Consider the following 144,179-nt stretch of genomic DNA (forward strand, 5'->3'; position numbering starts at 1 on the left):
CGTACACTGTTAACGGAGGGATGGTATATGGTACCTCCCTTCATGCCAGCACAGCTGTCCCTTGAGTAATCCCAGACCCCCACCCTTTCAAAATGCAGAGTGCGACCCCTGTGTATCCCCCCTCCAAGAATGCAGAGTTAGACCCCTGCATATCCCCCCTCCCTCCTCCCTTTAAGAATGCAGAGTTAGACCCCCGTATATCCCCTCTCCCCTCCTCCCTCCAAGAATGCAGAGTTAGACCCCTGCATTTCCCCCTCCCTCCTCCCTTTAAGAATGCAGAGGTAGATCCCTGAATAACCCCCTCCCTCCAAGAATGCAGAGTTGGACCTCTGCATATCCCCCCTCACCCAAGATGCAGAGTGAGGACCCACCAGCTTTTCAGATCGTGAACGGGATGGCACGTGACGGCCACCTGTTCAATGAAAAATCCGGCAGTGTGGGTGTCAAGGCGGCAGGCCGCATAATCAGCATAGGTAAGCAAGCATTACCACATGCTAATTGTGGTGCCGCCGTCGTGTGGTGGGGGGGGGGGGGGCGCACCGAGGTCCTGCCACTGCGGGTAAAATGCGGTGGGCCCGTCTCGACGTCGCAGGTCGAGGCAGGCCTGTCCCACAGCATTTTACCGGCACCTGCACCGTGACCTGCAGCGTCGAGGGGCTGGTAAAATTCAACCCATAGTGGGAGTTGTAAACTGAAAATAACATTGACAGAGTTCCTAAATCTGTCTCCCTTTTATAATGAAGTTGGAAGGAGATATAAATTTGCCATGAATGCTGAGGCAAAATAGCCACTAGCAAGTTGACAGCCCATTTTACACTCCACCCAATTTTCACTAATTCACTATTGCGAGTTTTTGCGCCAGTCAAATAAAGGCTGGACCTTGACCCAATTGAAGCAACCAAGCTCAAGGCTGTTTAGCTTTTAGGCCCAGTTAGACCTAAAAACTTTTGTAGAGTAGGAAGTAATAGAATTTTAACTCATGGGTTAGTCGTCTCCAGGCACCATACTATAATAGGTTTTTTTTTAAGAATATTACAGCGCAGTACAGGCCCTTCGGCCCTCGATGTTGCGCCGATCATCTGACCTACACTATTCCATTTACATCCATATGTCTATCCAATGACCACTTAAATGCCCTTAAAGTTGGCGAGTCTACTACTGTTGCAGGCAGGGCGTTCCACGCCCCTACTACTCTCTGCGTAAAGAAACTACCTCTGACATCTGTCCTATATCTTTCACCCCTCAACTTAAAGCTATGTCCCCTCGTGTTTGCCATCCTCATCCGAGGAAAAAGACTCTCACTATCCACCCTATCTAACCCTCTGATTATCTTGTATGTCTCTATTAAGTCACCTCTCCTCCTCCTTCTCTCTAACGAAAACAACCCCAAGTCCCTCAGCCTTTCCTCGTAAGACCTTCCTTCCATACCAGGCAACATCCTAGTAAATCTCCTCTGCACCCTTTCCAAAGCTTCGACATCCTTCCTATAATGCGGTGACCAGAATTGCACGCAATACTCCAGGTGCGGCCTCACCAGAGTTTTGTACAGCTGCATCATGACCCCGTGGCTCCGAAACTCGATCCCCCTACCAATAAAGGCCAACACACCATATGCCTTCTTAACAGCCCTATTAACCTGGGTAGCAACTTTCAGGGATCTATGTACCTGGATACCAAGATCTCTCTGCTCATCTACACTACCAAGAATCTTCCCATTAGCCCAGTACTCTGCATTGCTGTTACTCCTTCCAAAGTGAATCACCTCACACTTCTCCGCATTAAACTCCATTTGCCATCTCTCAGCCCAGCTCTGCAGCCTATCTATGTCCCTCTGTACCCTACAACACCCTTCGACACTATCCACAACTCCACCGACCTTCGTGTCATCCGCAAATTTACTAACCCACCCTTCTACACCCTCATCCAGGTCGTTTATAAAAATGACAAACAGCAGTGGCCCCAAAACAGAACCTTGCGGTACACCACTAGTAACTAAACTCCAGGATGAACATTTGCCATCAACCACCACCCTCTGTCTTCTTTCAGCTAGCCAATTTCTGATCCAAAGCTCTAAATCACCTTCAACCCCATACTTCCGTATTTTCTGCATTTAAGTTTTGTGTTGACCAAGTTGAACTGCATGGGGTATATCTGTTGAAGGGCTTTACTTTCCTGCAGCTGTAGTGCTGGATCTGAAGTAGCATTTTTTTCCTGAGGATTCAATTTTTGTTATTTACTGTAAATACATCCAAATAGAATTTGCAGGATCTTCGTGGGCATTGCTTTCCTGCTCATCAAGCTATGTGTTGAAGTGGTGCAGAATCAATTTTCTTCCATTTTTCATGCTTGAATTTTTTTTCTCATCAGTATTTACACACAAGTGTAACTGTTTTGCTCAAACACAACACATTGCATGAGATTGAAAGCTCCATCTAATGTTTTCAACACTATGCGCTCCTGCTGACATCAGAAAAAATATTTACTACACTACTATAACATTTATGATTTGCCACATGAATCATGTGCTTGCTTTTCTAAGAACTCCTGAGTTAAGTAAGGATCCTTTTAATAAATAATTAAATTGAAAGAAGAAAATTTCTTCTCTTTTGCATGGGATGCATTTTCCACCAACATCTAAATGTGCCAAGCGAGTGTTTACAGTAAATTCTAACATCCACATTTGGAGTAACTGTACCAATAGAATGGATGTCAGCAACATCACAATTTAATTTCACTAAAGAAAGAAAGGAAAAAAGAATAGGCCAAATCCCAACTCTTAAATGGGAAGGTTGCAAATGTGGTTTGTTGAAGATGGCATCACACCAGTGTTAATGTTACTGAACTGCTGATCTTAGTATAAAAAAGGTGTGCAAGAAACAGTGCATTGTGCAGCAAAATGCAGGAGGAAAGGAAAGTTTGCTTTTTCGTGTCTTGCTAAATAACACAATTAATGAACTCTTGCAGCTGCACAATCAAATGCAAGAGGGAATATTTTAGTCCAGGTCAAAGCAGACCTCATCTTAAAGAATGGCGACATTTTGTAGTTATGACACAGCATCTAACAGTACTTATTATAATCATGTTGTACTTTGAGACTGGTAGTTGTACAGAGCTGACTGGGTTTATGATGTTCTGGCCTCCTCCTCCTCCTCCTCATTCCTCCAAAATGCCCCTTAACCAAATTCATCAGCATTAGCATAGCTGGTCAGTTGATTGTACTTTTCTGTGCTGGTAGTGAGATATTTTCCATCCCTTTTGCATACTCTACAGTGGGATAAATACATTTTCTAACACAGATGGTTCATTAGCTGTTTGAAATACCTTTACAAGGATAATTATTCCATGTGATTTAAAAAAAAATACTTTTCACTAATGAAATTGCATTCTTGGGATTCGCATGATTTTGTGAGAAGTTTGTTAATTTTGAGAAAGGTATAGTTTGCCTATTGTCAAAGATGAATGTAAGCCCATAATTTTATCGTCGAATGCAGCCATCCTTCACTTTAATATAAACTACGTGAGGGAGTTGACGATAATAACTCTGTAATAAGGACATAACTATAGAGTTCTGTATAATCTGGTAATTATTCCATGTAGTGCACAATTAGCCATTCTCATTTCAATTCCTAAAACATATCACATTAAGGATTCTGTCGAAGTGATTCATTAAAACATGACCTCCTGCTGGTCACTGATCTGAATTGTATATTGTGAACGCAATGTGCATCAACAAATGAGGCTAAACACTCCATTTCTGGGACTTTCTAAACTCATAACTGCTGGCAGCATTCTGTCTGTGTCCCAGGAGCTAAAGTTACTTCAGTGCTGCAGCAATATTCTCAGGGAAAGAAATGCTGTAATTTATAATTGATGTTACTCTGCTGAAAGTAAAATTGCATAATATTTTATGTGGTTGCCCCAAGTGGTCACATGGACCTTGAGTTTTACGAAGGAGGGTGGGAGGAGGGGTGGCAGAAAGGGTGAGGGAGAGCCCAGTAGCTGACAATGAAAACACCAAGGCTGGGGACATGGAGGCTCTGCTGATCTTAATGGCAGATTCTCAATCAAATGAAACTCTGCACAGTCCCTGATACGAGACTTGAATGACTACCTGGCTGGCAGGTTGGATTGGCCACCTCATGCTAGGAGGCTGCTGCCAGGGACCGGTGTGAACAGTCTGTGGGACAGCCTGTGGAAAGGTTGCAGGAGAGCAAAAAGATTTGACGACAATCGGGATGGGTGATAGGGAAAGATAGCAAAATCTGCGCTCACTCCTTGCAACCTTCTGATGCTGAGCACAGATGCTATATCAGTATTATCACAGACCTAATATTCCCAAATGAGATTTCAGAAGCCCTGTGAATGTTGAAGCCCTAATGAATCATTAGTAGCTGCAAATCCAGAAGCTACCTGTGTCCTTGGAAGCTCTTATCTCGATGTTACTGGAATTTCTCCACTGATGCAGTCTCCAGTTTTACAGGTCATGGGGAAATGTTCAAGAAGGGAGGGAGACAGAAAGTAGGAAACTACAGGTCAGTTAGCCTAACATCTGTCATTGGGAAAATGCTCAAATACATTATTAAGGAAGCAGTAGCAGGTCATTTGGAAAATCATAATGTATTCAGGCAGAGTCAACATGGTTTTATGAAAGGGAAATTGTATTTGACAAATTTATTAGAGTTCTTTGAGGTTGTAAAAAGCAGAGTGGATAAAGATGTAGTATATTTGGATTTCCAAAAGGCATTCAATAAGGTGCCACATAAAAGGTTACTACACAAGATAAGAGCTCATGGTGTTGAGGGTAATATATTAGCACGGATAGAGGATTGGCCAACTAATAGGAAATAGAAAGTCAGGATAAATGGGGCATTTTCAGGTTGGCAAACTGTAACAAGTGGAGTGCCACAGGGATCAGTGCTGAGGCCTTGATTATTTACGATTATATTAATGACTTAGATGAAGGGACCAAGTGTATTGTAGCTAAATTTTCAGATGATACAACGATAGGTAGGAAATCATGTTTGGAGGAGGACATAAAGTGTATGCAAAGAGATATAGATAGGTTCAGTGAGTGAGCAAAAATTTGCCAGATGGAGTATAATGTGGGAAAATGTGAGGTTGTTCACTTTGGCAGGAGGAATAGAAAAGCAGAATATTATTTACATGGAAAGAGACTGCAGAATGCTGTGGTACAGAGGGATCTTGGTGTCCTTGTACATGAATCACAAAAAGTTAGCATGCAGGTACAGCAAGAAATCAGGAAGGCAAATGGAATGTTGGCCTTTATTGCAAGGGGGATGGAGTATAAAAGTAGGGAAGTCTTGCTACAACTGTGCAGGGCAATAGTGAGACTGCACCTATAGTACTGTTTTGGTCTCCTTTCTTAAGGAGGGATATACTCACAGAAGGTTCGCTAGGCTGATTCCTGGGATGAAGGGATTGTCTTATGAGGAAATGTTGAGCATGTTGGGCCTATGCTCACTGGAGTTTAAAAGAATGAGAGGTGACCTTACTGAAACATATAAGAGGGGGCTTGATACGGTAGATGCTGAGAGGATATTTCCCCTCGCAGGGCTATCTAGAACAAGGGGGCATGCTTTCAAAATAATATGGAGATGAGGAGGAATTTCTTCTCAGAGAGTTGTTAGTGTTTCGAATTCTCTTCCCCAGAGAGCAGTGGAGCTTGGGTCATTGAATGTATTCAAGGCTGATTTTTGATCTACAAGGGAGTCAAGGGCGATGAAGGGCAGGCAAGAAAGTGGTGTTAAAGCCACAATCAAATCACCCATGATGTTATTAAATGGCAGAGCAGGCTTGAGGGGCCAAATGGCCAACTCCTGCTTCTATTTCTTTTGTTCTTATGTTCCAGGATGTACTGTAGGTCCGGGATATGGACTGAACCCACTTATCCATCATCTGAATCCCTAGGCTTGGAAACCAATTCCACTGCTTGCATATAAAACCAAAAATCACTGTTTATTTAAAGACTGGGATCTGAGATCTGGGTTTCTAGACTCCTCAATTTGTCCTCCCCTTCCTTCCTTCCTTCTGGTACTCTGTGACTCCTCATGGTGAAGACCCTACTAGCGGTCATGTTTGTGTCTGTCTGTGCTGGTCCTTACCTAGGTAAGATGCCAGGATGGAGTCGGGGAGAATGTGGAAGCAACTGTTGATATGGAAGTGATCAGGAGGTCATCAGAGTGGTTGATCTCTTCCTTCAAGACTCCCCCTTCAACATGGAAGCCAGAACACATGTTTGCCTATGCACATGATGACATTTCTTGAAGAAATAGCAGGTGAGCATATGGTCATTGCAATACTTTAAGAAAATACAAGCAGCTGAAACTAGCAGCTATACATAATGAGCCTTGCTCAGCCTTACTTAACTTTCTCTTGTCAACTCATCTTTAAGCACATCCTCTCCTCCAGCTCTCCTGTCCACCTGCCTATGTATTGTGCAGCTACTACCAAAGTTACATCATCCATCTGGGAATGATTGATATGAATTTACTGCTGGTAAAGGTAAAACATCATAAGTTGGATTTCTCCAAGGCCGAACTAAATATGGTTTTGAATTCCTGAAAGAGGATTGTTTGTATTGAAGAGTCAATTTCTTTTAATAGGGCAAAGCATTCCTTTTTCATAGCAAATTAAGCAACCCCAGTTTTGGTGTCTAAAGTCAAAAATGTCACGCAATTAATTTTGATGTCAAAATGAATTATTGAAATAATTGTATGGTTTTATTAAGACTTTGTTACGTGATTATACTTGAGATTAATTGTTTCAAGTATGAATTTATCAGGAGTAATTTTTGCAGTCCAGTGATTTTAAATTATTGATATCCCACTGGGTAATGCAAATTGAAACTTTCAAACAAGGAAACCTTTTATATTAATTAAAGTTACAATGATTTATTTGATCAAAGATCAGCAAATTACTGTGCCAGCATCTGCAAGAAAAACTCTTCATATTCTTCTCACAGTTTGCCGTCCTGTCATCTCATGTTTGATACGGTATTACTTCTGGAATGATAGTCACCCTTCTGCACCATATAGCACGCAAAGGACAACAGGTATAATGCTGACTTTAACCGGTATTTTCCTATTGTATAGAAAACTGGTTTCACACAGGCTTAATTAGGGTATAGACCTGGAGAAGGCTATGCTGCTCTCTATATGTAGTAAAAATAGGAAGTGACCCAGAAGTTAAGGAGCTAACCTGACCCTGTGAAGGTCAAGGTCCTTGGGAGAGTGCAGAGGAGATTTGCCAGAATGGTTCCAGGAATGAGGGATTTTGGCTACAAGGTTACGCTGGAGAAGCTGGTGTTGTTCTCCGTGGAACAAAGGAGATTGAGAGGAAGTGTGATAGAGGTGTAGAAGATTATGAGGTTGAGATAAGGTAGACAAAGAAAAGCTGCTCCCTTTGGCTGATGGTACAAGGAATAGGGGACACAGAGTTAAGAACAAAAACAGAAAATGCTGGAAATACGCAGCAAGTCAAGCAGCCTCTGTGGAGAGAAGAGCAGAATTAACGTTTCACATATGTGTGACCTTTCATCAGAACCTGAGGTTCTACCTACTGGGTATTTCCAGCTGTTACGACCTGGTGAGAAAGGGGTCTCGGGCTCCCTCTCAGCCTTCACCTGGTCTTACCATAACAGGGTTTAATTTTAAATACACCGCTTCTTTTTTAGCTCTGCCTTAGTGAATCCTTGTTCACTAACTTCAAATTATAAGACAAAGAAACAAGCCAAACAGGTTTTATTAGGTTTAAAGAAAAAAGATTGAACTTTATTAAACTTAAACTTGAATTCGGTTAACGCCTATGGATACGCGACGCACCCATGTTAGCATGCATATGCGATACACACATGTGGATAGAGACAGAAAAGAGCAGAAGAAATAAAGTGGAAAATTTTGAGGCAATATCTGAAGATGGTTTTGGTTACTGGTCTTCGAGCTTGCTGTAAAGTCCTTGATTGTAGGTAGATCTTGCTTTTCATTGGGGCCTAGTATTCTTCTTAAACCTTGTTCAACGTAGGAGACTTTTCTCTCCTTGAAGTTCATGTGTCCTCAGTGGGTCCAGAGGCTTGTGAGAAAGAGATGGGAGCAGACAGGAGAGGTCTTCTCACTCCAGGAGCAAACAGTCTTTCTGAGTTCAAAAGCTCTATGGATAGTTCAAAAAACCCTGGACCAGCCAGTTAGTCACGTGACCAGCTGGTTTAACCAGTCCTGGCTTTTGTGGATTGTATCACCTTAGCAGACTCTGGAATGCTCTTCCTTACACCTTCAATGTCTGGTGATCAAAATCCATTGTGGGTTGAACATGTCAGGGTATGGTCCTTTGGTCTCCACAAGCACTGTCTGTTAGTATGCAAATGTTTTTCACGTAAGTGTCTGACAGCCCTCCTCTTCCCAGCAAATTTAAAATCAATGTTCATATGACAAAATTAATATGCCTCATTCTTGGCAGGTGGGGGCCTGCATGTTACCAGCATTTTCTGATTTTGTTTCACATTTCCAGAATCTGTAGAATTTTGGCTTTTGCATTGTGACAGAGTTAAGGGTTGGGCAAGAGATATGGGGGGGATGTGAGGAAAATTTTTTTTACACAGCGAGTGGCAATGACTTGGAACTCGTTCACTGAGGGTAGCTAAAGCAGAGATGGTTGATGAATTCAAAAGGAAATGGGATAGGCACTTGAGGGAAATAAGCTTGCAGGGCTTTGGGGATAGAGCAGGGCAAGGGACTTACTGGATTGCTCCACAGAGTGCCAGCATTAACTCAATGGACCCCGAATGGCCTCCTTTTGTGCCGTTATAACTCTATAACAAATAATGGATTGATTAAGTCATTTACAATGCTGATAACAGGATTATCATGGATTGCAAAACTATCCATATTTAAAAATGTGTTTCATGAAAATAGAAAATTATTTTTTGTAGAAAGGAAATAGTAGGTTGTATTTGACATAAGGATACGGGAATAATTCCACAGACTGCATATAATATGTCCTATTGTAGACCATCTTAATTTTTGTAATCTCCTGAGGGAAAATCCTACAAAACTACTCACTGGGCCCAAGTAGATGATCATCTTAGGAAATAAATGGTCCAGAGAGGGGAGGTGGATCCTATGCAATAAAGAAATGGATCCTTGCAGTGTCTCGAGGTGTTAGTTGTGGTTTTTGACTGCTTTGCTATTATTTCTGCCCGTGGGATGGGTCAGTTAAGCGTGATACACATACTGCCACCAAAGATCACTCATTATCAGTGATGTTTTGTATGACAAAGACTTGATAGTTAGTAAAGTTCAAACCAGGCTGCTGTTTACAAGGCAATCAGCCACTTCTGACAGTTCTCATAACTCCCTCATTTCAGTGTCAGTGGATTCTGACATCTAACATCACTCTGAGAAATCTGCACTCTCCAGTGAACACTGATTATGTAATGGATTGAAGAACTGAAGTGAATCTGTCTGCACATGAACTAGCTGAGGTCTTGATAGATAATGCATAAACCCAGTGAAATGACAGTTACATCATCCCATGGACAATGCAATTCAGGGCAAGTGTCCACTTACATTAAGGAATTCTAATTCACAGATATCACAGTGCGAGCTCTACTGTAACGAAAGACCTTTCCTTTTTTCGCAAGTGTCATTCTTGACTAATGACTGGGGATTAGAATTGAATCCCTGGCTTTTGCTATCTTTCCTACCTGAACGATCCCTGCTTCGATGAACTCTGAATCAATCTGAAACATGAGAAAAGCACAGGTCAACAAGAGAAACCATTATCAGTGGTCCTCATTCAGTTGATGAAATAAATATATTCACAGAACAAATAAAACAGTTCCATTGAAATTTCCTAGCCATTGTTCTTTTATTTGCTGAGCATGTAGCATTGAAAGTCATCAGAATTGTATACGCTATTTCAGATAAGACTTGAATGCTGTACACTCAAAAACAATTTTATGTGAAAAAATGAATTGGTGGTAAAAGTAAAACTCTACCACTTGTTGAGCTAAATAAGATCTTTTGTATCCCTCCAGGTTGTATTTTTCAGGATCAGTTTGAAAGTAGAAAACCATTTCAAAACACTAAGGTTATAACTCCTTGGCCAATATTTTCCCCCAACTGGCTTGAATTCCTTTTCTCAGGCAGTTCCACATCTCTTTCCAGGCATGAAGTGAAGCCAGAAGTTGGTATTGAACAGCAAGCATCTTTCCTGTTCTAACTCAAATTTCCCCTCTGATGTGCTCCTTTTTTACTGCGTCTCTCCGGTAGATGTCAATTCCTGCTGGCAAGTGATTCTGTTGCAGGTTCCTTCAACTTTCGCAGTACAAATGTATTTTCTGTTTGAGATTCAACCTGTTAATGTTATGATTGAGGTAACAACCATCGCATACACAAGAAATCTTGTCCTGCTAATCTCTAGGCAGCCTCTGGCCTGGTGTTATTGCCCCTTTGTCCAAGCTTTCCGCTGTACTGTAATCTCAGGTCTTCTGGCACTGGCAGGAGGTTCCTGAAATTAAATCTTTAACACTTCATGGAAAAGATTGCATTTTTACCAAACAATGGTTAACTATTTTGGGATCAATTTTCGTGGTGCATCAGTCATGGGTGGAGGGGCATGAAAATTGAGTGAGTAGGCCTTCGACCTACTCTGTACCCAAATCATCACACCCGGTATTTTCCGGAAACTATTAGTTAGTGGAAGCCTTATTAAATCTGCAGACATTATGAAAATGAAGGGAGCATTTGATTTTTCATGAGCATTGAATAGGAAATTCTGCTGGCGTATTCAACCATCATTTAAACAGGAAAATTAATCAAATTGAGTCTCCTGCTCAATTTTATGACTTTGGGTGAGTGTGCAGTTTGCCCATATAGAACATGCACAACTGTTGAATGGTTTGGTATTTTTTGGCCTCATCCTTAAAGCAAGGATGCTAATGGCCGGGTTTTTATCCCAGCGGTGGGCTGGAAGGCAGGGTGTGGGAGTATGGTGGGGGGGAGGGGGGATTCCGCCTTGGCCCTCCATTAGACTCCTGTAGCAATTTCACAGCAAGCAGCCAATTAACTGCCCACCATCAGGAGCGACATCCCTTTAAGGGATGAGCTCCTGCCTCCACAGCTGCTCATCAATGGGAGGCCAGTAGCTCAGGAGCACCACCAGGAGTGGTGGCCACTGCTGGTATTGCTGGAGTGCAGCAGTGCCGAAGATGGAGGATACCCTGAGACACAGGTAAGTGGGGTCAGGATCACCGGGGCCAGTCAGGCAGGCCCCAGCGACTGGATGGAGGGGGAAAGGGGAGTTTGGTGAGGGTGGGGAAGGTTTTGTCAGGGTGGTGGCAGCCATTGCCTCCGGGAGGCCGTCCAGGGGCCATAGATTTCCCCAAAGAAGGGACCCAACACCCAAGCCCGCTAGGAAGCCGCCTGGTCTCACCTGGCAGCATCTCCACATTCTGGCTTGCCCCTCCATCTTCAATAAAGTCAGAGTGGAGGTGGGAGGCTGCCCTTAAGGGCCTCAATTGGCCTGGGGTAGGAAGGCCATCGTTGGCCTTCCCCACCCTGGACAAAATAGCATGGGGCTAGGACAATGTCTGGCACGCTACCCCTTACCAGTTTGTTCTGCAACCCCCCCACCATCTCCATTCCCGTCTCCAATGTTTCAGGCAGTATTGGAAGTGTACATCTATTTTAGTATCAATTTTATTTATCAATTTTGGCCTTGCATATCTTTTTCCCCCTTTTATATTTATGCCATTTTGCTAAAACCATTGGTTTGCTTAGTAAAGCTTTCCTGCAGTATTTGCAACGTTTGCTGCATTACAAGTTGCAATCAAACCAACATTGTGCTGCATTAATTAAATAATGAGGGCAAATTCGTGAAGAGGCAATTCTGTGACTCCGAATGAACCAGAATGCAGATGCTGCTCCTTGTATATACTTTTCATGTAGCTTGCATTGCAAAATTTAGGAAGTACAGCCCACTCCAGTGCCAGTGTAGTTACATCTATACCAGGGGTGTCAAATGTATTTTATATGGTAGGCCTGATCCGACATTGTTACTTGCTGTGGAACACGTTCAGCAAAGCTTACTTGGACACACTTGAGTTGCAATTGGTATGTGTTTTGCCTGTGCTTTTGGAGCATCATGCGTACTCATTTCTGAGCACGAGGTCCTGCACCCAATCTGGGCTGATCTGGGCTCATTGTTTTTAGGTGTCCCTGGTGGTCACTATTGGATCAATGGGAGGACTGGCAGCTCTGCAGCACCACCAGGAAGATCCTGCACCAGCTCCTGCCAAATGTATGGAGAAGCTAAGTGGAGGATAGGCCATGCAAGCTTCAACTAGGTTTTCCAGTCCTACAGCAGCTTTTAATGGCAATGACATGGAACAATAGGAAGCTGCTACAGCACAAAATGTAAAAGGCACAGTTTTCCTGTGCTGTTGGAAGTAGTGGCCAGGAGATTCATGTCCCATTCTGGTAGGCTCTGCATAGCTCACAGCACGTGGGCTGGATAAAACTGACCTGTGGAATGGAACCATTTGACATCACTGATTTACACCACGGTAAATGCTGTTCTCGCACAATTGAGGCATAGAGATTCTCCTTGCTTAAGAATAACTATCTTCATGGGCCACTTAGACACATACCAGAGAGACTTGCAGGCTGAATACAATGTTTAAATCAATGTTCAGCTTCATTTGCATACATCTCAAGTTGCAGATACTAATATATTTTGAGATTTAGCCACCAATGAGGCATCAGTGCCCTTTCCAAACCCATAAGCCCATGAAATTCCAACAGGACAAATTAACAAGTGGACCCTGAATTGCCTGGGCTTCATGAGCCAGATTGCCGGGGACTGTAAGTTACTTGTGCCTGTGGGCTATAATTTGACAAGCTCTATTCCTCCAGCGTAACTCTTTAGAGGTAACCAGCTACGATTGATGGGTAACTCACTGGGGAGCTACAAGTCCTATTTGCTGATCTTCTTACTTACTTAGTAGTTGCCATCTTGTGATCAGTAGACAGAATGGTAAGATACAAAAGACACTTTAGACTGATTGGTTCCTATTTGCACTCAGTACCCAGGGGAACTATGAAGGCCTTCTAGTAGAGTTGTTACTTGGGCTAGAAGCAGTTGAGCTGCTCCTCCAGTTCCTTTAGTTTTAGTGATTCTGACATTTTAAAATGCCATTAAAGATTGAACTGTGAGGGAGCCATTGCCTTGCCTTATGGTTTTAACCAGTGTGCACGACTCGTGTACTAATGTAATGATATTTAGACAGTACCTTTTGATTAACATTTAAATTGTATTCCACTCAGGCAATTTCATTCGACAATGATTTCAGGGTTTTGAATTGAAGGTTTATAAAGTGAAACAATGTAGCAAAAGTAAAACTGAAAAGTAATTTGGCACCAAATTGTTGATGCTGTTGCTACAGATCGTCAACAAAAGTTTTTCTTTAAGTAGTGTCAGATGAGTTCAGATATTTGTCAGAGTTTGTTCATTGTTTTTATATTATTGAGGCAGTTTTAGTTTGTGAGGGAAAAAGAACAGGAAAATTAGATTTGCCAGAGCAGTCAAGGAATTGGAGATTGTTAGTTCTAAACTGTAGAGAAATGGAAATAAAGCACCCTTTAAAAGCAGAGATGATTGAAACAGTTTTTATATATTCAAATGCCCACTTCAAGTCAAAGTTTTAGATGTTGCATGCTTGAAGTCCTTTTCACACTGAACAATTTGATCTGACATCGCTGAAATTGCAGGCCACATCCAGAACATCTCATTATATATCCTCATGCCTTCATAGAACCAATCAAGCAATGAACTCTGCTTCACCTTGCATTACTTCAGCAACTGTGTGAAAGTGGGAAGACAGCCGTGGCTGATCATTCCACTCGATTAAGTATCAATTGTTATGCCAGTAGCATTGAAGGTTAATAAAAAATGTTACTTGGCCTACTTTTCTGGGCCTGCTCATGGACTTTGTGTGTGCAATCTATTCAGTTTCATTATCTGTGATAACTCTTCAAGTAAATGTCTTCCCCGTAACCGACTGCTACCATTAACTGAAGATGCCAGTCATGGTTCTGTTGGGAGCATTCTCGCTACTCATTCCAGGAGTTGGAGTGCAAAAATCTAAAATCTAGGCTGACACTGCACTGTCGGAGGTGCTGTCTTTTGGATGAGATGTTAAACTGAGGCCCCATCTGTCCTCTCAGGTGGGCAGATAAGATTTTGAAGAAGAGTAGGGGACATATCCCTGGTGTCCTGGCCAATATTTATCCCTCAATCAATATTAAAAGAAACTGAATATCTGGTCATTATCACAATGCTTTTTTGTGATCTTGCTGTGTGCAAATTGGTTTCCCACATTACAACAGTGACTACACTTCAACAGTGTTTTTTTGGCTGTAAAGCACTTTGGGATATCCTGAGGTCATGAAAGGCGCTATATAAATGCAAGTCTTTCTTTCTGAGTGGAAAGTTGCTCAGTTAAAGCCGTATCTGTCCTTTTTAATTATATTCAGTTATAGCTTATTAGTCCACTCAGCTTTTACTTTTTGTTAAGCATCCTTTGCTGTGTTTACAACTTAGTTTAAATTTATTAGCGTTCAATGACATCATAGATAAGCCAGATTGGGTGAACCTGAGTTTGAATTTTTCCACAGACAGATGAGGTTTTCTTAACTTGAAAGCCTTAATCAAAGTCTATCCCTCGAGTGATGCTGCACAAGCTTGATGTGTAGGGAGTTTTCAGTAACTTCTTAAAGACCAGATTTCAGTTTAATTTTGATAAGTTGAAATTCAGACTAAAATAGCACCAGCTCCAGCCAACATTCAACAGTGGGTTGGAGAGCAAAGTACTGAGGATGCTGGAAATCTAAAATTAGAACAGAAAATGCTGGAAATACTCAACAAGTCTGGCAGCATCTGTGGAGCGAGAACCAGAGTTAACATTTCAGTCTGACAAAAGTTCATTAACCTGAAATGTTAAATCCGTTTCTCTCTTCACAGAATCTGCCTGACCTGCTGAGCACTTCAAGCATTTTCTGATTTTACTATATTAGTGGATTGGAGAACAAGGTTCTATTTCGTACCGTGTAACTTTTCAGTTGGAAAAAATGCTAAATATAAGACAAAAGGACCATACAAAAGCTATTCAGTTTGTTCCTTTCGTACCTTCTTTTACCACCATTTGAACAAATCATTTCCACTTTCCTACTCTAAGGCCAAGTTCACATAACCTCTCCTCCACGGTGAACCTCTCCAGGTCAGTTCAAACAGCAAACAAGAATCATGAAGCGAGACCTAAGACCAGTGCCATTGCTTTACAGTAAAATTCTGTTTTATTGCGTGGAATTTCAGTGTTTAAATCGTTTAACACAATTAGGCAAGGTTTGTCCAATGACAGTGTATACGTTGACAGTGCACATGAGCTGGTGGAAAATTTAAACTGCAGACATACCCGATATGTTCATCACTTTTGTATTGCAGGCAATGGGGATAGATTGTGACTTTGTGAAATAGTATAAATGAGTGATAATGAGTTGTCAACCTGTTTTACATCTCTTCCCCGGTTTTATTTCCACTCATCAATGGGGATTTGACCCAGCTGAAAATCTTTTTTTTTCTCTGGTGCATTTCCCAGCATTTTGAATTAGTTTGTAGTATTTGAAATATTTAAAATAAAGAAACTGTTATAAGTGACTTGAAACTGGAGCACCTGGAGGAAACCCACATAGACACAGGGAGAACTTGCAAACTCCACACAGGCAGTACCCAGAATTGAACCCGGGTCGCAGGAGCTGTGAGGCTGCGGTGCTAACCACTGCGCCACTGTGCCGCCCTATTTAAAAAATAGATCTGAACCTTGACCCCAACCTGCCCATTTTTGATTTTGTGCAGGCGGGACAATGAACACGGTGCCCAGCCACTCACAAAAATATTTAAATGAGGCTGGCAGCCTGTGTTTTAACCTGCTTTGGGCTTTACAGTGGGTGGTCGGATATCCCAGGCATTATGGAATCCCAGCAGCTCAAGGGAGGCAAGGTTAGCATCAGGGAGAAGGTAAGTACCATTACAGCACTCCTTGTGGTGTCAGGAGGAGCAGGCGTACTCCCCAACATCGCCCCCCACCAACAACTGCACCCCACACAAAACCCCCCAGGACTGGACCTGACTTCTCTGAAGTGCTCCCCACCCACCTGGAAGCCAACTTGTCAATCAGGCTGACTACTGAATGGGGACCTGTGGCATGGTGTGAAATTGACACACCACAGCATGCAAGGAAACCTGACTTTCCGAGTTTCCTGCCCAAAACTCTGTCCCTTGCCTACGTAGACCACCCCCACCCTGTTACTATCCAGGCCTCACAATGAGAATGATGAGCTCTCTATTTTTGCAGTATATGGCTAGCCAATTCAGAAGAAAGGTCAGGTAAATGTTAATCGCCTTATTTGTCTGCTGTCAAAGGCTGGGATGAGCCAGTGTGGGACATGTGAATCCCACACCCCACCACCTCAAATCTTTGGCGCTTGTGAATGTACAAAACTTTACACGTGCTCAACTGGCAAAAAAAAATGATGTGATATGGGCGACCTGTGTGAGAATGTTAAATATGTACTGATAAACATTGACTAGACTGCAGAAATGCTCTCAGTGGGAAACTGTTAATGGTTGGCATGTGTGAATAGTTATAGAAATACATCGTAGTTACAAATGGTAATAAGCCACTCAGTCCAGCCAGTTTGTGTCAGTGTTTACCCTTCATGTGATCAAATAGTTCAAATCACATTTATCCTTCCTGTTACCACGTCATTTCATTCCCCTGTTCAATCTAATCTTGAATGTTGACCTAGTTTCTAACACTGGAAGTAAATGCCAGAGCCTCAAGACTCTGTGCGAAGAAATTTTTCATGCCCTCCATTCTAAATCACTTGTGTTTAATCTTCTATCAATGGTTCTCCCAACTGCTGAAAAATCTGCTTCTATCTATCCTTCCTTTCATAATTTTAAACCCTTCTATCAAAATCATCCCATCCTCTGTATGGCTCTAATGGTGAGAAACCCAATTTTTCAAATGTTTTATAATTCATATCTCTATTTCCTCAGGACCAGGGCCATCTTAATGAATCTGCACTGTACCTTCTCTAACGCCTCCTTGCCCCATATCTTTTCTGATAGCTCAGTGATCTGAAACCTGAAGTTATAATTTGTTACAATTCCTTGCTACAACAATTTAAATAGCGCCTTTAATATAGTAAAATATCTAAGGCACTTCCTTTAGCGTTATTAAACAAAAGTTGACCATTACATCCCTTCCAGTGCCTCCACTTCTCTTTAAGTGCATTAATCAAAATAGGACACAACACCATGTTAATTTACAGCATATTTTTGGCTGTTGTTTTGGATTTACATGTTATGGATCTACTTGATATGTTAAATTGTTCCCCTCTCCACTTGTTGGATGCTAAATCTCACATCACTAATCAAAGCAGATCGGGGAACTCTTTCGATGTTCTAGCCAACATTGCTCACTCTAAAATAAAAGCAAAATACTGCGGATGCTGGAAATCTGAAACAAAAACAAGAAATGCTGGATTCACTCAGCAGGTCTGGCAGCATCTGTGGAAAGAGAAGCAGGGTCACTGACCCGAAACGTTAACTCTGCTTCTCTTTCCACAGATGCTGCCAGACCTGCTGAGTGATTCCAGCATTTCTTGTTTTTGTTGCTCACTCTAAACTAACATCACCAAGAAGCAGATTAACTGGTTGTACATCACATCACTCTTTGTCGAATCTTGATTTGGTCGACATGGATGTTATTTGCATTTCAAAGGAATATATTGTACTTTTGAAACATTTCTGAGAAATGTGATAAATGCAAGTCTGCCATTTTATGCTCGAGCACTAAATGTTGCTGTGTCGTTCCAAGCCCAGCTGAGTGTGGAATAGTCTAATATTTACAGCAATCTTCAATGTTTTGTTATTTAATTATAATCATCAATCATAGCCGATTAGGGGCAATAAATATAAAATAGTCACTAATAAGTTCAATAGGGAATTCAGGAGAAAATTCTTTACCCAAAGAGTGCTTAGAATGTGGAACTCACGACCAAAAGGAGTAGTTGAGGGACTAGCATAGATGTATTCAATGGGAAAGCTAGATAAGCACATGAGGGAGAAAGGAATAGAAAGATATGTTGATGGGGATAGATGAAGAGGGGTAGGAGAAGGCTTGCATGGAGCATAAACACTGGTATAGACCTCTGGGGGGGGGTTGAGAATGACCTGTTTCTGCGATGTAAATAATTTGTAAGTTAAAGAATGGTCAGAGAATAATAAAATTCTTGTGTCACACATCGAAACATAATGGAAAAAGCAAAGTTGTAGAAACTTAAGTAAACAATTGGGCAGCTATCTGACCAGAAGGAAGGCTCCAGCTGGCAATGGGGACATGACTGTAAGATTTTGGGCCGATGGGTGATGAGGGGCTACACCCTCTTTAGGAAGGGCAGAACCCCGGGTATTAGGAGGGCACAGAAAAGGAAAGACGAACTGGAAGGCAATGCAAGTCAAACCCTCAACACTGAATCTACCACCATAGCGGGAGCTACCTGGAGATGACTGAGAACCAGTGCTGCGGGAAACTGAGACTCTCCAAACAGAATGTTAGAGACATTTGTGCCCTCATCGCCGAAGACCTCGCACCTGGCAGCACTGGTTGCCATGCCCTGTCAGTGGCCATCAAAGTCACTGTGGTCTTGAACTTCTTTGCTTCTGACTCCTTCCAAGGATCATCTGCAGACCCTAGTGGAATCTCATAAATTGGTTGCACACCACATTTCACTGGTCACTGATGCTCTCTTTGACAGAGCTGGACAGTACATTTATTTAACAAGAGATGCAGCCTTGCAGGGACAGAGGGCATTGGATTTTACCTCCATCACTGTATTCTCCCAGGTGCAGGGCATTGTCAATTGCACCCATGTGACCACCAAGGCACCCAGTGACTGGGCAGTGAGATCCATCAACAGGAAGGGCTTCCACTCCCTCAACATCTGCGACCACAACAAGAGCTTCCTCTGAACGTGTGCTCGCTTTTCTGGCAGCTGCCATGACTCCTCCATCCTCTGCTGGTCCGGGCTGTCTCAGATCTTCACACTAACACTCAAAGTGTGTGGATGGATCCTAGTAGACAAGAGATATCCCTTGAAGTGATGGCTACTGACCCCTCTGTGGGAGCTGCAGATACAGACAGTGGCCATACAACCTATGCTTAATTGGACAACCATTAAGCAAACATCAGGCTTTTGAGGATGTGATTTTGGTACTTGATTTCTGCAAGGATTCTATTGGTCTGCTGCATTCTCCATAACATGGCTCTCCAGAGAGGTGTGGACCTTGAGGATAGTGAGGCCTTGGGAGGAGACATCTCATTAGGAGAAAAGCAGGAGCAGGAGATGAGAGAGGAGAAGGATGAAGAGAAGACAGAGTTGGATGAAGTGAACAGAGATAGCCTCTTCCTGCCACCCTCTGGGAAGAGGACCTACATCTTCTCCCTCTCGGCCTCCAGCATTGGATCCAGATTGGTATTGATGAAGCAAGGGGCAGCCCTGCCCGGGTGTCAGGCCTCCGGCTCTCCTGTGAAATCTCGTTTCCCTCGAAGAAGGCTTTGGCACAAACCACAGCTCGCTCTCTCAGGACAACCAGCAGCCTCGCGATGGATGACATGGGGAGTCTACATGAGACCCACACTTCATCTGACCCCCTTAATTCCCATTCCCACTGGCTCTAAGTGGACAGGAAACCTGTCTCCATACCAATTAAGGGCTTCCCCACATGAAAATCTGAACTTTAATCAGTTTCCCACTGGAGGTGGGTTTTTGACCCAAAAACAGACCCGGCTGCTGTTTCCTGCCTCCATGGTGAAAATTCAGACCACTATCTCTTCTGTCAACCCTCCACTGTCTCCATATTGTCAGACTGTTTGTCTAACATCCAGTCCTGCAATTTCTCTCAGTTAAACATTGGGAAAACCCAAGTCTTCATCTTTTCACCCCTGCCACCACCCCATTGTCCTTGCCCACCCACAATCTCTGTTCTCCCTTGTCTTTATCACTTCCTGACTCAACTGTTCCAACGCTCTCTTGCTGGCCTTCCATCCTCCACCATCACTTAAAACTCCTGCTGTCTATATCCTAAACTGCACCAAGTTCCACTCATTCATCATCCCTGTGTTCACTGACCTACATTGGCGTCTGTTTCCAATTTAAATTTCTCAGCCTCGTTTTCAAATCCCTTCGTGGCTTTACCCCCCCTCCCTATCTCAGTTAGCTCCTCTCGGCTTACAACCCTCAGAGAACTATATTCATCCAACTCTGGCCTCTTTATGCAGCTCTCAGTCCCTTCAGCTGAATAGGCCCGAAGCACTGGTATTTCTTCCCTAAGTGTTTGTATTTAACTGTCTCTCTTATTCTTTTAAGACCCTTCTTCCCAGGATTTGTTGTAGCTGTAGCAGAGCATCTAACAGCATCTGCCATTAGTTCAACTTGCCCTGCAGCCTTCAGCTCAAAAACCTTTTTTTTTACATAAAGTTGCTGCAAGTGTGAGGTGCTAATGGCATAATGAGGAAAGCAGACTATCTGGGACCTGACTGAACAGGGCAGCCTTAACGAGTGAGATTGAAGGATTGAGAAATAAGCAGAAGGGATAAGAAAAAGAGCGAATTAATGGAGGTGAATTCATAGGACATAGGAAGATAGGAACAGGAGTAGGCCATTCAGCCCCTCGAGCCTGCCCAACCATTCAATGAGATCATGGCTGATCCACTGCCTAACTCCATTTACCTGCCTTTGGCCCATATCCCGTAATATCTTTGCTTAACAAAAATCTATCTATCTCAGATTTAAAATTAACAACTGTTTTAGCTTCAACTGCTGTCTGTGGGAGAGAGTTCCAAACCTCTACCACCCTTTGTGTGAAGAAGTGCTTCCTCACATCTCTCCTGAATGGTCTGCTCCTAATTTTTAGACTATGCCCCCTAATTTTTGATTCTCCAACCAGTGGAAATAGTTTATCTAGCCTGTCTTTTCCTGTTAATATCCTGAAGACTTCAATCAGATCACCCCTTAACCTTCTAAATTCTAGCGAAAACAGGCCTAATTTGTGTAATCTCTCCTCGTAACCCCTGTAGTCCAGGTATCATTCTTGTAACCCTATGTTGCACTCCCTCCAAGGTCAATATATCCTTCCTAAGGTGTGGTGCCCAGAACTGCTCACAGTACTCCAAGTGGGGTCTAACCAGGGTTTTGTACAGCTGCAGCATAACCTCTGTCTTTACTCCAATCCTCTAGATATAAAGGCTAGCATTCCATTAGCCTTTTTGATTATTTTCTGCACTTGCTCGTGGCATTTGAAAGATATATGCACCTGAACTCCCAAGTCTCTTTGGACATCCACTGTACTTAACCTCTTTCCATTTAGAAAGTATCCCGCTCTATCCTTTTTTGGTCCAAAATGGATAACCTCACACTTGTCCACACTGAAATCCATCTGCCACAGTTTTGCCCACTCACCTAGTCTGTCAATATCTCTTTGCAATTTTATGCTATCATCTAGACTGTCTACAATGCCGCCTAACTTTGTATCATCAGCAAATTTGGATATATGACTTACTATGCCATCATCCAAGTCGTTATTGAATAATGTGAATAATTGAGGCCCCAACACAGATCCCTGCGGGACACCACTAGTTACATTCTGCCAATCGGAGTACTTACCCATTATCCCCACTCTCTGTCCCCTACCACTCAACCAACTTTCTACCCATATCAATAATTTGACCTCAACTCCATGGGCTTCTACCTTAGTTAATAGTCTCTTATGTGGGACTTTATCAAATGCCTTCTGGAAATCCATATAAATAACATCCATAGACATTCCCCTGTCCACTGCCTTAGTCACCTCTTCAAAATATTCAATGAGATTTGTCAGGCATGACCTTCCCGTCATGAATCCATGCTGGCTGTCTCTGATTAACTGAAATTTTTCTAGGTGTTCAGTCACCCTATCCTTGATTATAGACTCCAGCAACTTGCCCACCACAGATGTCAGAACTAACTGGTCTGTAATTTCCTTGGTTCCCCCTTTCACCCTTCTTAAAAAGTGAAGTGACATGTGCAACTTTCCAATCCAGAGGGACTACTCCTGAATCTAGGGAACTCTGAAAGACTATAGTTAGGGCATCTACAATGTGCTCTCCTACTTCCTTTCACACACTCGGATGGAAACCTTCAGGTCCTGGGAATTTCTCACTCTTTAGTTCCATTTCCTTGTTAATGATGTTTTACTTACATTAATTGTTTTAAGTCCCTGTCCCCTATCGGCTATTCATTTTTTCGGGACTTCTGGCAAGTCATCCTCCTTTTCAACTGTAAATACTGAGGCAAAGTAATTGTTCAACATGTCTGCCATTTCCCCATTATCAATGACAATATCTCCATTTTCAGCTTTTCGTGGGCCTACATTGCTCTTGACCACCTGTTTTCCCTTTATGTAATTATAAAATTTCTTCTTATTGATTTTGATGTCCCTTGCAAGTTTCCTTTCATAATCTCTTTTAGTAGCTCTTATAAGCTGCTTTGTGACCCTTTGCTGGTCTTTGTATCGATCCCATTCGGCTGGATCTGTGCTGCGTTTTGCATTTTTGTAAGCCATTTCTTTTTGTTTTATGCTATCCCTAATCTCTTTGGTTGTCCATGGCTGTTTTTTCTGTGAAGTGGAGCTTTTTCCTCTCAGGGGTATATACTCGCTCTGTATTTCGTGAAATGTTTCTTTAAATATTCTCCACTGTTCTTCAGTCGTTTGACCCATTAACAGATGTTCCCAGTTTACCGTGGACAGTCTGTCTCATCCCACATTCAATGTCAAATCAGGTACAGAAAGTGAAATAAAGAATGAAAGAAGGATTGGTTTAGGAGAGAGAGAAAAGAGACAGAACAGAGAAGCAATAAAACAAAAGTAGAATTTAAAATAACATTAAAAATCTCCTTGGAAAATTCAAAACCTGGAGGAGTGGGACTCCATTCTTATCATAGTTGATTTTTGATGCCAGAGGCATTGATTGGCAATTGTTAACACTTACCATGTCACTAAAATGGTACTCATGCTTACAATGACATGACTTAACGTTCTGTGGTGGTTTAATGGGCAAATGCAGTAAGTTCTACCTGCAAGGTTATACCTATCGGGAAAGGATGATCAGGCTAGGTTTTTTTCTCTTGATAGGAGAAGGCTGAAAGGTTTCGATAGTGTAGACACAGAGAATATTTCTACTTGTGAGGAAGAGAAAAACTGGAAGCTTTCAATATAATACAGTCATCAAGAAATCAAATAGGGAGTTTGGAAGAAGTGCCTTTACCCAGAGAGTGGTGAGAATGTGGAACTTGCTATCACAGGGAGTAGCTGAGGTGAATAGTATAGATCCATTAAATGGGAGGCTATGTAAGCATATGAGGGAGAAGGGAATAGAGATTATGCTGATAGGTTAGATGAGGAAGGATGGGACGAGGCTCGAATGGAGCCTCACAGCTCCAGCAACCCGGGTTCAATACCGGGTACTGCCTGTGTGGAGTTTGCAAGTTCTCCCTGTGTCTGCGTGGGTTTCCTCCGGGTGCTCTGGTTTCCTCCCACATGCCAAAGACTTGCAGGTTGATAGGTAAATTGGCCATTATAAATTGCCCCTAGTATAGGTAGGTGGTAGGGAAATATAGGGACAGGTGGGGATGTGGTAGGAATATGGAATTAGTGTAGGATTAGTATAAATGGGTGGTTGATGGTCGGCACAGACTCAGTGGGCTGAAGGGCCTGTTTCAGTGCTGTATCTCTAAATAATTTTTTTTTTTAAATGCCAGCATGGACTGTTGGACAGAATGGCCTGTTTTGTGCTGTATATATGCCATGTAATAGTTCCGAAACTAAAAAAGTGGTTGAGATGCTATTTCTGCAAAGCTAACAGCAGAGTGGCACAACTTGGACAGCAACGTTCGAATATTCATAATTAACCATTTTCTCCTCGCCTGAAGTTGCTAGACCATTTATCCACAAATAACAACGAGTGCCATTAGCTTTGCTGTTATTTTTGACAGAAAATTCTGGCCCAATATCTCCTCCTTTGGCTTGGTGTCAATTTTTTTCTGACTACATTTTATTTTTATTTTTTAAATTTTATTTTAGAGATACAGCACTGAAACAGGCCCTTTGGCCCACCGAGTCTGTGCCAACCATCAACCACCCATTTATACTAATCCTACACTAATCCCATATTCCTACCACATCCCCACCTGTCCCTATATTCTTCTACCTATAGTAGGGGCAATTTATAATGGCCAATTTACCTACAAACCTGCAAGTCTTTTGGTGGTGGGAGGAAGCTGGAGTACCCAGCGAAAACCCACACAGACACAGGGAGAACTTGCAAACTCCACACAGTCAGTGCCCAGAATTGAACCCCGGTCGCTGGAGCTATGAGGCTGCGGTGCTAACCACTGCGCCACTGTGCCACCCATTATTTCTGTGAAGCACTTTGGGACATTTTTCTACATTTCAGGTACTGTATAAATGCAACTTATTTTTAGTATTCTTTTTGCTAAAGAACAAAGCCAATTGTGTCGACAACTCTTAGGATAAAGAATAAGTGCTTAAAACAAAATTATTATTGACTTTTAAAACGCAATCCAGGGTAAAATAATCCTGAGGCAAAATAACTTTCAGCAGACTTTAGCATGTAAATATTATCCCATCCTTTCAAAACCATATACCTTTGGCACACCACTGACGCCATCATATTGACAGCATGTCATAGTTGATGAAACTCTATTTCCCCTTTGCTTCAATATTTTATGAATTTTAAAATTGGCGCCACTAGATTTAAATCACTTCACTTAGTTGTTGCTTTGAAGACTTTTTGAAGCCTGTGATCAAAAACCATCAACCGTAAATAGCAACATGCACGATGTGAAATAAGATCAAACACTGAAAGTTACAGGAGGTAGAGTGCCATCGATCTCACCACGGGTTATAGCTGAGGAGGGTTTCGGAAATAAAGGCATTGATTTTGATGGGGGTGCGGATGGTGTGAAGGTTATATGGGAATCCAGTAGCAGTTAGGACCTCATTTGAATAAATTTCTGCACAGGCCTGGCTCACACCCAGTCAGGTTGATAACACAGCTGGCTGGTGGGAGTGTGCATCTGGCAGCAGCTGGGGATCTGTGGGTATGGTCACCACAGTGAGTTGGGAAAGGGGGGGGCTGGAGCTTTGATGGGATATCAGGGTGTGGGGGACGGGGAATGCTCGAGGCATGATTGGGAGAGGGGAAAGGCTTAGGCCAAGTTTGGGGGGGGATGGGGTGCAGGGTAACCTAGCACAAGGGAGGCCCAAAACTTCCTCGTGAGATGTGAGATCCAGAGGAGCATTCCTAGCCCAAAGGAAAACCTAAAATAATTTTTTTTAACTTGACTTTTGTGCCTCTTATGGCCAATGATTGGGCTGCCAGCCGGTTTGCCTGATGGGGAAACTGTCACTGCTCCATTTGGGCCTCTTCTAAAATTGCCAATCAGGTCCTGATGACATCATTGGACTGACCTTCATATTTAAAGTAGAACCCCATTTGGGTGTCCTGTTTACCTGCTCAAAGAGGGGCCAAGTGACTTGTTTTATTTTAACACCCCCCCCACCCCCCACCCCCCACCCCCACTGCGATCCTGCTTCCGCCAGGTGATGGCAGTTAAAATCAGGGCCAATACCTCTTGTCATTGTAGAAGGAAAATGCTATTTTGTTCATTATTATGCAAGCAAAAGAAGAATTTCATTATAGAAACCACTTAACATGCAATTTTATCGTTGAGATTTACTCTCAATTGGTAATTTATTTTTATGATTTAGTTTTGACTTTTTATTTCCTTAAGTTGGCTTAAGAACTATCACAATGCCTGTTGAATAATATTCCACTGTTACTGGCAACATTCATTACTATAAATTTTACATAGCTTGGATTAATGAATGTATTGGAGATTGATGATCATTCTTAAATAGATCTGAACTTCAGGTAGCCTCTCCTTGGCCCTCCTTTACGTCAGAAGGTTTTCATTACAGAGAACTGGGGCATCCAAAGACAAACAAAGGTTGAGCTGTGATATAGCGATAGAGATAATGTAGGGTTTAACAACATAAGCCAAACCTAAACAATTTATGTACCTTCGGTAATAGTATGACAAATAAAAGCTTTCCTTTTCATTGGCAGCTTGCAAATAAAGTTTTCATATCTTGAGTACAATGGATAAGATTTACCAACTAGGCCACTTTATGACTATTACAGTGTTGGGGAGCGAGGAAATTAAAGATTTGAATTTACTTTTTTCCACAAGAGAAAGGAAGTTGTTTCCATAATCTTTTAATTCAGATTCCAAGTGTTCATGTGTTGGCTTCTCATGACTCTGCTGCTAAATCCATTCTCCTTAACCCTCCAGCACACTTGTTGGCCCAAATAAAGCTGAGTTTAGGACTCAGCATTGGGTGGCATGAAACAGATTTAATAGCTTAAACTGCAGGAGCAGCTCATGGATGGTTCTTCATTTCAGAACCCAGAGTGCAAAGGTTGGAACCAGAAAATTCGACATGGTCTCGAGCCTCAGCTCATGAATTCCTGACATGTGCGCACTGGTGTGCAAAGCTCTATGGCAAGAAATTATATACTCCAGTGGACTGGTTCAGTCTCTTAACTTGAGTTCTCAGTTCATTTTAAGTTTTTCCCATCTCATTGCAACTGGTTCACTCTACATGTTTCTGTTAATGCACAAACATGGATATGGCCGTTAGTCAATTATCTCACATCTCCGAGTCTACACACCCAGCATTCGTCCATGTAATTCAATTGTCTCTACACCAAACACACTAATTATTATTCCAATTTTTGACAGCCTTTCTCCATTAGAACATTAGAAATAGGAGCAGGAGTAGGCAAGTTTGGCATGAAATCCATGTTTTAAATCTTTTTTTTTTAAGGAGTGGGTTGGCTTTTTTCACCTGTATCCCTCCTGCTCCTGACATACTGGTTGCGATAATTTTACAGCCTGTACTGCCTTGTGCCACCTGGTGCCTGCATACTGTATAGTGCTTTGGGGTGAATAAATTAAGATGGGCTGGATGGCCTTCATCTGCAATAATCTTGTGATCTATATGAAGTTGTAATATGTGTTAGGGTCTGAAGTTCTGTTAATGGATGATAAATACCTGGTAGTTCAAGATAATAGGGTGAACAGGTGTTGGGTGTCAATTAGTAAATGATATTCAAATGTGTATATATAAAGAGCCAGCCAGTACTGGCTGTGGGTTTTGTTAGGAGTGCAGAAGTAAGCTCTGTGGCAAGCAATAAACAATCCCCACCAAAGCATCCTAGTCTCAGTGTCTTCTTCACAAACAGGCTTGGAAGTTCCTCTAATAATATGTAGGTTATTTATTAATAAAATTTGAGCTATCCAGGGGCTGGGATGTTGAAGAGGCCTGTGCTCTCATGCTTGTAACTATCTAATGCAGCAGCATCAAGGCAGACTGATGACTACAAGAAGACTTTTGAAAAATGGGCTCAGACCAAATGGTTAATTACTTTATAAAAAAAGGGCTGTTCAGAAATCACCTATGAAACACAAACACACTGAGCAAAAAAAAGACACATGGCCAAAAAAAATTAACTGCATTGTAGTAAAGGTAGCTTAATGCTATTTTAGTGCTTGGTGTATCTGATCTTATTGTTTGCTAGAGTATGTTGTGTCTCTAAGCTAAGCTTTGAACATCTCAGAAAATGGTATAGTCTTTCCTGTGGCTATTTTTTAAAATAACAAGCCTGTTTTCCTCTTCCTATTTGGTACAATAGCTGCCAGACTCAGGTAGAAGTCGCATTAGGAGAGGAGGCGTGATGAAACATAGTTATAATAGGCTTAATTAGGTAGAATTTAGATATAATTAATACATTATATTTTTAAAATTAAAGATTGAATAAATGGTCAGTTTTCAAGACTCACTGAACTTTCCTTTTAAGAGCAGAGTTAAAAATTCATAACATCCCTGCTCCAGTAGAATGTGAACCAGAAACACTCTAAGTTTAAAAAATCCATTCCAAGGTCTCTGTTACAATGGAATTAGAAGATGAAACACACTGGGACATCTTATCTGAGGTCAGTACTGATAACTATAAACTTAATGAGTTGATAGTGTTAGTGATATAGACAGACTGACTCAAGAGGATGGTACAAGGTACCATAAAAAGACAATTACAGATGGTAAATTACAAAATGAAATGGTACTTACAAAAACAGATGCCACGTAAACCCAATTACAAACATTTTGACCAGATAAATGCTCACAGTTTTAAGAGAAGGGAATTTACAGCAAATACATGAAGTGGGAATGGTAGCTAATATCATATATGGAACTCAAAAGCAGGAAAATCACACACAGAAAGGTAACACATACATTCTAAAAGATGAGATGAAAGATTAGGAACAGTATAAACATGAGAGTTTTTAATCAAAAAACTAGAAGTATTGAATTCCTCATCAATGCTTCTCAACCTATGATACTCGGGGAAATTAAGGTAAAAGTTTACTTTACATTTTGATGGATATTCTAAGATATTTTGCTGTAACATTGTCAAGGTTAAACTTTTGGATTCTATTTTAGAAATGGGATTATGTTTTATATCTCTTAGTAATCTTTGATATTGTAAAATACTTAGCCACTTTAAGTGTATTGCATGTTCAATTCTTTAATAAATATATAAATGTTAATAAATTGTCTCATGTAGCATTCTGTATACAACTACAAGAACCCCCTCTCTGTGTTTCCTTAAGTGGGGTATTACTTATTGAAGAGTTTCCTAGACCCTTATAATATCTGGGATATTTATGACTTAGCTATAATTATTTTAAAAATAGGCTATCCAATAGTTAGTAATATTCTCTGTTAGTTTTCTTTCTTTGAGGGAAGTCTAGTTCAGTTCTTCAGACCCAAACAAGTGTCTGTAGGAATAAAAACAAGAAATGCTGGAACCACTCAGCAGGTCTGGCAGCATCTGTGGAAAGAGAAGCAGAGTTAACGTTTCGGGTCAGTGACCCTTCTTCGGAACCCCTCTCTTTCCACAGATGCTGCCAGACCTGCTGAGTGGTTCCAGCATTTCTTGTTTTTATTTCAGATTTCCAGCATCCGCAGTATTTTGCTTTTATTTAAGTGTCTGTAGGAATCTCTCTGGTCAGAACTTAATTAAAGGAGACTTATAGGGACGTATGCTTGATTTAGTTTGATCCCTATAATGTGTTAAAGTCATAAATCACTTCAGAGGGGCTGGTCTGCACTGATGTTTTATGCCAGGGCTCCCAAAATGCTGATGTCACTGCAAAATGCTGGTGATTGGTATGTTTGATATCTGAAAAAGGGCTGGTGATTCATGAATAGACATTAGAATTTCTAGACCACCTTTCCTATAACATATGTCAGGCAAACCCCACCTGCCAAGACTGAGGCACACATTATTTCACCACATGAACATTAAAACTTTAAAAAAATTGCAATTTCTGACTGGAAGGACATTTGCATAGTACCAGACAGTGTGGAAACAAAGGGAGCCAATCCCTGTTCCTCCAATACACAGAAGTGGTCGGACCAGTTTTATTCACATGATGAAGGGTCACTGACCTGAAACGTTAACTCTGCTTCTCTTTCCCAGATGCTGCCAGACCTGCTGAGTATTTCCAGTATTTCTTGTTCTTATATTAGTCACATGGCTGACTGGCTGTGACAGAGAAATTTGTACTTCCAACCAAGGATGTTGAAGAGACTGTTCCATCTAAGGAGCTAGTCACATGACTAACCTGCTGGGAGCTTTTTGAATTTGAACTCCCAAACAAAAGGATTTGAGGTAAGACAAAGCCGTGTGCTCAGGGAGTAAAGACCTTCTCCTGGGACTGAGAACATCTCCTCTCCTGCCTGCCTGTCTGTCTGCTAGTGTGAGCGTGTCATATATCCATAGACGTGAACTGTATTAGAGTTTTAAGTTTAAGGTTTTAATAAATTTCCTCTTTCTGCTTTAAACCAAAGAAAGCCTGTTTGTGCTCATTTATTTGCCTTATAATTGGAAAGTTGTGAACAAGGTGAATACAGCAAGAGACCCCTAGACACATTGCTCACCTGGTCGTAACATATAATTACTATGTGGTTTGTGCAAACACATCAGCAATTAGCTTCACCCTCCTCCCTGCCCTCAGCAAATAAAAATATTAATGCACAATATCACATGGCATTTTACAGCTTTGGTATGGCCGCTATAAATTATTTCAACAGAGATTAAGGCTAAATCAATTTTGTGAGAAAATGGACACGTGTTATAAAGCATTCCATGTAGGGGTTAAGGGAGTAAATCATAAATTGATGAAATCATCATTCACTACATCATTTTTTAATGTTTCTATTATAGTCTTTGGAGAATTAAAAGCCATCAATTCATGAACATATTCTTTATCTAAATAGAGTAATTGCAAATATCAATGTGCTGCAAAATTAGATACTATAAATTTCAAAGTGGTTGATATGAACATGACATAATATGCATTCAAGATCCCTACCTGTATTAGTCCTATAGTGTTGTCTTCTCTACTTTTTCTCTGTGTATTGTAGCTTACTCCTCCTGGGAATTACCTAAATATCATTGGTTCCAATTGATAACATATAATTTTCAGTAACACAAGTAGGATGATAATGATTCAGGTTCCTTACTGCCACCTGGAAGAATGCTCATCACAACAGTCTAATATGCTATTCTCTTGGCTTCCTAAACTGTGATTTCAGTAATGCCTTAGTCCTGATAATTTCAAGATTCAGCCAGAATCAATTTTCCTTTGCCTAAGGCCCTGTGAGCAACTAGATGTGAAACACTAAGCGGAGGACGTTGAAGCAGTGGTTCATTATATTGGGCCTTGCTTTGCATTTGACATTTGTCGCCTGAAACATGGTGGTGTAGGTAAGAAGCTGCTGCACGGGCATTGGAAATTGTTAGTTATGGTACTGGAGTGATGTCAGAATGCTTCTGTCCTCATTATCCCAGATTTCTGCCTGGAATGCACTCAACAATAAGATTATCTGGTAAAAGTAAGTCTTGGAGCTTACAGCCAACACCTCCATGAAGGGTAAGTAGGGCATTGCATAAACCAGCAAGGATGGAGAGTCCTGTATTTGGCAGCACCTAGAAGCCTGGAAGGTAATTGGAATTAGTGCTGGACAAATTCTGACTCTCGATCTGGTTTGCCTATCTATTTCCATGGGCATTTTCATGCTTGGCTGATCCTATGATTTCACTGGGTTCAGCTGTGTCTCAGTCAAGTGCAGTGCAACAGTGCACCCCCAGGATATGCTGGGGGTGGGAGGAAAATTGAACAAAGACATCTTGGCTATTATTGACGTGAATTCCATTGTAGCAGTGCTTAAAAGTAGCTGTTAATGGCTGTTCATTTTCCTTTCTCCCCTTTATAAGTACTTTCCCAAATTCCATCTGGTAAGGAAAGAAAACAACAAGTGGTAAATTTAAATTAACTAGCATGTTAAAGTAATGTAATTTGTATATTCCATTTGTAGATGTCATTTCTGAGCATTAGCTAAGTGATTTCTTGTTGACTCATCTATATGCCCAATACAAATACAATATATTAAGTTGCATTAATTTCATGGGGGGCATGATAACCCATGTCTTTTTTTTTCTTATTGAATGAATGTAAACCTAAATGCAAGCTCCAAATATTGGGATACTACAGGAGAAAATGGATTATCCAGAGGAATAAGCCTATCTGATCTAGGAACATGGAGCAATTGACATTCCTTCCTGGAGTGCTCAAATGCTTGTCCTGGTGAGTCAGTTAAAGGATGCCAGTATAATTTTATTAATGTTCCTGTCCATGACCCTACTCAACTTCATATGAAGGTCTCACAGATGAGAAAATTTCTTCTTGTAAAAATGGTTCAACCTTTTTTTAAACTGTGTGAGTATTTTACAAAGAAACAAGTTTCAAGTATCGCCGAAGGATGAGGCATCTTATTGACCATGTGATAGAATGAGTCAGTGAGGTACCAGAGGTAGGAACCAATGTACAACAGTAGCCTAAGGTTCTGTTTAGACAATAAAGGCTATAGGGTGTTAATTGTAAAGAGAGGGGAGTAACCATGTTTATGAGGTCATTACTTTCCCAATGAACCACCTTCTCAGTATTCTATTTCTTATAGCTCTTTTATGCAAATAAGATGCAGCACCTCATTGGGCTGATTAACTTTCCTGACTTAAGAAGAAATAATAAGGAAACTAAATGCCTGACGGATGCTTCTTAAAAGTCATCCCATGTACACCAAAATGTTGAACTGCTGAACTCTTGTCAGGACTCAGATGTATAACCACAGAGATGTGAAAGGAGCATCTTTACCGATGTGTTATTATGTTGTCAACATAATTGCCTTTCTGTTACCGAACGATATCTCAAAGAAAAACTAAAAGTGTCAGTTAATTATAGCATGTGAAAAAAATGTGGCATGGATCTGAAAATATATGCTCGTTTCAGTTTTATATTTTCCCTTGTATGGTTACAACGATAGGTAAATGTGCTTTTGAATTCTCTTCATCTGGCACAGTGCAAAGATGTAATGGAACTAAATCTGCCCTGGTAAAACCAAAACACAGATGTAATTTGGGCTTGCAAAGCAATAAATCAAGACAAGATGGACAAAAGGCCAAAATTTATGGTGTAGCCAGTACCAAAAAGCAGAAATGGAAATTAAAAAAAAAATGTTGGATTTTCCATCACTTCTGAGAGGCCTGCCCTGGATTGACCAAATTATTATCTATTTGCTATGGAAGATCAGCAAAGACTGTTGTAAGTACACCACAGAGATGGAATAACCCCCAGATGGATACAAATGGGCCCCACAGAGGTTAGAGGAATGACCTGGATCTGAAATAAAAGTCAAAAGATTTAAAAAAATAAATAAAAATTAGATTGGCTGCTTTACACAGGGCTGGGAACTTGGGGTCCTTGGGATGGTGTGAAATGTTTGGGCTGCTGTGCACTACTCTCTCTCTCCCCTACCCCACTCCCTACCAAATGATCGCCAGATGGGGCATTTTGCAGCCACAAAAGACAGATGGGCACTGGAGGTGCATCCATAGTTGCCTGGCGCAAGCCAGCTGCAAATTAGATGCTCCACAAACTCCAGCAGTGCCAGCGCAAGAAAGCATTGGAAGACATGTTTTGGCATAATTGAAAGCCAGAGGGCTGAATTTTATGAGCGTGCCACAAATTGCAGTGGCGCACTCTGATGATGGCGGTCTTCAGGTGCGGATGCTCCGTCTCTGAGCCCCCGCAATATTTCGTACAGGGGCTCATTTAAATGGAGGGGGTGGAACGGCCACCCCCGATGACTTAGATGGGGCAGCCGCTCCGTCCCCGGAAACGGCAGCTGGCACCACCACGCAGGTGCCGGCACCATTTTTAAAGGGTTGAAGTATCTTTATTCCCACCACGAACTCTCCCCCCCAACCTTGTAACATTTGCCCTTCAAGCCCTTCCCACAGCCAAATTGTTTTTCTCCACTCCCCTGCCCCACCCCCACCCCCCACCGATAATTTTACTTCTCCCCCTCCCCACCAGTATCTCTTCTCGGAACTCCGAACGGAGTTCTGATGACACCGGAGTTCCAGCTGGTGGCTGGAATATCAGTGTGGGACGGTCACTGTGACAAGGTAAGTTGATTTGCATCTTTTTAACTATTTTAATATTGAAATGAATGCCCCGCCGCCGAGTGGTGGGGGGTGGGGGGGCACACCGAGGCCTCGCCATTGCCGCTAAAATGTGGCGGGGCCTTCTCGGAGTCGGGGATCGTGGAGGCCTCTCCCGGAACAATTTTCCAGGGCCTGCCCACCACAACTCCTGATGCCAGAGGCCTCACAAAATTCAGCCCATAATCTTGGTGTTACTATTGGGATTTTGTGTGGATTTTTGGAGCTAATGCATTTTTGGCATGAAATCTAATTCCAGATTCTAGGATCTAATCCTCAAAGGTCTTAGATTGTGTTAAGAATTCTGATGAATTTGCCCAAAAGGAAATGAACATGACATTAAAACAGTATAGCTTATGACAATGGGAAAGTGGAGGGGTCTATTAGTGCATTTCAGAATAATCTTGTGATCATCACACATGCACCAGTACAATGGGTTCCATTCATTGAGTCCAGCAGGTGGCTTAGCTAAACATACAATGTCGCAGCCATAAAACCCATATAAAGGAGAGTGGTGATTGGTTTTGATTGGCAGCTCAATGAATAAAACCTCTATTTTCACACTGTTGGTAGTTCAGTGAACATTGGTTTACAAAGTGAACTTAGTCTTGTATCAAGTGCTAGATTTGCACAATTTATTGTTTTGATGTTACAAGATGTAATGGGGAATTGGATTGGATTTCACTGTAAACTTTATTTTGTTCTATCTTTTATTATGTGCTAAATAAAATTTGCTTTATTTACAATTGGCCTCATTATTCAAATGCTCATCTCTCCATCTTTCTGTATCTGGAAGGTACGTTTCAGCTTGTTGGGGATGCAGGGTCCACTTATGGCATTCTGCTGATGTTGAACTCAAGAGATTATCTGATGCAGATCTGAACCTTGTAACAAAAAGTTTGATGAGAAGTAGCCTGATACTTTATGCTGCCAGAATGGTAAATTGTATAGTGTGTTAATAAAAATTTCATTTATTTGTTTCTGCTTTTCTTGGTAAAATTCAATGGCCTGCAGTTATACAGTTGGAATTGGTTATGTTGCTGCACTGATGTAAACCCCATTTTAGTCAATCACGATTGAAAATGCAAACAGAAGCAAACTTAGAGTACACAGTTTTTCATCTTAATGTATCTATTACATCTTACTAGTTATAAGGAAAATTCTCTTACACAAAGTTATAAAAAGAGACATTCCTAATTTATAAACAATCCTTATGTAGTTATTTGTCAAAACAATGCTTTTCTTTAATTCCGGCGCAGGAAAAAAGGCATAATTAAGCAAATGCAATCGTATGTATATTTTTTTTTTGGTGATTTTTAACTGCACAACTGTGACTTGTCCAAGACCACACACTTCAGAAATGTGGGGAGATGAATTCTCAACTCATTTAGGAAATTCACAAATGATAGTGCATCCCAATGTCGTCCTCATCTCCCTGTAGCTTTAAGTCCCCATACTAATGTCCTCCGAAGATTTTTTGACTGCTATTTGACTATAGGTCAATCGACAGCCCAATGAACAGATGGCACTGCTCCTTGGCACTGCCGAAGATTTGGTCAACCTGTAAACAATTTGATTCCAAGAAGGATTGTCTTTTATTGCCGTTGTTGGTCTTGGTGGACATCGTTCCCGAGATGTGCTCTGCCATGCTCCCTATGGAATAGGTGTTGATCAATTATTCTACCTCCTATATATTTGCTGAGGAGTCATTTTCTGCCACCCAATTATCACTTCCTCTGTTAAAGACCTAATGGCTGCTAGATCCTTGTTTCCAAGAGGAAGAAGAAATGTTGTTAAATTAAATACAAAACCATATTCCTTGTATCTATGTTTCAATAGGTGCTGTTGAAGCCATTTAAGGAACTAAAGTATGATCCTGTAACTAAGATCATACTTTAGTTCCTTATTAAGGTAGAAAAATAAACCAGAATGACAAAAAAAGGAAAATTTACCTCAAAGGGCCTAGTTGGTGTTCCCAAAGAAAGAGCAATTCTAAAATGAAAATTAAGCTTCATTGTCCAAAAGCAAAGTTCACAAAAAAAAAGTTAAAATTCAAAATTATCTTTTCCATTTTTTTAAAAGAGAAAAGCAGCCAAGAAAATTCAAGCCTACTATTGTGGAAAATGATTTTGTGAAAATGGTTTCTTAGGCATGTGTATCTCTTAGCACATCAGAGGGAGGCCTTGCTTCTGCCTTAGGCTCCAAATGCTTCAACTTTACACTCACTGCTATCATTTTATTTTAGTGTTTAATTCACTGCCACTTCTCTTCCAGGAATGCCTACTTTGAAGAAGTTCTGCTCTTCTCTCCGACAGGATTTTTGTTTGTCTCTTTTCCCTTGTTCATCTTCATTGCTTTCTATTTCCCTCCTGGTATTTGATAATGTTTCAATAGGTGCTACCAAAACTGATTTTCACAGCTACATCTCCTTCCTCAGTGACTGTCTCTGGCTCCGACTTATTCCACGTAGATTCCAACTGAAGTTTCATCCTTCATGTTTTGAATCCACCCAGGATTACAGGTATCTCCGAGAAATACAACGTTCTTCGGACTGCTGTTCTCGCCGCATCCTGAGATCCACACTCAGTGCCATGCGCCGCCACATGTACGCATTGGACTTCTCTCTCCAGAAGCATCACTTCACCTTATCTCAAAGCTGTTCTACTCTGCAGTTTCATTTCCTCCTTTGTCTTATCCGACACATTAACAAAAAACTTTCTTTCTTCCTTTCAGGTGTTAAGGGAAGCAAGCTCCAGCAGCTGATGGGGACTAATGCCCCTCCAGATCCTTCTTCCCTTTCACTTCCCTCTGACCCCCCACCCCTCTCCTAATTTGACCCCTTGCCATGTATTCACTACACCCTCTGACCTTCCCTTCTCTGATGCCAACGATCTGTACTCAGCAAAGGACTCAGATTTATCCCCTTATGCCCCCACCTGAATGAATTTCGCACTCGGCATGACGTTGAGCTCTTCTTCCATCGCCTTTGGCTCTGGGCTCACTTCTTTAACCAAGAGTCCTCCCCCTGACCAGCAGACCTGTTCAACTGCCTCCAGCACTCTCCCTCCACCTGGACCCCCTCCCTCTGGCCTCTTACCCACTCTTAATCTTTTCCTTTAGAACTGTCAGCAAGACATCGGCCGCCTCAATTTCTCTGCTCCCCTCACTCACTCTAACCTGTCTCCTTCTGAACTTGCTGCGCTCTGTTCTCTCAGGTCTAACCCCGACATTGTGATCAAACCTGCAGACAAGGGTAGTGCTGTTGTTATCTGGCATACTGACCTCTACCTTGCAGAGGCTGAGCACCAACTCTCAGACACTTCTTCTTACCTCCCCTTGGACCGTGACCCCACCACATAACATCAAGCGACTGTCCACAGGGCTGTCACTGACCTCATCACCTCCAGAGATCTTCCCCCTACAGCTTCCAACCTTATAGTCCCGCAACCCTGGACAGCCTGCTTCTACCTCCTTCCTAAAATCCACAAACAAGACTGCTCCTGCCCCACTGAACTTATTTCTTCCTTTCTTGACTCTATCTTTTCTACGCTGGTCCCATCTCTTCCCACCTACATCCGTGACTCTTCTGACGACCGACGCCATTTTGACAATTTCCATTTTCCTGGCCCTAACCGCCTCCTCTTCACTATGGACATACAATCCCTCTACACCTCCATCCCCTACCAGGGTGGCTTGAGGGCTCTCTGCTTCTTCCTTAAACAGAGGCCCAACCAGTCCCCATCCACCACCACCCTCCTCCGCCTGGCTGAACTTGTTCTCACATTGAACAACTTCTCCTTCAACTCCACTCACTTCCTTCAAGAAAAAGTGGTTGCTATGGGGACCCGCATGAGTCCTAGTTATGCCCGTCTTTATGTGGGGTATGTCGAACATTCCTTGTTCCAGTCCTACTCAGGCGCCCTCCCCCAACTCTTTTTCCGGTCCATTGATTGTGCCATTTCCTGTTCCCGCCCCGAACTGGAAAACTTTATCAACTTTGCTTCCAATTTCTACTCTTCTTTCACTGACACTTCCCTTCCCTTTCTTGACTTGTCTGTCTCCATCTCTGGGGATAAGCTGTCCACTAATATTCATTATAAGTCCACCAACTCCCACAGCTACCTCGACCACACTTCCTTACACCCTGCCTCCTGTAGGGACTCCATTCCATTCTTCCAGTTTCTCCGTCTCCGACGCATCTGTTCTGATGATGCAACCTTCCACAACAGCACTTCTGATATGTGTTCCTTTTTTCTCAACCAAGGATTACTCCACACTGTCGTTGACAGGACCTTCGACCGTGTCTACCTCATTTCCCGCACTTCTGCCCTCACCCTTTACCCTCCATCCCAGAACTGTGACAGGGTTCCCCTTGTCCTCACTTTCCACACCACCAACTTCCAAAGGATCATCCTCTGCCATTCCCGCCACCTTCAGTGTGATGCCACCACCAAATGCATCTTCCCTCCCCTGTCAGCATTCTGAAGGGATCATTCCCTCCGCGACACCCTGGTCCACTCGTCAATTACCCTTGACACCTCATCCCCTTCCCAAGGCACCTTCCCATGCAATTGCAAGAGGTGTCATACCTGCCCTTTTACCTCCTCTCTCCTCACGATGCAAGGACCCAAACACTCCTTTCAGGTGAAGCAGCTATTTACTTGTACTTCTTTCAATTTAATATACTGTATTCGCTGCTCACAATGTGGTCTCCTCCACACGGGGGAGACCAAACGCAGATTGGGTGACCGCTTTGCAGAACACCTCCGCTCAGTCCAAAAGCATGACCCCAAGCTTTCAGTTGCTTGCCATTTCAACACTCACCCTCCCTCCCACTCTCATGCCAACATTTCTGTCTTAGGCCTGCCCCAGGCTTCCAGTGAACATCAACGCAAGCTCGAGGAGCAGCACCTGATCTTTCAATTAGGAACTCTACAGCCTTGCAGATTGAACATTAAGTTCAATAACTTCACAGTGTGACTGGCCTTTTTTAAATATTTTATTTTTTAACCATGTGCCTGCTTTTCATGTAGTCAGAGCTGCTCATTATCCTGCTACTAACAGTCTCTCTGGACTAATGCTTTGTCTTTCACCACAAGCACGAACACACACTTTGCCTTTGTCCCAGACAGCTTTGTTATTTAATCTCCCTCTGCCCTATCCAACACCTTCCCCTTTGTTCTCTCCCCCACCCCCTCCCCTTCATTTGCTTAAAACCTAATTCTTTTCTAACCTTTGCCAGTTCTGATGAAAGGTCAGAGACCCGAAATGTTAACTTTGCGTCTCTCTCCACAGATGCTGCCAAACCTGCTGAGTAATTTCAGTACTTTTTGTTTGTATTGCAGATTTCCAGCATCTGCAGTATTTTGCTTTTAATTTATTATATTATTACTATCATTAATGTCACTTGCTCCCAGCAAATCTCTAATTCTGTTGCAATATTTAATATAAATCATGCAATAAGCAACTAATCTGCTTTCTGTGTCTTATTGTGTAGGGTACCACTTGATCAGACAAGGCATCAAAACTACATCTTTAGCAAGCTGAGGCACAGGTGCTGCTGCATTGACTGTCTTAAGTTCCTTCTTGCTCGTGTTCTTTGCTTGGAATACTTGCAGCACAAACTGGCATCAGGATTATAGGCCATAACTGATAACAGTTACTAGAAGAAAAAAAACATCCAGCGCCAAAGAAATGCACACACAAGTCAAGAGTGGAGTGGTATTAACTGTTGTATATCCAGCCATCAGCTAACATGCGAAAAAAACGCTACTTTCAGACATGCTGAAGAGACGATAATGTAGCTAAAATGGTAAAGTTAACTTAGCACCCAAGTAAGTTACCACAAACTGCTTGAACATTCATAGCATGAAAGTCTTCATTATACTGCTTCACTCTACATAGAACAGAAGAAACTTCTGATTAAAAAAAGACTCCCAGTTCACAATTACAGCTACTTGCGTGTGGATAATACAAGATATCTGAAAAATGTGCTCACACTGTATGATCTTTCATCTTTGCTGATCCATAACTTGCATTTCTCCTACTATTCTGCCATTAGACCTTCTAGAATATGCTATACATGATTTATTTTATCACTTTGCCTCTGCCCATTCATTTAAAAGATAACTAATCCCAGGCAAACGTTATAAGAAGGCAAGGTTCTGCCAATTTTCTCTCTAAAGTAATCTTGCAACATTTCAGAGCATTAATCCTTGGGCTGTTTCCAAGTCCAGATATATTGTTGGCTTCGTCATCTGTCTGGTTTTGTAAGTTTTGTTTTATACACTGTGAGACTGAGAAACTACTAATAAGTTAACTGAAATGTTAGTAATAATAACCTGATATAAAACCAAAATAAACATAAAACAACTTTAAATTTTAAAAATCAACATTTTACTTGTGGGCAACTTACAATTCTTTTATATTTCTCTTCCCTAGAGCCATTTTAAAATTCTGCTCTTGTAACTCAAAATATATCCTGTCTCTATTTATAAAATATATTTTGTTATTTCTGTGCTCCTACTGTGCAGCTTTTTGTTTCACACAATCAAATAACAGTGATATCATTTGCCGTGAGTCATCTCACGGGTGCAGCCAGGTTAATCTTTCGATCACAACTGGAAGGGTTGCTGACAGACCACTAAAGTCTCCCTCCATCAAATGAACACATCCAGGTATGTAGGAGACTTGCAGCACAGCAGGGATTAATCTATCATTGCAGCCTATAACGTCAACCCTAAACAGTTACACAGAATACTTCCATGGACCAAGCAGCACAATATCCTTTGTGTTTCATGCATTATTTAACGTCTACGATTATACCTTGGGAATGTCATTGAGTATAGCCGGCACAAGCTGTTATGATCACCTTTTTTTTCATAAACTGAGGAGAAAATCAGGCTTGCCCACATCAGCCTGCTATTAACATCTACAGGGGATGTGCCTGCCACTGCTAAACTTCGGTAAAAGAAGTGTTGAAGATAACAATTACCAGGATGATGTATCAGCTTCAATATTTTTTCATTGTATGATAATTGGAGCTTTTGGTGCTTATGTCATGCATTCTCTGAAAGAAAAAACATTAGGACTATAAAATCTTGTTACAGCTCTGTTGTAAAACAGTGGCACTGAATGCTTCAAACTGGTATATTCTCAGCCATCTATGTAACAACACGATCTTGTTCGGTTGTACATTTGTCTAAGTTGTAGGATCTATACTAAGGTGGCCTTGGAACTATTGGCAAAGGAATGGTATAAAAAAAGTTACAAGATAGTGGCTGCAAACTATAATAGAAATCTCTAGATTGTGGTCAATTAAAATAATATTGGTAAATATTATGCAACTCACACTCTTTCAGAAATATTGGTGTTTCTACTGCTGAATACTTTGCTTTCATGCTTGTGCATGTTAATATACAGCACCTTGTTTGGTTAGAGTATCCTGGGGTTGAAATTCCTCCTGCCAATAATTTTAGTGAAAAGGTTAGCATGAGTACAAAATGGAAAGCAGTCTTTTGTACATGTGCTGGCACTTCATCTAAAATTGACAGGAGGAACTTCATTTGTAAGAGGGTTCAAAGTTAAGATCAAAGAAACATTAGAAATTGAAGCTGGAATAGGCCATTTGGCCCTTCAAGCCTGCTTCGCTATTCAACAAGACCATGGTTGAACTTCTACCTCAACTTCACCTTCTTGCATTATCCCCATATACCTTAATTCCCCTAGTGCCCAAAAATTTATCGACCTCTGTCTTGAATTCACTCAACAGCTGAGCATTCACAGCTCTCTTAGATAGAGAATTCCAAAGATTCATCTCAGTCCTAAGCTCTTACTCATGAAACACTAGAAAGGCACAGCAAGCTCATCAACCACTGGAAGAGAGAAGTTGGTTAATCCTTCAAGTGTGATTTCTGCTTTGAGTGTGACTCTTTATCAGAACTGTTAAGCCAAGCTGTATTTTGCTTGGGAGTGGGGGAAGGGTAAGAATCCTCAAACATTTGATGGAAAAATTGACCGTATATTGTACGATTCAAGCTGAAAGTTTTATACTATTACATACTAAGAGTGATATCTTCATAAGTGAAGTTGAAAAGCTTAAGGCAGGCACATGAGGGGATAAAATTCTGTTATTAAAATAAAAAGTGACAGAGTGAAAGATCACTCCACATTTATTCTAGAAATTCTTCGGTCACATAGCATTCTAAGCGATAGACATGAATTGTGTTGGGAGACTTCTAATGTAATCTTGGCTTCAGAATGAAGAAAAACAACAAAACCATAGCTTCTTGAATTTTCATTTAAAATTTTTTTTTTTAGAGATACAGCACTGAAACAGGCCCTTCGGTCCACCAAGTCTGTGCCGACCATCAACCACCCATTTATACTAATCCTACACTGATTCCATATTCCTACTACATCCCCACCTGTCCCTATATTTCCCTACCACCTACCTATACTAATGGCAATTTATAATAGCCAATTTACCTACCAACCTACCAAGTCTTTTGGCTTGTGGGAGGAAACCGGAGCACCCGGAGAAAACCCACGCAGACACAGGGAAAACTTGCAAACTCCACACAGGCAGTACCCAGAATTGAACCCGGGTCGCTGGAGCTGTGAGGCTGCGGTGCTAACCACTGCGCCACTGTGCCGCCCCATTACAAAATAGGTAATCTATACCAGGAGAATTATTCTAATTGCAACAGTAGCTATTATGCAAGTTAGATAGATAGTTCATTAGAATGGTTGCTGGGATGAAAGGGTTGTCCTCTGATGAGAGGCTGAGTAAATTGGGCTTATACTCTCTGGAGTTTAGAACAATGAGAAGTGATCTTATTGAAACATGTAAGATTCTGAAGGGGCTTGACAAGGTAGACACTGAGAGGTTACTTCATCTGGCTGGTGAATCTTGAACATGGGGGCAAAGCCTCGGGATAAGGGGTGGATCATTTAGGACTGAAATGAGAAATTTCTTCGCTCAGAGGGTTGTGAATATTGAAATTCTGTACCCCAGAGGCTTGTGGATGCACAATTGTTGAATATATTCAGGGCTGGGATAGATAGATTTTTGATCTCTCAGGGAATCAAGGGATATGTGGAGCGGGTGGGAAAGTGGAGTTGAGGCAGAAGATCAGCCAACATCGTGTGAATGGCGGAGCAGGCTCGAGGGGCCGTATTGTCTACTGCTGTTCCTATTTCTTATGTTCTCATGTGGAGGATGCAGAAGCAGTCTTTTAACTGATGCCCTAAAAGTCATACCTTAGAACAATTAAAGTCATGACAAAATGCAGACATGCCAGCTGGGATTTTCAGTTCTTGTGGATTTGTGGCACATCCTAACTGTGGCAGGAGTTCTGTTCATTAGAAATGTGTGCCTCTGAGCCTGGCCAACTTTTAGGATAATAATGAGCTCCCTGAACTCCACTTGGATGTGACCAGTGAATGGCTATGATTGGTTTCAGTGTAGTGTGGCTGCCTACTTCAGGGCTGGGTACAAGTTGAAAGGTTATTTTAAAAAAAGGCATTTTAGCTTATGTACATTGATTATCAAGTATGTACAATGTAGAAACAGGCCATTCAGTCCAATAGATTTATGCTGGCATTTATGCTCCATATCAGCCTTCTGCCACTGTCCGTTATCTAACTCCATCAACATATTTCTTCCTCTCACCTATACTTATCTCACTCTCACATAAATGCATCTATGCTATTCACCTCAACTACTTTCCTATCCTGAGTGGCGTGAAACAGGGCTGTGTTCTCGCACCCATACTTTTTGGGATTTTCTTCTCCCTGCTGCTCTTACATGCGTTCAAGTCCTCTGAAGAAGGAATTTTCCTCCACACAAGATCAGGGGGCAGGTTGTTCAACCTTGCCCGTCTAAGAGCGAAGTCCAAAGTACGGAAAGTCCTCATCAGGGAACTCTTCTTTGCTGACGATGCTGCTTTAACATCTCACACTGAAGAGTGCCTGCAGAGACTCATCAACAGGTTTGCGGCTGTCTGCAATGAATTTGGCCTAACCATCAGCCTCAAGATAACGAACATCATGGGGCAGGACGTCAGAAATGCTCCATCCATCAATATTGGCGACCATGCTCTGGAAGTGGTTCAAGAGTTCACCTACCTAGGCTCAACTATCACCAGTAACCTGTCTCTAGATGCAGAAATCACCAAGCGCATGGGAAAGGCTTCTACTGCTATGTCCAGACTGGCCAACAGAGTGTGGGAAAATGGTGCACTGACACGGAACACAAAAGTCCGAGTGTATCAAGCCTGTGTCCTCTGTACCTTGCTCTATGGCAGCGAGGCCTGGTCAACGTATGTCAGCCAAGAGCGACGTCTCAATTCATTCCATCTTCGCTGCCTCCGGAGAATACTTGGCATCAGGTGGCAGGACCGTATCTCCAACACAGAAGTCCTCGAGGCGGCCAACATCCCCAGCTTATACACATTACTGAGTCAGCGGCGCTTGAGATGGCTTGGCCATGTGTGCCGCATGGAAGATGGCAGGATCCCCAAAGACACATTGTACAGCGAGCTCGCCACTGGTATCAGACCCACCGGCCGTCCATGTCTCTGCTTTAAAGACGTCTGCAAACGCGACATGAAATCCTGTGACATTGATCACAAGTCGTGGGAGTCAGTTGCCAGCGTTTGCCAGAGCTGGCGGGCAGCCATAAAGGCGGGGCTAAAGAGTGGCGAGTCGAAGAGACTTAGCAATTGGCAGGAAAAAAGACAGAAGCGCAAGGAGAGAGCCAACTGTGCAACAGCCCCGACAAACAAATTTTTCTGCAGCACCTGTGGAAGAGCTTGTCACTCTAGAATTGGCCTTTACAGCCACTCCAGGCGCTGCTCCACACACCACTGACCACCTCCAGGCGCTTACCCATTGTCTCTCGAGACAAGGAGGCCAAAGAAGGACTTATGGTAGGGAGTTCCATATTTTAACTGCTCTCTGGGTAAAGATGTTTATCCTGAATTCCCTGGTTCTAGTCTCACCTGCACTTATAAAGGCATTTCGTTTATAAATCAACCTTCTGCTGCCTTTAGAAATACTGAACCTCCCAGAACGCACCAATGTTCCTTGTGCCCAGTGCTGTTAAGGTAAACATTTTATGAGCTTTTCCTGCCATTTGTGTCGAATTATGATACGCTTATTGTTTCTATCATTTCAGACACCCTGGATTTGCGGCTTCTTTTCCTCTCTCCTCTAATTTCCCTCTCTTTCTGCTCTTTTGGGGCCTCTTGTCTTTTTGCTTTCTTAATGTTAGCACATTCCTTTTTTTACTGTCCTTCCATTGTTTCACTGTTATTCTCTCATGGCATTGAACAGTTTACTATCTGGCAATTTCTGTCAAACACCCACTGATTTTCTTTATGTGATTGAATCTGTGTTGTTTGCCCCTCGATTTATGCCCTCCACTCTTACTAAAATGATTGCTTTATCTATTTATTTTCAGTTCTGATGAACGATCTAAACCCTGAGCATTAACAAGCCTTTTCTATTTATAGATGTTGAGCATTACCTGCAGTGTTTTTATTTTAGTTTATTGTAACTAATTTTCCTGTCATTAGTTGTTTCTAATTAGTTCTCAAAAATACAGTTAGATATTAAATTATTAATAAATCAGAGACTGAAGTTAGGTCTAAACGTTCATTTTTGTGCCTTGAACAGCTGCCTACAGATTATTATACAAACAATGTTACTCCATTATTTACTCATTTACAGCTTCATTTTTTCCACAGGTTCTATGAAATGTGACAAATTAAAAAGTAATTGTATTATTCATGCAATTTCTCTGAGGTTACTATTCAGTTCAGTGGGCGGCACAGTGGCGCAGTGGTTAGCACCGCAGCCTCACAGCTCCAGCGACCCGGGTTCAATTCTGGGTACTGCCTGTGTGGAGTTTGCAAGTTCTCCCTGTGTCTGCGTGGGTTTCCTCTGGGTGCTCCGGTTTCCTCCCACAGCCAAAAGACTTGCAGGTTGATAGGTAAATTGGCCATTATAAATTGCCCCTAGTATAGGTAGGTGGTAGGAGAATATAGGGACAGGTGAGGATGTGGTAGGAATATGGGATTAGTGTAGGATTAGTATAAATGGGTGGTTAATGGTCGGCACAGACTCGGTGGGCCGAAGGGCCTGTTTCAGTGCTGTATCTCTAAAAAAATCTAAAATCCCAGGGAGAGCAGGAGTATGTGCGTCTTTAGAAATCAAGTATCGGGTGGCAGCACTTACAGGAAAGATAAGGATTCAAAATAGATCTTCTGCAAGTGATTACACGCAACGGGTAAAGATAGTTTGAGAAGCAGGTAGAAGAGTGGGAGATCCTACATATCACCAAATGGCAGCCAAAGTGCATATTTGTAGCTGAGAAAAGAATCTTTACACCTCAAAGCAAAATACTGCAGGTGTTGAAAATCTGAAATAAAAATATAAAGCTACAAAAAGAGGCGGGATTAACATCACATGTCAACAAGTTCTGATGAAAGGTCATTGATCTGAAATTATAACCCTATCTTCCTCTCTGCTGGGCTGGATTTTGTTGTCCAGCCATCAGGAGTAGCAGCAGTGCAGAAAATGGCCGTGCCACCACGATTATGCGGTGGGCGGCCACTTAACATATTGATGGCGGCCACCCCCGCACCCCCCCGCCAATCATGTGGCGGGGGAGGCATTGGCGACACCATTCACAGCATCACCTGATGCAGGAGCAGGTGCTGGCGCCATTTTTAAAAGGCTGTCAGCACTGCAAACCGTTGAACACATTGCAGAGTTGTCCCTTCCCCCACCTTCCCCATACAAATCATGCAGAGTTGACCCCTTCCCCACCTCAGTGGCGCCAGCTTGTCCCGGATGGGAAGGTGAAGGCGTGTAAGTGCCGCTCGATGAGCTCAAGATTGGGAACTGAAGGTAAGATTGTGGCGAATTAAATTTAAATTTATGCAGAGAGGTAATTTAAATATTTAAAGTAGGTTCCTATTGCAGAGCGGTGGAGGTGTTGTCACGGAGCCTCGATGACGTATGGAAGATTGGGCCCAGCAACCTCAGCGTTGGGTTCCATGGTGACTGCTGTCACTCCGATTCTCCAACCCCCCCGCCATGAAACCCAACATCGGGCTGGGAACAAAATCCAGCCCTGAATGTTTCCGCCATTTTTTTTACCATTTGTACCATTTGTACCTCAGTTGCTCTGTTCTTACCTGCACCCACCCCTCCCCCCCCACTCCTCCTCCACCCCCACCACAACCATTGGGAGATGGGTTTAGTACCACTACAGGAGCTGTGGATGCCATACAATTACCTCCTCGTTAACTGGGGGAAGTCTCATCCACCCTGAATGACCATAAATAGTTTTCTGCTTGGATGATTAAAAAATATATTTACCTGGGCAGATCGTCAAGCTTCAGCCCTCTTGATTATCAGTAATCCAGCTGTTACTGGTCACCTATAGGAGGCAAATGAAGGATTAATCTTGCTCAGCCCTCTGTATAGTTCCATTGTTTCATTAACAATACTTCAACAACAAATAGATTAATGTACAACTTGCAGAATTACTGATGTTGTGGGTGGGTACCTGGAGGTTTGGGAGCCAGCAAAATTCCAGCAGATTAATCACCATCTGTGAGTTGAGGAAATCTGCTGCTAAGATTGTTCAAGGTTAGTGGATTCTGTCTTTAGCGGTCATCTTTATAGGTTAGGACATATGGTTGGTGTCCTGAACTACAGTTGGACACATCTGTGGGTGTAACTGCTGGAGAATAAAGCTACTACATGTCATATGCCTGACAACATTCTTGCTTTGACATTCCTTGGGATCCTGTTCGTCATGCTGGAGAGAAAAATATTTATTCCCTCATGGACTCAGTGCAGGCCAACACCATGAAATCCAATAGACAGTATAAGGATGGAGCTTACTCCATGGCAGGGTTCACTCTTCATAAAATCTATTATCTATGGCTAGAGCTGTTGGCAACCTGGAATGTTACAAACATTGCAGCAAGACAGTAGTCGATAGTGATTGAACCAGACCACCTAATATGCCAGGACACGAGAGCTGGTGACAAGCAGCAGAATTTCACTGATTGCTTCTCCTGACTGTGGAACTCTCTGCCAGCAATGAAAGGGAGTTCAGTCACCCTTCGATTCCGCGATAGACCACACGAGACTCAAGCTCCTTTTTTTACCGGTTTGTTGCAAGCGTATGCAGGGGAGACTGTACCCATACAAGATGGCGTACGAACTCCCCGAATAGTTTCAAAAACATCATTCTTATACCATTTTACAGATAACAGTTCATTTGCATTTACCAACCAATTGGTTACACTTCTTACTCTCTTATCTCTATCCAATTGTGTCTACTCGTACATAGCTAGGTTACCCTATTACATTCAAAGCTGGTATACATTATACTATCCAATCATTAGCAAGGCACATATACATGAAGCTTAGAGAGTTGTCTGGTTTTTGTCACTCCTGACAGCATCAGGCCTGTTCCATTGTTCACCCTAAGGCATGTACACATAAAACATAGTTAACCCTTGTCTGGTTCCAATCACTCTAACAACGTGTGGTTCATCAGGCTTTCTCCTTTGTTCACTGTCCTAATCTTTTCTCCCCCTTCAAGCAAGTATCCTAATGTCCTAATGCAGCTGAAACATCACTGAAATTAAAAACAGAAAGTACTGGAATTTTCTTTTTATTCATTCTTGGAATGTGGGTCCAGCATTTGTTGCCCATCCCTGATTGCCCTTGAGAAGATGGTGGTGAGCTGCCATCTTGAACTGCTGTAGTCCATGTGGTGTAGGTATACCCACGGTGCTTTTAGGAAGGGAGATCCAGAAGTTCTAGATTTTTGATCCAGCAACAGTGAAAGAATGGCAGTTCCAAGTCAGGATGGTGTGTGACTTGAAGGGAAACTTGCAGGTGGTGGTATTTCCATGCATCTGCTGCCCTTGTCCTTCTAGGTGGTAGAGGTCACGGTTTGGAAGGTGCTATTGAAGGAGCCTTGGCAAGTTGCTGGAATGCATCTTGTAGATGGTACACATTGCTACCAATGTTTGCCGGTGATGGAGGGACTGTATGTTTAAGTTTGTGGATGGGGTGCCAATCAAATGGGCTGCTTTGGCCTGGATGGTGTCGAGCTTCTTGAGTGTTGTTGGAGCTGCACCCATCCAGGCAAGTGGAGACTATTCCATCACACTCATGACTTGTGCCTTGTAGATAGTGGACAGGCTTTGGGGAGTTGGGAGGTGAGTTACTTGCCACAAATTTCCCAGCTTTGACCTGCTTTTGTAGCAGTGTTTGTATGGCTGGTCAATGGTAACCATCAGGATGTCGATGGTGGGGGATTCAGTAATGATAATACCATTTGAACCTCAAGAGGAGAAGGTTAAATCCTTTCTTGTTGGAGATTGTCATTGCCTGGCACTTGTGTGGCTCGCAGTTACTTATCACTTGTCGTTCCAAGCCTGAATGTTGTCCAGATCTTGCTGCATGCAGACACGGACTGCTTCAGTATCTGAGGAGTCGCGAATGGAACTGAACACTTTGCAATCGACAGCATACATTGTCACTTCTGACCTTATGATGGAGGGAAGTTCATTGATGAAGCAGCTGAAGATGATTCGGCCTAGGACACTACACTGAGGAACTCCTGCAGTGATGTCCTGGGACTGAAATGTTTGGCCTCCAACAACCGCAACCATCTTCCTTTGTGCTAGATATGACTCCAAACAGTGGAGAATTTTCCTCCTGATTTCCATTGACTTCAGTTTTGCTAGGGGAAGGCAGGTGTAAATTCCACAATAGCTTTGCCTTGGCATTCGTTTGCAGTTGTACCTATGTCATATGGGTGTAAAGAAATCCAGCAGACTTGCACACAAAACTGTCTACTGGCCGGGAATTAACAATGACATTGAGCGAGCAGTGCTGTCATGTGATGCATGCCAAAAGCATCAAACAAGCCAACATAAAGAACCGCTTCTCCCACACAAAGTTCTGTCACATCCTTGGACACGGGTTGCCACTGATCTCTTCTCCATCAAAGGTGATGTCTATCTTTTGCTATTCAATTATTTCTCCAAGTTCCCCATAATCCAGCAATTCAGGGACACATTGAGCCAATTTTATCAGCACAGTATTCAGCTATTTGGCTCTCTGGAGGAGATAATATCAGACAATGGACTGCAATACACTGCCAAACCGTTTGAAGATATGTGTAAGAAATGGGCAGTGAACCATGTCACATCTTCACATTACCCCAGGTCAAACAGCCTAGCCAAAAGAATGGTATGCACAGTCAAATCATTCATTGTGAAGTGTGGAAAAACAAAGCAAGATCTAGATGCAGCCATTTTACACTTAAGGACAACACCAATCGCCACAGGATTACCATCACTTGTGGAAATTATAAAGACAAATTAAGACGACACCACCAAGTCATCACTTCATGAAATCTTGATCAGCATAGGACAAACTGATAGTAAATCAGGAGAAGATGAAAGCTGTGCACAATAAAGATGAGGTCAAGGGACTTCCACCATTACAGATTGGACAAAAGGTTCGAGTGATCCATCCGCAGGAGGGAACATGGTTTCCTATGGAGGTTTACCAAGATTGTATGAAGTTACCACCCCTAATGGAACAGTCCTGAGGAGAAACCATGTCAGCTTAGGGAACTAGCTAACAACATTGTGCCTGACAACCCTATTGCTTTGAGAACAGTTTAACATTCCAACCCACAGAACATAGCAGACAAAAGTGACAAAGGTAATGCTCAAGCACACGATGGCTGCCAGAACACACAGGCGGGTCAAGAGAGAAAAGTTGACAAATCTAGTTCTCAACCAAACTACACAGTGACAAGATCAGGTCTAGGTCAGTAGACCACCTCTACATTATTATAGAGACACTTGACTGAAGGACTTGAAAGTCAGTGCATACGCAAATATTGTTCAAAACTGTTTTCTTTTATCATGTACATAGTTTATCTTTTGTGTGTTTCCATTTTAGGAAAGTGGGATGTTGTGACACCACTTTAACAGTCTGAGTACTTCACATGTCATCACAGGAAGTGACATCAACCAACATGTGATAGCTCAGATGGAGTTGTGTTAGTCATCTAGTCACATGTATTATAGACTACTCTTGTAAACCTGCAACTTAATAATAAAGAACCCACTCTTTGATTACCTTTCAAATCAAGATTGTTTGGTACCTTATTTATGAAGAAGGCAATAACACAACAGTAACTGCACTGGAACACCTTGACTAGGGCCATGGCTAGTTCCGGATCACTACAGGCAGGATGTTGTCAGGGCCCATAGCCTTTGCTGGATTCAGTGCCTTCAGCCATTTCTTGATATCACATGGAGTGAATCGAATTGTTTGAGACTGGCATCTGTGATGTTGGGGACTTCAGGAGGAGGCCGAACTGGATCATCCACTCACCAATTCTGGCTGAAGATTGTTGCAAATGCTTCAGCTTTGTCTTTTGCACTGACATGTTGGGTTTCCCCCATCATTGAGGATGGGGGTGTTTGTGAAGCCTCCTCCTCCAGTTAGTTGTTTTGTTGTACACCACCATTCAAGACTGGACGTGGCTGGACGGCAGAGCTTTGATCTGATCCGTTGGTTGTGGGATCACTTAGCTCTGTTTATTGCATGCTGCTTCCACTGTTCAGTATGAGTTCCAGGATCCCAGCAACAATGAAGGAACCAGCGATATACAACCAAGTCAAATGGTGTGAGAATGGAAAGACCTGTCTGATCAGTAGGTCAGGAGAGAGAAATATAGGTTCACATATTTTCTGAATTCACCATTAACAATCACTTGCTGTTTGTTTGCAGATACAATGGGAAATGAGGAATCCATCTCTGAGCCAGTTAACACTATTACATTTTCTGTAAGCCTTAATGTGCTCTTTGCCACCACCAGGTTCAAACTTGTGAAACATCTATCCGTGTTACAGTTCTTTCTGAGTGTACAGTGTTTCCATCCTATCTAAGGTAGTCCAAGCCCACCACTCACCATGTGTGTGATTTTGAATGTTCTTCCTAAGAATAAGTAGCAGTATCTTTACAGTAGGACGATATAAATATAAAGTTTACTTGGGCAAGTTTTACTACTGCACTGTGTAAGCTCCAAGAGAAAGGAACACAAATGTGAGCTTGAGAATTATTCATGAAGAAATCTAGCTGAAGGCCAAAAGTCCACAAGGCAGAATTCTGCAGTTGTGGTGAAAATATAACCACTCTAGAGTCCACGGGATTAAAGCAAGCAAAGACTTTATTTTTTCAAGCACGTGCAAGGGAGAAGCTCTCTGGTCACCCTTAGAACTTCTCAGCAATACAGAATTTGCAGTACATATTTATAGGATACAATCACCATTACTCATTGTTCACACTACTTCGACACATTCCACGTCTACAACTTGATCAATAAACTGTATTGTATTGACCCACAAACATCCTTCTGTTATCTCCTCCCCAAACCTTGAAGCTGCCAGTACCCATGGTTTATTGCATCCTATCTCGTCTCCAGTCTCACCCTTATCTCTTTGATTAGTGAAGCAAGGACAGCATGTTTACACAGACTGTGCAGGCAATTAGATGCTGAGTTGTATAAATCTCAGAATATTGGTCAAGAATCCCATCATTCCATGGTCCCCTGCAACTACAGTGTTTTGTGTTTCATCGAAGATTATTATTGCATTCTAATGCTAAATAATCTACTAATGTTGCCCCATTGGTCCCACTTCACTGCCAGTACTGAGAAAAGTCAGGGAGAAGATGGAATAAATTGAGAAGTACTGGTTAGGTTTGTGCCAAAGTCTGTGTTTCATTATTTGGAATCTGTGCAAGGAAGAGAAAACTGATGAAGGTGCAGCCTTCTCCGGTCTATTCAAAGCTGTTTTTTTTTTTGCTGTAAATTTTTTTTTTGAATTATCCAGTTGTTCAAATTAAGCAATTTACTGAAACAGCACAAGAGCTTTTACAGGAATTCAATTCAAATTTACAGTTCAAATTAAGCAATTTTAAATGAAGAGGAGTAGGTTGTAAAGCATCTCCGATTATGGGAAAGAATGAGTTAGGGTAGGGTGATGCCCTAATGTCTTCATTTCAGATATAGAACCTACTTTGTTGACAGGACATGTTGGGAATAATATAATTTATCCATCAAACTGGCAATAGTGAGTTAGGTGAATCAATAACTGTTGATCTACATGCACAAACTATCAATAATACCTTGAAAGTGCAAAATAGCAACTACAGAGCTCTAATATGTGCAGTTCTAATGACAGAAATAATTTCAGGTCTTTGCTACAGTAGTCATGCCTGTCAAGTCTCCTGCATTTTTCTTTGATGACCTAATAGAATCTAATGGCTCCCCTTCCCCCTATTAATCTCCGGCATGAAATTTCTCAACCCTTGGCAGCTCTGGGTAATTTCAGTGTAACTACTTCAGTACTTTAGTGCTTTTCATTAAGTTTCCACCGCAGTAACCAAGAACTAAATCTCCTGGGCAATATGGTCTCATGCATAGTATAGACAGCAATATGTCTCACACAGATGGAGCCTACTGTTAACTGAATTTATGATGAATCCTCTAGTGCATATTTTGTGCTCTCGTGGCATTTTACTCAAATTAGCAAATTACAGAAAAGGTTTTCAGGCAATAAGACCACGAATTCAGAACAGGTCTGTTAATATTCAGATAGATGTAACTTAAAGTAAAAGACAAACTTCTCATTGAAGATTATGGTAGGAAGTTGCCTCTGATTTTAATGTTTCAAATCAGAACACTCGATATTACGTAGTGGTCAACTTTTATTAGCTGAACTAACCTAATTGTTTATATGGTTACTTGTATCTGTTAAATCTAGCAGACAGATGCTGAGATTTTATGATCTGGATCCAAGATCACAAGGGAAATTTTAAACATTTAATCATAAGAACTAGGAGCAGGAGTAGGCAATTCAGCCCCTCGAGCCTGCTCCACCATTGAATACGATCATGGCTGATCTCATCTCAGCCTCAACACCAATGATGTAATATTTAGATTAGATTAGAGATACAGCACTGAAACAGGCCCTTCGGCCCACCGAGTCTGTGCCGACCATCAACCACCCATTTATACTAATCCTACATTCCTACCAAACATCCCCATCTGTCCCTATATTTCCCTACCACCTACCTACACTAGTGACAATTTATAATGGCCAATTTACCTACCAACCTGCAAGTCTTTTGGCTTGTGGGAGGAAACCGGAGCACCCGGAGAAAACCCACGCAGACACAGGGAGAACTTGCAAACTCCACACAGGCAGTGCCCAGAATCGAACCCGGGTCCCTGGAGCTGTGAGGCTGCAGTGCTAACCACTGCGCCACTATGTAATATATAAATTTATATATAATATGAACTCAAATCATGTAATATTCCAGGAGCAGATTCAGTTTGCTTACAGCCATGATATTCCCAAACAGGCATGCAGTTACTGCAGGTAGCAGGTCAAACTTAATTGAATCAGAAATCTATACAATCTCAAACTAGTGGCTCTTTAATTGAGGTGAACAGCAGGGCAAGGTTTATTGTACTTGGTGAGCATTAAAGGTACTGTTAGTGATTCTTGTCCATTATTGTGGCTGCACTAATGTCAAATAAGAATTGCCTGTATCAGTAAAATTCAGACATTGAAATCGGAGTTCAGGGATAGGCAGTAACATCCCTCATTGCCTACTGCATTAGTTTACTGAGTGTTGATACTTAATTCGAGGCTGAGATCACCTCAGTGCCGTATAATGCAGTATGGGAATATCTTGTGAGCACATTTAGTTGGCTTTTACTGTGTCCAGGATTGAAAGGGCAGCTTACAACTAATTAAATGCCAACTTAAAATATTGTTATTAGATTTTAGATAATTCTGAAAATGGGAACAGTTAAGATGATCTTCCAATTTTTTGATATTGCTTGGTTTTTACCTCCGTAATAGATTAAGGTGATATTTCCTTAAAAACTTATTTATCACTTCCAGAAGTTAGTGCTATTAATTAATGTAATATTTAGAACCACAATGACAAATCATCTGTTCCTAACATTAGTTATCTAACAAAAGTTCTGAGCCTTTTGTAACATTTTTGTCATGAAATTGGATAACTCCTGAAAAGGGCATGGGGATCGTGAAGTGCAATTAACCCATGGTCGTTTTTTCTGATGAAGATAACATGCAAATTTTGTGCTGCCTGCTCATTTAAATGATTGTAGCTGTAGCTAAGTGTGCTGTTGAGTGGCTGCAGGCCGGAGCAGGGAGCACAAAATGGTGAGAGGCTGGCATAAGTTCAAGCGAGCCTGCACTGCTTAAAGCCAGCCAGAACCTCTTAAAGAAGAGGTGCATTTTGGCCGGAGCAGTCGCTGAAAGTCATTGTGAAAGTGATTTGACCTGGGAAAGACACAGGAGTGGAACAACATTGCAAAGAGTGAGCTCCAAGACTTTCTGCACCGGAGGCCTTGGTGCAGCAAGAACAGAAGAGGAGGGATGTCATTTATCTGCAAGAGGGCAGGAGGCCCTCCAGACAAACTTTCAGAAGGCAGAGAGGCCAGATAGTTTTGGCGGTCAATGGCAGGAGTCTAACCCGGATAACCTGGATTCAGTGCTGCCAGAAGCTCAATGATCTCACATGATTAGTTAAGGTCAGTGAATGTAGCCTGAAATGATATAACCCTCCAACTGCATCACTAGCCTCACTCACTGCTCAATGCACCACAACCCCATCACACACCTACCAACAATCTCTATCAATCATGACTCATACCTAATATTAATAGCTTCACCTCACCCTCAAACATAACACAAGATACAAGAACTGCAACCTGGCCAGGCAGTGGTGGAAAAGCAGAAAATCAGTGCTGATGAAAAAATATCATTACGATCCCACATTCGCAGCCACCAGTTCAGATATTCACATTATATTAGAGGATAGCAGAGAGGCAGGATCTTCGCATGTTGGGACAGTGGGCATGAGTGGCCTGCAGCCAGGGCAGGGCTCAAGGGTAGCTCAGGTGCCAACTCACCGGAGGACGAGGTTTTGCACAAGTTCTGCTGCAGAGGACTCAGGTGAGGACTTCAATGGGATGGCCTTCAGAAGAAGGCTGATTGAAATGCTTGGTGTATTGGAAGACCTGCCAGAAAGCCTGCAGTCTTTCTCTCCAGTATGGAAATGATGGAAAATTCTATTGGCACACTTTTGGACCCAACCATGATGCAGTGTCTGATGGCTGATGTCTCCTCTTACATTGCAACACAAGCAGAAACCACCAACATCTGGATGCTACAGCGGATGCTCAAACTGAAGTCATGCAAGCTCAGCTTTCTGCCACAAAGGCTCAAAATTGCTGCCATCTATGCCCTTATCTGAGTCCTCTGCAGCAGAACTCATGGGTGACCTCACCCTCTGGCAATATGGCCCCTGCATTATCCTTGGCCTCTGCCCTGGCTGCAGTCCATTCATGCCCAGTATCTCAATGCATGCAGATCCTGCTTCTAAGCCCCAGTGTTGTCATAGAGTCATACAGCACTGAAACAGGCCCTTCAGCCCACTGAGTCTGTGCTGACCATCAACCACCCATTTATATTAATCCTACATTCCCTACCTTCCCTCAATTCTCCTACCACCTACCTACAATAAGGGCAATTTACAATGGCCAATTTACCTATCAACCTGCAAGTCTTTGGCTGTGGGAGGAAACCGGAGCACCCGGTGGAAACCCACGCGGTCACAGGGAGAACTTGCAAACTCCACACAGGCAGTACCCAGAACCAAACCCGGGTCACTGGAGCTGTGAGGCTGCAGTGCTAACCACTGCACCACTCCAAAAGGGCCTTGCAGGGTGTCACAGCAATCCAGCAATTTGCCCTTCAATACATCGCTTGCATTGCTGAGGTGCATCCCAAGGTAATGCAAGTGGCACCGTGGAGCATAAACCTGTTGTCCTTTCTCAGGATAGCAGCATTCATCCTTGCACCACCACCATTCCACCAATGCCTTTCTTGTTGCCTGACAGCCAGCCACCCCAGACATCTGCCACCCATGCTGAGGTGGAGCAGTCTAAAGCCGGGCCTTCTAGGCCCAGAGCTGCTTGAAGTTATCCTCCAAGGCCATCTGCAGGCTACCCCACATAAAGTCAGCAGCCTTCCATCAGCCATGCTGCAGTCATTGGGAAAGCACTGCTTAGGAGTACCAGGACAGGCAAAGACACATGGAAGACAGGCCCGAAGGGAATGCACAAGTGATTAGTTAACTTTAAATGTAATATGGCATTATTCAATTTGTAAGTTTGTTCTGGAATGTCTGTTTTATGGTGGCTTTTATTTTGGCATTGTGACCAAGAGGACGCTGCAATGATCAGTAACAGAAGGATGGTAAGTTGTGGGACTGTTAACAAATTGGGATTCAGTCAACAGATAATCTGAAAGTGTATTGTTCTTGGCTTTTTTAATGTCTCCATTCCTTGTTGCTCAATCAAATGGAATGTGCTTGTATGCTGGATTTGTTTGACAGGTGCTGAATCTCACTCTCATTATTGCAAGCATTTTGAAGAGGTTTAGGGTTGGAGATCAGTACTGCTCCTTTTTTCAGTTTCCAGTCCTTGTTACAGCGTGTGGATATATTACATACAGTGCTAGACAGTCTTTCTTCTAGGAGAAGATGTGATGTAGATTGATAACTCAATCTGAAATCTTGCCACTTCCCTTTTTACTGCAGTCAATGTAGATTCTAAGAGCTCCAATTTCCTCTGACCTATTCTGATTCTAAGCTTTGGGAATGGATGACTATAATCCTGAGCTTGTATCACTTTTGCAGCTGTGAGATTCAGATCACCTCACATATTTCTGTACGGTGTGAAGACTGTAAAACCAGGCCTGAAAATCCAAGCTCATTTCTGATACCTTTCTTGTGCCCAACACAAAAAAAATATGCTCGTATGAGTGAGCTGTAATTGCCTAAGTGTGAAGTAATCTGGGATAGCCTATCCCACCTGAACAACATATTCCTTTTACTATTTCCAGATATGGTGTAGGAAATCCCCTGCCTGTCACAGCACTTCAGGAGATGGTAAATATCAGCCACACCATATGCTTTTGCACTGAGCTAATCTATTACATTTTTCCACGAATAGTTATTTACAGAAGTAAGCAGTCACAGTAAACAAATGAAATTAGTTCAGAAATGAACAGTATTCATGAGGTTAAATGATTGAAGTCCTTTAAAAGGTTTCTTTGCCCCGACTTAGGATAAAAATGAATGAAGTGTTGATTGTTTTTATATTAGAGATACAGCACTGAAACAGGCCCTTCAGCCCACCGAGTCTGTGCCGAACATCAACCACCCATTTATACTAATCCGCTGGGTTGAGCACTACCTAGAACTGTACTCCAGGGAGAATGCTGTCACTGAGACTGCCCTCAATGCAGCCCAGCCTCTACCAGTCATGGATGAGCTGGACATACAGCCAACCAAATCGGAACTCAGTGATGCCATTGATTCCCTAGCCAGCGGAAAAGCCCCTGGGAAGGACAGCATTACCCCTGAAATAATCAAGAGTGCCAAGCCTGCTATACTCTCAGCACGACATGAACTGCTATGCCTGTGCTGGGACGAGGGAGCAGTACCCCAGGACATGCGCGATGCCAACATCATCACCCTCTATAAAAACAAAGGTGACCGCGGTGACTGCAACAACTACCGTGGAATCTCCCTGCTCAGCATAGTGGGGAAAGTCTTTGCTCGAGTCGCTCTGAACAGGCTCCAGAAGCTGGCCGAGCGCGTCTACCCTGAGGCACAGTGTGGCTTTCGTGCAGAGAGATCGACTATTGACATGCTGTTCTCCCTTCGTCAGATACAGGAGAAATGCCGTGAACAACAGATGCCCCTCTACATTGCTTTCATTGATCTCACCAAAGCCTTTGACCTCGTCAGCAGACGTGGTCTCTTCAGACTACTAGAAAAGATCGGATGTCCACCAAAGCTACTAAGTATCATCACCTCATTCCATGACAATATGAAAGGCACAATTCAACATGGTGGCTCCTCATCAGAGCCCTTTCCTATCCTGAGTGGTGTGAAACAGGGCTGTGTTCTCGCACCCACACTTTTTGGGATTTTCTTCTCCCTGCTGCTTTCACATGCGTTCAAATCCTCTGAAGAAGGAATTTTCCTCCACACAAGATCAGGGGGCAGGTTGTTCAACCTTGCCCGTCTAAGAGCGTAGTCCAAAGTACGGAAAGTCCTCATCAGAGAACTCCTCTTTGCTGACGATGCTGCTTTAACATCTCACACTGAAGAATGCCTGCAGAGTCTCATCGACAGGTTTGCGTCTGCCTGCAATGAATTTGGCCTAACCATCAGCCTCAAGAAAACGAACATCATGGGGCAGGATGTCAGAAATGCTCCATCCATCAATATTGGCGACCACGCTCTGGAAGTGGTTCAAGAGTTCACCTACCTAGGCTCAACTATCACCAGTAACCTGTCTCTAGATGCAGAAATCAACAAGCGCATGGGTAAGGCTTCCACTGCTATGTTCAGACTGGCCAAGAGAGTGTGGGAAAATGGCGCACTGACACGGAACACAAAAGTCCGAGTGTATCAGGCCTGTGTCCTCAGTACCTTGCTCTACGGCAGCGAGGCCTGGACAACGTATGCCAGCCAAGAGCGACGTCTCAATTCATTCCATCTTCGCTGCCTTCGGAGAATACTTGGCATCAGGTGGCAGGACTATATCTCCAACACAGAAGTCCTTGAAGCGGCCAACACCCCCAGCTTATACACACTACTGAGTCAGCGGCGCTTGAGATGGCTTGGCCATGTGAGCCGCATGGAAGATGGCAGGATCCCCAAAGACACATTGTACAGCGAGCTCGCCACTGGTATCAGACCCACCGGCCGTCCATGTCTCCGTTATAAAGACGTCTGCAAACGCGACATGAAATCGTGTGACATTGATCACAAGTCGTGGGAGTCAGTTGCCAGCATTCGCCAGAGCTGGCGGGCAGCCATAAAGACAGGGCTAAATTGTGGCGAGTCGAAGAGACTTAGTAGTTGGCAGGAAAAAAGACAGAGGCGCAAGGGGAGAGCCAACTGTGCAACAGCCCCAACAAACAAATTTCTCTGCAGCACCTGTGGAAGAGCCTGTCACTCCAGAATTGGCCTTTATAGCCACTCCAGGCGCTGCTTCACAAACCACTGACCACCTCCAGGCGCGTATCCATTGTCTCTCGAGATAAGGAGGCCCAAAAGAAAGACACTAATCCCATATTCCTACCAAACATCCCCACCTGTCCCTATATTTCCCTACCACCTACCTATACTAGTGACAATTTATAATGGCCAATTTATCTATCAACCTGCAAGTCCTTTGGCTTGTGGGAGGAAACCGGAGCACCCGGAGAAAACCCACACAGACACAGGGAGGACTTGCAAACTCCACACAGGCAGTACCCGGAATCGAACCCGGGTCCCTGGAGCTGTGAGGCTGCGGTGCTAACCACTGCGCCACTGTGCCGCCCATTTCTTAGAGAGTCAGTGGCATACAATCTTTATAGAATTCCAATTTGAGTGTTCTTTTACTTTTCACACCGCCTATTTAAATCTAAGATGCAACAAAGGCAGAAAAAAGGCCAACATTTCTAATTCTGTGTATTTCCAAGTTTGCTTTCAGCATGGTATATCATATGATCTTTCGTGCTGGAACATAGCCTCACTAAATTAATTGACCATCTGCTTTTTTGTGTGTCAATTCGTGAACCATTCTTCTTGCATTATGCTGTGTCCAGCATTTGGCTAAAGCTTAATAACGAAAAGTGTTCAGGATCAAAGTTGGTCTAGAGGCCATGAGGAACATGAATCACACAGAATTCAATGAAATATCTGGGAAGTGCTCTTGGGGAGAAAGATTTTATGCAGAGGGGTTATTAACGATAAGAATGCTCTTAGTTTGGACAGAAATCCTTGCATCTTTTAAAGGAAAAGTTGAGAACCACTTGAAGAGGAAAAACTGAATTTTGGAGAGAGTAAGGCAGTGGGAATAGTTTTGGAATAAAAACAGAAAATGGTGGATATACTCAGCATATTAGGCAGAATCTGTGATGAGAGAAACAGAGTTAACAGCCAGAATTTTACAATAGGCAGACGAGAGCTGACCACCGACCGAAAAGTCGGTGGCGATCCCGCATCCGCCTCGCCTGGGGATCCGACCCATATTTTGTGGGTCCCCGGGCTTCAATTGGCGTGAGGCAAGACTTCCAGCCGTTTGAGGCAGGAAGTTCCGCCTAATAGAGCTGCTGGCCAATCTGTGGGCCGGCAGTTTTTAGTCCCAGCAGTGCTAACGGGAACAGTGGCCATTTCTGGGATTGCAGCCCAGCATGAAGAGAAGGTGCCTGGGAGCTGGGAAGGCAGGTAGGTTTTGGTTGCCATGCCGGGGGTAATCGGTCAAGTCCCGGTGAGGCAAGGGTGGTCGTTTGGGGGGAAGGAGGGGTGTGTTGGGTGTTGAGGATGGTTGGGGTAGTGGGGGCGACTCTCCATCAGCACAGGGTACCCGAACATAAGGGCACCCCTGGGACGTTCGAGAGCCACCTCATTTCGTTCAGCGGCTTCTCTCGGCTCCAGAACGCCCGCTTTCCACGCATAAAATCTGCGTGGAGGCGGGCGAAGGCCCTCAAGGGGCCACTTAGGGCCTTGATTGGCCTGGGGTGGGCGGGCCAATTTTTGCCGCTGCTGCCCTGCATAAAGTGGTGGCGGAGGCAGGAGTAGGTCGGGAAGTTCTCCCGGAACCTCCTGCTCCATTTTACGCCACCCCCCTGCCTCCATCCCACTCATCAGGTGGCGTAAAATTCCGACCAAGGTTTCAGGTCTGTGACCTTTCACCAGAACTGATGAAAACTATCATCTGTGCCTTTCCTTCCTCAAGACCTGACAACTCCGTTATTCTCCTGGCTGGTTTGCTGCCCTCCACTCTCTATATACTACATTTCATTCAAAGCTCTGCTGCCCATATCCTAATATGTACCAAATCCAGTTTGCCAATCGTCCCTGTGCGCACTGACCTATATTGGCTTCTGGTCTACCAATGCCTCAAATTTAAAATTCTCATCCTCATGTTCAAATCCCTTCATAGCCTCATCCCTGACTATCTCTAACTTGCTGCAGTCCTCCAACCCTCTGAGAACTCTACATTCCTCAAAATATGGTCTCTTGAGTGTCTCCCACTCTCTCTGCACTAGCATTGGCAGTCATACCTTCAGCTTCCTAAGCTCTAAACTCTGGAATACCCTCCCTGAACCTTTCCAGCTCTCTCTCCACCTTTAAGACCCTCCAAAAAAACTACCTCTTTGATTGAGTTTTTAGTTACACCTCCTAATATCTTGTTCTTTAGATCAGTGTCAGTTTTTTGGCTGATTACGTTTCTGGAACATGTTCCGATATTAAAGGCACTCTATAAATGTAAATTGTTGTTGACTGCAGAAAATAAGGATAAATGATTCATGCTGGCAAAGTATATTTCTCACTGGAATTACTTCATTAGTATAGAGTAAAATTTGGACTTGTTGAGCATTTCTGGACAACGTCAGAATATTATCCTTGGTTTAGGTGTACAGTGCATGAAGAACTGATGCAAAATCAGTAATGGAAGTGTCCAGCATGTGGTACAAACATTGCTCATGAATCCTATTGACCCAAGACTATGTGACTGTTGGCATCACTCCAGGTTCACTAACTAAAAATTAGAAACCAATAATGGTTTCTGCAATAACATATAAAATTAAGATGCATATTTTTAATATTTTCTAATTTATTTATTCGCGGAATGTGGGCAAGGCCAGCATTTATTGCGTATGAGAAGGTGGTAGTGAGCTGCCTTCTTGAACCGTTAACAGTTGTTAGGACCAGGTGAGAAAGAGGAATAGGGTTCCCTTTCAGCCTTCACCTGGTCTTACTGTAACAGGTTTAATTTTAAACACACCCTGTTTTTTTTAGCTCTCCCTTGTTGAATCCTTGTTCACCGCATTCCAATTTTAAGGCAAAGAAACCAGCACCAACAGGCTTTCTTAGGTTTAAGGAAGAAAAGTTGAAATTTATTAAACTTAAACTCTAATTTGGTTAACACCTATGGATACACACGCACCTACATTAGCATGCATATGTGATACACACATGCAAATAGAGACAGTAAAGAGCAGAGGAAAAATAAAGTGGAAAGGTTTGAGGCAAAATCTGAAGAGTTGTTGTTATGGTTCTTTGAGCTCACTGTGGAGTCCTTGATTGTAGGTAGATCTTGCTTTTCGTTAACCTTATTTGCTGTAGGAGACGTTTCTCTCTTGGGGTTCACGTGTCTTCAGTGGGTTTTGGAGTTCTGTGAGAAAGAGATGGGAGCAGACAGGAGAGGCTGTGGTGAGCCAGCCAGGAGAGGTCTTTTCAATCCAGGAGTAAAAAACTTTCTGCGGGCTCTGAGTTCAAACTCTGCAACAGCCAGTTAGTCATATGACTAACTGGTCTGATTATGTCTGTTTGTGGATTGAATTGGAGTAGGGATTAGCTCCTTTGTCTACCAGCACTGTCTGTTAAAATGTAATTTTTTTTCAGCCAAGGTCTGGCAATTCTTGTAACAGGCCTTCTCTTCTTCCCAGCAACAATTTGAAATTTAATGTACATGCGGTAAATTTAATATGCCTCATTCTTGGTAGGTGGGGCCTGCATGACACAGTCCATGTAGTGAAGGCACATCCAGAGTGCTGTTAGATTGGAAGTTTCAGGATTTTGACTGGGTGGCTTTATTTTAATAAAAAAGTCAACAGATGAAACTCTCCGCCGAACAAGATGAAGGAAGGATAATACATTTCCAAGTCAGGATGGTGTGTGACTTGGAGGGAAATTTTCAGGTGGTGATGTTCCAAAGTACCTGCTGCCTTTGTCCTTCTAGGTGGTAGAGGTTGCGGGTTTGGAAGGTGCTGTCTAAGGAGCCTTGCAGATGGTATGCACTGCAGCCATGGTGCGTTAGTGGCATGTTTATGGTGGTAAATGGAGTGCCAATCAAGTGGGCTGCTTTGTCCTGGATGATGATGACCTTCTTGAGTGTTGTTGGAGCTGCACTCATCAAGGCAAGTGGGAAGTATTCCATCACACTCCTGACTTGTGCCTTGTAGATGGAGGAAAGGCTTTGAATAGTCAGGAGATGAATCACTCACCACAGAATATGCAGCAATATGTGTTTGGAATGGTACAAGTTCTTGCCATTTAGAACACTATCCTATTTTGAGCTAGTAAATTTATTACTTATGATATCAAAGTTGAAATAACATTGAACCTGTCAATAATCTCCAGAAATTTTACAAATTCTTTGTGGTGTTGACCTGTTCATGGTGTTGTCTTCCAGTGGCAGGTGTTTTCTCCCCATCCCTAAATTAACCACTCAGCCATTTCCTACAATGTGTTTGTTCAGAGATGCTGATAAGAGTTGTTTTAAATTGCTAAGTATCAATTAAGATGGCCTTTAATGCCAGAAAAGTTTCAGTAAAACTAATCATCAATCTAGTTTGTATGTTACAGATAATCTTTACTGAAGGATTTTCATGCAAATCTGTGGGAAATTGTGGGCTCGGAGTTTTGCAGTTATTTTTGATTCTAGCTGGGCCTAATTTTGGTTTTTAATGTGTGGTATAATTTTTCAAAATGTAGCTTGTTTCATAAAACTTTTAGTTCAATTTTTCATTTGTATAGTTGAGATTTATATTTTTGAAATATGCAGCATTACACCTGACAATTTTTTTACACAGTGAAATGATGAAATGCTTATGTTTATTCATCATTAATTTCCTTTAGCAAATGCCCTTATCTGACTTTCAAAGGAGTTTAAAATAATTTTGCTTGACATATCCTCATGAAACAAAAACAAAGTGTTAAGACTGTCTCTCAGTGCCAATTATCAAAGTCAAATGCCAAACAATTATTATTTGTTAGATCTGAGACCTGTGTGTCATAAAATTGGAATATTGTCCCCTGCAACCTGGTTTTTCAGCATGAACCTCAGACAATGAGATGCAAGTGCTAGTTGTGTTGATTGCATGACATCTCTTACTATTGCTGAGTACTGGAAGTTGACATATAAAATGACTAAGTTCAAGTAATTTCACAGTTGGACACCCAAGGACTGTGGAGCTACTCAGGTGCACATGTCTTCTCTGTTTAGAACTTGGATTAGGGCAGTTCAGTACATAAACTAGCCCCAGCCTTCACAATGGCACTATGTAGCTTGTCAAGTCTTGTATTGATGAAGACAGAATGCTGTTGAAATATTTATGGGAGAAAAAGATTCAAATATTTGAGCTAAGTTATGCTGCGGCTTGCAATGCAGCTAATCTATGACCATTCATTATTCCAACAACTTGAACCTTTTTTGGTCGGATAAAGTCTAATTGGTACCTTACAAAAAATGGAATTTGCCTACTCTTTTGCTACACCACCTGTGGACCTACCAAGGGGTCTGACTTAGCATGCATTGTTTATGGGCTATAATTCACTTATTAATAGGGCTCCAGCACCCTTGCATCAAAGTCCCTCACTATAAAGTAACTTTTCTTTCCTCTTTCAATTCTTTGCCCTTTTTTCTGTTAAATTTCTGCTTTTACATTTCTTTTCCTGATGTCAAAGATTTAAGCTGGGATAAGTTTCATAATCAGAAGTGGTCCTCAGAAACTGCAGCCAAATGTTCATTCTACATGTGTAAGCTTGGGTAATGAAGGTCAACAGACCATTTCACGGTGGGCTGTTGCAACAATGCAGGATTTCCTCAGCCATTTCATCAGTAACCTTGCCTCCAACATAAGGGGAGCAGTATGGTTGTTTGCTGATGATTCCACAGAGCTCAGTTCCATTCACAGCTCCTCTGATCGTAAAGTTACCCATGTCACCTTACAGCAGGCCTTTTGACAACATCAAGCTCATGTTGATGAATGGGTGTAACGTTTGCTTCACATAAGTAGCAAGCAAAGACCATCCCCAAGAAGAAAAATCCTTACATTTTCCACAATCTTCAGCAGCACCCCCATTGCCGAATCCCCCACCACTAACATCTTGGAAGTCGCTCTTGACCAGAAGCTTAACCGTACCCTCAGCTCTACCTTTGATGCCCTAATCCCCAATAAAACCATTACTCTCTCTCACCCTGGCTGTTTCCCTGGCACGGCCCTCATATCCCCTCCCTTTAGTCCAAGAGACGCAGACTTGAAAGGATAGAGCACACAACTGGTTTAGCCATCACCGCCAGATCTGGCTGAACCACATAAAGCAATATCAGGTCCTGTTCTAGTCTGCCAAAACAGCTCACTATTCTAGGTTCATCTTGGAATGCAAAGATAACCCACGGCATCTTCTTTCTACTGCAAACTGTCTTCTTAGACCCTTCTCCCCTGTCTCCTCCACCCTCACATCCAACAATAATTGCAAGGTACTCACGAACGTCTTTGTCACGAAGATTGAGACCCTCCAATCAGATGCCTGTGCCACATTCCTCCTCTCCCCTAGCCCACCCGACCAAACTTCCCCTAAAGCTCCCTGTGCCCTCGCCCTCAATTCACATCTTTCAATGGTTTCCCTTCTATCTCCCCTCATGCCCTGTCCAAGCGCATCATGTCCATGAGACCCCCACCTCCTGCTCTGCAGATCCTATTCCCACTAAGCAGCTGACCAGCCAATTTCCCCTCCTGGTCCCCATGTTAGCCAATATTTTTAAATGGGTCTCTGTCTTCAGGTGTTGTCCCTCTTTCCTTTAAATCTGCTGTCATCATCCTCTCCTCATAAAACCAACTCTTGACCTCACCACCCTTGCAAACTACCACCCCTTCTCCAACCTCCCTTTCCTCTCCAAAGTCCTTGAACATGTTGTCACCTCCCAAATCCGTGCCCATCTTTTCCAGAGCTCCATGTTTGAATCCTTCCAATCATGTTCCACCCTGCCACAGCACTGAAACGACTCTTATCGAAATCACAAATGACAACCTATGTGACTGTGACAAAGGTAAACATTCCCTCCTCATTTCAATAATACTCTAGAAGCTCACTATTGACTAGGATAGAGCAGATTGCATGATCTGCACCCCTACCACTAGGTTCAATTTTCACCAGCACTGGTGCACTGTAGCTGCAGTACGTACTCTCGACATGATGCACTCCAGCAACTCACCAAGCTTACCTAGACAGCACCTCCAAGATTTCAGCCACCCACAAGGTTAATAGCAGAGCACCATGTCAGGGCAACACCATCACCTTCAAATTCCCCTCCACCATCCTGACTTGGACATATAGGGCTGAGTTTTTGTTCTGGGGTTGGGACCCAGACGTTGAGTGCATTTCCAGGTCCTCATCCCACATCGCGTTGGGGCCGGATGCCGGCTGTGATTTTTGATGAGTGGGCCAATTAGTGGCCAGGGTGTGTGCTCACTGTCCAATTAATATCCAATAGAAGACCCTCCAGCATTGACAGCTTAGCAGCCCCACCACCAGCAGTGGTCAATCCCCATGTAGGTAGGAGAGAGAGAGAGAGAGGGGGCACCTCAAGATGAAGGCGCCCTCCAAAGAGAATTTAAAAATCTTTAACATCAAAAAAGACCACAGCTGTCAGGCCGTCATCGTGGAGGGGTAACCCCGCCAATGGATGGCCAGCAGGCACAGCTGTGGCCTGACAGCAATAGCAGGTGCGGTGGGGTGAGAGGTTCCCCAGCTAGATGAAACACTGGCTGTTCCCGGTCTGCCACCGTGAGGCTGCCTCTGTCCCTTGGTCGCGTTTCAGCTTCAGTCGGGGGCCCGTCATGAAAATTCCAGTTGGCGCCTGAAGAATGATTTAAATAGGCCTTTTAATTGGCCTAATGGGCTGCCTGCCTCTTGTGGGCTGGTAGCCATCATCCTCACCATCTTCCATGAACAAAAATGGCTCAGAGGCGGGACCATGGTGGAGACCAGCCCCCTAGCTGGTAGTGGGAAATTGCGGGCCCATCCATCTCTGGTCCGTCCGTCGTGGCTGTTTGAAAATTCTACCCATATTTTTCCTTCATTGCTATCCTCAAAATCCTGGAGTTCTTAATCTAACACAATTGTGGCCATGTAGTTGCTGCAAGCACTGCAGTGGTTCAAACAGAAACCTCACCACCACATTCTCGAAGCACTGAGGGATGGGTAATAAGTATGCCTCACAATCTGAATTTAAAACAAAAAACATCCTGCCCTTGCCCCATATCTACACACAAGCAATATCTGCAATGGTCAATGGATTGCCATCAGGATTTTGAACCTTAACCAGTTTTCCCCCAGAGTACAAGCATGTTGGAGTTATATGCAACCTGTTAATGGTTAATTATATTGTGAAAGGTAAACAGCTGAAGGGCACTGTTCAATTAAGGATCTGAAGTGAATATAAAGAGAGACTGCTGGATGTGAGTGTGGTTGGTGAATAGAAGGCAGAGGTGTGTAATGTTGCATTCTGTGAATAAATTGACTATCAAGAAAGGATCTGCATCTAGTTTCATTCTTCAGTGGTTGGCTTGGCTCCATTTAACAGAGCCAACAAAGATCAGTTTACTTAGCATAATGAGGGGTCCATCTGGTTCAGTGTTGCAACTCATTGTTCACTTAACCTCTGTGGCTTCTAATGATATCCTTGTAGGAAGGGTCTAGTGTATATAAATTGATTGGATTTAGAGATTCAGCAACAGTAATAAGTGGTTTTGATTTTGTAACATTATACTAGCTTGGATTTTGGCCTCCAAATCTAAAAATGACAAAATAAATCTGAAATAAGATATAATCAATGCAAATTGGACAGAACTCCAACAAGATAAAAAGATTGGGGGTTGCATCTTCCATTTTATTCTCATGGCTATTGCTCAGTGCAGAGGAAACATTAACCATCAAATTATATTTAATGATCCATTAACAATCAAATGTATTTTCTTTTATTGAAACCCTTTAAGCAGATTTTACAGTGAGGGACATAATAGATTGCATTGATCATTGTTTTTTTTCTTGCTTTGAAGTTTATTATTTTCAATCAAATCCCATTCCATTTTTGCTAAATACTCTTGATAAAATATCTTTTCTACTGCCACAAAAATATTATGCACTATCATTTGTCATTCCCCAAATATAAAACTCTATTTATATAAGTTTATCCAGTGAACTGTATGATGTAGAAAGTTCCTAGCTGAGATCCCTAGGCTATGTTGTGTTAGCTGATCTCCAGTGTGGTAATGATGGAATGGTTGGAATAGTTGGCGACAGCTCCCAGCATAATTTTGGCATTTTCACAGCATCAATTCTGATGGGACAATGTGTAAAATTTGGTTGACAGCTCAAATTTGTATGGTTGTGGTCTCTGATGTGGGAGCATAAAGTGGGGACTATTAAGGGCAATTTTAAACCTAAGTTATGCCTTCAGCTTCCTACCCTATGCTCTGGAATTCCCTCCCTGTTCCTGTTTACCTCTCTTTCCTCCTTTAAGACTTAACTCCTTCACTTGCTCCAATATCTTTGTATTTGGCTGGGTGTTAAATTTTGTTCACTTTCCTATGAAGCACCTTGGGATGTTTTAATACATTAAAGGTGCTTTATAAATGCAAGTTGTTGTCAGTCATTCAATGGGTATTGGAGGGGTTTTAAACCTTGGGCTGATGCCTGGTGGAAATTGCCACAATGGGTAGGTGGTGTTAGAGGCCTAGTCTGTTTTAATAAGTGGGCCCCATTAACATCGATGTGATAAGCTGCCCACCCAAAATGGGAATTCAGAGGCATCTCACCAGGTTACAGCCAGTGGTCGTGCGGCCTACTGGATGTTGCACAGCTGGCACTCAAGTAAGTTGAGAGGAGATGGGTGAGGGTTTTGTGAACACAGCAAGGGTGGCATCACTGTGTGGTAGAACTCCAAACTTTCCTTGTGGGGCCTGAAGCAGCCCTTCTTCTCCACTAAAATAACTTTTATACTTTCCTGTAAGGGCTCTGTTTCTTACTGGCCAGGTTTTATGGGCAGAGCATCTATTGCAGATTCTGCCACTATGCCATTAAAATAGCTTTGGGGTCCAATGAAAGTCATAGGATCCCAATTATATATATTCATGTCTCACCTGAGTCAAGCAGTTGCCTCAACTTCCCAAGAAACCAGCAGTATTATAACAGTTGCAGGTAAGAGCTGTAAGTGAACCACTTGGATTTAACTCCATTTCTGCCTGGTTTCCATTGAAGAGGGAAGAAGTACCAGGAAAAATATAGTAAAATGAAAGGAAACCTAATGTGTGTTGTGGTTGTTTATTTTTCATTTGATATGTAGTGTATTGTTCATTTGAGGCCTCTGAACAAGTTTGGTGTAGCATGAGCAGTGTGCCACTAGGGGGAGTTGATAAAGATTCCATTCGCAGCAGCAATCCAGAAGGTAGTGCCATTTCTTCCAGACATTTACACCAGCAGATCTATAATGTGAGATCCTACAATATGGAGGCAAAAATAAGCTTATGGGCAATGAGGGAGGAGTGCAGCATCTGATTCCTATATGTTTACCTATAGCTGGCAAGGTAGATGTGCTGCTGCATTAAGTGTGTGCCTTTAGTATTCCTGACAGTCTTCCGAGAGGACAGTAATAGACCTTGTCTCTCTGGAGATCATGGCCAGCTCAAGAGTCTACAGTATATTAATGATGCAATCTTGGGAATCCCTTCATCTGGTTGAATTCAGGCTGATAACCACTTTCCACAGAGCAATTGGTGAATAGTCATGTGCCCTTTTGTGTAAGATGTGAATGGGAAGAATATGAATTTTGGCCTGGGATCAACTCTAACTAATGTTATTGTTTAAGTGAGGCTGAAACTGGGCTTCAGTGCAGCCTCCTTGTGCCTGGCTTATTTCTTTACTTCAATAATTCAGAATGGACAAAATCAGGCACATGGACCAGCGCACCCAGTTTTGTGAATTGTGCTCACCAATAGATAAGCGAGATAAGCCTTGCAAAATTAAGGCTTTGTGTTGGAAATGTGGATGTTCCCTGTTGAAAGTTTCATTGCAACTTGACTCAAGGGGGCAAATATAGCTGATGGTGTCCCATAAAAGGAAAAGTGAAGCATATTTCTATTATAGGGCAAAGTAATTATATCATTTTTCACAGGGACTCACAATCTACATTTTATATCACCATGAGTTTTAATAGTGATTTCAAACATCTCCTTGATTTAAAAATAAAAATTAAATCTGTACTTTCACTTTTAGAAGCCTTTTCCTGAAGCACAATTTAAGCATAAATGGAAAGTTTTGGCATTAGATATCTATTTCCTTTGAAGCAAATTGTTCCTCTGTTTATCACTCGACCATATTTTAACCATTAGGAACTATGTGTAGTATCAGGTTTTCAATAGAACCATTTACATTAGGTAATTGCTCTAAGTGGTTCTTAAGCTATTACATTAACCAAATGATTTAACATACGGGGAACTGAAAATTAGGTGAAAGACATTAATTTTAAAATGCTAATTTTTATGTTTGCCTGGATGTTGTAACAATTTAGAAATTAAGGGCTCAAATTTGGTTTCTGTAGCCCTGCTAGAGGCAGCACTATGTAAGCCTTATGCCCTCATGGAGATGTGTACTGCGCTGTCAGCTGCCTCCACCCCTTCTTGAGCAGGACACCAGTGCGGAAACAACTGAATCGGAGCTATCCTGATATCACACAGCCAACATCACCTCTAATTTTTGTTTGCTGTGCGCAGTCTATTCAGGCCAGCTGAGGGAGCGTTGCTCCACCCTCAGAGGGATAGCAGAGGAATAGGTGACCTGTCCAATGCATAGACTGAAACAGTATGTACAGTTGTAGTGCCTCTGGGTCTGCAGCATGACAGGGAGATGGAGCAGAGGCTGCGGAGAGGGAAACTCTGCGTGATTCCCTCTGCCATGTTGCAGCCCTGATAGTGATACCGTGCTCCTTGATAGTGACAGGAGGCTGACAGGTAGGTCAACCAACACTTCGACATGCATGTTCATCAGCGTTCCTCCTATATGCTGGCTCATCAAGGTCCTCATCTGATTCCTCTGTGGCCGAACTCATTAGCAACTGTGCCCTTCGGTCATCTGGGAAATACATTACCATCCTTTGCCCCTGCTGCAGTTGCAGTGCGCTCATGCCCAGTGACTCACCATGTGCTCATCCCAACTCTATACTCGTTTCCAAGGTATGTGCAATGCCAGTATCTGAGCTAGTGGTTGTGAGTGTCAGATCAAGTGACAGGGCACCGTCATCTGTGCTGTGCTGTTTCTCTCTCTCTCTCTCTTCCTCTTTGGGCTGGTGTGGCTGAGTAGGCAGCAGTTCTTGGTGTCTGAAAGCAGAAAATCAGAAGAGAGGGTTGGGGTAAGGGAAGGGGGTAGAGTGGGAAGCAAGAGGTGCATGGTCCCACCATCAGCAGCTTGCTCATCTTGCTGGATCTCAGGATGAGTGTGAGTGTGGGAGTTGAGAAGGGATGGAAGGCAGGAAACATACCCTCATCCTCAATATTCTCAGTGACACTGGATGACAGGCTTTGTCACAACCGGCCCCATGATGCTGAGAGCAATCTCCTCCGTAGAGCTCAGAAGATTCAGGTGTCCTTGTTCCCTGCTGCCTCTGCTCTGCTCTCTTCTATTGTGTATCCCCTTGTTCTGCAAGATGGAGGAAAGAATGTTTGTGATTGTGTAGCACTGTGTTTAGGTAATGTGCCTGCCATATCCGAATAGCTGAAGGTTTGTGGAAGCAGCAAGTGGTGGGTGTGAGGGCTGGCAGCGTTGATAGGTGTGTGAGGGTGAGGTGGAGTATATGGATGTTGGTCCTGAGTGCTGATGGGTGAATGATAGGGGTGTGGGGCATTGAGCAGTGTAAGAGTGGATGGTGTGCCGGATAGGAAATACCAAGGTGCATTCACTGATCTTGACCACCTGAGTGAGGTCATTAGACTTCTTGTGGCACAGCTGACAGGGCCTCAGGAGTTGACCTCCCTGGCGACCTGCTTCCTCCCAACTGAGAGTTGACCTTGAGGGTCTTCTGGCCCTGCAGAAATGTGGCATCTCACCTCCTGCCAACCTGTACCACTAATGTCGCCACTGCTGCATCATCAATCTGGAGCCCTCTCTCTGCCTCGGTGTTCCCCTTTCTATGTTTTAAATTGCAGCTATACTATTCAGTGCAGCTTCCCTTTAAGAGGGACAGACTGCCCTTAAAAGCAGAAGGCTGCCTGGACAACGTGATATTAGCACAACATTGCTTGGCCCCCGTGGAGAGCAGAGACAGCCAGATGTTGGGTAGATGCTCGGGCAAATGCTACAATCATGGCAATGAGGTGGCTGCACCAAATTTAATGGAATCAACATGGGCAGGTCGCAAATGGTGATCTCACCATGCTGGAACAACAGAGTAAGCCAATTTTTAGTCCTATAAAGGTAATTTTAACCACCTTGCCCTGAGTTTTAGAATCGATACGTAGGGGTCAATATCACAGATGGGGTTCATATTGTGTTCCCAACCTCCACCATTTTAACTAACCAGAAATTAGGGACATGACGGCCACCCTTCCCAAGGGAGTTGGGGTCTAATTTAAAAAGCCAAGTGGCATCCCGATGACGGATTGGGCATGTGAGTCATTTTAAATACACATCCAACTAAGGGCTCCACGGCCTCAAATGTGCCATCAAATGGCAAGATTCTGATCATCAGGTAAGTTTAATTGAAAATATATTTTAAAGGTTACTTGCAGGTGAGGGGTTCTCCTCCTTTCCCCAAAGGGATACATTGGGCCTCCACTGCCCCAGGCCTCCCCACAACCCTTCCATCCCCCCCCAACCCCACCACCCAGATATTCCCATTTTTCCCCCATCCCGACGCTTTCCCGGGGACCCAGGCAACATGACCCTCATGAAATTTGACTCCTGCCCACCAATAATGATGCAATTCCCACTGGCTTCAGGTGGCAGTCAGTGTTGGGAACTGCTAATGAGGCTCGAGAACAGTGCTGGGTAGTTAACTGCTCACTTTGGCCACCCTGGAGTTTTAGGGAACGTTTGGATGGATGGACTAAGATGGATAAAATAGCCTTGCCCATCCATATTTATCGTGTGATTTGTATTATCCACTGGTACTATAAAGTACTGCTTGGTTATTTGAACATTGGAGTGTATACGTTATCCTAAAAAGGCTGCTCTGGCAACCAAACTCACCATCATTGTGTTTTTAAGTACTTGTATCAATCTAGCTTAATTTTTATGTAAGCTGCTTCAGTTTTAGTATTCCAAGTCTAGGGTTTTAATAAAACCTTTTCTTTCAATGATTGGATAGCAGTTCCTTTGAGCAGGCCCTGTCACCTACAATCAGGAGGTTGCGCCTTTTCTATATTCTGTCCTCACTGCACAAATGACTACTCTTCTATTTTATAGTGATCTGTTTATCGCATTTAACGCCTCACTTTATGCTGCCCAGCTCTCTGTAATGGGGACAGCTATTAGACTAAAGCAACTTGCGCATTTATTCAAAATTAAATTCTAATCTGAAGCACAACAAATTGGCTAAATGTACCATGCAGTGAGAAAAGCTGTAATGGATCAATTACTCTTCCCGAGTACTTCTTCAATCTATAATGGATCAATTACTCTTCCTGAGTACTTCTTCAAATTGAATACAATAATCCACGTATATTCAAGAAACAAAATGTCCATTTCTGGCAAAGCAAATTGAATCATTTGCACCTTCTCATAAAACCTTCAGTCTGAGCACACCAATTGTATCAATGTATTGTGTCCTGCAGCAGGAAATTGATCATTCTCACTATATTCCATATTTCCAGAAGAATCTCTGACCTGCTTCTACCTCTTGTTTGTAAGGCGAGAATCCCAACTGGTGTCAACTGGCATTCTTAAAAAGTCCAACAATCCTTTATACACATACACAATTACAAAACTAATTTTGCAAAACAATATTAATATACTCAGAAACTATTAACATTTTGCTCAGTGCATTACATATGAAATCTGTAGTATAGAGTGTTATGGACAAGGGGAAAAGGTGTGGGTGAATTCCACTTTTCACCTCTCAACAGACTGTAGACAATGTTTTTAAAAATATTGTTTTAGTCCCTCAGTGTTTTAGTGGTCAAAACACAAACAAATGACATGTTTTCTCATAGGATTAAAATAAAGATAAATTATTTATTAAACAATACCTGAAAAATATTCACAACCTCACCCACTCACACATGCACACACACTAGAGGAGACAGAGACTAAAGGATAGTATGCATTTAAATCTGATTGTTGTAAAAAAAAGGTTCATGTTGAAAACTTCTTGGTTTTCTGGGAGGAATTTTTTTTAACAGCGGTGCAGCCTGGCGTTCCTCTTCTTGGTTTACTGAAGTATTGCAGACACTTCTGTTAAGCTCAGTCACAGTCAGTGGTGAAATTCTTGTTACGATTTCTCAGGGTTGCCTTGCAGTTTCTGTTTCTGTTTGAAGATGTTGTAGGCAGGGTCGTCTTCTTCGCTGGAATGGATTTCTCAGCTTCTGCGCTGGCTGGCTGGCTTTCTGTCTCTGTCTTTCAGAGAGCTCTTTTTAAGAGAAAACCTTATCAGGCTTGGTTTCAGTCAGGTGACCATAGATGCTCTCCCTGGTGTGTTCATACAATGTCTTTGAACGTATGGCCATTGTTACACAAAGGGGTTTGAATGTGGCTCATTTTCATAAAGTGTTGTTATGTCCCAACTACTTTCTTGACTTTGAATCTGGAGTCTTCCAATTCTTGAAGATAGGAGCCACTTAGCATTGAATGGGTTGTTTAGCATTTTAATGTGCCTTTCCCAGGACTAGCCCAGATGTGATGACGGGTTTAGTCTTCAATCGTCACTATGTATGTTTGCAGTACAGGAGCAGTCACCTGACCTCTTACTTGTCTGCAGTAAGAGTGCATCCATTTTTTGGAGTTTAGTTCATCAGTTCATTTTTACAGTCCATAAGTGCTCCAGTTCACTTTAGTTCATAACTGTTCCTTACGTGAGCGTGACAAGAGCAAACTATTTTATATACATCAATGGTATAGTGCAGTTAATAATATTAGAGACAAACCATTCTGATCTTTGATGTAAATGAAATCAGCAACTCAGACTTCATTGCAGTAGGTAACTGGAAGGATCATTTGGGTTTTGCTTGGCGAATCGAAAAGGTGTTTTCCATGTAGCCAACGTTAACCACATGATCTAAAAAGCAAACAAGCCTGCTGAGAACTCAAGAGTTCCGATGAAAGGTTATTGACCTGAAACGTAAACTGTTGAAACTTCTCAACAGAAGTTGCCAGACCTGCTGAGCATTTTCGACGTTTTCTGTTTTTATTTCAGATTTCCAGCATCTTCAGTATTTTGCTTTTGTACACCTATCATTTATCTGAACATCCAAGCATGCCATGTTCCCCAGCACTAGTGGAGAACATTGCTATACCCACTGCAAATAGAAACCCAGGACTACACTCATGGTTGGAATTTAAACCCACTGCCATGAAGGGCAGAAAAGGGTATGATCAGAAGTCTAGAACCTGGATCCAATGCATCCACATTTTTAAATGCCCATGTTTTTTGGAGGCAGGTTTGGGTACATATGAGTAACCCTCTCTTGAAGAGGTGGGTTAATAATTATCATATTTAAATAAGGCTGTTTCAAAGAGATTTTCACCTTGATTTGAATTTAACACCTCCTCCACAGGTTTCCCAGGGTTTGTGAAAGTTGGCATTAAAACAGAGGCATGATTGAGTGGCACTTCATGCAATGTTCTCCTGACTAACATCTGGGGGTTTGTGCCAAAGTTGGGAGAGCTGTCCCGTAGACTCGTCAAGCAATAGCATGACAAAGTCCTGTTCACCGAATCATATCTTACAGACAATGTCCCAGACACCACCATCACCATCCCTGGGTATGTACTGTCCCACCGGCAGGACAGACCCAGCAGAGATGGCACAGTGGTATACAGTCAGGAGGGAGTTGCCCTGGGAGTCCTCAACATTGCCTCCAGATCCCATAAAGCCTCATGGCATCAGGTCAAACATGGGCAAGGTAACCTCCTGCTGATTACCATCTACCACCTCACCTCAGCTGATGAATCAGCACTCCTCCATGTTGAACCACTTGTAGGAAGCACTGAGGGTGGCAAGGGTGCAGAATGGGCTCTGGGCGGGGGACTTCAATGTCCATCACCAATAGTGGCTCAGTAGCAACACTACTGACTGAGCTGGCCGAGTCCTAAAGGACATAGCTGCTAAACTGGGTCTGTGGCAAATGGTGAGGGAACCAACAAGAGGGAAAAACATACTTGACCACGTTCTCACCAATCTGCCTGCCGCAAGATGCATCTGTCCATGACAGTATTGGTAGGAGTGACCACCGCATAGTCCTTGCGGAGATAAAGACCCGTCTTCACATTGAGGATACCCACCTGCATGTTGTGTGGCACTACCACCATGCTAAATGGGATAGATTTCAAACAGATCTAGCAATGCAAAACTGAGCATCCATGAGGCATTGAGGGCCATCAGCAGCAGCAGCAGAATTGTACTCAACCACAAACTGTAACCTCATGGCCCGGCATATCCCCCACTCTACCATTACCATCAGCCGGGGGATCAACCCTGGTTTAATGAAGACTGCAGGAGGGCATGCCAGGAGCAGCACCAGGCATACCTCAAAATGAGGTGTTAACCTGGTGAAGCTACAACCCAGGACTACTTGCATGCCAAACAGCGTAAGCAGCATGCGATAGACAGAGCTGAGCGATCCCATAACCAGTGGATCAGATCTAAGCTCTGCAGTCCTACCACATCCAGTCTTGAATGGTGGTGGACAATTAAACAACTAACTGGAGGAGGTGGCTCCACAAATATTCCCATCCTCAATGATGGGGGGGCCCAGCACATCAGTGTAAAAGATAAGGCTGAAGCGTTTGCAATAATCTTCAGCCAGAAGTGCTGAGTGGATGATCCATCTCGGCCTCCTCCTGAAGTCCCCAGCATGACAGATGCCAGTCTTCAGCCAAATCGATTCACTCCGCGTGATATCAAGAAACGACTGAAGGCACTGGATACTGCAAAGGCTATGGGCCCTGACAACATTCTGGCAATAGTACTGAAGACCTGTGCTCCAGAACTGGCTGCGTTCCTAACCAAGCTGTTCCAGTACAGCTACAACACTGACATCTACTTGGCAATGTGGAAAATTGCCCAAAGGTATGTCCTCTACACAAAAAGCAGGACAATTACAACCTGGCCAATTACCACCCCATCAGTCCATTCTCGATCATCAGTAAAGTGATGGAAGGTGTCATCGACAGTGCTATCGTGTCACTTGTTTAGCAATAACATGCTCAGTGACACTCAGTTTGGGTTCTGCCAGGGCTACTCAGTTCCTGACCTCATTACAGCCTTGGTTCAATCATGGACAAAACAGCTGAACTCCAGAGATGAGGTGAGAGTGACTGCCCTTGACAGCAAGGTAGCATTTGACCAAGTATGGCATCAAGGAGCCCGAGCAAAACTGGAGTCAATGGGAATCAGGGGAAAACTCTTCACTGGTTGGAGTTGTATCTAAAGCAAACGAAGTTGGCTGTGGTTCTTGGAGGTCAATCATCTCAGCTCCAGGACATCACTGCAGGAGTTCCTCAGGGTAGTGTCCTAGGCTCAACCATCTTCAACTGCTTCATCAATGACCTTCCCTCAATCATAAGGTCAGAAGAGGGGAGGTTCGCGGATGATTGCACGATGTTCAGCACCATTCGTGACTCCTCAGATGCTGAAGCAGTCCGTGTAGAAATGCAGCAAGACCTGGACAATATCCAGGCTTGGTTGATAAGTGGCAAGTAACATTCGTACCACACAAGTGCCAGGCAATGACCATCTCCAACAAGAGAGAATCTAACCATTTCACCTTGACATTTAATGGCATTACCATCGCTGAATCCCCCACTATCAACATCCTGAGGATTACCATTGACCAGGCACTGAACTGGAGTAGCCGTATAAATATCGTGGATACAAGAGCAGGTCAGAGGCTAGGAATCCTGAGGTGAGTAACTCACCTCCTGATGCCCCAAAGCCTGTCCACCAACAACAAGTCACAAATCAGGAGTGTGATGGAATACTCTCCACTTGCCTGGATGGGTGCAACTCCAACAACACAAGAAGCTCAACAATATGCAGGACAAAGCAGCCCGCTTAATTGGCACCCCATCTACAAACATTCACTCCCTCCACCACCGATGCATAGAGGCAGCAGTGTGTACCATCTACAAGGTGCACTGCAGCAACGCACCAAGGCTCCTTAGACAGCATCTTCTAAACCCGTGACCTCTACCACCTAGAAGGACAAGGGCAGCAGATGCATGGGAACACCACCAGCTGAAAGTTCCCCTCCAAGCCACACACCATTCTGACTTGGAACTATATCGCCGTTCCTTCACTGTCGCTGGGTCAAAATCCTGAAATTCCCTTTCTCAAAGCACAGTGGGTGTATGCACCCCACATGGACTGCAGTGGTTCAAGAAGGCAGCTCACCACCACCTTCTCAAGGGCAATTAGGGATGGGCAATAAATGCTGGCCTGGCCAGTGATGCCCACATCCCACGAACGAAAAGAAAAATCTGTTCCTGCACAGGGACAAACTCTGCAATCAAGAGAGGCTGCAGGATGTTGGGTACTGGTTGGCGTGGGGTGTGTGTGCAACTGGTGAGATGTGGGAGGGCTTTGAGTGGAGTTCCTACTTCCATGAGCTTTTTATCACAGTCCTCTCCTGGGCAAGTGGAACATTACTCCTACCTCTCTGCACGGGTGTGGCTCGATGTAGATCAGTGAAGTCTTGTCATCCGCGGCTAAGGTATCTGTCATCCTGTTTCAGTCAGCAGACATGTTAGCATCTAGAGTCTGCACTTTCATGGTAATGGCCTATATGGACTCATTTGATTGCTGTGATTACTAGTCTATGGAGTTGCCTAGTCTATCCATAGAAGAAGACATCCTTGCAATGGTTTGCAACATCACTCCACTAATGCTTGAGCTGGATTCCTCGGGCTGCAGCAGAGCTTGGAGCGGAGTGCACTGTCCAACACAGACTTTCCACAGCTGTCCCTGCCACCACTCTCTGCTTGTACTTGCTTGTGAATGGTGAGCCACCAGCTGAAAACCCAACTGGACCTACCGAAGTGTGGGCACCTGCTCTGATGCCTGGTAAGCATACATCCTGTGATGGTGCGGAGGGAATCAACTCCTTTGAGGAATGATTGTTGAAAAGTCTACGGACTGCTGTTCTATGTGTGAAAGCTTTGCATGAAAGTAGAAATGGACATGAATTAGTACTAGCAATGTAAAAATGTGGCTACTTAGCATAATTAAGATGATCATATTTCACTCATTACTTTGAGATGTGGATCAGAGATATTTAATGCAGGCACCTGTGAAGTCCCAGTCTCTCCATCTCTGATGGTCAGGGATGCAGAAATGTCACTGATCTCCATGGTCGCCTTCCCTACAGATGTCATCTGCACTACCTGTGGCTAGCTACCTCTGGTTCTCTTCCTCTCCCTTGTGTTTTGTGCTCACCTCCCGTGCAATAGGGGAATGACAGACCTGTGAGTAACTGTGAGGGCATGTCTTCGCCTGATGGATGCAGTCTATCACATTGCCCAAGCACTGGGGTGAGTGGCAGTGATGGATGGATAGATGGGAAGGTGAGGAAGTGCATAGAATGTGAACAAAGCATGTTCTTCAAACTTAAGTGAGTGTGAGCACTGATGTGATGGGGTACACTTGACAAAACAGTAAAGGTGGGGGTGGGCAAGAGGAGGGTCTGCTCAAAAGGATGTAGATGAATCTGCAACTCTAGTCATCTTTCCTAACCTGGTTAGTTCATGAAACGGCTTCCTGCACAGGATCCATGGACAAGGCAAAATCCTCCTGCTGTTGACCTCCTCAGTCATCTCTAACCTAACCTTCTTGGTGACAGCAGCAGATTTCTCCTTCCCTTTCCTAGAAGAGATAATCTCCTTCATGGGCCTCACTGTACCCAGCAGCAGCCCAAGTGAGGCATCGTTAAACCCAGGTGCAGCCTTTGAATGTACTGAATCCATCTGAGACATTAGCCCTTCAGCCCTTGATGTCTCTTTCCAAGATCTCTGAACTCTTCCAATTTCCATCACTGAATTGACCCTTTAGATAGACCCATTGGGATTGCCACATGTAGGTGCACATCATGTCCACTGATGAGAATCTGTTTATAAGGTCCTCATTACGAATGGTGTATATTTTTTAGATTCAAATTATTGGGTGTTTTTCAGAGAGAAATGGTCTTTTAGTCCTTGCCTAAATTAGATCTATACTCCCTGGAAACTGTCTCAGTAACTCCGACTGGAAAAATTAACACCAGTCGGACAAATGAGAGGTGAAGGAAGCAGTGTGAAGATGAATATAGGGAATCTTAAAGCAAAGGAAAGCACCACTCAGAAATCAAATGATGGCCTATGCTTTTCACCCCAACTCTGCACTTGAGAAAATCTCACCTGGCGAGTTTATAATAGGAAATTTTGCAGTGCTGATGCTCAGCTGAATGACAATTATGACATAGGTTGAGGTGCTTTACAATCCCATTACAACTGAGCTTTCAATTTGGCTTGGTTGTATAATTGTTTTGGTGCAAAGGACAGAAATATCTGCCAGACCTGTGTAAATTTAAGATTGCTGGTTGAAAAAAATTTGTGTCACTTTTATTAACAAGCTTTCACCCTTTCAGGCTTCTTCCCCAGTTACCCAAGTCATTTTCTGCCTTATTTCCTCAGTTGCTGTCAGTTTATTTTACTTTTGCTCTGGGTTTTAGAGCTATTCTCTTTGTTTGCATCACAGTGGTGTCTTTATAAATGCTCCATCTGGTGCTTTCCCTTACTTTTCCCATCCAATGCCACCTTCCGCACAATGTTGTATCTCTTCATCTGTCTTCAAACCTGCTGCTATTAAGATATAAAAGAACTTTAAAAAAATGGAAAACTAAAACCTGAAAAAGCCCCATAGAAAACCTGGGGATTATGTAGCAAAAATACTTAATTAAAAGATGTAAATTGAGGTAAGCCAGAAATATTTGAGTGCCTTTTCCCTGAGCTACTGTAAAAAGACAGATGGTCCGCATCAAAACTGAATTCTCTACAAATCTATTTGATATTGGAAAAAATTCAGATGATGTCGGGATATACAGTTCATGTAGTAAGTAGTGGCTACATTTCTGGCAAATGTTTGGATGTCTTACTGAGTAAATATAAATGCAAGTGTATTGTAGAAAAGCCAATCATCCAATTTAACAAGAGTTACAAGAGGTATCTAAATGTTTCATTGTAGATCATAGATTTACTTCAAAGCATTCAATATTATGCAAATTTAGACTACACTTAATTAAGTTTTGCATTTTGGGAAACCAATTTGTATATTGCTGCTCAGGAGAGACAGTGCATATAATAATTGCAGGCTCCTTAGACCAGGAGAGCTTCACATCAGTAAGGTGTTATTGATAGTGAATGAAATGAAAAGAAACAATGGAACAGTTGGGGAGATACATGAAAGAGGCTTACAAGAGGTGAAACTTACGGAAGGAAAACTGAGGTACTTGAGAGGTAGGAATACTGAGGAAGCAGATATGGGAGAGAGGGGAGGAGGAATACATGTCAGGGTGAGGAAGTTGAAAGAAATGCATGAAAGAAGGAGTGAAAGGGAGATTAATGAGAGTGGAAGAGGGAGAAAAACAGAAAGTGATAGAGATGCACAAACATTAAAATAATCTAGTGACTGTCAGGTGCATTAAATTACTCCGAAACCACCAAACCACAGTGGATGATCTGCAGAGAGCTCCAGTAACTTTTCAAATGGATAATTAAACAACTGTGCATTTTAATTACTTTATCTTTAAAAATTGAAGGTAAAAGTCTAGTAAGTGCTACTGCTGCACATTAAATGGATAAAAGGTGGCTCCAGGGAAATTTCCCTGCAAATGTGATTCTCGTAGATATTTAAAGAGGCTATTGTCTTGAATTTTATACTATGTCATTTGGGAAAGTCACCTAAAAAAGTAGCCAGTGTGTCATTTGAAAGCTAGCAAGTTAATAAAACAGGAAAATTAATTAGACCCCGTAAGATTTTATGTTGTATTTTCATGCTGGGTCTTCTAATACTGTTACATTCTCTATCAGTTTACTCAGTGCTTTACATTGCTAAATGGTCTGTGTGAGAAGTAATTAAGGTGTGCATCGGGAGCTGCTGTAAAATGTCACTAACTGTGGCCTGATATTTAATCTTTTGTTCATCATCCTATACTGCCATGGTGAGTTTTAGTGAGAAGATAGTAGAGTCAGCATAAGCAGCTTAACATTACTTTATGCAGGAGCATTGTGCTCAGTGTTGCTTTCTTTAGCCTATTTAGTCTTAGTTCCCAATGTCTGCTAACAGCTTAGGTACAGTACTAATTTTGAGGGACATATCAGCTACACAGCTCAGCAGGCTATGAATACAAGTATTAGAGATGAATTATAGTTCATTTGATGGGCTGACATAAAATGGCTTATTCAAATTAACTGACTGATGAATAAAAAATTACACTTGCGATATTAATATCCTCAGATAATCACAGAGCAGAATGGATTGTTTTAACTGAACAACTGTTTGCACGTTTTGGCTGAGGGAACAAAAAAACTCCATGGTTGGTACAGAATATGTCCAGGTGGAAATAAATGGGATACATGGCAACATCAAATTGGGCTTAAGGTAGAATCTTACATGGCCCCCACCCACCACCATCTCCAAACACTCTGTTTCTCTGACTCTAGTTTCTTGTGTATCCTCCACTCTTTTTGCCCCATTCTTAGTTGACATTCAATCAGCTGCCTTGTGCTCATGCTCTAGAATTGCCTCTTTAAACTCCTCTATCTACTTTAGGTCCCCCTTTAAAACATGCCTATCATGCAGGCCACCACCTGCCAAGAATGAGGCGCATATATTTCGCCACATGGACATTAAATTTTAAAATTGTTGATGGGAAGAAAAGCAGGCCTATTACAAGGGGTTGCCAAGCCCCTGGATGGAAAGACATTTTTTTCATACTAGCAGACAGTGTTGGAACAAAGGAACCAGTCCCTGCCCCAATACACAGAAGAGACCTGGTCAAACCAGTTGGTCATGTGACCACCTGCTGGCCAACTAGGGGAGTTTTAAATTGAAGAAACAGAATTTGAACTCAGAAAGCTGGACTGGAAAAGACCTCTCTCCCGTCTGCTCATAGAGAGATACAGCACTGAAACAGGCCCTTCAGCCCACCGGGTCTGTGCTGACCAACAACCACCCATTTATACTAATCCTACATTAATTCCATATTCCCTACCATATCCCCACCACCTACCTACACTAGGGGCAATTTACAATGGCTAATTTACCTATCAACTTGTAAGTCCTTGGCTGTGGAAGGAAACCAGAGCACCTGGTGGAAACCCACGTGGTCACAGGGAGAACTTGCAAACTCCGCACAGGCACTACTCAGAACTGAACCCGGGTCGCTGGAGCTGTGAGGCTGCGATGCTAACCACTGCACCACTGTGCCGCCCCAACTTTGGAATCCATTGAAGGCATACAAATCCTGAGAGAGAAAAGTCTCCTACAGTGAACACAATTTAAGAAGAATACTGGGCCCCAATGAAAAGCCAGATCTATGTACAAGCAAGGACTACAGCGAGCTCGAAGCATAGTAACAAAAACCCCTCTTCAGAAATTGCCTCAAACCTCTCCATCATTTTTCTTCTGCTCTTTTCTGTCTCTATTTGTATGAGCGTATCGCGTATGCATGCTCGCGTGGGGCATGGCATGTATCTGTAGGCATTAACCGAATTAGAGTTTAAGTTTTAATAAATTTCACTTTTTTTCTTTAAACCTAAGAAAGCCTGTTTGTGCTCATTTATTTGCCTTATAATTGGAAAGCGGTGAACAAGGATTCACCAAGGGGGAGCTAAAAAGACAGCGTGTTTAAAAATTAAATCCTGTTACAATAAGACCAAGTGAAGGCTGAAAGAGACCCCTAGACATCTTTCTCACCTGATCGTAACAATGCCTCTTTGACCAAGGTTTTGGTCACTGCTCCTAACGTCTCCATCTTTGGTTTGGTGCCATTTTTCTTTTTTGATCATACCTCTCCAAAGCACTGAGAAGAAGCACAAAAGCAAAATACAGCAGATGCTGGAAATCTGAAATAAAAACATAAAATTCTGGAAATAGTCAGCAGATCTGGCAGCCCCTATGGAGAGAGAAATAGGGTTAACATTCAGGTCGATGACATTTCATCAGAACCCTGATGAGTGGGAGTAAGCACCTGGATAAACAGTGCTATTTATTGCACTGCTCAAATGGTAGACACTTAATAGGAAGAGTAAATGGAACCTGTTTCTTATTATATTTCAATCTGTAGTTGTTTTAATTTTCCAAAGTGTTAATACTGCTATAACTATGTACTTATTTTGCTTTGAAATGCAGTTTGATTATCCAACTAAAAAACAACAGAAAAATAAGTGGAATTTTGGATTCCAATTATTTCACATACTTCCCACAGCACAGGTTTTGAACCTAATTGTCGAAGTATTATGCTAACATAGAACTCTGGAGCCACAAAGTGGTGTGACATAGAAGATTACAAGCTGCCATGTTCCAGTTTTCCGTCATCTCACCAGAATAAAGAATAGGTACTTCCAGATGGAGCTGGAGGGAAAAAGGAGTGTCATCATGGACTGGTTTTGTACGCCTCCTAAGATGGTTGGTTTCAGAGCTGCATTTTTAGAGGCATGTTGTTTGCCTCCCATCTCAGTCAGGGATGGCCTGTAGTTGGGACAACCAAAGAAACAAAGGACAAAATGTACAAAAGAATCATATTCTCAAATGCAAAAGTAAATGCCTGTCTCCCTCATTAGATACCCACTTCTTTATACCATGTCCCATTCCTTGCACTAGAGGCTGGGCAGGTACTTTGTAACTCGCGACCTACAGCTAAACCGCACTGGTAAATGTCGTCTTATCTCTCTTTTTTCCACTTGGCATCTCCTCTGGCATGACTTGGATTGGGACCTGACTGTTTGGAATAGTGGGAGTAGGTTGGTTCACATCTCACATAGAATCATAGAACCATAGAAAAATTATGGCACAGAAGGAGGCCATTCAACCCGTCGTGTTCATGCCGGCTGAAAACAAAAACTAGCTGCCCAATCGAATACCACCTTCCAGCACTTGGTCCATAGCCTTACAGGTTACAGCACTTCAGGTGCATGTCCAGGTACCTTTTAAAAGAATTGAGAATTTTTGCCTCCACCACTGTTCCTGGCAGTGAATTCCAGACACCCACCACCCTCTGGGTGAATAAGCTTTTCCTCATGTCCTCTCTAATCCTTCTACCGATCAACTTAAATCTGTGCCCCCCAGTAATTGATCTCTCCGCTAGGGGAAACAGGTTCTTCCTGTCTACTCTATCTAGGCCCCTCTTATTTTGTACACCTCAATTAAGTCACCCCTCAGCCTCCTCTGTTCAAAGAAAAACAACCCTAGCCTATCTAATCTTTCCTCATAGCTGCAACTTTCAAGCCCTGGCAACATTCTTGTAAATCTCCTCTGTCCTCCCTCCAGAGTAATTATGTCCTTCCTGTAATGTGGTGATCAGAACTGTATACAATACTCCAGCTGCAGCCTAACCAGCATTTTATACAGTTCCAGCATTACATCCCTGCTTTTGTATTCTATACCTCGGTCAATAAAGGAAAGCATTCCATATGCCTTCTTCACCACTCTATCTACCTGTCCTGCCACCTTTAGGGACCTGTGGACATGCACTCCAAGGTCTCTCAGTTCTTCTAACCCTCTCTTTATTCCCTCGGTTTATTTGCCCTTCCCAAATGCATTACCTCACACTTCTCTGGATTGAATTCCATTTGCCACTTTTCCGTCCACTCAACCAAACCATTGATATCATTTTGGAATCTACGGCTATCCTCTTCACTATCTACTATACGGCCAATTTTAGTGTCAACAGCAAATTTCCCAATCATGCCTCCCACATTTAAGTCCAAATCATTAATATATACCACAAACAGCAAGGGACCCAATACTGAGCCCTGTGGCATGCCACTGGAAACAGCTTTCCATTCGCAAAAACATCCGTCGACTACTACCCTTTGTTTCCTGTCCCTGAGTCAAATCTGGATCCAATCTGCCACATTCCCCTATATCCCTGACCAGTCTGCCATGTGGGACCTTGTCAAATGCCTTACTAAAATCCATGTAGACCACATCCACTGCACTACCTTCATCAATCCTCCTTGTTACTTCCTCAAAAAACTCAATTAAGTTAGGAAGACAAGACCTTCCCTAACAAATCCATGTTGACTATCCCTGATTAATCCATGCCTTTCTACGTGGCAGTTTATCTTGTCGCTCAGAATTGATTCTTACAATTTACACACCACCGAGGTCAGACTCACTGGCCTATAATTATTTGCCCTATTCCTCGCACCCTTTTTAAACAATGATACAACGTTCTCCGACCTCCAATCGTCTGGTACCTCGCTCATATCTAGTGAGGATTTGAAGATGGTCCTCAGCGCATCCACTATTTCCTCCCCGACTTCCTTTAACAACCTATGATGCAATCCATCTGGCCCTTTCAAGGATGTCAGACCCTCTAGTACTCTCTCATTATGCTAATCATATCTAATATTTCACACTCCTCCTCTTTGACTACAATGTCTGCATCAACCCTCTCCTTTGTGAAGACCGAGACAAAAAACTCATTTAGAACCCTGCTCAAATCTGTATCCACGTGTAAGTTCCCTTGTACATCTCTGATAGGCCCTATCCTTTCTTTAGTTATCCTCTTGCTCTTACTGTACTGATAAAACATCTTTGGGTTTTCCTTGATTTTACCTGCCAATAATTTTTCATGTCCTCTCTTTGCTTTTCTAATTTCCTTTTTTACTTCACCCCCGCACTTTCTATAATCCTTTCTCAAGTATGAAGATTTTTGTGATCGTCATAAGCTTTCTTTTTCTGCTTTAGCTTACTTTGTAAGCTTCTAGATGGCCAGGGGTTATCTAGATTTGGCAGTACTACCCTTTATCTTTGTGGGGACAAGCAGAGGCCCTAGAGTAGTATAGAAAGTGTAGAGGGATACTTAAAAAAGTAATTAGGAGAGCGAAGACGGGGCATGAAAAAACACTGGCAGGCAAGATAAAGGAAAATCCCAAGGTGTATATAAGTATATTAAGGGCAAGAGGATAACCAGGGAAAGAGTAGGGCTCATTAGGGACCAAAGTGGCAATCTGTGTGTGGAGCTGGAGGACATAGCTGAGGTTATAAATAATTACTTTTTATCTGTGTTCATTATGGAGAAGGACGATGTAGGTGTAGAGATCAGGGAAGGGGATTGTGATATACTTGAAAAAATTAGCATTTAAAAGGATGAGGCATTAGCAGTTTTAGCGGGTTCAAAAGTGGATAAATCCCCAGGCCCAGATGAGATGTATCCCAGGCTGTTATGTGAGGCAAGGGAGGAGATTGCAGGGGCTCTGACACAAATGTTCAAATCCTCTCTGGCTACAGGAGAGGTGCCAGAGGACTGGAGGACAGCGAATGTGGTACCATTATTCAAGAAGGGTAGCAGGGATAAACCAGGTAATTACAGGCTTGTGAGTGGAGAAATTATTGGAAGAAATTCTGAGGGACAGGATTAATATCCACTTGGAGAGGCAGGGATTAATCAAGGATAGTCAGCATGGCTTTGTCATGTCTAACAAATTTGATTGAATTTTTTGAGGATGTGATTAGGTGTGTAGATGAGGGTAAAACAGTTGATGTAGACTACATGGACTTCAGTAAGGCTTTTGATAAGGTCCCGCATGGGAGATTGGCAAGAAAGTAAGAGCCCATGGGATCCAGGGCAATTTGGATCCAAAATTGGCTTAGAGGCAGGAGGTAGAGAGTGATGATTGAGGGTTGTTTTTGCGATTGGAAGCCTGTGACCAGTGGTGTACCACAGGGATTGGTGCTGGGACCCTTGCTGTTTGTAGTGTACATTAATGATTTAGTTGTGAATATAGGAGGTATGATCAGTAAGTTCGCAGATGACATGAAAATTGGTGGTATCGTAAATAGTGAGGAGGAAAGTCTTAGACTACAGGATGATATAGATGGGCTGGTAAGATGGGCAGAGCAGTGGCAAATGGAATTTAATCCTGAGAAGTGTGAGGTGATGCATTTTGGGAAGACTAACAAGGGAAGGGAATATACAATGGATGGTAGAACCTTAGGAAATACAGAGGGTCAGTGGGACCTTGGTGTACTTGTCCATAGATCACTAAAGGCAGCAGCACAGGTAGATATGGTGGTTAGGAAGGCATATGGGATACTTGCCTTTATTAGCTGAGGAATAGAATATAAGAGTAGGGAGGGTATGATGGAGATAATTAAAATGCTAGTTAGGCCACAGTTGGAGTAGAGTGTACAGTTCTGGTCATCACACTATAGGAAGGATGTGATTGCACTGGAGAGGGTGCAGAGGAGATTCACCAGGATGTTGCCTGGGCTGGAGCATTTCAGCTATGACGAGAGACTGGATAGGCTAGGGTTGTTTTCCTTAGAGCAGTGAAGGCTGAGGGGGGACCTGATTAAGGTATACAAAATTATGAGGGGCATTGATAGGGTAAATAGGAAGAAACTCTTTCCCTTCGCAGAGGTGTCAATAATCAGGGGGCATAGATTTAAGGTAAGGGCCAGGAGGTTTAGAGGGGATTTGAGGAAAACTTTTTTCACCCAGAGGGTGGTTGGAATCTGGTATGCACTGCCTGAAGAGGTGGTAGAGGCAGGAACCCTCACAACATTTAAGAAGTATTTATATGAGCACTTGAAATGCCATACCATACAAGGCTACGGGCCAAGTGCTGGAAAATGGGATTAGAATAGATAGGAGCTTGATGGCCGGCACGGCCACAATGGGCCGAAGGGCCTATTTCTGTGCTGTATAACTCTATGACTCTATGCCTACTCTGTGCCTGTAGTATCTCACTTTTGAATGCATCCCACTGGTTTGCCACTGATTTTCCTTCAAGTACCTGTATCTAGTCTACTTTTGCCAGGTCACCTCTCAGTTTTGTAAAATTTGCCTTCCCCCAATTTGGAACCTTTACTCCTGTTTTATCTTTGTCCTTTTCCTTGATTATGCTAAAACTAACTGTATTATGAACACAATCTCCAAAATGGTCACCCACTGTTACTTCTTCCACTTGCCCAGCTTCATTACCAAAGACTAAATCTAGAATTGCACCCCCTCTCATTAGGCTTGTTACGTGCTGGCTAAAAAAGTTCTCTTGAATGCAGTTCAAGAATTTTATCCCCTCTGTGCCCTTCACACTGTTTGTATCCCAGTTGATATTGGGATAGTTGAAATCCCCAACTATTATTGCCCTTTAGTTTAGTGATGAAATCAATAAACACAATGTCACACAGGGAGGGCCGGGCACTTATCAACTTCTGCTTCTCTTCCCCTCTGCTCCTTGACTCCAAAAAAAAATTAAGTTCCCCTTACCCTCATTTGACCCCAGACAGCTCCTGACTCCAAAGGGAGCAAATTCAGAAACCGATGAATACATCCAAATTTTACCAAGAAGGATTTGGAAATTAGAATTTCAGAGCATCTTCATTGTTTCAATGCCAATAATGTAAACATTTAAGATCCCTCTTAATTTGCAAGCATCTGCATTTATCTGCATTTTTGAGGGAAAGGAAATTAAAGCTAGTGATAGGATGAGGTAAGTCAACTGCACCTCCAGCAAATCTTTCATTAACTTCACATTTCACATTATTGATTCCGCTTGTTCAAAATTCAGCAGCAGACTTTGTATAGTTCGTCCACTTGATATTATCTGACTATATTAACCAAGCAAAAGGGAGCTGCAATGACCCCAGTGATGAGTCGGATATTGCTTTTGCTTTCCTTTCAGTTAAGTTGTACCTCTCCGTGCATTCATGTGCTATTGAAAATGTCTTCCAGTCTGATGATTTAATGTTTTCATACAATCTAGGGTTACAGGGCAGAAATGTTTTTAAAAAATGATTTATTTACTGTAGCTGGTAATTAGGGCAAAGTAAGTTAGTTAATTTAGGTATTTGCTGGAGAAAATGAAAACTGTTCCCAATTGGCCCCTCCAAGTTCAGCTGTTCAGACTTTCCAAGTAGGAACTCTTTACACCTCAGGCAGATTTTAAGTCCCACAAAACTGGTGGGTTTGGGTTGGGTGGGTGGGAAGGGAAGCAGAAATGTATAAAATCTCAAACCCAAACCTAACTCGTCTCAAACTCGCCTACTTCCTACTTTAACAGAAGCAATACGCTAATCTAAGTATTTTAATGAGGTTATGCACCTCTGTTGTTTTTCCTCTGTTCCAGCTTTAACACGGCATGGAAGAGCTCAGTGTTTGTCCAGTTCTCCTTGTGGGTATGAGGAGCAGGAGTGCTTTCCTCTGGCCCCCAAAGCAAATCTATTAACTTCCCTAATGATCAGACACCACTTCCCATTGTGATCCGCTTATCTCCCAATGTCGTCCACAGCCTGCTGTTTGGATACCTTTGTACATTGTGGCTTGCTGTACACATGTGAGCTCTGATATCATGATATCTGCTCCAAAGCCTTTGTAAAGAACATTACTTCATTTGCAGTGATATCACTTGGAACTGAAGTACAAGCAAGGGAAACAGATGTACATTGCCAACATGCTGTTGAGAGCTACACTCCCATTGAAGGAGGTTGATGATGATAGTACAGAGTGAGAGATCTTCCAGATTCAACAAGAAGCAACAGCACAACACTCAACACAGCAACAACTTTCTCCAGAGACGCAACATCACTCAAGGAACCAACAGATACCAGATGAACAGCCAACAACAACTTGCATGCATACCGTAAAACGTCCTGAATGCATCAAAGATTACGGGCTGAATTTTCGAGTGCGCTGCAGTTTGCAGCGGCGCACTCTAAAAGCAGCGTGCATCCTGCGCGGATGCGCCATCCCTGGGCCCCCATGATATTACGCGTGGGGCCTCATTTAAATAGAGGGGGTGGAGCAACTGCTCCTGATGACGTAAAAGGGCAGCCGCCACGTCCCCGGCAACGGCATCCTGTGCCACCGCGCAGGTGCCGTCACCATTTCTAATAGGCTTTAAGCCGTTCAGTCGCATTTTAAAATTTAAAGGTCCTGATCCCCGGGATATAACTATAAAATGCCATTCAAATATAAATCACTTCTCCCACCTCCCCAATGGGTAAATTATACATCAATCTCACTCTTCCCCCATAATAAACCTTTCATAGTATTCCGAACGTTCCCCCCAAATATTTGTTCCCTTTGACTCTCAACCCACTATCCCATTAGCCAATAAAGATTGTTTACCTCACTTCTCCACCCCTCCAGCCCTGAAAATTCTATTCCTCCTCCCTCCCCACCAGGTTCGCGCCCAGAACTCCATACGGAGTTCCGAAGGCGCGCAGAGTACGAATGGCAGCCATAAAATTGGCGTGGGAAGGCGCCGCCTGCAGGTAAGTTCATTTACATCTCTTTATTGTCAATTTGAATATTCGGATGAAGGGCCCGCCGCCAGGTGGCAGGGGTGCCGTACTAAGGTCCCCCTGCCACCGGTAATATGCGGCAGGCCCTTCTTGACGTCGTGGGTCAAGGCGGGCCTCTCCCCACTGCCACACGTGGCAACTCACGGCATCAAGGGGCCATAAAGTTCAGCTCTATGTGTGAAATGCATGTCGGGTCAGACAAAATTGAAAGGACAAGAAAGAAAAAAACTTTTTTTTATGAAAAGAGGGATATTTGGATAAATACCTTTATACTCTGTGGCTTGCTGTACACATGTGACCTCTGATGTCATGATATGTAAATAAAGGCTTTTGGCAGTAGCCATTTTATGTGCCACATGGAACACCTGTGATCTCCTCCTATCCATTGCTGCCCCCAGCCATGTCTTCCACGGTCTTCCCTCCTCCTCCGATCTTGCTAGTTACTTTCTTAATGTCTGCCCTCCCCCACCCCCTCCCCACCCCCCCCCCCCCCCCCAAACTCTCTCCAACTCTCCTCTCCACTCCCCGGATGTGACCTGGAGCTGAAGGCCTACCCACCTGACAGTCAGTCCACCTCTCAACCTGGTTGGCTGCAGCCCGAAAATGGTTTTCACATAATGCTAATCAGGTCCCGCCATTAAATTTGGCAGGATCTGAGGGAAAGTTGTTCTTCCGGGCTTCTCGACTGTAAAACTGCCCCACCACCACCCTGCCTATGAGTTAATATTGAGACCCTACATTCTCCTAGATCCAGAGTGGGTCTGTCTTCTTCCTTATCAAATATTTTGCTCTATGTACAGCAGCACTATTCTTAATAACACTACTGATGCCTACACTGCATGAAGTAATATATCTTCCACTGTCATTGAACTGCTAACAGGATTATTGGCTGTAATGAGAAGCTTTTTATCTTGTCTGATGCAACATAAATGAGATGCATACAGTTCAGTTGATTGAAGATCTCTAACAGGTTTATTAAAAGCTAACTATAATGTACAGTACAGAGCTAACTATTTACGTAACCTGCCTCTTGGTGTTACAGTAGCAGAGTGAGACTGGCATGTAGTCATAGAGTCATAGAGTTATACAGCACAGAAACAGGCCCTTCGGCCCACCGTGTCCATGCCGGCCATCAAGCCTATCTATTCTAATCCCATTTTCCAGCATTTGGCCTGTAGTCTTGTATGCTATGGCATTTCAAGTGCTCATCTAAATACATCTTAAATGTTGTGAGGGTTCCTGCCTCTAAAGCCCCTTCAGACAGTGTGTTCCAGATTCCAACCACCCTCTGGGTGAATAAATTTTCCCTCAACTCCCCTCTAAACCTCCTGCCCCTTACCCTAAATCTATGCCCCCTGGTTATTGAGACCTCTGCTAAGGGAAAAAGTTTCTTCCTATCTACCCTATCAATGCCCCTCATAATTTTGAATACCTCAATCAGGTCCCCCCTCAGCCTTCTCTGCTGTAAGGGAAATAATCCTAGCCTATCCAGTCTCTTGTCATAGCTGAAATGCTCCAGCCCAGGCAACATCCTGGTGAATCTCCTCTGCACCCTCTCCAGTGCAATCACATCCTTCCTATAGTGTGGCGACCAGAACTGTACACAGTACACCAGCTGTGGCTTAACTAGCATTTTATACATCTCCATCATAACCTCCCTGCTCTTATATTCTATGCCTCGGCTTATAAAGTCAAGTATCCCATATGCCTTCCTAACCACCATATCTACCTGTGCTGCTGCCTTTAGTGATCTATGGACAAGTACACCAAGGTCCCTCTGACCCTCTGTATTTCCTAGGATCCTACCATCCATTGTATATTCCCTTGCCTTGTTAGTCCTCCCAAAATGTATCACCTCACACTTCTCAGGATTAAATTCCATTTGCCACTGTTCTGCCCATCTTACCAGCTCATCTATATCATCCTGTAATCTAAGGCTTTCCTCCTCACTATTTACGACACCACCAATTTTTGTGCCATCTGCGAACTTAGTCATATGACTGCATCCTGGTACGCAGCTCATTCGCATACTAAAATCTTAAAGGCAATCACACAACATTGGCAAGCAGATTCCCCAGTTCAATGAATCTCTGAATGACAATCTGTGGCTTGCATATTCCTAAAATGAAAGCAGAGCCCTGAATACCAGTTCCTTCTTGCAGGTTCTTAAATTACAGGGGGTCTGCGACGTGGGCGACCTCCCAGAGCACTGTGGTTAAGAGTGAGCAGTGGCCGGAGGCGTGCTCTGCCTGCCACATGCTCCTGCTTACCTTTGCTGCTGTTCTCTCCGTGCTCCTGCTCTCCCCCTGCTCCTGCTCTCTCCAAGTTCCTGTTCTCTCCTTGCTCCTGCTCTCTGCCCCTGCTCCCTTTGTGCTGTCCCTGTGTTCTGCCCTCTGTATGCTTCTACCATGGAATGACAGACTCTGCAGTGAAAAGCAGGCACACCTATCTCACTGATATCTGTAAGTGTATACCTGTTTTCTTTCAGTTTATGAATATTATATAGAATTATAATTTAGCTGGGGGGGGAGGGGGAAGTACAGGGGGTCTGTGATTACTAAGCCATTTGAAAAGGGGTCCTTCAACCAAAAACGTTTGAGAATCATGACATTATTACAAGAGTGAGAAAGAGATAGCAAGCATAAAAATGACCAGGTTTACAGATTTAAACCAATGACTAAAGTTTTCGCTAGCTATGTTAATGCCTACATCAGCCCCATATCCTCACCTTTTAATGAGATATTTTTAGGATTTTCGGAAATAATTTATATTTTTAATGAAATTATCATGACGTTTTGTGATTTTTTTCATGCTACAAAATCCTATTCCTATAAAATAAAATGATCTTCACCAAAAAAGACCATCACGTAATTTAAATGAAAATAACCGGTCCTGGTCACAATTGCTGCAAAATAGACCAGGAAGTTCATTCTTTCCCAGTGTCCATGTGAGGCAACATTCATTGATCCTGCACTCACAGCAAGGAACCATACTCAAAGGAAGCACAGGCGGGCAATTGGCACTGCACTGTTGCAGATCTAACTCAAGCCTCTGTGTACTTTGAGTCCTTGGGGGGGGTCAATAAATTTAGACTTTTCTGGAATGGATTTGTCTTTATAATCCTCGTCCCTGTCCCTGTGAATTCTTTGGGATCAATATAATGTCATTGAATCCTAACAGCACAGAAGGAGGCCATTCAGCCCATCATACTTGTGCTGGCTATTGAATTAGTTCTAGTCCTCTGCTCTTTCCCAATAGTCCTGTAAATTTTTCCTTTTCAGGTATATATTCAAACCTTTTGTATGTTACTGTTGAATCTCCTTCCACCACCCTTTCAAGCAGTGCATCCAGATCATAACAACTCAATGTATTAAGAAAAAAAATCTCATTCCCCCTCTGTTCTTCTGAAAATTATCTTAAATGTGTGTCCTCTGGTTAGCGACCCTCCTGCTATTCAAAACAATTTCTCTTTATTTATTCTATCAAAACCCTCCATAATTCTGGACACTTCTATTAAAGCTCCCCTTAACTTCTCTGCTGTAAGGAGAGGAAACCAAGCGTCTCCAGTCTCTCCACGTAACTGGCGACATTCTAGTAAATCTGGTTTGCACACTCCCCCAACCCTTAACCCCTTTCCTGAAATGTGATGCCCAGAATTGGACTCAAGCTGCCTTAGACAGTCTGATTTTTGTGGGTAATATATGACCCTTTAAATTTCTTTGTGGTGTCCACAACATTCTTTGAGATGGTCACTATACGCCCTTGTTCAGAATGCTTTGCTATAAGATTGTTTCACAATTTCTCTGTCAGTACTCATGCTCAAATTAAACCTACAGTGCATGTTTTGTTGGTCTTTTACACCTCAATAGAAATTATAATCACATAAAATTGTTATGGTTAATTATAAAGATAATTGTTATGCTCTCTTTCCATAAAAATTACTGTTCTTGAGTTGTTTTCACACCAAACTGCAATTATGCAAATAGCACAGACTATATCACTATGTCATATGCACTGTCAGGCTGAAAAAAGATCAGCCTCAGTTATTATAGTGGCCTAAATGTTTGTGTCTGATAGACCCATTTAAGTAGAATTTACTGTTATTTTCTGCTTCAGTAGCCACATGCATTTTATGTTAAGAAATTTGTAACATTTTCTTAGGTACTGTCACTTAGTCTCAAAAATGATGCACACATCTATGGAAGCACTAAAACACATGATTCAAAATAGGGGAAAGAAATCCTTGCTTTTGGTGTTTGTTACAATGGAGAGAGTCCTTTAGGTTTAGTTTCTGAAACAGTAAGAAAAGTCAACGCCCCAGACCAGTGAATGTTTGGGCTAAGTTTACGGGTCATGCTGGGGGAGGCAATGGAGGCAGGCAGAGATTGGAAATACTAGCGCCAGCCGAGGTGCTATTTTCCTAATGCCGTTCCCAGCACAGGCCATTTCCACCAGGACAGGAGAGGACAGCCCTGCCATCCCGGCCGATCCATAACAAAGGCCAAAGTGATGGTTAAAGAGTTCATTAAGAGCTCGTTAAGGGGAAATGTTGTAATTTTTTGCGGGGGCACGCAGGCTGCACATGCTATCTGGATGCTGAGACACAGTGGGGAGCCCCAGGGAATTAGCTGGGCCCCGTAAAAGGCCGATCAGCGTAGAGGGGGACTCGGCCATTGAGAAACAGGTGTCATCGGCACAGCGCAGGTGGTGGGGAGAATGGAAAGTCAGCGCTCAGGCAGTCCTGGGGGTTGTCACCCTCCTGGAATAGTGGGGGCATAAGAGCAGGAGTAAACGCCATCAAGCACTACTGGGGGGCTACCTGAGCATAAAAAAAGCAGCAGCTGGTAATGGGGGCATGACTCTCAAATTTTGCGGCCAGTGGCAATGAGGAGCAACATCCTCTTCAGGAAGGACGGAGCCCGGGCATCAGGAGAGCAAGGGAGAGGAATGAGGGGCAGGAAGGACATGGAGGCCATACCCTCAGCATAGGATCTACTGGCGAAGAAGGAGTTACCTGGAGATGACTGAGAATCAGTGCCACAGGAGACTACAACTCTCCAGGCAGATGCTCACAAGCATCTGTTCCCTCATTGCTGAAGACCTCGCATCTCCCAGTACTGGTCACCATGCTCTGCCAGTAGCCGTCAAAGCCACTGTGATCTTGAACTTCTTCATCTCTGGCTCCTTCCAAGGATCAGCTGCGGACTTTAGTGGCATCTTGCAAATGATAGCATACCACTGCATTCTGCAGGTCACAGATGCCCTATTTGCCAGAGCTTGACAGTTCATTCACATCCAGGCAGATGGGTCCCCGCAGGCACATCGGGCAGTTGGTTTTGCATCCATTGCTGAATTCCGTCAGGTGCAGGGCATCATCAAGGCACTCAGCGGTCACCCACAGGTTCATCAACAGGAAGGGCTTCCACTCAATGTTCAACTGGTGTGCAACCACAATAAGATCTTCCTCCTTGTCTGCTCTCGCTTTCCTGGCTGTTGCCAAGACTTCTTGATCCTTTAGCAGTCCAGGTTGCCGCATCTCTTCACTCCAACCCCCAAAGTCCGCGGATGGATTCTAGGGGACTAGAGATATCCCTTGAAGGGATGGCTATTCACCTCTCTATGAAAGCCCTAAACAGAGGTGCAGAGGTGATGCAACCAAAGCCATCTGCTCAGCAGGACCACCAATGAGCAGCCATTGGGTTTCTGAAGGTCTCATCAGGATGCCATTAATTTCAGGGATCATCTGATTCAAGAATGTTTCAATGAAGCCCCTTATACCCAGAATGAACGGCATGGTAGAGAACTCACTCTCAGCTGCCTGTACTAACACTTCCATTGAGGATGCAGCCTGAAACATGTAAACTCTTACTGCCAATGAAGGATACACATCTGCCTGGATGTTTCCCCATCACTGTTGAGGAACTCTTATTCTCCTTCACTACCTCATACCTCTTTTCTTGTCCCGCTATTAATAAAAGGAGTCTCACACACATCTGCCTTTAAGTGTCAATATTTACACGGCGCTGTCATGAAAATGTGCTTTATGTCAAATGATGATTTTTAATCCAATGGCTGGGAATCTGAATTGATTTAAAACAAAAGAGACTAAAGATGACCTGATACTTGCAGCTAAAGATGGCTACCCCAATTTGCATTACTGTACTTTCCACATTCCAATCCATTGAGATGGAGACACCATGTTTGCAAAGACCCATCAAGGGCAATGACCTGGGGAATCTGAGTGAACCACATAGCCTGTCCCCATTAGCAAGGCATCAAGACAATCCCCTGAGGTATTTAACTGGTGGAGACGAACCACTAAACCTAATCACTTGAGCAATGGGACCCTAGCTGTGAGAAGGGGATTCCAAGATATGGACTAATTAAGTTGCAAGGGGGAATACACTAGTAATGACCATTCTTGAATCACTGGGTGATGGTCATGTGACAGGCTCACCCTTCATGTGCTTAAGCCTCTGTTTTCTTTGCGGCAAGGAGACAAGCAGCTAGATGCTGATGAGGGAAGACCTGACTAGGTGTCCTCCTTTCTCCCTCTCTCTCTAACGCACCTTACAAGCTTTGAACCCTGTTTGCTGACTGTGTTACTTAGGGATGCCCCTGTTGCAAACAGAGACTCATTGAAATAAATGAACCTCACAATACAGTCTCCAGGAGCATAGCCAAATCAGACATTTACATCATCAAATCGGAAGCATCGCGACCACCAAAGGAAAGTCGCACGCCCACCGAGTTCAGCCTGAAGCCAGCTAAATCACCAACCTCCACAAACTGTATACCCCGTTTATTTCTCTGGACTCTAATTTGACCAGTCTATCCTCCCCCGTCACTCTGTAATCTATTTGTGTGCGTGTGAGAACTTCGAGTGCGTGTGGGTGTGTGAAAGTTGGAGCGTATTTTATTGACTAACTTAGATCGGTTTAAGTATAACCAAGCTACCCTCTTTCTTTGTTAAACTCAAGAAAACCTGTCTGATTGGCTCTTTTATGATCACAGCGCGTAAACAGTTTAACATTCACTGAATTGGCAAGTATATCCTTTTTAAAAAAGAAGTAAACCTGTTGTGGTTAAACAAGAAGAGGGAAAAGAGGGGAACCATTCGATCCCTCCTCACTTGATCGAAACAGTGCTTATAAAGGAAAACAGTGCACAGTTACAGCAAGAAGACACTCAGTGCTCCGTGGGATGTGGTGGCCTCCGCACTTGGTCACCTCTACGCGGTGCTCCCCACATGGCCTCAGAGGGGGTGGAGGCAGCCTGCTTACTTGTCTCAGTTTGCAGTTGAGATTCACATGGCAGTTGTCCTTGTCATTGGGGTTCCCATGGGGGCATCTCTAGAGGCTGCTGCACCTGAATCATTGTCACTGGGCCTTGCTGCATAGATGTTCCCACTATCAGAGGGGTCCAGAAGGCCAATGATGGTGATGACATTCCTGTGAGGGGTGGAACCCTCATCCTCTTTTGTGACATCCTTAGCTGGCACTCTGGATGACTGGAGGGGAGGATCAGCTGGGGTACAACTGGCATTCCCTCCAAACATTTCTGTGCCATTAGTGCCACTGACCTGTCCAGACTACATAGTGTGGCATGCATCCTGTGTACGCCAGTGCGTGGTTCCTGCATGCAATCCAAGTGCTGCCGCATATGACTCTCTATGATGTTGGCCACTTTCTCTGGAGGAGCTCATGCGTTCAAACCCCTTAGCCATTGTGGGACACATGAGCTGGATGGACTCCTCTATGTACAGCTCATTACTACGCACTGTCTTGGAGAATTCGGACATGTGGGAGCACATCTGTTGCTGCTGGTCTAGGTAGAGCCTCCCTTCCGGCAAGTCCTGAGGCCCTGCATTTGTGCCCAGCTGAACGGGGCTGTGTCTGTCCTCCCTTCTCCTAGGGGAACTGTCCATCGCTGCATCTGCCTCTGGCACCTCTTCCTGCACACTAGTGCTGTGCTCCTCACCCATTGCCAGCCTAGCTTAATGCGTGCGAGGACCCACTGAGGTGAGCTTATTTGCCCTGGTGGATGGTGCACTTGTAAGGTATGATGGTGCTTCTTCAGAGCTTTGCTGTTCCTCTTGGACCAGTGATGGTGAGGGAGAATGTCTCCTTGGTTCAACGTCTGTGCCTATGGGAGACAAAAGAAAAGAGATGAGAACTAGCCTTGGAGAGCAGAAACAGTGCTGAGGCTTCCCAATGCAACTCACCGCTTGGTCTGCTGTTGGACGGGGTGGAGTGCAATGCACCTCCTTAATGAATGCATTGCCCTCTCTAATCACTGTCTCCCCCATCTCGCCACGGTCGACTTTCTCATGATCTATGATCCTGGCTATTTCCATTGTTCCCTTGTCCATGGGTCTGATGACTTAAAGGTAGGGGACTCCTCCACCCATCTGGGCCTTCTCTTGGGCATGATGTGCCCGTTTCTCCTGCAAGGACAACTGAGAGTGAGATAAGGCACTGCTGTCCTCTATGTTCAATGCCAACTGCTCCTATTCATTAGAAACTGCATGTTTCAGTGGTGTCAGGTCCTCAGCAGCACCATGGCTCTGAGCCATTCTCAGGACTCAGTAGATGTTCTGGGCACACACTCCGCTCATGTTCAGGAACAGCATGTGCCCTCAGGCTTCCGAGCTGGTGTATTTGCTGGAGGATGAATACCGAGAGGCTTGTCCTGATGGTTAGGGGTAGCACCTGCTTGCCAGAGTGTATCAGGTCATTGAAACTCTTTTACACTGGATTCATGTTCATTGAATGACACTCCTTCCGCTGACTCTGGCAGCAATGTCCATCTGTGCCTGCTTTTTCTGGGTGGGTGGCCTCCTCCTGACACACTCGGAACAGGACCTCCCTCCTCTCCCTCATGACCACCACAAGACCTCCGGGTCTGCATCTGTGAATCGAGCAGCTGCCCTGCCTTGGGTTCCAGGCCTCTGGTTCTGCTGAGATATTGTGGGATTCAAGTCTTCTGCCCTTTTCCAGTCTGCAGTGACAGCACTCAAACTGCAACCACAATAATGGCTGCCATGGCCAGTTGAAATTGGGTCTGCACTTGTGTAGTCCCATATCTGTTCTCACCCCCACAGCTGCCAATTGGCCACCAAACCCGCCTCCATAGAAATTAAGGGGGCGCCCCTGTGAAACTCAGGACTGATTACTGTTTAGCCCTGGGGATGGGTTCTGGATCTGGAAACAGTGCTGTTTTCTGACACTTGCCCCCGCCCCCTGCGAACATCCAGCTCGTTGTGTCTATACAGCTATTTGCTGCAGACTGAGTCCTTTCTCTCCTGGCCTGAGGCCTTCCTCCAAGGCAAATGCAACCATAACTTAAGTGTATTGAGAATAACTAACAAAGATCTTGAGAATTGCACATGATGATATGTTTGAGTAATGATATGTGGGGACATCATCATCTATAGTAAATGGCCATACACTGACTCCACGCTGTTTATGAAATGCAATTTTGTTGGACTAAAATGGCCCTTACCGGCTTTATGGAGCAAAACCTTTATTTATGTCTAGTCTTCATCTTGATCTAATCAGCATGAGTGAAATTACAGTGCAATTGAATAAATTATTGATTATAACACATCTCCTTGGTCTAAGCAATGCCAGTCACACAGCCCATACTCCAGTGGAATCTTCTTCTTCTTCTTCTTTGGCCTCCTTATCTCGAGAGACAATGGGTAAGCGCCTGGAGGTGGTCAGTGGTGTGTGGAGCATCGCCTGTAGTGGCTATAAAGGCCAATTCTAGAGTGACAGGCTCTTCCACAGGTGCTGCAGAGAAATTTGTTTGTCGGGGCTGTTACACAGTTGGCTCTCCCCTTGCGCTTCTGTCTTTTTTCCTGCCAACTACTAAGTCTCTTCGACTCGCCACACTTTAGCCCCGTCTTTATGGCTGCCCGCCAGCTCTGGCGAACGCTGGCAACTGACTCCCACGACTTGTGTTCAATGTCACAGGATTTCATGTCGCGTTTGCAGACGTCTTTAAAGCAGAGACATGGACGGCCGGTGGGTCTGATACCAGTGGCGAGCTCGCTGTACAATGTGTCTTTGGGGATCCTGCCATCTTCCATGCGGCTCACATGGCCAAGCCATCTCAAGCACCGCAGACTCAGTGGTGTGTATACGCTGGGGATGTTGGCCGCCTCGAGGACTTCTGTGTTGGAGATACGGTCCTGCCACCTGATGCCAAGTATTCTCTGGAGGCAGCGAAGATGGAATGAATTGAGACGTTGCTCTTGGCTGACATACGTTGTCCAGGCCTCGCTGCCATAGAGCAAGGTACTGAGGACACAGGCTGGATACACTTGGGCTTTTGTGTTCTGTGTCAGTGCGCCATTTTCCCACACTCTGTTGGCCAGTCTGGACATAGCAGTGGAAGCCTTTCCCATGCGCTTGTTGATTTCTGCATCTAGAGACAGGTTACTGGTGATAGCCTAGGTAGGTGAACTCTTGAACCACTTCCAGAGCTTGGTCGCCAATATTGATGGATGGAGCATTTCTGACGTCCTGCCCCATGATGTTCGTTTTCTCGAGGCTGATGGTTAGGCCAAATTCATTGCAGGCAGCCTGTCGATGAAACTCTGCAGGCACTCTTCAGTGTGAGATACTCCATGTATTTTGGCAATACCAATGAACTTACTTTTGGTATATCTATTAATTGAGTTTCACTGCACCATCCTTCCTGTCTTGCGAATTTCTGCCACACTGGAGTAAACCGTGGCTTGTTGCACTGAACCTTTCTATGGTTTATAAAATCCTAGGCCCGATTTTAACTTGGCACGGGATTTGTGTTGGGCATGCTAAAGTGGGGCAAACTGTGTCAACCTCAGCAGAAATTTTAACTCCTGGGCCTCATCCAGATAGAATTGGTCGGTCTGCCACCCGAAACTGGCAGGAAGGAGTAGCTGATCGACAGGTGGAAGCGGCATTTCAGGTGGCATGATGCCAATGCCAGGGTCCTGAAGGAACAGTCCTCAGTACCTGGGTACATCACAGGGAAAGGGGTTCACGGGATCAGGAGGAGAAGTAAATCTTGAGGTAAAGGAAGCCTAAATTATGACTTGTGTGGTTGAGATGTGCACTCCTGCCCCTGCTGGTAAATGAGTTATATTTTTTGGACCTCTTCTGGCCCCGACTCCTTTTCTCAATACATTGGGTTGGGGGGGGCGGTGGTGGGGGCTGCAGGGGAAAGCCACAACATCCATCAAGTACAGGCCTCTGGTTAAAATAGCAGTTAGGTCCTGATGATATCAGAAGCCAATTTGCATATTTAAAAGAGGATTACACCTCTTTTTCCTCTCCCTCAATTAACCCCTGGGTTATGGGTCAGTCATTCCCGCCTACTCAGACGAGCAGAATAAAAACCAGAAACTCTGGGAAGAGACCAGGAATTTGGTGGGTAACTCCCACATTTGATTTGAACAGCCCGCCTGCACAGTTTCCATCCGGGGAACAGTGTTAAAGTCACTCCTCCCGTGTTCTCCATTTATCAGTTATAACATAGTGTCATGCTGGGCCCCCACCTGCCAAGAACGAGGCACATTAATTTTGTCATGAACATTGACTTTAAACTGTTACTGAAATTAAGAAAGGACTTGTTAAACAGATCAATCATGGCTCGAAAATAATTTGCATATTAACAGACAATGTTAGGAATAACAAAGCAGCCATTCCCTGACATTCAACCCACAATGGACGTTTGATTACCAGACATTGAAGGGGGGGGGAGGAGTTTGCATTCCAGGTTGACTGCTAAGATGGTCGAATACACAAATGGACATGGTCAAACCAGCTAGTCACATGACTAACCTGCTGGCAACCCAAGGTTTTTGGAATTTGTACAAATAATTTGGGGAGAAGGTCTGTTTGCTCCTAGACTGAGATCTCTCTCCTATCTGCTCCCATCTCTTTCTCACAAGCCTCTGAATCTACTGAAGACACATGAACCCCAAGAGAAAAAAGTCTCCTACAGTGAATAAGATTTCAGAAGAATAATGGGCCCCAATGAAAAGCAAGATTTACCCACAATCAAGGACACTACAGTGAGCTCAAAGAACTATAACAACAACTCTTCAGATATTGCCTCAAACCTTTCCACTTTATTTTTCTTCTCTTTTCTGTCTCTATTTGCATGTGTGTATCGCGTTTGCATGCAAGCATGGGCGCGTCGTGTATCTGTAGGCCGTAATCAAATTAGAGCTTAAGTTTAAGTTTAATAAATTTCAACTTTTCTTCTTTAAACCTAAGAAAACCTGTTTGTGCTGGTTTCTTTGCCTTATAATTGGAAAGCGATGAACAAAGTTTCACCAAGGGGGAGCTAAAAACACTGTGTGTTTAAAATTAAACCCTGTTACGGTAAGACTAAGTGAAGACTGAGTGGGACCCCTAGACACCTTTTTCACCTGTCGTAACAACAGCTAAACTCTGCAAATGTTGGTGAAATTTTGAGCCTTGCCACTACCGAAGGTTTTTTTCACATTTGTACACTTGATTTTGTTGACTTTACGTACTTTGTGCAGGCTCTTACCTTTTTATAAAGTTGTTTGCCACTTGATTTATCTAGCGTTGGTTTCTGATGATGATCTCTCAGTCATTCTTTTGCTGAGTGTAAAGAGATTGAATTGAGGGGACTCAGCTTCTGCCCAATATCAGTTTCTTTTTCGCACTTCTGTTTCGATTCCTGTCCCTAAACAGGTCTCAAATACTAATATGATCCCAATCAAGGGCCTGTTCATCCCTAAGTATTGAGTGTTCCAAAAATTGATTGTGTTCAGTTTCCCCAACATTACATGCATAGGTACACATTCTTTATCTCATCCTCACTCTGGGATTGTAAGAAGAACTGTATTTATAGATCAGGTCTTTTCAAAGCCTTAGGAAGACTTGGTTTCACAGCCAATGAAATACATTTATTTTGAGCAATGTGATCAGAGAAATGGTATGACAGATTGTTGCAATTAAGGTGGGTGATGATGTTCATAAGGTAGCATTTCATAAGAAAGACTTCTTGTTCCTTAGCAACCCTGTTCTTTCCTGCCTTCCATTTTTTGGCCCTGGTTGAGTTATTTTCAACACATTGGTGCTGTTTATTAATAACGCTGCATGTCTCCCAGCCTCTGAATTTCACATTCATTCCTCAAATCTGGTTGAAAGCTTAATTAATATTCTCCAAGCTTCATAATATAATCTCAACAGATCTGCAGAAGAATGGCTGTCGGAATAGAAGATTAACAAGACGAGGTCGGTAATTAAAATGTAATAAATCGAACAGCAATTAACAATTACTGTTATTAATTAATTGCAATCACGGTGTACCCAAAGTACCAGTTTAATATTTATATGGCATTTCAGAGGTCAAGATTCATTAACCTGGCGGTCTGAAGTGTAAACGATGGATCTGATTTTTAACTCTTTGAGCACTGATTACTGAAAGGCCATTTTAGCTTTAGAGTTTGTTGAACGTCTATTATTAATAATGAGTACCAACTCGCAAAACCAAATAATATTGTTTTATTCATAGCGTTCAGGAAAATACATTTATTTTCTCCAGATTATAGATTATACCCTAATTAAGATGCTTTTACAATACAACCTCCTACTTATCTGGCTACATGGAGGAACCCACCACAGGAAAGCAATAACATAAAGCTGGATGGTACTGAAGCAGTCCATGTAGAAATGCAGAAAAACTTGGCCAATAGCCAGGCTTGGGCTGATAAATGGCAAGTAACATTCGCGCCACACAAGTGCCAGGCAATGACCATCTCCAGCAAGAGACAATCTAACCATCTCCCCTTGACTTTCAATGACATTACAATCGCTGAACCCCCACTATCAACATTCTGGAGGTTACCATTCACAAGAAACTGAACTGGAGTAGCCATATAAATATGATGGCTACAAGAGCAAGTTAGAGGCTAGGAATCCTGCAGTGATTAGCTCACCTCCTGACTCCCCAAAGCCTGTCCACCATCTATAAGGCACAAGTGTGATGGAATACTCTCCACTTGCCTGGATGGGTGCAGCTCCGACAACACCCTCAAGAAGCTCGATAACATCCAGGACAAAGCAGCCCACTTGATTGACATCCCATCCACCACCGACGCACAGTGGCAGCAGTGTGTACTATCTATAAGATGCACTGCAGCAATGCATAAAGGCTCCTTAGACAACACCTTCCTAACCCATGAGCTCTACCAACTAGAACAAGGGCAGCAGATGCATGGGAACACTGCCACCTGAAAGTTCCCCTCCAAGTCACACACCATCCTGACTTGGAACTATATCACTGCTCCTTCACTGTCGCTGGATCAAAATCCTGGAACTCCCTTCCTAACAGCACTGTGGGTGTCCTGACCCCACATGGACTGCAGCAGTTCAAGAAGGCGGCTCACCACCACCTTCTTAAGGGCAATTAGGGATGGGCAATAAATGCTGTCCTAGCCAGTGACGCCCACATCCCATGAATGAATTAAAAAAAGATGGTTTAGAGTGCATTACAAACTGCAATCCAGTTTGATTTTGATCTGTGCCATTCAAGCATATACAAATGCAAAGATAGGAGGGAACATGTACTCATTAGTAGAGTAACGATTTCCACAATTCACCCATTCATTATTTATTGTATCTTATATACAGGTTATTCTGGCATTGTGAACTACAGTACAGTATCACAATATTTTAACATGCGTTGATTATAGCATTTAAGTTCTAGCCATCTATTTTGCTTGCAGGTATGTATGCGGTTCACAACATCAACAACTTGCCAAAAATGAAAGAAGGTCTCTCCCATGAGTGTATTGTATTGAATAAAATTAAAATGTGGTCAGTTGCATAGTGGTAATGTTACTGGACTAGTAATCCAAAGGCCTGGACTAATGGAAAAGCAAAATACTGCGGATGCTGGAAATCTGAAATAAAAACAAGAAATGCTGGAAATACTCAGCAGGTCTGGCAGCATCTGTGGAGAGAGAAGCAGAGTTAATGTTTCAGGTCAGTGACCCTTCTTCAGAACTGGTAAATATTAGAAATGTAAAAGGTTATAAGCAAGTAAAGCGGGGGTTGGGCAAGAGATAACAAAGGAAAAGGTGTAGATAGGACAAGGTCACAGACTAGCTGACCAGGAGGTTGTGGAGCAAAGGCAAACAATATGTTAATGGTGTGTTGAAAGACAAAGCATTAGTACAGATAGGGTATTCACGGACTGAAAATTGAACAGCCGCAAGTACAAACATGAAAAAAAAGACAGTGGGTAAGCAAACTGAACAAACTAAGATGAAATAAAATAAAATAAACACAAAAAAGAAATTAAGAAAGGAAAAAGAAAAAAATAACTAAAAGTAAAAGTAAAATGGGGGGCCCGTCATGCTCTGAAATTATTGAACTCAATGTTCAGTCCGGCAGACTGTAGTGTGTCTAATCGGTAAATGAGATGCAGTTCCTCGAGCTTGCGTTGATGTTCACTGGAACACTGCAGCAATCCCAGCACAGAGATGTGAGCATGAGAGTGGGGTGAGTGTTGAAATGGCAAGCAACCGGTAGCTCGGGGTCCTGCTTGCGAACTGAGTGGAGGTGTTCCGCAAAGTGGTCATCCAGTCAGCGTTTGGTCTCCCCAATGTAGAGGAGTCTGAAATAAAAACAAGAAATGCTGGAAATACTCAGCAGGTCTGGCAGCATCTGTGGAGAGAGAAGCAGAGTTAACATTTCAGGTCAGTTACCCTTCTTCAGAGCACTGGCCTGGACTAATGCTTCTGAGACATGAATTCGAATCCCACCATGGCAGCTAGGGGAATGTAAATTCAATTAATAAATAAATCTGGAATAAAATGCTAGACTCATTAACAATGATCATGAAACTACCAGATTGTCATAAAAGCCCATTTAGTTCCTAATGTCCTCAGGGAAAAAAATCTGCTGTCCTTACATGTGACTCCAGATCCATAGCAATGCGATTGTCTTCTAACTGTCCTCTGAAATGATGCAGCAAGCCACTCAGATGTATCAAGCCACGACAGAAATAGCATTATGGATGTACCTACAACACCTGGACTGCAGCGGTTCAAGAAGGCAGCTCACCACTACCTTCTCAAGGGCAGTCAGGGATGGGCAATTAATGGTGACCTTGCCAGAGACACTCACATCCCAAGGACGAATTTTAAAAAAACACATGCTGCGTATAGGATATAATGCATCTTGGAGTTGCAATCATTCAATGCGTTGCTACCTTGTAACATGTTCCAGATTTTGTGTTCTTCTATTTATCATGGCCGTAATTTTTCGTTGGGTGAGTGGCCCGTCTACCAGCCGAAAAGTCAGTGGTGAGCCCACCTCCACTGGGCCTGGGGAGCCAGACCAGGATATTTCGCTCCCCAGGTCTTTAATTGGTCTTGGGCGGGACTTCTACCTCCTTGAGGCAGGAAGTTCCGCCTAATGGAGCTGCCGGCCAATCAGCGGGCTGGCAGCTCTTAGTCCCAGCAGCACCACAGGGGATGGTGGCCACTGCAGGGCCTACACCCAGCCATCGCAAACAAGAGGAAGGATGGCCCTGGAACAAAGGTACATTTTTAGGGCCTCACTGGGGACAATCAGTCAGTCCCCGGTGAAGCAACAGGGGTTGATTAGGGGGGTGGGGGGCAGTGTTGTGCATTGGGCGCAGTTGGGGCTTTGGGGATGGCCCTCCGTGGGGCACAGGGTGCCCGATCAGCAGGGCCCCCCACCAGCCCGCAAGAAGGCTGCCTGGTTTCACCAGGCAGGCCTTTTGAGGCTTGTGCCTTCTGGCTGCCAAGGGTAAAATACCCGCATTGGCGGGTGGAGGCCCTCAACTGCCAGTTAATTGGCCACTTAAGGGCCTTGATTAGCCTGGGGTGGCCGGTCCATTTCTTGCCCCCCCCCCCTCATCAGCCAGCTCATTTGGGGGTGTAAAATTCCGGCCCATATACCGGCACTCCGCTCTAGTTGTTTATAGTGTATGACGTTTCTCACAATAAATCAGAGGATGATTTATGACTGCATCATGATACCATGTGACACACAATGGATTGTTGTATTGCAAGTAAGGTGAAGCCATGCATTGGCTATCTTGTCCCTTTAAGGTCGCATCATGAGATCAATTGGGGGAGTGCTGCATTGTCAGAAATACTGTCTTTTGGATGGGACGTTAAACCAAGGCCTTGTCTGCCCCCTCAGGTGGATGTAAAAGTTCTGAAGGCACTATTCAAAGAAAAGTAGGGTAGTTCTCCCAGTGTCCTTGCCAAACTTATTCCTCAGCCAACATCACTTAAAAAAAAGATTGTTTGCTTGTTAATGTCATTGCTGTTTACAGCACAAATTGGCTGCTGTCTTTCCCAGCATTCCAATGGTGACTACAATACAATGTTTCAATGGCTATAAATCACTTTGGGATGTCCTGAGATCATGAACGTTATTATATAGATACAAGTTTTTTCTTTTCACCAGCAGGAGATGCAGAGGAAGAAAAGAGTTTAATAGAACAGAACCTTAGAAATTTATTTCATTGAAGAGGCCAGTCAACTCAATGTATCTGTGTCAACTCTTTGCGAGAACAATCCAAAGTTAATCTCACTGCCCTGATCTTTCCTACACAGCCCTCTTTCTTCCTCTGCCTCAAATGTTTATTTACTCTTCCCTTAAAAGATGCAATGGTTTCTGCCTCAACTATTCCCTTTGTCAAAGCATTTCATGCATAATTAGTTGTTTTAGAAGCTGAGCCAATAACAGCTTGTAAGTGTCGTTAGGCCAAGACCATAGTCTTTGGGACCACTATGCCAGATGATAGAGGCATTCACCAGCACCTACTGGATAAAAGTTGCCAATCAAATGACGTTAAACAAAAAGGACTGCAATGTGCACTTTCCATAACAGTGCCCAAGCACAAAATCCTGCTGGTGCTGCAGTGAGATTGCCACTGGAGGTAGAGGAGGCCCCCTAATAAGTACACTCCTTCCATTTCCTGTTGCTATACCAAACATACGACCACCTTTCACATGGTGGTCCTGGGAAGTGGCAATAATTAGGGCAGATTGGATGAAAATAAGCCAGGCACCTGGGCCCTGCCCCCTACACCAGTATTTGCATGTGATGTCAGGGAAGAGGTGGCCAGTGGCAGTCTGGGCAGGAACTTAGGGGAGGGAAATCACAATTGGGTTGGTGAGGCATCACCATTCAAACTTGCCTTATTATCCACTGTTATTCTGCACTGCAGGCAGGATTGCAGAGGATAATCCAGCCCTTGGTCTCCACTTGCACCAGGATTGGCTGCTGCTTATGCAGTTATATGTAACCTGGTGTGCCCTTTTAAGTTCACAGGGTTACTTGCCTTCCTCACATCAACTTGAGCCCACATGCTGTTGGAGAGATAAATTAGAAGAACGTTTTCTCCTTTTTTGTATATTTTTATGCGTGAATCCTGAAGTCAGTTAGAAGCTATTTTCGGTTGCTCTTTGTGCTGAAATGATTGATTGAGTTTCACTTTTTTACGTTGTTTTATTAAGTATGGTTAGGTCACAGCTGCAGTATTGCGTACAGTTCTGATCACCAAATTATAGGAAGGGCTTTTCTAATATTTGTCAGTTCCGAAGAAGGGTCACTGACCCGAAACGTTAACTCTGCTTCTCTTTCCACAGATGCTGCCAGACCTGCTGAGTGAATCCGGCATTTCTTGTTTTTGTTTCAGATTTTCAGCATCCGCAGTATTTTGCTTTTATTTATATAGGAAGGGCATAATTGTTCTGGAGAGAGTACAGGGGAGATTTACAAGAATGTTGCCAGGGCTTGAAAGTTGCAGCTGTGAGGAAAGTTTGGATAAGCTGGGGTTGTTTTCCTTAGAACAAATGAGGCTGAGGGGTGACTTAATTGAAGTGTACAAAATTATGAGGGGCCTAGACAGAGTAAACAGAAAGGACCTGTTTCTCCTAGCGGAGAGGCCAATTACCGGGGGGCACAGATTTAAGGTGATTGGTAGAAGGATTAGAGGGGACATGAGGAAAAACGTTTTCACCCAGAGGGTGGTGGGTGTCTGGAACTCACTGCCCAGATCGGTGGTGGAGGCAGAAACCCTCAACTCATTTAAAAGGTACCTGGACATGCACCTGAAGTGCTGTAACCCGCAAGGCAATGAACCAGGTGCTGGAAGGTGGGATTAGATTGGGCAGCTAGTTTCATCAGCCAGCGCAGACACGATGGGCTGAATGGCCTCTTTCTGTGCCGTAATTTTTCTATGGTTCTATGACAATGAACATTGCATGTCGGACAGGAATGTCTGAACACTTTTATATAAGAGATTGGTGGTAACAGTCAGTAGATGCCTTTTGACACCTGTGTATTCTCTGAGGTGAAAGTTACCAAATTATCTTGTTGAACAAAGCATGGCAAACTCTGGCAGATGCTACAGTTACAGATATGCAAAGAGTTCCTCCATTTCACCATTTATTAAAATCATACGTGCAGCCTCTTCCACCTCCTCCTCCCCCCAAGAAGATTCAGAATTTTGCAAGCATTAAGCTGGAGTAGATTTCTTTCAGACCCAGTTTAATTACTGAAAACATTTTAAATTAAATCTGTAATGAGTCAACATTAGTTCAAAGAAAGACTGTATAGAGTAAAACTGAGGAACTGGGCGGCACAGAGGTGCAGTGATTAGCACCGCAGCCTCACAGCTCCAGCGACCTGGGTTCAATTCTGGGTACTGCCTGTGTGGAGTTTGCAAGTTCTCCCTGTGTCTGCGTGGGTTTCCGTCGGGTGCTCTGGTTTCCTCCCACAGCCAAAGACTTGCAGGTTGATAGGTAAATTAGCCATTGTAAATTGCCCCTAGTGTAGTTAGGTGGTAGGAGAATGGTGGGGATGTGATAGAGAATATGGGGTTAATGTAGGATTAGTATAAATGGGTGGTTGTTGGTCGGCACAGACTCGGTGGGCCAAAGGGCCTGTTTCAGTGCTGTATCTCTAAATAAAAATAAATAAAACTGAGTTCCTGCTGGAACAAAAGTTGATACCTGGGAGTGCAACGAAGTGTATTTGTGCTGGTTAAGGCACTATTCATTTATCTAGATCTGATATATAAATGATGTACATCTGCATAAAGTGTGGATGTTTTTATAAATGGTTTAGCTCTTTCATATATTATATATGCTGAACATATGACTGTTACATATGTAACATATCAGGAGTGTGGCATTGGAATAGGCAGGCAATATAAACAGTGCAATAATTCTGTAGACGGATGATAATAGGTACAGCGATTCAACTGACATCTGACAATGGTACTAAATATTGAACACAATTTATGTTTTGTACATACCACTTGTATCATATTGAGGCAGATTTACAACAACTATTCCAATCATTTTCATATTTGGCTTAATTCTCTGCGTAAATTGACCTTTAAGTTCACAAATTCATTTTCAGATTAATAATAGTAAGCATAAGAATATGCTGTATGTTTTTCTCACACAGCCACAGTATTTCATTCTCAAACAGTAAAATTGATACATTGTTAATCATTTTATTCTTCTTGTTACGACCAGATGAGCAAGGTGTCTAGGGGGTTCCTTTTCGCCTTCACCTGGTCTTATTGTAACAGGGTTTATGTTTTAAACACACCATGTTTTTAGCTCCCCCTTGGTGAATCCTTTTTCACCGCTTTCCAATTATAAGGCAAAGAAATGAACACAACCAGGTTTTCTCAGGTTTAAAGAAGAAAAGTGAAATTTATGAAAACCTAAACTTAAACTCTAATTCGGTTAACCCCTACAAATACATGCCGTGCCCCATGTTAGCATGCTTACGCGATATGCACATGCAAATAGAGACAGAAAAGAACAGAAGAAAAATAGTGGAGAGGTTTGAGATAATCTCTGAAGAGGAGCTTTTTACTGTGCTTTGAGCTCACTGTAGAGTCCTTGATTGTAGGTAATCTTGCTTTTCGTTGGCACCCAGTATTCTTCTTGAACCTTGTTAAATGCAGGAGACTTTTCTCTCTTGGGGTTCATATGTCTTCAATGGTTTCCGAAGCTGGTGAGAGTGAGATGAGAGCAGACAGGAGTCTTTTCAGTGCAGGAGCAAAGAGCTGTCTCAGTTCAAATTCAAAAAACTCTATAGCCAGTTAGTCATGTGACTAAACTGGTCTGATCACCTCTGTTTGTGTATTCGGCCATCTTAGCACTTAACCTGGGATGCTAGTCTCTCCACCTTCAAAGTCTGGCAATCAAAAGTCCATTGTGGATTAAATTTGTCCGTTCCAAGTACTGTCTGTTTCTATGCAAAAAAGTTCTTCCTGGCGAAGGGCCTGGCAATTCCTTGTGATAGGCCTTCTTTTCTTCCCGGCAGCAATTTTAAGTTTTAATGTTCATGTGGAGAAATAATGTGTGCCTCATTCTTGGCAGGTGTGGGCCTGCATGACATTCTCTATATTATGGTTTTTAAGTGGTTAATTTAATCCCTAATCCTTTACCTTTAACTAAAAAGGACTCTTCCTCCGTAAGTCAACAAAATAGGCTAGGACAAAGTAGCTCTTTTCAATTATGGATTAACTCTTGTTCATTGCAGAATCACAGAATTGTTACAGTGCAGAAGGAGACCATTTGGCCCATCGTGCCCGCACCAGCTCTCTGAAAGAGCAATTCCCTCAGTTCCATTCCCCTGCCTTCTCCCCATAACCCTGCACATTCTTCCCTTTCATATAACAGTCTAATTTCCTTTTGAATGCTTCAATTGAACCTGCCTCCACCACCTTCTCAGGCAGTGCATTCCAGACCATAACCACTCGCTGAGTGAAAAAGTTTTTCCTTATGTCACTTTTGCTTCTCTTGCCAAATACTTTAAATCTGTGCCCTCTCATTCTCAATCCTTTCATGAATTGGAACAGTTTCTCTCTACCTACTCTGTCCAGCCCCCTCATGATTTTGAATATCTTTATCAAATCACCTCTCAGCCTTCTCTTCTCCAAGGAAAACAGTCCTAACTTCTGCAATCTATTTTCATAACTGAAATTCCTCATCCCTGGAACCATTCTCATGAATCTTTTCTGTACTCTCTCCAATGCCCTCACGTCTTTCCTCAAGTGTGGCGCCCAGAATTGGACGTAATATTTCAGCTGAGGCCGAACTAGTGCCTTATACAAATTCAACATAACTTCCTTGCTCTTGTACTCTATGCCCCTATTAATAAAGCCCAGGATACTGTATGTTTTATTAACTGTTCTCTCAACCTGTCCTGCAACCTTTAATTACTTTTGCACATATACACCCAGGACCCTTTGCTCTTGCAGTCCCTTTAGAATTGTTCCCTTTATTCGATATTGTCTCTCCATGTTCTTCCTACCAAAATGAATCACTTCACATTTCTTTGCATTGAACTGCATCTGCCACCTGTCTGCCTGTTCCACCAGCTTGTCTATGCCCTTTTGAAGTTCTACACTATCCTCCTCACAGTTCACAATGCTTCCAAGTTTCGTATCATCTGCAAACTTTGAAATTGTGCCCTGTACACCAAGGTCTAGGTCAATAATATATATCAGGAAAAGCAAGGGTCCCAACACTGATGCCTGGGGAACTCCACTACAAACCTTCCTCCAGCCCAAAAAACATCCATTAACCACTACTCTTTGTTTCCTGTCACTCAGCCAATTTTGTATCCATGTTGCTACCGTCCCTTTTATTCCATGAGCTACAAGGTTGCTCACAATTCTGTAGTGTGGCAGTGTATCAAATGCCTTTTGAAAGTCCATATACACCACTTCAACAGCATTGCCCTCATCAACCCTCTCTGTTACCTCCTCAAAAACTCCAGCAAGTTAGTTAAACATGATTTTCCCTTAAGAAATCCATGCTGGCTTTCCTTAATAAACTCACATTTGTCCATGTGACTATTGATTTTTTTCCTGAATTATTTTTTCTGGAAGTTTTCCCATCACCGAAGTTAAAGTGACTGGCCTGTAGTTGCTGGGCTTATCTTTACACACTTTTTTGAACAAGGGTGCAACGTTTGCAATTCTCCAGTCCTCTGGCACCAGCCCTGAGTCTAAGGAAGACTGAAAAATTATTAATCAATGAGGGTAGAACAGTGGCACAGGATGCCAGAGGTGCAAAATGTGGAATGGTCACCACTTAACATTATGATATTGTTGGTGCTGTTGCAAAGATTTTCTCTGTTCAATACCATCGATGCAAAGTACACGAGGGAGAAAGTAATAGAAGGATATGCTGGAAAGGTATGATGATGTAGGGTGGGAAATTGTTTGCATGCAGCATAAACACTGGCATCGACCAGTCAATGAATGGCCTGCTTCTGTGGTGTAAATTCTATGTAGATCTACATAATATTTCAAATGAAAATTCAAAAGCGAGATTCTACAGGCACAGTGCCGGCATGTCCCCACAAAGATAAAGGGTGGTACAGCCAAATCTACTACCCCGTGCTTATCTAGAAGGTAAGTTAAAGCAAAAAAAGAAAGCTCATGGCGATCACAAAAACCTTAATACTTTTGAAACCCTAGAGGAGTATAGAAAGTGCAGGGGTGAAGTAAAAAAGGAAATTAGAAAAGCAAAGAGAGGACATGAAAAATTATTGGCAGGTAAAATCAAAGAAAACACAAAGATGTTTTATCAGTACATTAAAAGCAAGAGGATAACTAAGGAAAGGGTAGGGCCTATCAGAGATGTACAAGGGAACTTACACGTGGATGCAGAAGATGCGGGCAGGGTTCTAAATGAGTTTTTTGTCCCAGTCTTCACAAAGCAGAGGGATGATGCAGACATTGTAGGAAAAGAGGAGGAGTGTGAAATATTAGATGTGATTAGCATAATGAGGGAGGAAATACTAGAGGGTCTGACATCCTTGAAACTGGATAAATTTCCAGGGCCAGACAGATTGCATCCCAGATTTTTAAAGGAAACCAGGGAGGAAATAGTGCATATGTTGAGAATAATCTTCATTTATTTATTATTTAGAGATACAGCTCTGAAACAGGCCCTTCGGCCCACCGAGTCTGTGCCGACCAACAACCACCCATTTATACTAATCCTACATTAACCCCATATTCTCTACCACATCCCCCACCATTCTCCTACCACCTACCTACACTAGGGGCAATTTACAATGGCCAATTTACCTATCAACCTGCAAGTTTTTGGCTGTGGGAGGAAACCAGAGTACCCAGCAGAAACCCATGCAGTCACAGGGAGAGCTTGCAAACTCCACACAAGTAGTATCCAGAACTGAACCTGGGTTGCTGGAGCTGTGAGGCTGCGGTGTTAACCTCTGCGCCACTGTGCCGCCCAATCCTCACTAGATACGAATGAGGTGCCAGAGGACTGGAGGTCTGTAAGTGACATACCATTGTTTTAAAAGGGTATTTGGGATAAGCCAAATAATTATAGGCCAGTCTGTCTGACCTCGGCAGTGGGTAAATTATTAGAATCAATTCTGAGGGACAGGATAAGCTACCAATTAGAAAGGCACAGATTAATCTGGGATAGTCAACATGGATTTGTTAAGGGAAGGTCATGTCTTATGAACTTGATTGAACTATTTGAGGAAGTAACAAGGAGGATTGACAAGGGTAGTGCAGTGGATGTGGTCGACATGGATTTTAGTAAGGCATTTGACAAGGGCCGCATCGCAGACTGGTCAGAAAAATTAAAACCCATGGGATACAGGGGAATGTGGCAGGATGGATCCAAAATTGGCTCAGTGACAGGAAACAAAGGGTAGTAGTCGACGGATGTTTTTGCGAATGGAAAGCGATTTCTAGTGGCATTCCCCAGAGCTCAGTACTGGGACCCTTGCTGTTTGTGGTATATATTAATGGTTTGGATGTGGGAGGCATGATTGGGAAATTTGCTGATGACATAAAAATTGGCTGTGCAGTTGATAGTGAAGAGGATAACTGTAGATTCCAGAATAATATCAATGGTTTGGTTGAGTGGGCACAAAAGTAGCAAATGGAATTCAATCCAAAGAAGTGTGAGGTAATGCATTTGGAGAGGGCAAACAAAGTGAGGGAATACACAATAAATGGGAGTATTTTGAGAGGGGTAGAAGATGTGAGAGACCTTGGAGTGCATGGTCGCAAGTCCCTGAAGGTGGCAGGAAAGTAGATACAGTGGTAAAGAAGGCATATGGAATGCTTTCCTTTATTGGCTGAGGTATACAATACAAAAGCAGGGATGTAATGCTGAAACTGTATAAAATGCTGGTTAGGCCACAGCAGGAGTATTGCACACAGTTTTGGTCACCACTCTGGAGAGAGTACAGAGGAGATTTACAAGAATGTTGCCAGGACTTGAAAGTTGCAGCCATGAGGAAATATTGGATCGGCTAGGGTTGTGTTCCTTGGAACAGAGGAGGCTGAGGGGTGACTTAATTAGGGTGTACAAAATTATGAGGAGCCTAGATAGAGTAGACAGGAAGGATATGTTTCCCCTGGCTGAGAGGTCAGTAACCCGGGGGCACAGATTTAAGGTTATTTTTAGAAGGATTAGAGGGGATATGAGGAAAAATGTTTTCACCCAGAGGGTGGTGAGTGTCTGGAATTCACTGCCAGGAATGGTGTTGGAGGCAGAAACCCTCAACTCATTTTTAAAGGTACCTCGACATGCACCTGAAGTGCTGCAACCTGCAAGGCTAGGGACCAGCTGCTGGAAGGTGGGATTAGATTGGGCGGCTAGATTTTTCGGCCTGCTCAGACACGATGGGTTGAATGGCCTCCTTCTGTGCCGTAATTTTTCTATGGTTCTATGGTTCTAAATAGCAAAATTCTACAGTTATGCTGCAATAGCAAACTATTTTTTTCTTTTTGCCAATGCATTTATGATGCTTTTTCAGGACACTTTTTAAAAGAAAATTCTGAAGTGTGGCTAATACTGGCAAGGCTGCATTATCCAGTCCCTAGTTGCTTTGAAATGGCCTCCCTACTGAAGTGCTGTAGCTTTTGTAGTTAATAGCAAGAGTGGCTTGACAGGCTAACTTCAGAAGACCTTAAGGGTCAGCCTTATAATGTGGAAGCCACATAAGGTAAGTTTCTCTTCCCTGAAAGTTATCATTGAACCAGTTGGGTTTTTGTGACAATTGGGCAGCTTGCATGGTCTTTTATTCTTGGTGCCAACTCATTGAGTGTAAGAGAAATTCTTGCTCATGGTGAGTCACTGATCTTATTCATAGAGCTAATATGAATCCTGAGCTCAGTCATTTTGGGCTCTGTGTCTTCTTGTCACTGCTTGTAGAGTGATACTGATTGAGGTATGGTAACAGATCTTCAGCTCGAACCACTCTGGTATAGAGAGTCTGGAAAGGAGAAACTCCAAAAAAAAAAGGTATAAGACAGAAAATCCCTACCAAAAAAATAGAAATGAAGTGGATAACGCTTGCCTGCACAAACATTAGTTTGAATTTTTGGCTTCGTGTTAATGATGGGTTGAAGCTGCAGCATGTGTTAATGGGCTGTGTTTGGAGTGTGTATGCTAATTGTAATGAGAAGCTTTTTCTGTTGTCTGATGTAACATGAATGAGATGCGTGGAATTCAGTCGATTGAAGATCTCAAACAGCTTTATTAACAGCTAACAAGTATATATAGTGCAGAGCTATCTATTTACATGACATGCCTCTTGGGGTTACAGTAAAAGAGTGAGACTGGCAAGTAGTCACATGACTGCATCCTGGTACTCAACTCATTAACATACTAAGATCTTAAAGGGACATTACTCTTAAAGGCAATAACACAACATCCCCTTCTTTCCAAAGATAAGTCCTGTATGCTAATAGTAAGAACATACAAAATTAGATCACATCAAAATTATTTACATATGGATAGAGATTATGGACTTTACAAATATAGAGGCTCAAAAGTCCATATATCATCTCGGTGGTTTGACAACTCTTGCTTGGGGAATCTGCGTCTCATCTGTTGCTGTTCTTTCTGAAGTTTCTCCCTCTCTGCATTTAGTTTCTGTTGCTTTGCCTTCAGCCTGCTAACATACTCTGTTGCCTTTCTCAAGATGACCACTTTTGAGGCCTTGTCATTCTTGGAAAGTTCTGGCACCTTATCTCAAAGAGCCAATAGACAATGCTTCAACCCATCCCTCTGCTACTTCAGGACATTGCGTGTCCTTCATTTCTCCTCATCCTCTGCATCTGAAGGCTTGGGGCTCAAGGTTGAGGGCTGGTAGGGGGGAGAATATTTGGCCTCATGGCGGTACCTGTCCGTTCTGGCTCATTGTGGTGCTGGCAGTTCTCTAGAAAGCAAAAGTGAAGGCGCGCCGTAGTTGTGCTATTGCTGGGTTTCCAGACTGCACTGTGTGATGGTGGTCAGAGTCTGCGAGCGGTTCTAGTCCTTGGAGGTTTCGCCTTGGCAATGCTTGCGTGGATAGTTATGATGTTGAGGTCCTTACACACTGATAATCCTTCCACTGCTGGTCTGCTCATGTCTGCTAGGTAGAATGTTTGTGGTTTCCATGCCAACTTGCCATATCTGCATTGCATTGTTAATGTGCCACTGCATGAGATGGGTGACCCGTTGTATGCAGATAACTTGGCAGTTGTCAGTTATATCATTGATTTCCAGTGACTCCGGTATATATGAGGATTCAGACTGGTAGGATATTTGCACTAACGCCGGTGTCAATCCTGACCTTGCCAACCTCCAAGGACTGGAACAACTTGCAGATTCTAACCAGCATCAAACGGTACAATCTGGAAACCCAGCAACAGCACAAATATGTCACTTTCTTTGGACATGTGATTTTGATAGCGGTGAAAGCTTCCAGTTGCTTGACTTCATTGACATGGTGTGTTAGGTTCACAATATGGAATGCCTGTTCATCTTCTGTCTGAGGACTACTTCTCTCTGAGTCTTGTCTCAGGTCTGTTTTGCTATGGATTTTGTGTATTGGCTTGCGTTCATGCCAGTCTCTGCTTCCTTGCTGCTGTTACCCTGTTGCCTGTTCAATTGCGTCCGACCGTGACTGGCTGCATCTTTGAAGCCAGAATTCCTGCATAGGTGGGCCCAGTGACCTTTTGCACTGCATGCCTTGCACAGGTCTCGAAATGCAGGGTAATTTTGCTGTGAGTGGGACAGACCGTACTTACCACACAGCTTGCTTGCTGTTTTCAACCTGGTTATGGTGCCGATACTGTTGGCTGCACCTAGTGCTTGCAGGTGCTGTTGTCAGCTACAATGGTTTTGTACTTACTGCCATCTTCCAGCAGTGCATCGATGCTGTGACCTTTCTTTTTCCCAAGAGGTCTTTCTAAAATGCTTCAATGGATGTTGATACAATTACCAGCTCCATTATTCAGTCTGACAGCTCAGCTTCTGAAAAGTCACATTCATTGCTGTTACTATGACATCTACTGATGAACTGATCTATTGATTCCTGTGGCTGTTGCCTGTAGGACATTAATCCTAGGCGGTGAATTCTAAAATTCACTCTTAATTTGAATTGATCCTCTAGCACTTTCCATATATTTTCAGGATCTTTCTGGTTCTGTTTAGTTAATCCAGAGATATTGATTCTGTGCAATCCCTCATTTCCAATCGCTATCATTATTTTTACAGCCTGTTATTCTGGTTCTACAATTACTTGGTCTGTAAAGCACAATTATACTCTCTGTTAGAACAATTGGATCTTGTATAGGATAGCCAAGGCTTTCCAGTTCATACTGGGAAAATTAGTATCCATGTTCCTGCTGTTCTTTTGCTTTAAAACCTGCTTTAAGACCTGGTTTTGTGACTGTACTACTTTTTCTTTAAAAAAATTGTCTGTTCTCGAGACTAGCTGCTTTGATTGACAGAAGCAGGTATTTAGCCATGTTTGTCTGTATGTCTAGCTTCCAGCACTCTAGTCTGTTTGTTTATACAGTTGCGCAATAGGTGTTTTAAGTTTTTTTATTTTTACTACAGTTTGTTTATACAGCAGATCAAGAGGCAATTCTTCACTCTTGTGCCATTTTATGAGTTTTTTAAACTCTGGCTAAGTGAATGAAAGATCTTCAACGTTCAAGTTATTTAATGGATTTCTATTTATAGCTCTAGCTACAAGCTGTGTGAATGGAGGATTCCTGTGCTTTTTGCTGTTGGGTGCCTTCTGTAATGGCACCGACCGGATCAGCCTGGGGTCTCTTTGAAAACAATCAATCAGCCTGAGATAGGGATTGAGGTTTCCCAGTTTTTTCTTTTGCTGAGCCTTTTTAAAAGAATCAACTTTACAACACCTGAAAGCTTTTTTTTCTAATTGGGGTTCCAGTACTGATGCCACTCACAAAGATTGATCTGCAGCCAGTCATTCAGCTCTGTCTCCTACAGCTGGAGGTGAGATTTTTCCTCTTCTTTTATTGGAAGTGTATGGTAATGTGTGTCTCTGGAAATAAAAGCTTATTCGTGTACAAAGACTAGGTTGCAGTTCTTTTATTCATTCATGGGGATGTGGATGTCGCTGGCTCGGCCAGCATTTATTGCCCATCCCCAATTGCCCTTGAGAAGGTGGTGGTAAGCTGCCTTCTTGAACAGCTGCAGTACATGTGGGGTAGGTATACCCACAGTGCTGTTCGGAAGGGAGTTCCAGGATTTTGACCCAGCGACAGTGAAGAAACGGTGATAGAATTCCAAGTCATGATGGTGTGTGGCTTGGAGGGGAACTTGCAGGTGGTGGTGTTCCCAACCATTTTCTGCCCTTGTCCTTCAAGTTGGGAGAGGTCGCGGGTTTGGAAGGTGCTGTCTAAGGAGCCTTGGTGCATTGCTGCAGTGCATCTTGGAGATGGCACATACTGTTGCCACTGTGCGTCGGTGGTGGATGGAGTGAATGTTGGTGGTTGGGGTGCCAATCAAGTGGCCTGCTTTGTCTTGGATGGTGACAAGCTTCTTGAGTGTTGTTGGAGCTGCACCCATCCAGGTAAGTGGAGAGTATTCCATCACACTCCTGACTTGTACCTTGTAGAAGGTGGACAGGCTCTGGGGAGTCAGGAGATGAGTCACTCGCCACAGGATTCCTAGCCTCTGACCTGCTCTTGGAGCCATGGTGTTTATATGGCTATTCCAGTTCAGTTTCTGGTCAATGGTAACCCCAGGATGTTGATAGTGGGGGATTCAGTGATGGTAATGCCATTGAATGTCAAGGTGAGATGGTTAGATTCTCCCTTGTTGGAGATGGTCATTGCCTGGTACTTGTGTGGCGCGAATGTTACTTGCCATTTATCAGCCCAAGCCTGGATATTGTCCAGGTCTTGTTGCATTTCTACACGGACTGCTTCATTATCTGAGGAGTCACAAATGGTGCTGAACATTGTGCGATCATCAGCGAACATCCCCACTTCTGACCTTATGATTGAAGGAAGATCCTTGATGAAGCAGCTGAAGATGATGGGCCTAGGATACTGCCCTGAGGAATTTCTGCAGTGATGTCCTGAACTGAGATGATTGACCTCCAATAACCACAACCATCTTCCTTTGCACGAGGTATGACTCCAGCCAGTGGAGAATTTTCCCCCTGATTCCCATTGACTCCAGTTTTGCTAGGGCTCCTTGATGCCATACTCGGTCAAATGCTGCCTTGATGTCAAGGTCAGTCAATCTCATCTCACCTCTTGAGTTCAGCTCTTTTGTCCATGTTTGAACCAAGGCTGTAATGAGGTCAGGAGCTGAGTGGCCTTGGCGGAACCCAAACTGAGCGTCACTGAGCAGGTTATTGCTAAGCAAGTGCCGCTTGATAGCTCTGTCGGCGACACCTTCCATCACTTTACCAATGATTGATAGTATACTGATGGGGCGGTAATTAGCCAGGTTGGACTTATCCTTCTTTTTGTGTACAGGACATACCTGGGCAATTTTCCACATTGCTGGGTAGATACCAGTGTTGTAGCTTTACTGGAACATCTGGGCTAGGGGCACGGTGCGGCAGTGTTCTGTCCTTCACTGCCTGGCTATTTGCGTTGATACAGATGCCACAGGATGGCCAACAAGTGCAAGGAGAAGTGGAGTTGTATTATTGGACAGGAATTATAGATCACTTTTATCTGGAGTGGATCAACCAATAAAATAAAATACATTTGGAAAGTATGGACTGAGTAATAAGGGCATCAACTGATATTCTTATCAATCACCGGCTCAAGATGACTAGGGACATAGGGAGCCATTTGGGTGGATAAGGTGGGCAACAGGAAATCATAATAATTGTGAGGGATTCTGATATCTGAGATTGAATGGACAGATCACAGGCAAACAGAAGGGAGGGGTGCAGATTCACACAAATTCACTAAGGCAGTCAGGGATAGTATCTGCACTCAAGTGAGGTGAACTACTGGAAAAGAGTTGGATTATATGTTTTGCAATCCAGTAATTAGTACTCTTGAGATTGATGAGCATCAAGGATCTAGTATTGTTAGGCTAAAACTAACAGTGTGTTGGTACAGGACTTTGCAGAAGCAGATAATGGAGCTGAGAGAAGAAAGTTTTTGAAAACTGCTTAAAAATACATAGAAGTCACAACACAGAAGATATCATTTCATTTGGCCCAACCAGTCTATCACATTTCCCCTTCACATGAGCTAATAGTCCTAATCATATTTACCCATCCTAGTCCCATATTCCTTCTTCTACCTATCCAATCTAATCCTGAATGTTGGTGTGGTTTCTGCCTTAATCATGAACCATAGATATCAATTTCACGGCCTCCCAACTCGCTCTGCAAAGACGTTTCTCTTGTTCTGTGTTCTAAATCTCTTGCAATTAATTTTATATCCATAGCCTCACTTTCTAAAGGGTTTTCATTACCTCCTGACATTACGTTCTATACCTTGTGCAGTTAAAATTTAGAATTGCATTAGTTTACTTTACAACCTTATCAACCTGACATGCTACCTTTAATGTCCTGTAAGCCTGTACCTTCAAATATCTCTGTTCTTCCTCAGCTCTAGAACTACTTCCATTCAGAGAATTTGTTAACCTTATGCTTATATAACTGCTCTTATTCCTTTACCAAAATGCAGCACCTCACACTTACTGAAATTGAATTCCATAAGCCTCTTTTGAACTATAGTCAAATAAAATGGAATGTCGTACAGCATGAGGAAAGACTGTAGCGGATAGATTTTCAACCTGCTGCCCTGGCATAAAACTGGCGTCGCAGGTCAATCACAATAATTTCAATAGAATGTGAGTAGCCAATCTACAATGCCAGCTTTAAACCGGGCTGCACAATGAAAATCTCCCCCTATGTTTTGTTTTTAAAATGAAACCATCTAGCAGGACCTAGATTACAGTAGTTTTATAAAACAGATCGGAAGGAACTGAAGCAAAAATTCTTTAAGCAATGCAAGGGAACAAAAGATAGGGAGGATTAGCATTCATATCAAAGCCAACTGAAGAACTAAAATTAGAAAAAGGTGAGCGGAAAATAGAGAGACAAATTAAAGAGGACCCCAAGAGGGAACCGAGAAAGGTTTTACAACCATATTAGGAATAGGAGAAAGGTCATGGAGCAGCTGGGTCCATTAAAGGATTAGATGGGTCAAGCTATTACAGATGAACAGATTTAGCAGGTAAATTAAGAGGATTTATTGCATAAATTGCCATAAAGGAGGGCTGTAGAAAAATCCCAGTTATTGTAAATGTGGCTAAGTGATCCAGGAGTGGTGTTGACTTTGTGGCATGCTATGAAAAGGTTTAACATTTTACTCGACAATGCTACTAAATACTACTTGGGTACTGTCAAATCTGCACACATTACTCTCATGAAAATCCTGTTTGCAATAGGTTATATAAAGACAGTTAACAAAATGATCAACTAACACCATTGCGTAGGTGTCCTTTCACTTGATTTAATCAGTCTTAAAATTGCCTTTCCGTGGGCCTTGGGCTGGGAAGAAGTAACCATTGATGTTGCAGAGGGACCTGTAATGGGACAGTACTAGGAAATAGATCAGAGGCCTGTAATTGTATGTATTAAATTTGCTGAAATTATAAATCTATATAGGCAGGTAATCGGTAGAAAGTAGATTTATCATTTTGAGATGAACTTGGATCACCACCAAATGATGGTTGAAAATATGACAATGGATTTTAATATGGATAAATGCATGGTAATATACATAGTGAACATGTACAACATGAGAGAGGTTCCATTTGCAGGGACTGAAAAAAATAAGATTTGGGAATGATCATTGATTGTATCCTTTGAGCATTTAATCTGTGCAAAAGTTATTAATAAGATGAAACAGATAATGGATTGTATCTGGAGAGAGTTGAAATTCAAGCCAGAACAAGCTGTATTAACACAGTATAGATCAATGATGAGGCACTTTTGGAATATGGCATGTAATTTTGATCACTCAACCTCAAAATGAAATACTAAAAAGGGTTTCCGTGGGACTAAATTCCAACAACTAAATTTAACTTCTCTGGTGAAAAGAAGACTTCTGAGAAACATCATACAAGGTTTTAAAAATAATTATCGACACAAGTAAGGCTGAAGTACGCAAATGATTTAATTTAGACAATCAGCGTATAACTAGAGGATGCAATTCACAAGACCCGACAAGGTTTGAGATGAGGAAAAAAAAATCTCTTCATAGCTTTGTAGATTTATGGAATAGAATCAACACCGTTCAAATGGAGCTGGGTCAATATTTGTAGAGACCACAGACAAAGGGTCATAGGAATATTGATTTTCTTTTCATCGAAAGGAACTTACTGCACTGCGAGAAAGGGACTCAAAGGATACATGAGAAGAAAAGGCTACAACACAATTCTCCAATCTACACTGCCTACTGGGAGCACAGTCTCACTGAGTTTGCTATATAATATTCCTTTAACTTATATGAAGTAAGTGATTAGAATAATCATCATTGGATTCTGGAAAGAGGAGGCACCTGATAGGCCAATTGGCCTTTCTTAGTCACTTTCTTATGTTATCACTTCTGAACTCCAGTAGAACTTGTGTGCAAATTCAAAACTGCCACTTGACCTGCATTATCCCCCATCTCCTCCAACGATTCACACATTGTTATTTTATACAAGTTGTTTACTTCCCTCATATCACTCCTGCCATTTAGCCATTTTCGGTTTTCTGCCTGAGTACTTTACAGGTCATTCTATCTGTGTCTGTGTGTGTGTGTCTCCCTTAATCCATCCCTATGTTCTGCTCTTTTTTAAATGCTACATCTCTATTATCTTCCAATTTTGATAAAGAGACCACACCCGAAACATTAGCTCCTCTATTCTCTCCATATGTCTGAACTGTTGTTCCAACTGAATTGTTTTCAACATTTCTTGTTATTGCTGAAAGATATCATTGTATTCTTGTAATATTATGCCTGTGAAAATTTAACTTCTATCATTCTTGCAAGATCACCTTTGCTTGTGTGGGTTTCCAGTTGTTGTACGATATGATCCCTCTGTGGGCCAATGCATGTTAAATACAATGGAATGGACACTATCCTGGGATCATACTGTGACTGAAATTGATATTCACATTTATATAATCTTCACCATATAAAAAACAGTCAATTTTTATGTAAATCAATGGTTTTCTGTTTAGGCTGCTGCTGTAGCCAGAGGGGCACAGCTTGCTATACACTCAGGGTGCTGGGCAGTAAGATACAAAGTGGGATCTTATGCTCTGTATATTATTTCTAATATCTCCAAAATGTGAGCTTATGTCAGCTAAATTAGAAAAATATATCGATTCTAACCTTTATGAACAGACTTCCGTGGTAGTATTGAGGGGTCTAAAAATGTTTGAGGCCTAGTGGCAGAATGAATAATGGTTTACACGTGCATTGCATCTAAGGTAAAAGAGTGGTGACAATGCAACATATTTCTCTCTCACAAATATATATTATGCCGGGCGCCTGGGGTGCTAATGAATTATGATGATTTCCTGAGAAATAAAATAGAACATGGGATGTTGTAATGCTCGTGGTGAATTTCTGGGTTTATGTTATAATGGCCTATATTTCACAAGAGTCACACATAAAATAAACCCTTTAAGGTACATTACTGGTGCTGTAATGCATGTTCATTAACCCTTAGATCGACAGTTCCTTCTTGTGTTGTTTTTCACTTTTATTTATTTATCCTGTTCTCTCTATCTCTCTCTTGTGGTGAAATTGGTTTATTCCAGCAGTGCAAAATTGGCTTGTAGTGAATCGGCAGCTGGTTTTTTCACCACATCCAATCTTATTTTCATTGAAGTTGACAGAACGATAGTTCAAACTCCTTTCGGAAACCCGTTCCTTCATCTCACGTTCACATTTACATGGTTTGAAATTAAAAACCTTGACAATATTTTCTAAGCCAATGGAAATTAAAAATTGCTTGTGGAGAGCAATTTCTCTCCTATATTTTCCCTCTTAACAAACCAAAATTCTGGGGTTCCTACTCCACCTTATAAGTGCAACAGCCTATTGATCTTAGAGTCAAAAAATCATTTACGGCATAGAAGGAGGTCATTCGGCCCACAGAGTCCATGTTGGCTCTCCACAGAGCAATCCAATCAGTCCCATTCCCCTGCTCAATCCCCATAGCCCTGCAAGTCTATTTTGTTCAAGTGCCCATCCAATTTCCTTTTGAAATGATTAATTGTCTCCCCTTCCACCACCCTCGTGGGCGAGTGCCAGGTCATTACCACCCGCTGTGTAAAAAGTTCTTCCTTGCATTCCCCCTACTTCTCTTGTTCAAAACCTTCAATCTGTGTCCCCTAGTCCTTGTACCATCAGTTGATGGAAACAGATATTCCTTGTCTAACTTATCTAAGCCTGTCATAATCTTGTACACCACTACTAAATCTCCCCTCAATCTCCTTTGCTCCAGGGAGAACAACCCTAGCTTTTCCAACCTACCTTTGTAACTAAATCCCCCAACCCTGGAACCATTCTGGTAAATCTCCGCTGCACCCTGTCAAGGACCCTCACATCCTTCCTAAAATGTGGTGACTAGAACTAAATGCAATACTCTAGTTCGGGCCTAATCAGAGCTTTATAAAGATTCAGCATAACTTTCCTGCTTTCAAACTCAATACCTCTACTTATGAAGCCCAAGATCACATATGCTTTGCTAACTACCCTCTCATTATGTCCTGCCACCTTCAAAGATCGCTGCACATGCACCCCCAGGTCCCTCTGTTCCTGCACACTCTTTAGAACTGTGCCATTAAGTCTATATTGCCTCACCCTATCCCTTCTGCCAAAATGCATCACCTCACACTTGTCTGTATTAAATTCGATCTGCCACTTGTCTGCCATTCTGCTAGCCTATCTGTGTTCTGTTGCAGGCAGTTTGTGTTATCCTCACAGTTTGCCATTCCTTCAAGTTTGGTATCATTGCAATTTTTTGAAATTCTATTCTGTATTCCAAGATCCAAGCCATTTATATATAGCAAAAAAGTAGTGACCCTAACACTGATCCTTGGGGAACACCACTGTGTACCATCCTCCAGTCTGAAAAACAACCATTTACCATATCTCGCTGTTTTCTGTTCTTAAGCCAATGTTTTTATCTGTTTGGACACTGACCCTGTTATTCCATGAGCCTTAATTTTGTTAACCAGCCTTTTATGTGTTACCTTATCAAGCACTTTCTTAAAATCCTTATAGACAACATCCACTGCATTTCCTTTGTCAATCTCCTCTGTTACTTCATCAAAAAATTCAATTAGAATAGTCAAGCATGATCTGCCTTTTACACATCAATGCTGGCTATCCTTGATTAACTCAAACCTCTCCAAGTGTCTGCTGATTTTTTCCCCCTGATTACCAACCACTGATGTTAAACTAACTGGCCTGTAGTAGCTAGAAGTGTCCTTATGCCCTTTCTTGCATAAGGGTGTAACATTTGCCACTCTCCAATCCTCTGTCACCTCCCCCATATCTAGGGAAAATTGGAAGATTATAGCAAGTCCTTCTGCTATCTCCATCCCCACTTCCTTTCGCAACCTGGGATGCAAGTCATCTGGACCAGGTGACTTATCTATCCTAAGCATAGCCAGCCTTTCCAGTACATCCTGCCTCTCAATTTTTACCCAATCCATTGCCTCTACTCTCTCCGCTTCAACAAATATTTTGTTAGATTCCACTTCCTTTGCAAAGTAGTCATTAAGTATTCTAACCTTATTCCAAATCGTGGGCACAGGATAATTTACATGATCCGAGTGGGCGGCGCATGCCTGTCGAAGCGCTCATCTTGCTTTGCCAGTGCTAGTTGGAGCAACATTCTGGATGGAATTTTATGCCTCCCCTCTGGGAGCAAGTTGGGAGGCAGGGAAGGTGCTAAATCATGTTGGATGTTGGGGGCACCATGCCTGTCACCTACCTGCCCCCACTGGTATCTTACCAGTGGCGGGGAAGCGGCAGGCAACCTGCCACCCTCAGGCCAATCGAGGCCCTTAAGTGACCAATTAGTGGCTTCTTAAGGGCCTCTGCCTACCACCACTAGTATTGTAACAGCGGCAGATGGGCACTTCGCCACCTGAGGAGGCTGCCCAGTAATACTGGTGGCCTCCTTGCAATCTAGTTGGGAGTCACTCCTGATTGGGCACCCTGGGCCCTATGGAGAGCTCCTCCAGCAGCATGGGCTGCTCCTGCTGGAACAGCACCCCACCCTCCACTCCCCTCAAATGAACCACACACCCACCTCGCTGGAGCCTGGTCAATTGGCCCCGGTGAGCCCCGACCCCACATACCCGTTCTGAGGCTGGCATCCATGGTTCCTCTTCTCTCTGGATGCAGTCCCAGCAGTGGCCACCACTCCCAGTGGCACTGCTGGGACTAAAGAGCTGCCAGCTGTCTGATTGGCTGGCAGCTCTTGGAGGCAGGACATCCTGCCTCAGAGTGGCAGAAGCCACAACTGTAGGCAATTATTGCCTGGGTCATCCAAAATAACAGCATGGCTTCCAGACGCGATGGAGGCAGGCTGTCCCCCCGGGTTTCCTGTCAGTGGGCAGGGCCACCGCCTCATTGTGAAATTCTGGCCTCTGTCATTCCAATAGAGGAACATAAGGTGCTGAAAGGGTAAAGAGAAAAGACAATCAAATTTTTCTTAGTGCTTTTAAAGGAGCAATTTTATGGGATCATCTGTTTAAGATGATACCTACCTGCCTCTAAAACTTTTGGAGCTTCTCTACTCTCAGTCTCAGTAGAATCTACACCAACTATCAGGGACGTGTACTGGGATAATGAAAGGTGCTATATAATGCGAGTTCTTTTACCTAATGTTATGACCAGGTGAGAAAGGTGTCTAAGGGTCCCTCTCAGCCTTCACCTGGTCTTACCGTAACAGGGTTTAATTTTAAACACACCATGTTTTTAGCTCCCCCTTGGTGAATCCTTGTTCACCACTTTCCAATTATAAGGCAAAGAAACCAGCACAAACAGGCTTTCTTAGGTTTAAAGAAGAAAAGTTGAAATTTATTAAACTTGAACTTAAACTCTAATTCAGTTGATACCTATGGATACACAATGCTCGCACGCTACATGCATACGCAATACACACATGCAAATAAGGACAGAAAAGAGCAGAAGAAAAATAAAGTGGAAAGGTTTGTGACAATATATGAAGAGTTTTTGTTACAGTTCTTCAAGCTCACTGTAGAATCCTTGATTGTAGGTAGATCTGACTTTTTGTTGGGGTCCAGTGTTCTTCTTAAACCTTGTTCGCTGTCAATGGGTGGGGCCCCTACCTCATCAAGAAATTCTGGCCTCTGTCATTCCAACAGAGGAACACAAGGCGCTGAAGGGGTAAAGAGAAAAAGCAAATTTTTCTATGTGCTTTTAAAAGAGCAAATTGTCATCATTTTATGGGATCATCTGTTTAAGATAATACCTACCTGCCTCTAAAACTTTCTCCCTTCGGCTTCATGTGTCTTCAGTGGACTCAGAGGCTTGTGAGAAAGAGATGGGAGCAGATAGGAGAGATCTTCTCAGTCCAGGAGCAAACAATCTTTCTGAGTTCAAACTCTCTGTGGCTAGTTCAAAAGACCCTGGAACAGCCAGTTAGTCATGTGACCAGCTGGTCTAACCAATCCTGGATTGTATCAACTTGGCAGTCTCTGGAATGCTCCCCTTACACACAAGACCCAGCAATCAAGGTCCATTGTGGGTTGAATGTGTCAGGGAATGGTCCTTTGTCCTTCCAAGCACTGTCTGTTAATATGCAAATATCTTTTCCAGGCATGGCTGCTCTGTTAACAAGTCATTTCCTTACTCCAGCAACAGTTTAAAATCAATGTTCATGATAAAATTAATGTGCCTCATTCTTGGCAGGTGGGGGCCTAGCACGACACTAAAAAAAATGTCGATTTTTCTGTTGAAAACTTCAATTGATCCAACATCCAGAGATTTTTGAGGAGTGAGTTCCAGATTTCCTCTACTTTTTATGTGAAAAAGTGCTCCTGATTTCACTCCTAAATGGCCGAGCTCTAATGTTAAGATGATGCCCTCTTGATCTGGATTTCCCCACCAGAGGAAATAGTTGCCTGTATCTACGCTATTGAATTATTTTGTCATTTTAAATACCTTGAAAGGATTGTCCCTCAAATTTCTGGGGTAGGAATTCGTTTCAGATGGTGGCCCGATGGAAATGAATATCAGCCGTTGCATATAACGAGCATCCGATCCGATATCACCTGTTTTGCACCATTGCCCAAAACTAATTTCTACCCCTCTGTGTTTCTCAGTCATGCATTTCCTGCTCATTGGGGCCTGGTATAGAGTGACCTAACCAGCATTCTGTAAAGAGACTGCTGCAGGCCACTCCTAACCGAGCTGAAATTTATATTTTCTTAGACTTTTATCCTTCTTGTCCTGCTTAGATACTTGGTCCTGCTCCCAGTCTCTGCACGACCTCGGTTATGAGCTCACAGGACACCAGTCTGGTGTACTGAGTCCTTATTAAAACTGACTGTAACGGCTGCCCCCAGTCAGAGTACCTCATGCTAGAGGTCACATGACTTCATCAAGCCAGGAGGCACATAGGTACAGTATTGCATTTCTATCCCAAACAACCCCCACTCTCCCCCTCCCCCACTTTATCACTTACCCCTCCCGCAGGTCTACACTGTTGACTGGCTTGATATAGGAGCCTCCCCAACCAGTGAGCTGCATCGTAGCATCCCCATTTGGTGTGTGCATTTTTTTGGCTGCATGCTGATGAGGTCTGACTGTCAAGCTGGTCGGGTCTTGTTGCCATAATTGGGTGGGCATGTACTCACATTTCCCACCTAATTGCTGCAGCAAATCAAAGGTGCCCCTCCCCCACCCGCCGATTGTTTGAACCAAAAGGCTCAGCACAGAAACTTCAACTTGGATAGTAGCAGTGGAAAAGACTCTAGAGGTATATCAAAGTAGGAAGAAAGAATTTTTAAAAAGTCAGTCTGAATTTTCTTCTTTGTAACTTCAAAGCAATTTTGTACATCTGATCAATGTCTCCTTGCTGGACCGGAAAGAGTGGGAGGATAGAGATCGCTAGCACTGGTTGAACTCTTTAGCAGTCATGATCTTGTATCATATTTTTAAAGTTGCAATACAAAACTAAATTGGATTTCAAAGCAAACCAGCCTTCAGATATAAACAGATGAGAAAAAGGTTTCATTCCCAAATCAAAGTTTGATGGGATGTATTGCTTTTTTTTTCTCAAGCACTTGTTTAAGAGCCTCTAGGCTCCTTGATATTTTCACTACTCATGTTTTTAAGCTGATTGAAGGCTTCATTAACTTTTGGTGTATAGACCCCAACTTAGATATGTTCAAGAAGTGCTGGAGGGGCATTTGTAGTGGGATTGGAATGACCTTGCGCAATGTGCAACTAAAATCAATATAGACTAAAATCTCCAACAAGATGTACAACACCCAAGGCTGGTTACATATAAATAAGTTTTCTCTTTCAATTCCATGTGGAGACTCCCAGGGTAGAAATTTATGGATGCCCGTGTTTCAGGCAAGAAGGCAGTGACACAGTGCCAGTGTGCACCCAAAATGGGAGGTCTAAGAACTGCCCAAAATTGGGCCTTGGGTCATTCATAAGAATTGGGCGAGCTTGTGGCTCTTGTTGCACCTCCATAGGCAGTTTGCCCATTTGAAGGAAATGAATCACGGCCTTTTTGCTTCACCAGCAAAACCCAAGGGTAAGTCTCTTAATGAGAGTGTGGAGCAGCAACAGCAAAAATGGGGTCTTCAGCGGGGTGGGGGGAATGGGGGAATGCTCCTACTCCTCTTAAGTACAGTAACATTTACATTTTTAAAAATTGTGATTTTTTAAAATCATTTGTTGCTAGCTGCTGCTTAGGAACATGAAATATAGGGCATTCAGCCCCTCAGTGTTGTTCCTCCATTCAATTAGATCATGGATGATCTTTACCTCAACTCTATTTGCCCACCTTTGATCCATATATCTTGATAACCTTACCTAATAAAATCCTGCCCATATCAGCCTTGAAAATTTCAATTGGCCCAGCATCAAAGGTGATTGGAGGGAAAAACACCCAGGTTTCCAATATACTTAGTGTGAAAATGTGCTTTCTGATTTCACTGCTTAAGGCCCAAGCTCTAATTTTAAAATTATGCCCCCTTCTTCTAGATATCCCCACCAGAAGGAAAAGCTTCTTTGTATCTACCCTGTTTAAATCCATTTTAAATATCTCAGTAAGATCATGTCTCAACTTGGTAAACTCAAGGGAATGCAAGATCTGAATAATAGACTTTGCGGTTTATTTAGCAATCGAAAGATCTCAGCAGGGCAATTCAGATGGGGGCACTGATTGGGGGGTACACCCTGCACAGCCTTTATCCTTCCTGAGGTTCAGTGCCTAAAATTGAACGCTGTACTCCAGATGATCTGGCCAATGCTCTGCACAATTGAAGCATAACTTCGTGCTCTTTATAGTCCAACCCCTTTGAGATAAAGAAGAGTTATGAATAAATAGATGAATGTTAGCCCTCCCCACATTGACATATGTAAGGACCCAAATCCCTGATTTAGGATGCCGCCAGGGATGCCTGAAGAATGGCTCGACCCCAATATCTGATTGGCCATCTTTCAGGTTTTTCTTTGAGTGTAGAACATTGGCCCTCGCGCCAATTTTACACCCATAAAATGAATACCTAGAGTCCAAATCTTATCAATTAAGCACTTCACAAAGCCAGGCAAACCTCCTCTCTTCACTGGCTGTTAAAGTTATATATAAATTGATATAATCAGCTTCATGGTGACTTATAGAGTGCAACATACAAACTGGGGAACAAAAACAAAGATTCCTGAGTTTACTCTACCATTTTAGTTCAGATGTTCTTCCATTTATTTATTACACCCTCTCACAAGATACCAGAAATTGGAACTTCAAAAAGATGCATGAACCATTCCTGCACAGGTATCCCACGATAGAATTTCAGGGCAATGAGATACTTAGAATGGGCAGTGAGCCATGAAGCACTGTACTCTCAATGCCCATGAGTACCAGTTGCCAACCAACGCTCCCATCTAGTTGTAATTCTCTGCTGAGACAGCTGGATTGTTGAATACGCCTTGAAGTCCATTACTGATTGAAAAATTTGAGTAGGAAACTTGATGTGTATGCAGATTGAGTTTAATTCAGATACACAGAGTAATTTTTTGCCAAGAAAATACATTGTATTTGAGGTTCTGTGAAGGTTGCCAGCTAGGAATATGAGCCAATAATCTAAGATGACACTTCAGTGCAATACTGAGGGACTGCTACATTTTGATGAAACATTAAAGCAAGGCCTGTTCTGGTTGCTATGGCGGTTTGAGTGGAACTGACAATCCCATGGCAGTATTTCAAGAAGAAATGAAGTCCTCCTGCAACATTCCTCTCAAGAATTCCAGCCTAAAAAATAAACTAGATTAACAGGTCATTCATTACATTTCTGTTTGTGAATTCTTTCCGTGTGCAACATGGCTGCCACATTTATTTAAATGACTGCACTTCACAGTGACTCACTTTTTTCCTCTTTTCAAAGAGGAAAGACACTGGGGCTGGCGAGTCAACTTGACAGCTCGCTGTCCATTATATCCCTGGCCTGAGTTTCTTTTCCATTGCAGTCAATGGGCAGAGTATACAAATAAGGAGTGATCAGTGGTCAGTCACAATGCTGAGTTTACCATTTGGTGATGAAAGTTAAACTCTACCCCACTATGTGATTGCAAGCTTTCTTTTCCCTTTTCCGTTTTAATTCTAGGCCCCTAAACTCAGCACGTTTCATAAACACAATTAAATGATTCAGTAATCATTAATTAATACAGTGCGCTGCTTTTCAATTTATAATACTTTCCCATCAATGCAGCTTTCTCTAATGTGAAATTCTGTGTAGTCTGTGTTCTATGTAACATATGCCATTTTCTGTTACAGTGAATTATATAGAATCTATAGTACAGAAACAGGCCACTTTGCCCAACTTGTCTATACCAGTGTTTATGTTCCACACAAGCCTCCTCCGACCCCTTTTCATCTAACCCTATCTGCATAACCTTCTATTCCTTTCTCTTTCATGTATTTATCTAGCTTCCCCTTAAATGCATCTATGCTATTCACCTCATCTACTCCTTATGGTAGTGAGATCCCGCTCTAAGTAAAGAAGTTTGTCCTGAATTCATTATTGGATTTATTAGTGACTGTCTTTTATTTATGGCACCAAGTTTTGGATCCCACACAAGTACAAGCATCTTCTCTAATTCTACTCTATCAAATCCTTTCATAATTATTAAGATCTCCACTAGGTCACCCCTCAGCCTTCTCTTTTCTAGAGAAATAGATCCCAGCCTGCTTAGCCTTTCCTGTTAATTACACTCTCTCAATTCTGGTATCATCCTTGGAAATCTCTTTTGTATTTTCTTCAGTGCTTTTATATTCTTTATGTAATATGGAGACCAGAAATCTACATAATAATCTAAATGTGGTCTAACTAAGGTTCTATGTAAATTTAACATAACTTCTCTGCTTTTAAATTCTGTCCCTTATAAATGAACACCAGTGCTTTGTTTGCACTTTTTTTGGATTAGTTAACCTGCATTGTGACTTTTAATGATTTGTGTATCTGTTACCCCTAGATCCTGTTATGCTTCTGTCCCAGTTGGACTGTCATTTTAAAGGAGTAGTTATTTCTCCTACAATAGTGCACCACTATACACTTAATCTATATTGAAATTCATTTGCCATTTACATGCCCAGTCTGCATTCTGCATGTCTTCTTGTGTTTTGTCATGGTCCTCCTCAGTATTAACTATAGTTCTTAATTTGGTGTCATTTACAAATTTTGATATTGTATTTCTGATTCCAAATCATTTATGTAAATGGTGAATAAGCATTGTCCCAGCACCGATTCCTGTGGAACACCACTTGCTACCTTTTTCCATTCTGAGTAACTACATTTAACCCCTACTTTCTTTTATTTTGCTATTCATTCTGCTACTTGTCCCCTGACTCCATATGCTCTGATCTTAGTCATGAGTCTACAATGCAGTGCCTCGTCCAAAGTTGTGGCATACAACAGATTTCGATAAACCAGTAAAAGGAAAGCATGAATGGCTCAAGAGAATATGCACAGTCATTCTTACAGAGAAGCCCTGCAAACAAAGAGAATTTAAAAAAGAAAAACTTTAATAGTATGTTCATGGGGTTCCCAAATAGGTAACTGTCAGTCCGTGACAGTACTTATCTCCTACAATCACAAAGTCTTAATTGAATGGGCTGGAATTTGCTGAAAACTTAACGGTGTGTGAATGACATACGTTGTTAATGTGCAAATTGGTCAGCAACTTGTGGTGATGAAGAGATACCCCAAGAATTGTGAATTGCCACAAGTTGCTGGATGATTTGCGCTACTCTGTGGTTAGCCTCACGAAAACAATAGCTCGCCCTAACCTCCCGGTGAGTTTCATGAAATTGATCTATTTGTAGATTAATCGTCCATTAAACTCCCCCCTCAGGGACCTGAGTGAAAAGACCAACCAACTGTGTTTCTCCTTAACCAATCAGAGCAGTGGATTGTGAAATAAACAGTGCAAGAACTGAGTAGGCAGTGTAAATTAAAGTGGATGAGATTGTTGTCAAATTAGGTGCAGAAAGAGAGATAAAGAGCCAAAGTTTATGGTCCCACTGCGGAAATCAGTGGCAGGCGAAAATGACACATCGCAATATTAAGCGCGGCAGCTCACTTAAATAGCCAGGGTGGACTGCCCATCCGATGACATGGAGGGGGCGGGCTGTCTGTCCCTGGCAATGGTGTCAGTTGCCTAGGCGCAGGCACTGACGCCATTTTTAAAGAGCTTCAAGCCCTGCCATTCCATTTAAATATTTAAAGAAACATTGATTTAAAAAATTTAAATAAATCTATCCTGCTCCTCTCCCAAACCTCCCCCCCAATAACCATAGAATTAACTACTTGCCCTCTCCCTCCCCAAAACACTGACCTTGTCCACCTGACCTTGCCCCCACAAAGTACATTCACTTTACACTATAACCCTTCCCATCATACCCTACACCAATGATATGACGCTGACCCCATTTCCCCCGCCGACCCACACTGAAGAACTTATTTGCACCCCAGCCCACCAGTGTTCCGCGGGGATCCGAAGGCGCGGGAGTGCCGGCCACCGGCACAAATATCGTAACGGGACAGACGGTGGGAGCGTAAAAATAAATAAGTTATTTATTTAAATTAATTTAAATATTTAAATTGGTCTCCTATCGCCGAGCGGTGGGGATGCGGGGAGGGTTGGCCACCACGAGGCCTCGCCGCCACTGGCAATATTGAACCGGGCCTTCCCAGTGTCGTGGTCTGTGGTGGGCTTCTCTTTAATGCATTTTCCGGAACCCCCCACCCCCACCCCCCTGCCATGACCCCCGACGTACAATTCAGCCCAAAGAGAAAGAGAGAGATTGGATTAAGAGAGAGAAAAAAGAGACAGAAATGAAAAGTAAGAAAAAAATTTTACATTTAAAATTTGATATTTTTAAAAACCTCCCTGAAAAATTCAAATCTTGAAGGAATGAGACTTCAAACTTGTAATAGTTAATTTTTAGTGTCAGAGAGGTTGACTGGTAGTAATTAGCAACTATCACATTATTTGAAGTTTACTTACATTGAAACTGATGAGACCTAACGTTCTGTGACGAGTTTAGTTCAGATCTACAATGCAAATACAGCAACTTCGTGCCATTCAGTGCATTTAAATGGTGAGGTAGAAAATGAAATTCCTTTTTTCCAGAGCTAATGATACAGCACCACAATTCAGACAGCATAATTTGGAGATTGCCATTTAGCCATGCACCTGCACCTCATCTAGAGTTGCTGTACCACTTACACATAAATAATGGTGAGCAACATTGGCCTCATGGTTATTTTGACAGAAAAATCTGGCCCATTCCTTTATGTTTTATCTTCAATTCCTTATATTGAAATACTTCAGGTATGTGAATAAAATCTGGCAGAATAATTGCTCACTGAACAGGAACAGACCAATTTGGTGCCTTCTCTCCGCAACCACCCCCCACCCCCCCACACCCCCCAGTTAAATTTATTTTTCTAACTTTATTTGAGGAAGACAATTGCATTGCACATATCCAGTTCTTGGACCTGGTTTAGTGCTGTAGACTCTGCCAGCAGTTCGTAGCCAGGAGCTTATGATGCAGCATGAAACTGTATCTAAGCAACTCACCATTTTGCAGAAAAGTTAGTTTTGGTCAGCAATCTGAAAATGGCTGTATGAAATATCGTATCAATATAAATCACCAGCATTGTATCTGGGGCTTGTCTCAGCTATCACCTCTAATCATTTCTGTAAAATATCGCAATATTCTTTCTTGTTACAATCAATTTGAACAGTTTTTGAAATCATTCTTACAGTATTGTGTGGCATTTTGCAGGGACTACATCATGACTCCACAATATAATTTATATCCAACAAAATGCAGTGTACAACACTTGACAGGTATATTTGTAAACTGAGTTATCTTGATCTTCTTTGTAATGAGATTGTCAAAAGTGAAAAATAAAGTTCATGAATGTAATGCTAACGGAATAGCCTCACACTTGTTTACATTCCAAAATGGCTTATGACACTGTGACTCCACAGGAGATGAAGAGTGCTTATTATAACCTTAGCAAAATGTCATAGCTCCAAGCTGATTTGCTTCTTGTGCTCAGGCTGAAAGGATTTGGCAAGGGCACTCCAACAGCTGTTCTTAATGCATTGCAAATTATCACTTTAACCCAGTTTCTGTGGGAGAATAAGGAAAAATGAGTCTCTGGCATTTTCTGAAAAGGAGGGAGGACTAGACTTTGACAAGTACTGTGCCACTGCTCGTGGTGGCAGCCTCCCTGTGACTGTTGCCCTTATTTTGCTGCATTAATTTTATCAGTGCTGGGTCTATAGAGTCAGGAACTGACCTCTCCAAGTAGTTTGCAAATTGCTGACACTGTGCGCGCAAGAAATCGGTTAGAAGCAGGGCCAGAAAATATTTTATACCAACTATCTAAGAAGCTTGATGAGTGAAGAAAACATTTTGCTTGTTAATGTACTTATAAAACTGATGAGAGCCTGTAAAACAAACCTCATAATGGTTAGATTGATGTAATGCAAGGTTCCACATGAAGTCCATTTCAAAATAACTATCATGCTGATTATCCACTAGTGATATCAGCCTATCTCTGTGTTCTTTGCCCCAATTTTCTCGCCTATTTTAAACGCGTAGCCTCAATTTTGGGTTATAGCTCCCCAATTAACAGCCAGACGTTTGCAAGCAGCCAATCTTTATCTCTGAGCCTTGACAAGAGAGTCGATTTTAACTCAGTGGGTTTCTGGTGGGAAACTGCTCTGACAGATTAATTTCCCACCTGGTGGAGGCCATGATGATTTTAACCGCCAGTACACTCCCCGCCTGGAATGGATGCGAAGAGGGTGTATAGCTGCTATGAGCAGGATAATATTGGACAGTCAAGGACCACCTGCTGGTTTCCAGACAAGTGACAGGGAGGATCTTGCAAGAGGGAAGTGGTGGAAGAAAGAGCAGGAGAGGCTGCAGCTTTTCCTTGTTGGGCCTGGAGGAGAACTCCAGCTCCCCCGAACCCCACAAGTTGAAGTCTTAGACTTGCCTGAGCTATGCACTCAGGCCCAGGCTAAAATAGCTGGCCTGTTGGAATTTTGGAAGCACATTTGGAGCTGGATGGAAGTCCTGCCTTCCTCACAGAAGCACTCTTCACCATAACCGATAATCCTGCTGTCAAGGATATCTGGGGACAGGTGCCTATCCCATTTATAGTACCAATGGTGCCTACTATGGTGCCTCTGCTTTAGGAGCGGTAAAGGAGTTTGCATGCAACCCCTTGCCACTGTGTAAGGAGCCAATGGTCATTTGGAAGTAGCAGCAGTCATTATTTTTAGGAAAAAGGTTATAGTTTGCCATTTGCTTGCTTTTCACCACTTCTGGTGGGAACCCAAGATAAACAGCACAAATAGGAGTGGAAACCTGAAACTGTCTCCCACAAAAAAGCTGTTAAGGCTGGGTCAATTGATAACTTCAAGACTAATATTAATAGATTTTTGTTAGGCTAGCGTATTAAGGGTCACTGAACCCAAGCAGGTAGATTGAGTTAAGGTACAGATCAGCTATGATCTAATTGAATGGTGGAACAGGCTCGAGGGGCTGAATGGCCTACTCTTGTTCCTGTACCATTCAAATACCATCCCTTTCTGCCCATTATTCTACCTCTAGATATCACAAACATTGGAACCTTTCTTTACAACTTACCCATTCATGGAGGCCCTTATCTATCTGTTAAAAATAGAAAGTAAACATAACATTTTATTTGCACTGCCAGTGTCTGCAGCTTGAGCTGCCTTTGCAGATCTATCCCGGAGAATGTAATTTTCTTCCCCAAATAGATAGAATGATGCAAATGGTGTTCTGTTCTTGAAATGAATGAATGTATGTCGAAATGTTTACAAGCAGGCTTTACAGGACATGTCCATTCTGGTTTTGGGAAGTTGCATTTTTTTGTCAGTGAGAGGTGTCATGTTGATTTGAATTGTATGGATAGCAGATTTGTTTCACTGCACATTGTTGAAGTGTCCTGCATTTGCATTCTTTACCATTCTCCATGAAGATGCCACTTATAGCTTATAACTTTTATACAGCAATATAGCTTCTATATTCTCACAATAATGAGTGAAAACTGATTTAAAGTTTAAGTCACAAGTGTATAAGAATGATAGTGCCCAGATTAGAAAAAATGTTAGAGAGAAAATGCTAGACAAAGATTCATAGCTGAGGCATTGACCCTGATTAAACTCCATCAATCTGCACCCTACTTTCTTCCAAACCTTATAACAGAAGACATTCATTATGCATTGGAAATCATTTCCCTGTAACCTACATTGCTGTCTTTGCTGACTCTGGGAAAATCCGCAAATACATGTATGATTAAGAACGACAAGCAACCAGAGTGCATTCACTCCAAACTATAAGAAATATATGAACCCAGAAACTGTATGATCTGGGATGCAGAATTCTGGGTTAGTTCGAGAAGGAGTGTTGCAATTTGGGGCAGATCCCAGAGCCACTTTGTTTCCGTCCCAGTGAGAATTCAGCATGATATTTTAGGAGAGGGTATGTATATCCATCTCATCAATGTAGCTCTGCTACTTTAGGAGTGTGTCTGGGAAAAGGTAGATGGTGGCATGGGTGGTGCGAGAGGGTGTGGATTTCCTGGAATACACCTGCAATTGTGCAAGCAGGGCCTCTGGAGGGTTTAGTGGGACTTAACATCTGCTGAAAGAAGGCATAACTCTGTTCTAAGTCTTGTGAAGGCTTAATGCATAATCAATACAATGGGAATCGATCCCTGGGCCATTAAATACTGTAGTAAAGTGATCTTGCCATTCTATTGTGAAGTTTTAAAAATAAGTGCTTTGACCATATTTGTTCGCCTCTGGTGGCCTTTCTTAGAGGGGCATCAAATCCTGCTCTCTATGGGTCCAGCGCCCTGTTGTACCACTGTAGGGTAATTGGAAGGTGCGAGCGGCATGCTCTGCCATCTTTCTAGTACCACAATGGTGTCACAGGATTTTGCCCCCATGGTTTCAGAACTTTTAAACTCATGAATGCTTGGTGTAACAATAGATCTCTCACTCACAATTCTGCAGTTCTAAATTAGGATTAAATGAGCTCCTACAATACATCAGCTGTAGGCTGATAACCCTGTTGGTGTTTTGGTTTTGGGGACCATACCCGGCCTTTGAGGTTGTCTTTTGAAATATATGGAACTGTCATGATCTTTAATCGGATGAACCAATGTGTAAAGACGGTTCTCACTCCTTTCATGCATTTCCTGGGTAGGGAAAATAAAAGAACAGAATGGTCAACAGTTGCCTCAGAGTCGCTCATGTTCCATTGTTGTACCTGAATTCCATGGAGAGTAATATTGGGTGGGATAAAAAAAACAGTCTTCCACCCCATCCCATCAGTTTTCCAATGGTTGGGGAAGTTAAAATGACCCCCTCTGTCTCAAAGCCTGCGGCTTTCTTTTAAACCTGTGCAAATTATTTTCTTTTAAATCACAAGACTCAAACATAACTCATTCCCAAAGCCTACCCATGAAGAAGAAAGGTCAAAAATCCTGAAATATGGCACTTGGGTATAGCTGCAGCTTAAGACATGCCAGGTTCACATCCCAGCGCACTGCCAATGTAACTGTTTCCTCTCATATATCATACGGCCAAGTTTTAGTTTTCACAGAAATGCAAACTCAATTGTGGAATATGATCACAAAACAAGAACAACACCTCAAAATCCAACATAATAAATAAGAATGCAAATTATTCAGTCATCTTGGAGCAGGGACCTTGACCATTGGAGTTTTATACTGGGCTGTGTTTTATTTGCACATTGTTTTTGAGTTATCAGCATTTTTGAAGACGTTTCCAGCTTTATTGAATTTTGGAGGTTGACATGTAATCCATCTGTTTACACTTATTCCCACAACTTGCAGCCCAGTTCTATAACCAGATATTAATCAATCTCGTTGTCAAAGTAGTTGATCAATGATGATGACTGCTTTTGTTGGGAGCCTGTTCTATATAATAATGATTTTTCAGTTAATTTGGTATTCATGAGGGTAGATTTTTCCAGGCCTCATCTGTGGTGAGGCACCTCATCAACCACAAGCAAGTCTCAGAAAATTGCAGGCCTGCTCTGTAATTTTCTGACCATTGATTTCAAGTTAACGCTCCTACTTCTGTTTACAATATCTGTATCCTTGAGCATTTAAAGACTTAAAACATACCATTTTATTTATTTATTGATACAGCACTGAAACAGGCCCTTTGGCCCACCGAATCTGTGCCGACCAACAACCACCCATTTATACTAACCCATATTCCTTACCACCTACCTACACTAGGGGCAATTTACAACAGCCAATTTACCTATCGCCTGCAAGTCTTTGGCGGTGGGAGGAAACCGGAGCACCCGGTGAAAACCCATGCGGTCACAGGGAGAATTTGCAAACTCCGCACAGG

Source organism: Heterodontus francisci, chromosome 22 (assembly GCF_036365525.1).
Source record: "Heterodontus francisci isolate sHetFra1 chromosome 22, sHetFra1.hap1, whole genome shotgun sequence".
Lineage (NCBI taxonomy): Eukaryota > Metazoa > Chordata > Chondrichthyes > Heterodontiformes > Heterodontidae > Heterodontus > Heterodontus francisci.